The 144,179-nt window shown below is 42.2% G+C and overlaps 1 protein-coding gene across 1 annotated transcript; it reads right to left on the bottom strand.

Annotated features, from left to right (window-relative positions):
* Nucleotides 1-40,828: 40,828 nt before the first annotated feature.
* Nucleotides 40,829-142,439, bottom strand: TBX15 (T-box transcription factor 15). Its single transcript, XM_074147844.1, has 8 exons — nucleotides 141,895-142,439; nucleotides 83,080-83,293; nucleotides 73,764-73,865; nucleotides 71,111-71,282; nucleotides 70,570-70,737; nucleotides 67,117-67,181; nucleotides 59,505-59,602; nucleotides 40,829-43,298 (listed from the first exon to the last, which is right to left on the bottom strand). The coding sequence occupies exons 1-8, from the start codon at nucleotides 142,094-142,096 to the stop codon at nucleotides 42,514-42,516; spliced, it is 1,806 nt and encodes a 601-aa protein (XP_074003945.1). The 5' UTR covers nucleotides 142,097-142,439; the 3' UTR covers nucleotides 40,829-42,513.
* Between the last annotated feature and the right edge of the window lie 1,740 nt (nucleotides 142,440-144,179).

Genomic DNA, 144,179 nt, shown 5'->3' with positions numbered 1-144,179 from the left:
AGTTAGTGAGTGAATTAAGAGCCTGGAGTTATCAGCTAGAAGCTGTGAGTGGAAGTTGGGCTTTCACATACTGAAGATGCTCTTGTGTGATAAGGTTAATGTTGCACTAAAGAGTTCCTTGCACTTGCAGTCTCTGATTTCTTCAGGTTTCAAGGAGTAACTGAGAACCACATAATACTGAGTACTGCCTCATCATGTGAAGAGGTTTGCTGGTTTTGGCAGAGGGCTTTGGATGGTATAAATTCTGAATGTGAGTGAGTATGATGGACTCTCTCCCTTTAGTCACAACAGGTGGGATGCAGCTGACCAGGTGTGGGCATCTTCCTCTGAGTTATATGCCTGGATACATAGTCTCCCTTTACAGAGTGCTAGTTACCTCATTGTAATGTAGACATCTAAAATGAGTGAAATGGGTCCTAAAAGAGTTTATTTCTCTTTGTGATTGTAAAGAGGACCCAAGACAACCCACTGAGTCGTAAACTGCTTCCCTGCAGACACCTGAAATTAGACATGCTGAATCCTTCCCTAAAAATTTGATCCAACTACCTTTGAGATTAGCCCCAGGTGATGCCACTGGGAATTGGATTGGTCTCTAAAGGGATTTGTTGTGGCAGGCAGGGTAGAGGCTGTCACTCAGAGGAATGCAGGTAAAGGAATATAATTGAATTTGACCTCTGCCATGAAAGATTGCTGCAGCAAGTTGGCAGGGCTGTGCACATCTGTGATTCTGAGACAGCTGACACAATTAGATGATCTCCTCTAAGCAGGCAGATGGAGGCTGAGACCTAAGTCATGACCATGCTGGGAAAAACATGGGTGATGCTGGAGATGGAACAAAAATACAAACTATTTTTATCACCCTGTCAGACTATACCCAGTGAGCTTCCTTAAAACCACAGTCTCCTTTCAACAACTCAACTTTCCAGCTGGGACGTACAAATGCTTGAGCTTTTCTGTCTCTCAGGGATTCCCGTGTGCTGTATTTGAACTTTTCTTCACTCTTGTCTCCAAAACCCAAAACAATCACATTAGAGGCTATGCATATGGCATGTTTTAATTCAGCTTGTAACCACTTCACGGTACGGTTAGCGCTAATCATGGCCTGTGCTTGCCACAACAGAGTGGGTTCTCAGAAGTCCAAGTGGCAACTGGACACCCTATCTGCTGTGCACAGGCTTGGACTACATCTCCAAAGATGATTAATAGTTGGCCAATAACAGAGGAAGTCTGCAGCCGTTTGTTTCTGCTACCAGTCTTGGATGTCACACGACTGCCTTCCCATAACTAAATCTGTGTACCGTCCTTTTGCAGGGTGTGGGGAACTTTCCAATTAAAGAGATGGATCCATCTCTCCTAGCCTGCCTTCTTCCTATCCCTATGTAGCAGGAAATCCCAGAGTGCATTGTCTCTGGCAGTGACTTTCTGAGGGACCAGCTAGGCAAACAGAAATGCCACCTTAGCCACTGCTCTCAAATGACCATCTGCAGCCCTTCATCCTTCTTCCCAAAACAACGTGGCTCTTTGGTTTGTCAGGATGAGAAATGGTGTCACTGAAGTGTGGCACTCATGTCTCTTGGAAAGGTTTTATCGCTATGATGATGAACACTTGCATTCACTCCTGTTCATCCCACCACTGAGAAGGAACTGGGAGTGAAAATGAAGAAGGAGGAGGTAACAGCTGCAGCGGCAATTTAATTTCTCAGAGATAGCCATGAAACTTGGGAGAGGCTGAGAATCTCTAGGAGGCAGCATTCACACAGTACTATAAGGAGAGAAAGCAGGGGAGATGCAGACATTTTCTTATATCTGTTTCAATATGCCCTGACCCTGATAACTTCCTTCTCCCTTTAGTGTGTATAGCAGGAGGGCATGAAAGCACAGGGAAGAAAATTCCCACTGTTGAAATTCCCCAGGAGGAATGATTTTACAGGCTGTGAAATATTGGTTGTACTCTAGCAACAATTTCAAATAAAGCTGGGTGCTTTTAACAGCCAAGGACAAATTTGTCCTTAGCCTCCTCCTCATCTCAGAAATAGGCTTGAATAAATGATTCCCATCACACAAGAAAACTCTCTTGCTCGTTAGAGATGATGGGTTCTTCGGCACCCTTTGTTGGACAATGTTTGACAATGTGTGGCAGTTATTAAAACACAGTGCTGTCAGCTGGCCGGGGTGGGGGGATCTTAAAGCAGAAAGGAGGGCAGATGTATGTGGCTCAGAGCAGTGTTTCTTGTCACTGTACAGTACACTGACATTTGTATTTCACTTTTATTCAAACTTCTTGTGGGCTTCCTTTCCTTGGGCATGGCTGGTTTTCCCTTCATTTATCTTCCAAGCTGAAGTGGAAACAAGGGAGCTGTTTGTTATGATGAGAAGTGTTCAGAACTACCCAAGCTCCAGGGAACAGAACACCCACAGAGAGGTGTCATGCAGGGCAGCTTTTCGTCTGATTTACTGAAGTGGTTTTGCTGAAGAGTTGGGAATCCCAGCCCAGAACAACCATTTGTGCCGCTCTGTACAGGATGGAGATGGAATGGAGCCTCCTGAAGGTAATAGCAAAGCTGTTGCTAGTCTTCTCAGTACAACATTGACACTGGCTGACTGCACCCGGTGCATTTGCTCATCTCTGCCTATAGCTGACAATCATCCAGACCACACCAACGCTAGTGGCTCAGCCTTGCCCTGGGAAGCCCAAGGGCAGATTCTCAAATGCCTGGATGCCACAGGCTGTTTTTCCATGGTGTTGCCACACCACATGCCCTTGTGCAGGGAGGTAGAGCTAAAGCATCACTGAGAGCAGCCTGGACATGTCCTTAGTATCCCTCAGGGTTGCAAGCATTCCCTGCTTTGGCTTGCTGGAGAAGCCTTATGTCGGGAGATCACAAGCCTTGACCTGATGCGCCCCAAGCTCTCTGAATCCTTCACACCTCCTCAAAGCCTTTTCTCTTGCTCATCTGACATTTTTATTAAGTTCCCCGCTACCCAATATCAGCTCACCATGTTGCAGTTTAAATCAGTCATCACGAATCTGTTGTGGCCCCCCAGATCAATTACTTCCCTCCCAGCTTAGACCATTCTTGCAAATTATTACCACCTCCTATAAATACGGCTGTGAGGCTGCAAAGTGTCAGTTCTCCTTGGAAAGATGATTAATTTAAATAAGTGGAGAAAGGAGATTTGGGCTATTTTTAGGCTTCTTTCTATGATGCTATACAAAGATTTGCTCACCATGTTTTCGTGTTCAGCTAAGCTGTCTCTGACTTTACACAAAGTGGAAGAGGCATCCACAACAGTGCTCCCATATGGCTCTCAGCAATTGGCTTTCACTGTTCAGTTTTGTTATTACTAATTCATTATTTATCTTGTGTTCTGCAGTAAAACCAAGGGACCTCCCACAAGACTGGAGTGGCCTCCTTGGATAAGTGTAATATCTAAATGCCGTTGACAACAAAGATTTTATGGCATGTTTTCCATTCACTTCAACTGAAGCATCATCAAAAAGCCCAACTACCAGATGAGACTGGTCCAAAGTGAAAGCTGCAAAATGATATCTGGAATGGGAAAGTATTTTAATAGAACAGCTTCTTATCAAGAAACTACAAATTTTTGTAGGGCCAGAGCTATTTTTAATGAAAAATCTTTATCTGAAAGAAGGGTCTCTTCCACTCTAGAGTAAGTCTGGTCTGACCTAGAATAGCCAAGGGCCTGGCAGCTAAGGTACTAGTTTTTAAAGAGGAAGAGTTTGGCTCAGGTGTCCGAGTTAGACTTTTGACTTAGTCTTGAGCCTCTCACATGCCGGGTGAATGATCCCAGCATGCTGTTACCGGCTATTTCATCTACCATCTCTGTCCTTTTGTAGGTAATTTTAAAAGGTTTTTGGCATGTCTTAACGCAAAAAGCACAATGTATGTTAAAAGCAAAAAACAAATGACAAGGTGGAAAAGCTATTTGTGTCCCAGCTGCTGCTGCTATTGCCATTTGCCAGCACAGAGGTGAAGTACAAAAAGGTTCAATGACTTTCCCAAGACTGCTCAAGGAGTCGGCAGCAAACTGATCTGGGACACCTCATAGCTGAGGTCCTTTCCCAGATGACAAGACTATTTACTTCATTTTAGTTTAGATCCCAGAAATTACAAGCCCGATTTTTGCCCTTCCTAGAAGTCAGCAAGACTTATGTGGGGACTGAACAGAGCTAAGTCACAGGAACCTGTGGGTCGCCTTTTTCCCTGCTGAGCCTCTCACCTTCCCATGGAGTTAAGGCATTATACTTTTGCACAAGAAGTTAAGGACAAGAAGTCTCTGCAGGCTCCTGTCGGAACTCTAAAAATAAGACTTCTCCTAATATATTTCAGTACTAATTAAGTTTTTGCTGTTCCTCCCACAGAGGGTTATCAACATAGTTTACAAAGTGTCATCTTTTAGCAACTGCTCAAGAGTTGGCTGTTTCCCATCTCACCCCCTCTGACACATTTACATGTTCTCTTCATACAAACACACAGATAAAAACCCTCCCTGGTGTATCTAGAATATTTCAAACCAAAGAGAAAAAAAATCTCTTGCCAAGTTGTTCGGTAGCTGGAAATGACTTGTCACGTCCACAGACTAGTAATTCTTTTTATTTTTAAATGACTAACCACGCTATGATTAATGGCTCACATAAATGGGCTCAAAATAAGTCTGGCACAAATATAGGGAAGGAGGAGGGTAAATGGGATAAGGACTGGATGGATCTGCAGCAGGACATTGGTGGCATGAATGGCATAGCGGGCACGGAGGAAGGAAAAAATGTTTCATGCTATTTGTAGCTCAAAATTGCAGCTACAGATGGTGATGCTGTCATGTAGCAAGGGCTCAGGACACTCAGAAAAGGCAACCTGCACTGCACAGACTTGTCTCTCCCTAGATGCTAGTGTGTCTCTGGAAGGTTCACAGGTCTTCATTGTCCTGATGTACATAAAAGCTCACAGTACCCTTGACTGACTGCTGAAGCTACATCCATATCTCTTGGAGTAGTCTTGCCTTGTGTTTTACAACACAATGCATTTTGCTATTCCTCTTCCAGAGGCAATATTTTCCAGATTTCTTTTTTTCAGCTGTTGTCCTGTTTATTTTCTGCTCATATTCTACAGTGATAATTTTGGGTGGAAATGCTAGATATGCAATGTTGGCAAACAGGGTCAAGCGCGTCCCGTCAGGATGCTGTGAGAAATACAAACTCGTAGCCAATGCATTTTGCAGGCAAGACAAAGTTGGCGGTGTGGCAAAGGATGGGGATGAGGGAGCACTTGATGCAGTCTTGATCACCTGGTAGAACAGGTCCCTCCGAGCAAAAATATGCTTGAATAAACCCAAATTCCAGGGCCTGCATCTAGCGACACAGACTGGAAAGCTCTCTCCAGCCTGATGAGGCCAGGCACACATCCTGGAAAGCAGAGACTCTGGAAATGTCACAGGGATGGATAACTCTGGGAAGAGTGTTGAAGCAGGGCAGCAAGTCAGATCCTACAGCTGAAGGAGCAAATGAGGAACAGAAAATGGGCAGTCTAGTTTGCTTATCAAGAAGCAGCCCACATTCACAAGCTGTGACGGCATAGTCATATGATGTCACAGTCAGGTGGGGTCAGAAAGCCTTGGGGAAGATTGGACATGGCTCTCCCTGTGTGCCCCCTCTCTGAGTCTACACAGTCTTGTAAAACCCGTGCTGCTTGCAACCCCTATGGCTCAACTGCATCCCAGAAATATCCCCTCCTACAGGACTCCTTGCTGTTGCTGGAAGCGGAATCCAGCTGGCAGAGGTGACGTGACTGTGGGCTCTCTTGCATCACTGGCCAGGTTAACACTGCATTTCTTACAGAAACCCTGTTGCAGCTGGGAGTGGCAAGCTGTGTCACTGTGAGAACACTTACCATCAGTTTGAAAAGCTGCTTTGCCATTATTTTGTGTCCGAAACAGTTTATAATGACTCATAGTTCCTGAAATAAGAATAACAAGAGTGTAGTTTCATACTTTTCCCATGGTGAAATCTCATTAAAAACTGTGAGATGTTTGGATTTGATGCTGTTTGCACCTTTCCACCTCTGATGGCACAGATTCCTGGGGATAGGATTCTGCTTTGGGGCATAAACAGAATTTTGGATTCTAGGAAACAGAAATCCTTTTGAAAAAAACCTCAGAAATCATTTTTCTGGGAGTCCAAAGTGAAGAATTCACAGCTCCCATTAAGTGAAATCTTTCATGGTGAACAGTGATAACACAGACAGTGTATGTTGGCCTTTGCCAGCAGCACATAAACACTAGATTTCCTTCACAATGTGATAGGAGAGCTCTGTTTCAGGGAAACAAACTTCCTCTTGTAAAATGGGAAGCCAGAAAACTGTGCAGAAGTAATGAGATGTTTCCCAATTGCTCGGAGTATTACAGGATAAGAATGAAGCAATAGAGGGCCTGTCAGTGCTGTGAACACATCAAGGCTGAGATTAAATGCAACGTCTTTTACTCTCAGTTCTCTCTCCCTCTCTTCCCAAGAATCTAAGAAAAATAGCATCTAGTTAACTGAGTTTGCAACATATAGATTCATCCATATAGGGAATAGAAGTAAATGCTCTATGACTTCCTCTGTCTGACTTGCTACTTGGGTATTATACGTCAAGCTCTAATTTAAATATCACCAACTGTATATTAAGCACATTAAGCTATATTTAACAGACCTAGGTTATATTTCTTTATTTGTGATAATATATTTATCTGTATATTTATATGAATATGTAGAAATGGAGTATGTATTATAGGGGGTCAGATATTTCCCATGAATATCTTTTTCTGAATGGAAATGTAGTCTTTAAGAGCTCCGAATTTCCCCATGGCAATTTGCTGGAGTTTTTTACTCCCCATTGGGAAAAATAAAATGTTTTGTTTTGAATTAGCTCAGCCTAAATTGAAATACTTTGGTTTGTCAAACTGAATTAAAACAGTTCATGATGGGGCAGTTCGGCTTTAATTTATGTCCACGAGAGTTACTATGTGCCTTGTGGACATTTTAATTTATAGGCATCATACTCCCATAATGCATCATAATCGTCTCTCCCATTAAATTTTTGCAAATGTACTCTGAGAGTCAGATGGCCACAAAACATCACAGGACGCTGGCTGGGAACTTTGTCAACCGAGAAACATGATGTATCACTCTCATGAGGCACCGCAGCAGTTCCAAGGGACGCACAGTTACATCAAATCAAGCTGAAGCTAAACTTTTTCTGAGAAAGGACAAATTTGCTTTCAGTAAAAACATTAGTGTTTCAACATTTCATCCAGATGTGCATCCAAAATAAATGTTGATATCAGACCTTTCTATAGAACAAAACATATAAATTTTGACAAATTTACTGTCTAATAAATAAGTCCTACCTTCAGAAGATTTTAAGTGCTTTTCCCTCTCTATTATACAGGAGCACGCACTATAGTTTTTGATGTAGCACAAGCACCAGTGACCTGCCATCTAGGCAGAATTATTTGCCGTGACTTTGGTGAGGAGCATGAGGGGAATCTGGTGAATTTCAATAAAAGCTTGAAACCTCTGCATCTCCCCAAGGGCATGAGAAATGGTAGATCAGAGGAACCAGAGCACAGAAATAGATAGCCTGTAAAAGACATTTCTAACACTGAAAAAAAATTTAAACTATATAGCATGAAAGTTAAGACTTTTATTTCAAAATACTAGGAAATTCAGAGTCACAATTACTTTAGCAAGTCTATGCCTGCTAGTTGCATTCTGGTAAGGTCTTCAATTACATCAGCACACAACACAGGACATAAAGCTTGGAAAATATTTACATTACAGCTCTGGATTAAATCTATTCAGGCATAGAAACGTGACATAACTTGGGGTGATGCTGAAAGAAGGCAGAGACTGTTATGGAGTGGGCGCTCAGGTGTTGATGGAGTATATAGTTTGTTATGAGCTGAGTGTCAGAGTGCGTGGCACAAAGCCTTGAGGCAGCACCGAAGAACCTTGACTCTAGTTGATGTTGCATAGAACTACAAGAATCCAGTATGCAATTACCTGGGTTGGCCTTCAGCCAGGACATGATGGCTAAAACCTTCTCTTTTATTACAAATGATAACGCAGACTTAGGATAAGGGTTTCACAATGGTTTCTCCCAAAGCTAGCACTCCAGCCAGTACTGCAAGAGAGAAAGGGCAAGAGCAGTCAGCACTGCCAGTACCACTATGAAAATAACAAGTATGGATGCTGTTTGCGGAGAGCGTCTGGAATAACAGTGAAAGAGCAGAACAGTGATTTTGTTTGGGTGTAGTATTTAGGGGCTTTTCACTTACATGGTTTTCATCTTTCATTAGGCTGTGAAGGGACAGGAGGATTCTGTCACTGACCTGTGGATATCCAGACTTTCAACAAAAATAGACATAAGATTATGCACACCTGATGCCCCTTGCAGAGGAAAATGCTCACATGCCAGGCTGAGAATACCTTAGTCCGGTCTCTGCTCTTTTCTGTTCCTGAGGGAACAATCCTAGTTATAGTGAAGTTAACTACGTGTAACTGAGAAGTGCATTGGGTCAATTGTCCCATTAAGGTCTCCCTAAGGATTGCTGCGAGACAGCAGGCCTATGTTTAGAAGACCTTACAGGAGACTTGTTTTGCCAGCAGAAGTAGCAAGGTTTGCTGCATCAAAGTTAGTGTGAGTTCTGGATGCTGCCCTCAGCTGGCCCATCGACAGAGTCCTATCCACACTGCTCATGACCTTGACATAAAATACCAGCTGTATTCCCCTTCTCTCTGCCTCTTCAAGGTCATGAGAACATGAGATCTAAGGAAGTCAAAGCCAATTCAGTGCCTTTCCCACTTTATCTGGTGATTTATCCAGAGCACCCCAGCTGAGCATGCCACAGAGATCCTCTCATTCAAGTCTTTGTCTTTCATCTCAAAGCCTTGGCTGGTATGTATCTGTGTTTATTTAAAAGACTGTTTCAACATTGGCATTGATGCCCAAAGGACATCAGGGAAGAATGCAAAAACCGCTCTGGATATATCCCCAAAACACTATCAGGGCAGGAGGGGATCATGGAAGGTGCTGTTGCAGAAAGCCACTAAGTCAGTTGCATATTCCTAGACTACGTGGACCCCAGTCCTTTCATTTTTGTACCACATCATGTAAAAACAAACAGGGAAGATGATCAGTGCTTGAGTCAGAAATGATTGCAGGCAAAACTCCCTTCTCCTTCTCAACTTGTTACCACCCTGAAGCAGCCACGAGATGAAATAGGTCTGGATTTTGCATTTTAATAGTCACTTTGTATTTTATAGACTTGGAAATGTCAAAAAAGAACACCCGCTAGAGAGATCCTTTTTTATGTGTCACAGTTTGTTCATGAACTCACACCAACTGGCTCCATGTGTTGCTGTATTTGGCATCTCCACAGAGGAGGAGGAATCTCCCTTCAGTCCTCTCCCAGGAGGTGACCTCCATTCTCGAGAAATACGGGGATTAGCTGAGCTAGCTGAGCATGTGCATCACGCTGCTGGGAAGAATGGAAAGTGCTGCATGGCTTCAGCCGGGTCCTGTTACAGGCACAGCACTGACAACTGCAAAAAGAAAGGGAGAGGCTGAGAGAGCACAAGAGGGACTGAAGCCTACAGGGTAGTATCATGGCTAGTGAGCGTCACCATTGTGGTTAAAAAAGGCACTTACTGCCTGACCCTCTCAAAGAATTCCTCAGATGCACCATCTGCTTGGCAATTTTGCATGCTTGCTATAAAAAAGGCAATTCTGATGGATACTTCCAACTTCAGCCTTTGAAAAAGGAAGTGTAGAAATACAGATTTCACTCAGTTGAGTGCCAGTGCCTGCTGGATTACAGGACTCAGACTTTTCAAAAGGATATGTCCTGTCTTCTCTACATCTCCATGTTGGGGAAGAGGCCATGTCCCACAGGGGCCATCTGGGTACCTCCTGATGCAGAGGCACTGGCACCAGCATTGCAGCAGTAGCAGGAATGACACTTTCTGATTTTCCAGTCAGAAAACCAATCTTCAGCAAAGATCTTCAGCAATCTTCAGCAAATTAGCAAGAAGATCTGAAGACAGCAAGGGCTACTGAAGATAAAGACAGCCTGTATAGATGCTTACATACTTGGTGATAAGAGAGTCAACAAAAAAAATGTACCTACCTATGCCTGCTTTTCCTAACTGTGCTAGTAAAAAAGTTGATTCAAATTAAAGGAGGGTAATTATTATTATTATTTTTAGATTGGTTGGCATACAGAATTGGTCTCCTAGGCTTTGAACAGTGTCTTAGGACTGAAATAAAGAAAGGAAAAGATGAAGGACAATGAGAAAATTAGGTTGTCCATGTTGATAACTCAGGCAAAATATACTGATGTCAGATACAATTTATCTAGATGTACACACACTTGCATCAGCACATATAGAAGATATACATCCTGGATTATATACAGCACATATAGAAGATATACATCCTGGATTATATACAAAACCAGTAAAATTTCAGTTAGCTAGATTGTTTTAACAAATCTACATCCATTGGAAGGAATCCAATGCAGATTAACTTATTCAGTATTTGTGTTGCTAATGTCAAATGCCCACATGCTGTCAGCTGATTGTAAGCAAAATGTAAATAAAAATAAAACACAGAAATGAAAAAAAAAGATTACATTTGGTTAACAAAAATGAAACATAGCTCACACTCTGATGTGCTGCTAAAAATGTGCCTCTCAGAATGTGGACTTTCCTTGAAGAATGTTTGACCTGGTAGCTGGGATTTTGCACAAAAAGAACCATTATGAGACAAATCTCGACCAAAATGGTCATAACCATCATAACCAGGCATGAAAACGTGGAGGGCTCCAAAAACTCAAAACAGTATCTTCCTCTGAAAAGGAGCCAAAAGCTCATGCAATTCCTGGAGAACAAAACCTGGAAAGTAGCCCAAAAAAAGATCTATTGCATTAGGGTAGTGTACTGGTAAACGTGGCACAGTCCAGTGGTAGCTGAGTAAAACAGTAACTATTAACATTAAAATATCTTAAAGCCTAACTTGCAGTCAAGGGCTTTTTAAGTGGATCTTTCTGAGATACTGGATTTAATTTCTCAAATTTTGAAGAACTGGAAGGATTCCAGTGAAACATTAGGAAGTTAGTCTGCTGATATTTTAAAGTGATAAATGGCATAAGAGAGGAAGTTATAGGTCAGTTAGGGTGATATTGATGCTGGGAAAAAATAACAGTTGGACATAATCAACAAACAATTAAAGTACAGAAATTCAATAAATGTTAGTCAATGAGGTTTCATGGAAAAGGGATTCTATTAAAATAACTTCACATTGTTCGTTGAAAAGATTGTGTTCCTGGCTGACAAAGCCAATCCTGTTAATATAGCGTTCAATTTCTTCAAAATGTGATTTTAAAATATTTTGTGTTCTGATTAAAACCTAGGACTGTGCCAAGACACTATTGCACATATTAAACAAATTAGAAAACAACTAAGTAACTGAAAACTGTATTTGCTAACAGGGAGTCTTCAGTAAGGAGGGGTGTGTTTCTAATGAAGTCCCACAGACGTCTGCTTTTGGTCTAGAACTGTTGAGTATTTTTACTGATAATCTGAAAGCATGTATAAAAAATATTTCTGATTAAGTTAGCTGATCACACAAGATTTATAGCATAGTAAACAAGGATGGGAGCGTCTGGTGCTTGTAAAGAAAACTGGGTTACTTGTTAGGCTGAAAACAGCTGAACATATATGTGAATATATCCAAATACACAGTGCATGTACTGCAACAAGAAAGCGCAGATGATGTTTACAAGATGGGAGACGTCTCAAAAAAAAAAAAGAAAAAACAAAGAAAAAGAAGCTATGACAGGACAGTTAAAGAGTGAGAAGATTGAGAAGTATGACCAGGTGAGAAGATCTACACCACGGCAAATACATTTGGGGGCCCACAGAGGAGGCAATGGGTGCCTTGTTCCTCATGAGAAACAGTTTGAAGCAGTACCGCTGTGACTCCCAAGAGGAATGTGCGTGGTGGGGCTGGGAAGTGTTCTCAGAGGAGCTGTAGTGGGGTTGTTTCAGGTGGTGTTTTAGAATTACACCTCTGGGGAAACTGCTAAGCTGGGAAAGTTCCTGTGTTGCACAGGGTCACCCAGAAATCTCATATCCCCGAAATAAGCTCTTGAATTTGTCTGCTTTGAGCTGCCTTCCTCCTGGTAGGCTGACAACAGTTTTGCCCAGGTTGGTTGGAAAGGCAGCTGTGAGAACACTGCCCTTGAGAGAGTACAGGCAGTGATAACACCACCAGGCAATTTCTTCCTTGTTATTTCTTTAGGAGGAAAGTGGCCTTTGGATGCAGCTCATGATTTCAGGGAGAAAGCCCGGAAATTCTGGGGGAAGGAAAGGGTAGCATTAGTTAAGCAGGGATATCTATTAGGGTGGAAGGCTGGAAAGACATTTCATTCCCATTTGGTCAGGTATGACAATTATCATGTTTCTCCAGAAGTACTAGAAAAGAAGCAGTCTTAACATGCAATGCCCAATTGCCATTTGGTGGATCCTCAAGATACTTGTTTCTGAAGTCCCCTTTTGCAAAAAAGTATAGTTCTTGCTGCTTCTGCTTTAACCATATTGTTGCAGGTGTCATCATATCACAGTCTTATCCAAAACTTTCAAAAATTGATCACAATGCACCCAACACCTCATCAAATAGTCAGTTACCCCTTTGAGTTTTAGCAAATAACAGCTTTTTCTGGAAAGCAATCTTGACATATAAACAGTAGTTAAAAACACACACAGATGTCCTAATACTTTGGAAATACCTATGAAGGTAGCATTAGACTTCTAGTTGCAGAAAGAGCAACACAAAGAAATTGTGAGACTATTATACTTCTGATGTAATTTAAATCTATTGCATGCTACATACTGGTGCAATGTCTGCTTAATACTGTGGTCTTATCAAGCCTGTTGACCATTCGCATTCTCTGGAAGCCCAGGATGATAGTGAAACATATGTGGGCATCTTTTCTGCGTAATCTGCCGGCCCAAGCATAAAAATCAGACCAGGTTAAAAAGTTGCTAGTACTGTATATGCAAGTTCAGAAGAGATCTTTGAGCAAACTGTTTATCAGAGATGTCATGTCAAGCCTGCAATGGTGGGCCTCTCTGAAGCTGAAGATATGGTAAGGTATGGCACTTTTATTGTAGACTCATGGAGCCTGCAGAATGACATATTTGAAAAGGATGAACCAGTAGTGTGAAAAAAACTGGTGTAGACTAGTTGTGTTATAATAGCTGATGTGATCTGGTTTGGGTGGCCTAAGGCCTCCTTCAGGTTGGCAGGATCCTGTGATTCTAGGTCATGGTCACACCTTTATCAAGGGATCCCAATTTACCACTTTCCAGCTCCTGACTCCTGGAAACACTCTGACTATGTCCTGATGGCATATCTAGATTACAGCTGGTATTCACCAACCCCTGACTAGCCTGGTTTCCTTTGGAATGAGGGAGATGTGATGTGCTTCAGTAGGTCTCCTGATCTCGATAATGCAGAAGATTTAGGGACACAGGAATATTTTGTGGGGATAAGCACCCAGAAGTGCCCAGCACCCTCAAAGGATCTTCAGAATGGGCATGTCACTCATGAGCAGTCACCACCTGCTCAGTGTGGTGCACTGTTAACTCCACAGCTGACAAGAGTAAAGGTCATCTGCTGAGGCTGAATCTGTCGCTCTCAGCCATACCAGGTCCCCTGACAGTTCAGCCTGCAAGGTTCCCCAGGAAGCAACCTCCATTGGTTTACCAGCAGCAGAAGACAATTTCTACCTGTGAGTGCTTGTGAAGATTAAGAAGGCTTCACACGTCAAGTAGGAACAGACAATGCTCTGTTGTTTCATCCAAATGACACTCTCGGGCAGCTGAGGCTTATCTCTAGTGCATTTTCTTCTGCCCCTGAGCCCCCCACCCTGGCTACCTCCCATCCTCTGGCTGCTGAGCTCCAGAACTTCTGTGGAAAGCTGCAGCCCATTTAAATCAATTCTGACACCCAACACCTCTCTGTTTTCTCAGCCTGCCTGCCCCAAATATTTCCCTCCAGCCCTGACAGAACGGGTATTCACAGGGCAGCTCCAGAATAACAAGTTTCCATTTTTGAGACGGTTGTATGGGGAGCTTTGTGGTGTGGCAGCTGGCCAACGGGTGATCATTTAGCCAGGGGAGCTCACTACTGGGTAGTTAATTTGACATGCAGAACAGAGTGGTTAGGCTCTCTCCAAAGTCCGGTCTAACACTTCTGAGTTCCCAGTATTAAATTATACCTGACATACTACTCCAAAATATCGGCACTTGAGTGCAAACCTTGACTTCAGTGAGGCTGATCAGCCCAGCAGCAGCTCATTTGCTCTGACACAATCCATTTTCTCCAGTGGACTGTGGGACCATTACCTGCTTTAGAGAGAGATGCAAGTTGCACTAGGCTCTCCACAACCACTGCATCACTAAGCTGGGGAAAAAAAAAAAAAGAAAGATGAAGCCACAGTAGTGACAAATAGCAGTGATGAAACCATAGATATGAGGCTGGAAGAGCAGAAGCTCTTCAGTGGTAATAGCCTAGGACTCTGAATTCACTCCTCCTCCAGGAAATATAGCAAGTGTAGTAATGAGAGCATGGTTGCAGAGATGGATTCCCACTTTACACATGCGCTTTCTCCATCTCGTTTACAGCTTGGACTGAATAATCGTTATCACCACATGGTAGCTATCAGGGGCTAGCTGACACATTATAAAAGCCTAATGTAGCCAATGCGCATTAGAGTCTTAGCCAGCACCTGAATTGTTTGCCAGAACACTTTTGAGATAGACTGGTCTTGTGGTATTTGTATCACTGGCAAGCAGCAGAAATAGAGGAAATCTGGAAAACATTTCTCAGGGAAAGAAAAATTCTGTGAAATGTTGTGGAGTCGAGAGGAAGATAGATGGTACTGAAATTCTGATTGCTTATTCAAACGGGTGTGGAGCTTGGGAGTCTTTCAGACCCTCAGACCAGTATTTCACACTTTCTGATTGCGTTAGCAGTTGTAATAGGTTGGTCCTTTATTTTCCCTGCAATTCTTTGGCCGCTCACCTTGGCTTTGGCATTGCTGTCCCTTCAAGGAGAGAGGGGGTTTGTGCCTACTAAACACAGCCACCTGAAAATCAGTGGGAAAATATTTAGACTATTAATAAAAAATGTATTCTTCTATTTCATGTGGCATTGACCTTCCCTGTGTCAGTGCTGTCCCCAAACTGCATGCAGCATCCTGAGGTCCTCAGGGAGCATTTGCAGTTGCATATTAGGATGACAACTGGAACATAAACCGAAATAGCCATAAAGGAAGCAGAACAGTCCCTTTGGGATAGATTTCTATTGCCATTCATGTACATCCTTCACACAGAGCTAATTGTGACAAGTGCTATAACATGACTACAAGAACCCTGTGATGGCAAAAGGAGAAAAAAAATGATTCTACATAAATACAGTTGGAATCTTTAGCACCCATTCACCAGAAAATTCTGATATTTCAAAATATTTTTACTCCTGATGGACAGATGATAAAAATATTACGGTTTTCCAGTGCACCAGAAGTACTGAGACGTCCTGACTGACCTCTGCCTGACATTTCTTAATGAGATGAAGTTTTTCAACAGACCAAAACTGGCTGGTTTATGAAAAAAAATGAACTAGAATGTTTCCACAGCAAGGGCCAGTTCAGCTTTTTTTCCAGGTCCCCAGGAGATGTGATGGACCTCCTGGGACCCTCTGTGCCCCCTGCATCCTTTGTGGGCAAGGATCTGAGTTGAGCTTCCTCTTTCTGTTGCTCTTCCGTGATTCTGCAAGCTTTTTCATTTTGGTGAAAAAGTACTTGATTGATTTGAATTGCTTCTCTTACTTTTGGGAATATTTCCATTTTTTCCCCTGCCTGGGCAAAGAGAAACTTGTCAAACATCTCAAGCAAATTTTATGGGAAAGCTGATGTAAAATCCCTTTAATCAGTTATATGGAAGTGAGTGTATTTATTCTGTGAAATACACTCAAAAACTTTCAATGGGAAATATGAGCCTGGGGCTCCTTCAATTCATGCTTGGTAAAAAAGGGTTGAATATATTTTTGTCTTTTTTCCTTTAATTTTTACTCACTTCATTAGAAATTTACAGTAGAAAATTACATCTTTACACCTTTTGCCTGGAAAATCCAATGGACCACTGGATAATTAGTAAGACTGTACATTTACAAACATGCAAAAAAACTGAATGGAAAAGCTGGAATGGAAGGAACTTCTAGACTGCTAAAAATGCCATGTGGCAGAATATAAGGAGAAAAGAGGGTAGCAAACGCATGAGGCCCAAGGGTAAGAGAATGCCAGGCAAGAATGGTGCTGCATCCTCACATGCTCCAGGCAGGAAGTACACGTATTTTGCTAGAAAAGTGTCAAGTGCCACGCTGAGAATTCCCACCACTCAGCCCCTCTTGATCCCACAGAGCAGACACAGCTTGGCCACACAGTATCCAGTGATTTTGAATGTTTTGTTGTCATCTCCCCGAAAAGCGACCCCTGAAGTCTCCAGCCTCTGTCCCAGGCTTGTGCAGCTACATTTATAGCAGAGTCCATGAGGAGCACCGGAGCAGATGCTCATCCCCTTACATGAGGATGTATCTATGGCTTCTTTTACTCATTTCAGGACTTTATAAAAAAGTTGTGATCACAACTGCATTAGTCTGAGGCCAGTGTTTCTCACCTTTGCAGGGAGGCTGCTTCAGAACCAGTCCTTTCTTCTTGTCTCAGACATTTGAATGGTCACCTTCAGCTTTCTCTGTTTGCTTACACAGAGAATATCTCATACCTTGGGATCTTCCAGCTGCTATGAAGCTTGAACAGAACTAGATTTCCCAGCAGGAGACAGTTAACACCTCTGGCTGGTAACAGAGCTATATCTGTAAGGTTAGTAAAGGGTGAGAAGGTGATATTTGGAAGCAGCAATCTTGTTTGTCTCGTTTGAAAACATGACGGCAGCTGAAAGAGTCATCAGAATGGACCTATTCGTTCTATAACATCATCTCTTAGGATGTGAATTAAATGCCGATGCTGGTGGGAGTTGGGCTCTCGGTTTGCTGAACTGTTTGTGCTACTATGTTCTTATCAGGCCTGCAAAAAAGTGTTTAAGCAGCCAGAAAACCCAGGAGGGAAACAGGACCGACCCGTGCCCTAAATGACTGTCTGCAAGTGCCACATGGGTCCCCTGCTGTGTGCTAAGTGACCACGGAAATGCACACCATGGTCACAGCGAGTGGGAGCTGAGAAGCTGAGTGCTCTGCTGACATGGCCCTTACCCTCTGTGGCTGGAGGCATTCGACACCTACTCTTAAAGTTTTTGTTCTAAGCAGATCGCCATTCTGGGTTGTCACTGCTAAATATGAGGGGACAGGGTACCAAGCAATAGACCTCAGTTATCTTTCCATTTCCAGCAACATGCGTAGTCTGTCAGACTATGGACCACGGAGGTTAGTAGAAGAGTTGCTGTTCAGATGGCAGTAGAAGAGCTGTCTGCTTTCAGATGAAGTGCTCTTAATGAGACGTTTTTGGAGCTAGCTCTTCTCGGTGTTTCTATCATCTCATGACCTACCATTTTCTTTTTCCTCTTGATTAGTTTAATTTGAACATTAGCTTTTGCACCTTAACCTCCCAGTCCGCAGGGAGTGGGGAGAGGACATGTATCTGAGTAAAACGCCAGCAGTGGCTGACACCATAAATCAGAGGGATTTTAGAATCTGATGACAAACCAAATTCCTGTCAGAAAAGAGCAGATCTAACCCCTCCCAAACTGTCATCGAAGCTGGGCCATAAAAATCACAGCTGTCACCAAAGCATGCCAGGCCTCTGGGGGACATGCCATCCTGGGGACTCATCTGCTGCCTCCACGGCCAAATTCCAAGCCCTCAGGCACATTCCACTTGACATTTTGTCACATCTCTTGCTGGTGCATCTGTTCAGGGGCATTAACTCTTCCTAAATCACTTTATCCCTTTTTTTTTTGCTTAGAAAAAACAAGGCTATGGGAGATGTAGAGGTCTGAGCAGTGGTCTATGACATGAAACAGAGTTCATATGTTTAAGAATTGGCAGCCTTCAAGGTAACTAATCCTGTAGGCCATGTTGTTACAGTAATAGCATCATAAATAAAACCTGTGTTCACATAAACCTCAAGAAAATATTTTAACTCACATTCATACCTCCAAAATGATAGGAAATCTTCCCAATTGTGTCCCCTTGAGCTTTGGCCATAGACAGAGATCCCTGTTTCCAAAGAAGATGGGTGAGTGTGAAGTCAGACCATGACAGCTAGGGTTGACCTGAGATGACTGTACACTCAGTAGTGGCATGTAAAGGTAAAGATGTTGAGGCACCTTTCTCAGAGCAGCTGATGTAGTCCAAGTTCTGAGATGCCTCCGTGTGCCTGAATGAAAGGAATGTTTCTCAGTTACACCTGTGCATAAGATGATAACCAAACTGGGTGATATCAATCCTAGAGCCTAAATACTAGTAGTCCTTACAACTAGGATGGGGTCTTAGGCCAGGGACATTAAAATTCACAGATTCAACTTGTCCAGCAGGGATAGCAGTAGAGAGACTGTGTGTCCAGACATCAAAGAGAATGTAATGCAGTGAAAAGTCACTGTTGTTTCAGAATCACGTTTGAATGCATGTGCGCTAAAGGTCTGACTAGTTTCACTGAGGATGGGGAATGACAGACATCTGGCCAAGAAGAACCTGGGGAGTATTTGCTGGACTTCTCATGTTACTAGTGACAATACTTCTAAGAGTTTCTAAAAATAATAGGTGGTAATCTCATTACATGCTGTGCCCTGCATCCAGGATGAGGTAGGTCAGTACCAACTCTTGTGCTGGTCGAGGAGTTAATAGCTAACCTAAGAGTCACCAGTAGCCTGAACATCAGTAAAGGCAAAAGTGCATTTGTCAGATGCAAACAGAATTGCATGAAACAGTAATTCAATTTCTATTTTAAACTCCAAAGGCCATTTTCCAATGCTTGTATTTCTGACTGGAAAACTTCGAAATGCTCAGCTAAGCCAGGGAGTCCTTTGTGAATCCCCTACCAGACAAACTCTCACAAGCCATCATCATGTGTGTGTGTAAAATGCTATTTTGATGGGTATGGATACAAACATAGCTGAATGGAAATCAGCCAGGCTAAAAGGCTGTCTGAAAGCAGTGATTCAATAACAAGCTGTCAGATAAAATAATAGAGAAAAAGAAAATAGCAGGTAGTTAGTATAATTTGTATGTTAAAAATACACACATGATAAGTCAGAAAAAAAGCAGTTTTTAAAAGAAAAGTGACCAGTTTGGCTTTAAAGAGGATATTTTAAAATATATTAGGAATAACAAAAAAAAAAATCAACAAAACCAATACCACAAAACACCTTGCTCAGACACAGGTAGCTTTAACAGCAACATCGTAAAGTTGGAGGTGCTCAGTCCACATTTTATTTCAGGCAAAATAAAGCAGGGGGATGGGGTTTATTATGTATGATACTATGGATGGAGTAAAAAATCAAAGCTTTTTGAGTGGTAGCTGATCTGTGCTCCAAAGCACTTCTGCTGTAGATGCCTGGGGATGACATCCTGTGCCGCTTTGCTCAAAGTCACAGTCCCTGACTTACTTGAGGTGCAGACAGGACTTCCCCAAGGTCACAGTGGCATCGACTTGCCCAGGGTTTCACCTTCTTCTGCAGTACAGAGCACATTTTGTTTGCAGGGCTGTTGGTTGTGTTCAAGGATCACTTCCCCACTCCTGCAGGGACATGGGCAGAGGGCTCTGCTGTGCCTTGGCTTTGGTCTTGGAACTTAATGTGGAAGTAGCTGGGCAGCATGTGTATCACAAGTCAGTAATACACAGGAGGTATCAGCAAACAGCCTTGTGGGCCCTTCTTTCCTGTGAATCTCTGAAAATTACTTTCAAGAGTAACTTGATAAGGTTCTGAACAATTAGTAAAATTAAACATTTTAAGGTCCACAGACTAAGTACATTTTACCAGAAAGTTTAAAAGACCCTTGCTGAAGAGTGCTCTAACCTATTCCTGCTGATATTTCACGTCCTGCATTCTGAGACAGTTCCAGATGACTGGAAAAAAACCTAGTTGTTGTTCCTGTGTTCAAGAGGATAAATGGGATTGCTTAGGCAAATGCAGGCACGTTAGCCTGGCATCAATCCCAGGGAAAATTATAGAAAGACTCATAGGAGACATGACTGGTAAAGAATTAAAGGATACTGATGCAATTAAAGACCATTGGTGCAATAATATGGAGAGCAGATCCTGTTGGAAAAAATTAAGATCTCTTTTTAGAGAGTGATTACAACGTGACTGATAAAAGTATGTTTGCTGGCCAAAGCACTTGATTTTGTGCAATGACTTTCTGATGTAAGCTTCAGCTTGTACAAATGTCTAGGCTGTGCTTGTTGGTGAAGAATCTTCCGCTGAAACTTTTTTTCCTTCCTTCCTTCCTTCCTTCCTTCCTTCCTTTCTTTCTTTCTTTCTTTCTTTCTTTCTTTCTTTCTTTCTTTCTTTCTTTCTTTCTTTTTCTTACATGGGAGCTTGTTTTATATAGGATTTTTCCCTTTTGGAGAATTGAAACCATATGTTTTGGGTTTGGTGTATATTGAAATATCTCAGTTTGCTAAATAGAAGAAAAGCTGCACTTGTCCATGATACTGCAAAGTCTAATCACAAATGTAGGTGTAATATGTATTTTGCTATTCTGCTACTCCATCCTAGGGGTAGGCTTTTTGGTGGGTTTAGAAGTCCATGAAACATTCTTGTGTCCATCGTGGACTGACCGCAGCTCTCTCTGAAATCCTGTTCTTTGTGGAGAAACCATGAGGACTCTCAGCACTTACCTAGACAATTTCAAGTTTATCAACCTACAACCAAATCATGCAGGTTGTGGATTCACTCAGTGGGCCTCTGGAGTTAGAAGAGCAAATCTAAAGAGGTAATCAATAGCCTTGAGAGCTCCAGACCTCTGAAGTTGGAGCCTAAATCAACCTCTACCGAATGGAAAGAAGAAAAACAGGGCTTTCCAGGAATTTCCCCTAGTAGCACCTTATCCACTATGCCTTCTGCTGCAAAAGTCTCCTTTGAAAGCAGCTGGTTCAGGGGATCAATGCAAAAGTGAGACTAGTTGCGCTACCACTATGGGTTATGACAGCAGTGCGCAATGCTTCTGAGGATTTATAACATCCTCTTTACTTGCACCACAGCTCTGTACTGGCTCAGGCAGCTTCTACCCTACATTGCTCCGGAGGTCTCACCTCTGGCAGTACATGCTGTGAAGTGGGTGGTTCAGAATACTGTGGTCCTACATAACGCAGTGGAAAGAGATCAGTGCAGACACCCTTCCACATTAGCTTCAAGTGTGGTCTTTAATTCCCTTATGTTTTGTTGCTTTCAAAGGGAAAAATAGAGCATAAGGGCCTTCGTTTCTCTTCCTCCCCATTCCTCTCCTCATCACCTCTGTGGATTTCTCAGTCTTTTCCCTGTGCTCAGCAACCCTCTGCAGTTCTTCTTCCCCTGTTCCCTAAGGTTCCTCCTTCCCAGACTGTCCTTCCCCTTTTTCTCTCTTCCTCTGGTCCCTTTCATTTTCTTTCTTAACCACCCCTTTTCTCCAGCCTTTCTACCTCACAGACTCCCAGCTGGCAGCTTTCCACATTCCTCATCCTTGCTCCTGCTAGCCGCTGAGTTTTAACCTCTTGGAAACAATCTCTTCTCTCCCATATCCTTTAACCCGTTGCATCTGGAAGTTGGTGCTGACACAGCTGCAGTGGCAGAAGGGACCACTAGTGAACTGCCCACTCCCATGGCTACCACTGCAGCCTCACAGCTGTTACTCTCTTTCACAGCTTGGGTGGGTTTTTTTTTCTTTTTTGGGAGTAGGATGAGGGTACTTTGAATTTTGCATCTATTGCCACTCGTTGGTTATTCCTGAACTGCTCCAATCCAAAAGGAGAGGAAATCAAATGCAACTGTGTTGATCCTGGATTTGCCACTTTTATCCTTCAAAAGAAATTTAAGAAGTCACACACATATGGCAATGAAGAAGCATCACAGAAAGCAATAGCATGTTGCATAGTAAATATTGACGGATATGCAGCAGATATCTGTCTCACTCCTTGATTTTGCTCTCCTCCTCTCTTCATTCTTCTATCTCAACAGCCAGCCCTGCTTCTGCTTTCTTCCATCTGGCAGCTCTCAGAATAATCTCACCCACCTGTTAAATGAGAGAACGTCAAGTTAAATTTACAGCAGGGCCTGGAAACAGGATGCTACAGAAAAGTATTTTAATTAAAATCCTCTAATTGAATGCATGCTTCCTTGTGAAAAGGGAGCTGCCAAGAAGGGCCTGATGTCACCACCTCTACCCCCATTTGCCACAAAAGGAGGGCAATTGAAACCAGCTCTTGAGGTGGAATGAGGAAAGAGCATTTCCAGGGAGTTTTCCAGGGTCACTGGAAATCTGTTAGATGGTTCATGGGAGGCTTGCCCCTTTACCAGAATCAGAGCTGAAGATGGTACAACAGCTCTGCTACTTCTGGTCAGGAATTTTGCAGAGTAACAACCTGCCACGTGTGTGTAAGGATGGAGCAATATCTACGTGAAACCTGAACTCTGGATAGAAATCCGACAAATATAAAACCTGCCTCTGACATGGAGATCTCCATTGCACAAACTTTCCTGGGAACGCTTCACTTTCTGCTTTGTTAGGCAATCAAGTAGAATTTTAAGACCTGATTTACTGCAGTTGCTGGATGGAGAACAACGTTTTGATACAGGAAGGAAGATGGAAAGACATGGCAAGAGACAAATGTCTGGGGTTCCCATTCGGAGAGTCTGGACAACCGTGTCTGGTGGTTGTGGAACAGGGCAGTGGACCCCCATCTGGACACACTGTCTGCCTGGTATCTGCTGCATAATACTAAATGCGGCGTTAATATGTTAAACTACAATTGTCCAGTAACTGCATAGCGCATGGAGAGAGAAATAACAGACTGGTTATGTTCAAACAAACAAGAGCGGGAGCCAGGAGGAAGTATTTGGGGAGAAGAGGGAATTAGCAAGTGCTGTACAACTGCGTCACTGCAATGTAACTCTAACTCTTCTAAATACTATGCAAATCCATCGACACTATATACTTCCTGTAAGCATGAAACCTCTGACTTTTCTTTCCTTGTTAGACAGTAGTCAACTGTTATGAAAAGAGAGTTACAGAGAATAAAATGCACAGTACATGCCTCTATCTAAAGACATAGTAATACTACTAACAATTCACAACTTTCGGCAATATTTACAGGTTTTTCCATTAAGTTGCCCACAACACATGGAGGGGAAGTTTGGTACCACTGCATTCCTGCGCCTCCAGGCTGGTAAAGGTCATTTCCCGAGAGCCTCAGGTCACAGAGGAGAAAAGTTCCCGGCGCCCTCAGGTGTTTGCCAGCCCTCCTTCCTTGACAACAGAGAATCCTTTCATAAAACACATTCATTTTATGTTTCGATATTTTTATGCTTCATTGGCCTATTTAGAAATTGGAAAATCTTACATCCCCTCTTGAGAAATCTGGCAGGCATGTTTGGCTCATGCTGGAAAAGCAAAACCACTGGCAAACCGTCCAGCCTTTGCTAAAATTTAAAAAAGGACAGTCCAAGTGCTAAAGGCATTTTGAACACCCTTTGGGAATGCTGGGGACCCAGGTTTAAAGAATTAGGACCTAGGGAAGGGAACTTTTTTTTCTACAGCAAATTCTGGGGTGCAAGAGTGACTTCCAGACCAACAGTACAACTCTCCAACACAGTAGGTAGGTCAGGTTTTTAGGGTAATGGAGAACAGAGAAAAGATTTTTGTGCTTTCAGCTTTTTGAGTCTCACCTACATACTTGTCAAATGGAGAGTAAGCTTAGCAGCAGCTCTGAGAAAGTGTTGTTGAGTGCAGTAACAGTTTGCACACCAGGAGCAGTATTTGCCTATTCTTCAGCAATTCACGTCACCAAATGTGCTCTGGAAAATGCTCAAGCAGTGATTTGGTGATGAGGAGCAGAGCTGGTGAACCAGGAGTGCAGGGCCAGCACTGCAGATGTGGGGAGGCTGAGAGTAGGGACAGGGGGTGGAGAGAAAATCTTAGGATGGCTTGAAAAACAACTGCTGACAGCAGAGATCCCTCTGCCAGGCAGGGCTCAAAATGGGTATTTGTACACACATGCAACCCAAGATAATGGATATGTCCCATAGATGCTTACCATGTTTTTTAAAGAAAAACCTGGTGAAGATGCTCCGCAGTATGAAGGACAACTCTAGTGTTGAACTAGTGCATAAAAATGGAGAAATGCCCTTGAGAGACTGAAAGCTTCTGTAACAACATAGCTATATAGATGCATTAACCACAGTGAGCTACAAAAGGTATTAAAAGAGCGTGGAAGTAGGGTGCAGATCCTCAGCTGATGAAACATTTCTGTAGTTTGTAAAATTTGCATTTTGCTTCCTGCTAAAAAATCTCAGAAGTTTGCAGGAATACAATGAAATATTAAGATTCTGCCTAAAATCCTTTAAGTAATCTACAGCACCACAAGTATTCAGCCATTCACTTAATTTGGACCATATGAACCTCATGAGTCATTTTCAAGCAATCAGAAGGTAACAGTTCAAGAGCAAGAGACAGCAAAACATAGCTAGTGCCATACTATGAGCCTTGTGCAGTACACGCACAAAGTGCCAGGAATATCCAGTTCTGCCCAGTTGTTATCAGGCTGTTAAGCTGCTATATAAAAGACAGTGAGAAGTGTTGTCACTTGCAGCAGGGATCAACAAGGCTGACTGAGCTCCAGAGCAGTGACTATAAGTAGGAGAGTCAGTCTCATTTAAAAGGAAGTTTTAAACACAGAATAGAAGGTAGGAAAGAAAGAAAAAATCAGAGGTTCAGAGAGAGCAAGGCTGAAAGGAACTTCCCTGCAACCATTTAGTCTTTCCTTAATGGTCATGATGGGGCAAAGCTAAATGTGACCAGTTGTAGAGACTGTATGAGACCAGGCTCCCATTTCGATGAAGCAAACACCTGGTTCAAGTAGTGTCCAGCTGAGGAGCTGTCTGCAAGGGGAGGTGAGTTAGATCAATGTATAGTTGTTTTGTTTTGGGTCTCCTGTTAAAGCTCAGCCCTGTGCTGCAGTTGACCTGGAAAAGCAGGGGGATGGCAATGAAAGGACTTCCAGTTGGTAGATGTTCGTAAGAGACAAACCCTGCCAGCATGCAGTGATGCTATCTGGCTGCCTTCTTGTGGCTTTTGGCAGCCTCAGTAATTGCAGCCAGCGTCTGAGAAAGTCATGGCGACTGAGCTCGCCATTCACTTCTTGAAGCTGTCACTCCAAGTTGGGTGTGAAGCCAAGCTGTGTGGCCAGAGCCCTGTGTGGGTAAGAGAAGCTGGCCCTGTCTTTTGTCAGCCTACATCTGCTCTTTGGGGACACAGCTCAAATTTTTAACACTGCCAAGCTGGTATGTCTCACTGCTCCACTGACCATTTTTAAGGAAAATGTTAATTACATGTATTAGTTACAAAGAAAAGACTGTGAAGTCCAAACCATTCAGGTTAGTAGCATTGTTACTGGCACACTCTGGAGCTTAAGGCATGTCTGAGTCATTACCATCAGCTAAACAAGTGTAATATTTTTATTGAAGAAGTGTTGCATTTTGTAACTGTTAAGGCTTTTAATGGAAGAACCCATCTAGTGTGAGGGCGTCACTGGGGATACCACATTGTCACGTATGAACTGCAAACCAGAGATATGGGTGCTCCAGAAGACCCTGGTGAGGCCCTGGAAGTCACCCATATTGTGAACAATCTGTGTGACACCTCTGAAGGGTGTGTTTGAAAATTAAAGTCTCCAGGTTGCATACAGCTGCAACTGGATCTGTGCCCATGGTTAGAAGGTATCAAAGTGCTTGAACGCTTTAGGGTGCTTGGGGTCTGGAGAGCACACAAGCACCTTCCATTGCTTAGTAGTTGCTTACCCTTCTCCCAGAAGTGGGTGCAAGCTCCAGAGGAGTGTGCTGGACCCATCATTGCCACCCTGCAGCTGTAGCCCCGCTTCCTTCTGCCTGTCCAGGACCATGTCCCAGAGGAACTAGTTTTGGAAACCTGATAATGTAAGTGAGAATCCTAGGTGTCATTCAGAGGAAAGATTTGGCTCTTTCCCTAGCAAAAGAGACACAGAGCTATAGTGACAGCCTGCCTACACTGGAAATTTTGTCACATACTGTAAGTTCCCAGATTACTTTGGTGACCAGCTGTCTGGAGCTGAGCTATGTTGCTGGGTCCTGGGAACACCTCCAGTTTTCTTTGTGCTTTTGATAGGTGATGAAGAGCTGGATGCTCCCAAATTCCTCAGTGCTCTCACTGACTTTTTTCCCCAAGTTGGCTGTGTGCTCTGAACCCAGACTTGTTCTTTAACAATCATGGCCAAGGGCAGGGAAGCAGCATGAGCCAGGGTGGGCTAAGCCTACAACTAAGACTCATTGATTACTCCCAGCTCCAAGACTCATGCCATTCTCAACCAGTGTATTCCACCTCTCCGTTTCTCTCTTTGCTAAGCCTTACACTGACAGCCCTAAAGAAAGGCAAGAATGGTGATTTACAGTGTTTCAGAAGTGCTGTATAACTCCGAGTGATTGCATTGCATCCTTCACCACCAATACTCCTGTTTGTTGCCATTTGTCATCATCAGCTGGAAAGTGTGCCCAACCCTATGCCGAGCAGGCAAGCAGGAAGGGGTAACAAAAAAGTCCTCACCACTTTTAATAGAGCGTTACTCCATTAAGGCTTGGTGTGCTCTAGAAAATGCATTCAAACTGGGATTTCTGGGAAGATCCTCACCCTTCCTGGAAGCCCAATATGCACAGCCTGTCCCAAAACTCTTCTAAAACTTACCTACCTTGAGCCATGCATTGAGTTGTTTGAGCCCACATCTAGTCAAGGGAAGGGAAGATATCCCACCCCAGGCACTACTAATCCTAGAGTACCACCCCTGCAACTCCTTCTCCAAATCCCCTTTGCACTGACATTGGTTTTGATATCATGTAACTAAACGTTAAGGGCTTTCATTGGTTTCACCTATTTCTTCATTTTAGTGCCCAATGGGACATTTTCCCAACTCTTTACTTATATGTGGTTGTTTCAAGTTCAACATACAGCTGTCATTCCTGCATAAAACATGGGCTCCATTTCCTGCTCTTCCCCATCCTGGAGAGGAAAGAGGTACTGTTTGTCTCTCTGCTTTTCCTCCACTCCCTCTGCATCCCTCCCAACCTCTCCAAAGCTCTTCCCTTACCTTTGTCACAATTTTCCTGATGGCTGTGCTTCATTCCTCCCCTCTGCAGCCCTTTGCCATTCACATTGTCACTCTGGACTGCTCTTCCCTCTCTTCTTGCTATGCCTCACATTTCTCTGTGCTCCCTCAAGCTCATCCATGTCATCTGCGTTGCTTTTGGCCTCTTCCCTCCCGCACCTTGGACTCTCTTGTGTGTCTCCAGGCTGTGACCTTAGCTAACTACAGCTCCCCATGTTGCTCTCACTCCCCACCCCTTCTCCTCAGACTCTCTCTAATTCCCTGCCTGGCTTCTAAGAAGCTGCCCCTTCTTAGGGGGCTCGTTCTCCTCTAGCCAGAAGTGGCCTGCCAGCCTTTTAGAGGCTTTCATTTCCGGGAGTATCCAGCTGGTGCAAGACTATTGACATCTTGGCTGAGGACTGGCTAGGTCCAAACTTACTGGTGTGACTGCTCTGTTGCTCAAAAGTTTGACAGAAAATGTTGGAAGATGGAGCTGTTTTGGATACTGTTGTTTTGTGTCAGCAGATGCTGAGGGAAAAATATCAATATTGGGTAATCCAAGACTCATTAGACATGGTCCTCTTTCTTGTCCTTTTCTTGAGCTCCCTGCTTTCTCCTGAAGGTTTTTCAGCCTTTCCTCTGTTCTCGATGGCGTTTACTTTGCTTTTTTCTCAGACCTTTTTTCTCCCTGGTGTTCAGTTTATAAGGAGGAGCAAATTAATTAAATTGAATACAAATGAAAAGTAATGAGTCTCAAAAATACCCTCAAGACAATGTCCAATCACAAGTATAGAAAAAACTGATCTTGAAGTGACTGTACAAATCACGGAGAAAGACTCAAAACCAATCTACATGTGAAACTGCAAACAGGGTGGAGGAGGGAGCAGAAGGAAAATGCATGACAAATCCACATGAAGTGTCCCAGACAGCTTTTGTCTGCACAGAAATGGTTTTACGGGATTCTTTGCAGAAAAAAAGAACAAAAAAATTAAGGAGTTGGGTTCAAAAGATCAAGTTGCATTTTCATTGATCTCAGACTTGTAAGAGCTGCCCCATCAATCACAGTTGTTTAAAAATTCCTATTAATGGCCTCAAGTGCTGGGGCTGCCCATATGGTTCATCTTTGTAACATTTGGGCATCTCCCTGGGAGCAGTGTGAGATCTGTCAGTGTCAGAGCCAGACACTCTGCGCTCATCCCTACATTCCCCCAAGTGGTGTAAGGAAAATAACTATCACTACAAGACTGAGGAGCTCCATCTGATCCAGGACAAAAGTAGCAGCAGAAGACAAGAAAAGAATAAAACCCAGATGATTTGGCTTTCAGAGATACTGGGGACAACTGCAGACCTGGATAACAATCCCGGTGTGTATTCCAGGAGGTGACAGGACAGCTTCAAGCCAAGGTGCTGCATGGCACTGCACAGAAATAAACACCTGTTTGCTCTTAAGGAGAAGAGAAGAACATGGTTGGTGGAGGCTTTCAGACTGGAAAGGAAAATTAAGAGGAAATTCCCTAACTTTATGCTGAATGATGTGATTAACACCATGGTAAGCTGGAAGTCCTGTCAGGTACAGCTTGAACTTGTCTCGTCCCAAGTAACAAAGTCAGCATGGTGGTAAATCACTGAATGGTGATTTTTAAACAGAGCTTTGCAGGTGTACAGACAGGAGCTGCGCTTCTCAGTGGCAGCTGACTCATGCCCATGGGCAGAAGGTGTGCTTTTACTGAGCTGAAGACTTTGGCTGCAGGTTTTGGCATATGGACATCCATATTAGCACGGACAGAATATTAGGAATGTGCTTGATGCTGAGCACATGTTTAAGACTTTCCTCTATTTCAGAGGACTATCCCATCTAGCTGAACTAGCTCCACACCCTTAATGCCATCGGTTTTCTTTGGAGACAATTCAGATCCAGAGCCAAAATTCAACAAACAAATCGGTCCCTCTAACGGGCACAATTTTTTCTTTGTAATAAGTTCACTTTCTTTCTTGCTTTGGGGAAATTGTCATGAGGAACTCGATCTTCAACTCAAGTCCACATTGGCCTTCAGTAGCAACAAAGTAACTCAGAAATGTGCACTGACAATAACTGTGCTGCAGCCTGGCTTTGGTAAGAGAGATTCACTTTGACACTGTTGTCCCAGAAGTTGAGTTGAGTCATCAGAGGGATGGACCACCTCTCCTACAAGGAACGGCTGAGGGAGTTGGAGTTGTTCAGCCTGGAGAAGAGAAGGCTCCAGGAAGACCTTATTGCAGCCTTTCAGTACTTAAAGAGGGCTTATAAGAAAGTTGGGGACAGACTTTTTAGCAGGGCGTGTTGTGATAGGACATGGGGTAATGGTTTTAAACTAAAAGAGGGTAGGTTTAAACTAGATGTAAGGAAGAAAATTTTTACAATGAGGGTGGTGAAACACGGCACCAGGTTGCCCAGAGAGGTGGTAGATGCCCCATCCCTGGCAACACTGAAGATCAGGTTGGATGGGGCTCTGAGCAACCTAATTGAAGATGTCCCTGCTCATTGCATGGGAGTTTGGCCTAGATGACCTTTAAACCTTCCAATCCAAACTATTCTATGATTCTGTGATAAGTATCGTTGGACAGGTTTTACTATCTGAAATATACACCAGGGACCAGCAGATTGCTGCTTTAACTGTTAAGCTTTAGATGTGAGCAGTGTCTGTTAACATATTTGTTCACCACTCTACTCTTACTGAAATAGCATGAAGCTACATCAGAGGAAGTTCAGACTGGACATTAGGAAAAGGCTCTTCACTGAGAGGGTGGTTGGTCACTGCAACAGTCTCCCCAGGGAAGTGGTCATGGCATCAAGCCTGTCAGAGTTCAAGAAGTGTCTGGACAATGCTCTTAGTCATATGGTTTAGTTTTAGGTAGTCCTGAGAGGAGCAGTGAGTTGGACTTGATGATCCTTATGGGTTTCTTCCAGCTTGAGATATTCTACAATTCTGAGTTGTGACAGAGCAAGTAGGAGAGATCGATATGGCCGGGAGGTCCTTTTAGTTTGCAGGGTCTTTCTGCAGAGAAATCTGCAAGGGGAGAAGAATATTCACAATCCCTACTTCCCTCATGCTCTTGATTTGCCCCCAAATGGCTCACGATTTAGTAAAAAAAAAAAGGGGGGGAAATATCTGTAGCTAAACAAGGCCAATGCAGTGTCAAAGAGTGATCACTTCCTCTCCAGGTGGGCTGAGTTCCATGGGATGCAAAGCTTAGGTGCTGCTCACACGGGGCCAGGGATGAACAAAGGTCCGTCTCCTGAGGTATGAACAGGGGCAGTGCTAGTAACGCTGTGAGAAAAGTCATTTGCTGCAGAAGCAGGTGTAGAGCTGAGATTTCAATGGTGTCAGCCCTCCCTCTTCAGAGAGCCAGCCTGTTGCAGCAGTTCAACAAGTTCAACAAGTTCAACTTGTTCAACTTGTTGAACTGAGGTCTGCCACATCCTGCATGTGCAGGGACCTTCTCCTGCTTCTCATCTTTTGCACACACACACGCACTCATGCATACACAATTCCATTACAATCAGTTTACAAGCAACAATTGTGAACTTCAGTGCCCTTTCACTATTTTGCACGTTTTCATCTAGTTTCTTTTTCTCAAATGCTTATGCATCAAATTTTTGAGGGGACAAGAAAGGTTGCCTGCATTTTCTGGATGTCTTTTTCTTGCTGGTTCTACAAAGTTTCTCTCTTTGTAGCTTCGAGAAACCACTGATTATTTTCTCTTGGCCAGTTTGATCCTGCTTTGTGCTGGTGGCTGCCTCAGAATCCCGGCAAGATGCCATAGTCTGTGAGATGAGAAATGGTGACCTCATGAATAGGGGGAGGGAAAAGAGGGGGCGAGACTGAATTTTTGGTTTTCTACATTTAAATCCCATCAGGCTTTGTGTTTTCATTGCAAATTCTTTCCAAAATACTGTATCTATTTTCCTCCAAGATACTATGACCGAAATGACTTTAAGCTTTGCCTCCATTGATTATTTTTCTAAATAGAAAGAAATTATTTGTCTTCAAAAGGATTTAAAACTCATCCAACAAAAAGCACCCAGAAATAAAGAAAAAAAAAATGGGAACATGTGAGTGCTGTAGAAACAGGCAAGTCACAAAAGAGTTAAAGTTCCTTACACATGGCCAAGTTAAATAAGACCTGGAGGGACACATGGTTCTCCCCCCAGTACCTCCTGAACTCCAGGGTGTGGGCTTATGAAATGCCTGGGAGGCAAAGTTGGCCCCCATTGTGCCTTGTTTAATTTGGCTGCTTGAAGTATTCACTTTTTTTTTTACTTTTTTTTTTTTTTTGTAATTTGGCTGTTCCTACAGCTCTCACACCTTCCTTTAATGTAAATGTCCTTCACATTTTCAACATGCCTTTTCCCCATCCCTCCATACCATATTGTTTGGACAACTGTCTCTTTTTCTCTGTGCACCTACACGAGGCTGCTGGCACAGTGCTGTGTTTATTCGCACAGAGAGAGAGTAAAACCAAACTGAAGAGCGCCGTCGGCACAAGTACCGTGTTTCCAGAGGTGTACTGTTCAGCTCTGCATGCTGGTAAGGAGACGGCAATTGTGTCCTGGGGATTTCTGCTGGCCAGCAGCAGGACGGCTCTGGAGCAGCACACATTGGTCAAGTTTTCCTGCCTGTGCAACCCACAGCCTTTGCAGCCTCAGCTGGAAACTCTTTCACCACTGCCTTGCCATGGGTCGGTGATAAAATACTAAGCTTGGTCCCACTAAGCCTGCATGTCTGGGTGATGTTGCAACAGCGAGGTGAGAAATACAGCTCAGCGTACCTATGCTTGGTGGTGTCAGTCATCGCACAGCATGCCCTTCCTCCCATCTGACTTGACTTAAATTTTGAAAGTATAAATCGAGCAACATTACCTTTAATACAGAACCAAATTGGCAAAGATGAGGACTTTGTCATCGCTTCTACCAGTTTTGCAATAAATAGAGCAGAGAATGGTGCAGGGTATCTTTGGCCAAGGGCAAGTCTTTTGTCCAGTTTAATGTCTGTAAAATGAGGCTACACTGCCTTGACCAACAAGGGAGGTAACAGGGATTACATAGTTATTCTCTAGCTGTCTTGACCATGAAAAACAGGATAAATTTTCAAGTACTATCACAAAGAGGAGGTTGTAGGTATTTTTCTGGCTATATAAAGCAGCAAAAGGTCATTTAAAAATTAATCAACGTAAAATAGAATTCAGTGGAATTCTGAAACTGTGTTTTGCCGCTACATGAAAGTCTTTGTTTAGACATAAATGCCCAACAAGTTTGCTGAAAAGTAGTAAACTCATTCTCACACTGAAGGAGATTAGTCTTCACTTACAGCATTAGAAATGTGTTCACCCTAAACTAGGTACCTGTCTGAAAGGGCAAAGCCCAAAGTGGGTGAGAAAAATGCAGGAATGGGAAAAATGCCATCTGTTGAGACCAGACCAGAAGGTTGTGGGAGCACATCCGTCCATGTCACTGCAGACTCTCTTTCACTGCTGGGTCAGGGGACAATGTCTCCAAGTCGGGAGACAGCAAAGAGGACAGAATGTATATTTTTTCCTCTGTACACCACCAAAATAGTTCTAGAAGAGAGGCTCATGCTGCAATACCTCTTTGGGGATTGAACACCAGCAGCCAATAACATTTTTCTTTCCGTTATTGCTGGGGAAAAAAAAATGCTCCAGAAGGAAATCTGAAAAAGTGCAGTGAGAAGCCAGGGAAGCCAGGAAATGGAAATGGATGGCTGGACACTGTGGGATTGTTACAGGCAGCTCTGGTTCAGTGAGATTTGCTAGGTTGCCTCCTTGCTGGCCTGGGAGATACATTAGAAGATGATATTTAGAAATCATAAATAATCTCATTATATTGCAGCTGTTAGCATTCTGGGAAACATGGATAAAAGTAGTGGAGAACTGAATTAAAGAACCCCCCAGTGGCACAATTGTGGCAGCAGCTGAAGGGAGAGAAAAACATAGATATTATGGATGGATGAACCTAGAGAATTTTCTGGATTTGGATTCAAGCTCAGTTGAAATTGTGAACTCCCTGCTTGCTTTGTAGGGGTAACTCATGGATGCTGTATGTTGCTCCTTCTGTTGTAGAACTGTTGGACTCAGAAATGGAAAATAACATTAGCACTGGGCATCTGGTCTGCAGCCCACCCAGGACCACAGGACTTTCCTTTGCCTTAGAGCTGTGATTCTGTTCCACAGGTAAATTCAGCTCATCGAGCTACTATACTTGGTATTCCCCTTGAATTTCCCTTTTCTAGCTGTATCTTCTCTTCACAACTTGTTGTATATGGTGAAAAGTAAATCATTGTTGAAACTCAGTGTCGAGGGGTGTCAAACTGCCCTGAACCTAGTATATGCCCTCAACATATATTTGTATATGGCTATGGCTGCATTTCATAGACACTGTTCACTGATGCCAATATAATGAACCCTGACTAGTCTACCAGCTTAGAACTGAAAGAGATGGACATCGGCAGATCCTTTCACTTCAGGTATCATGGCACATTCATACACTCACAAGGTGAATATTACTTGGATATTACAAAGGAGAAGGAAAAGAATTAAAGCCATGTGAGAGCTAAGCCTTGCTTCCTCTCTCTGTCCCTCTCACTTTTTACTATTTATAAGCCTTAGTTGACAACTTGAACTATGGTCACATTAGATAGCTTTTTCCAGCCTTATATTTCTCCTGTGCCATTACAGAACCTCCCCACCAAGTCCTATGTGGTGGAAAACACAGACTCCAGAATTATTTAGGTCCCCAGTTTGGATTTGTGCATGAGTAGACCTGAGACAGGAGTCTGGGTCTTCATTTTTCAACAGAAACCAAGTATGATAAATCAAGAATCACTATTAAACAGGTTTTTGTGTTTCCTTCCCAGGTCATGGCAGTGATAGAAAATGCTTCCCAAGTCCCCTGTTACAGGATAGACAGCTGAGATAACTCCTAGCACTTCATGGTGTTTGTGTCACCCTCAATAAAGAAAAAACAGTTAGGCATAGCACAAAACCATTTATGTTTGTGTATAGACAATGTAACCAATTTTATGTGATTTAATTGTGAATGTTTAGTGATTAGTTGCCTGATATATTTTGTATCTATAAACAGTATATACAATAGTGTTTACAGTGTAAACAAAAAATTAAATCCACCACATTTTATGTTTAAGGAATGAATGTGTTTCCTTTCAAAGGGTGATTTTTTTTGTTGATGCAATTTTTATCTTTGTACTTAGAAGCTAGAGCATCTCAAGTTTCTTTGGACAAGTTCAAATTCTGCATGCAAGAAGGAAGGCAGTTTATTATTCATTATCCAAAAGTATCTGAACTTTTCACAGAACATCTTTACAGAATCTGTGTTGTCTCTTTTGCTATATGTACATGGCCAGTTCTTTCTTATTTTGGATGTGAGCACTTTATTTTTCATTTTTGTGTGGTTTCTACAGTTTAGCTCAACATCCTTTTACATAATCTTTTATTCTTTTTCACTTTTTTCCCCTCAGTTAACCAAATTTTTATGTTGGTTTCCTCTGGTGTTCTGTAAAACTTGAATTTGTAATGTTCACAGAGTTGTGAGTTGGGAGTTTTTTATGGGTAATACTACAGTTGTAGGAACTCATGTAAAAAAAGTGCAAGACTGTATAGAAGTAGAAGTGATTTTTATTTAGTTTTCTAAAAAACATGACACTGCCAAAATTTATGTCTCCAAGTGTTCTGGGCGGAATCACTTGCATGCAAGGAGCGACTGCCATCAAACCTTCACTTCATCTTCTGGCTTTCTTTTCACTGGTGATAATGCATTGGGTTTTGGACAAGCCTTTTTTATGTTTCAGGATGTATGTTTATACTCACAGTTATTGAGTTTTCACCTTGGAATGTTGGCTAATTACCCATTGTAAATCTTGGGTCACATTGGTCCACGTTGTCTTCTCCTTCCTCATTTTGGGTAACTTGCTAGTAGAGCTTGGCTTCTTGTTGGGGTTACAGTAAGGGAAATGGCACACACAGCGTGCTGTAGTCTGGCTACTTTGTTCCATTATTGGACTGCAGGTTTTCTGCTGTTGAGTCATCTCTGCTGTGATTTTGGTGAAAGCAACACATTCCTCAGTGTTTCACAGTTTCACTGCTGTTGATCATGTCCCTGGCCACCAGTACAGGCCATTATTTGAATCCTTTCTTTCACGTGTTCCTCTAATGCTTTTACACACGCCTTTGAATCATACTTATTTCTAACTAATCTTAATATTTCTGTATATAGACCTTTGCATAGCAACATAATATAAACGATAGAGTACAGTGCTGGCCCTGATTTGGATGGTTGGCAGGCTGTACTTAAGTTGATGCTGGGTTAATTGCACTGCAACCTTTTCCAGCTTTACTGGGAGAGGCAGATGCAGGTAATTACAAGTCTCCAATCACTAGACCACATTATCTATTTAATATAACAAACTGACTGCAGTTTTCCTTTATGCCTGTTTATGGGCCAGTTACACCAGCTTAAAATGCAACTGTATTAATGTGCAATTACCTGACTGCACATTAAGGGAAATGTTATAACCCAGCTCAGGTAGGAGAGGAACTCGAGGACATGTCACCCCTCCTATCACCCCTTGGGCACTCTTGATTCTTACAAAGGAAACACTGCAGGTAGGCTCTGCAGCATGTCCCCAGGGCTGTCATCTGCATAGTCTGGAGGGAAAAGCCCTTCCCAAGCACAGGCACCTTCAATGAGAATGACTACAGGCAACCTGTCTTTTTGGCTGAACCAGTGTCACCCTCCCCATCACCATAAGAGAAAGGCTGATGCTTGGGGCAACTCCATGTCTCTGCAGTACTGCTGCCTCCAGTGAGCTGGAAAACAGTGTTCTGAGCTGTGTATGGTGCTGGATGCTCAAGGGGAGACATGGCCGAGCAGAGCCTCGGCCTGCTTGTGAAAGCATCCGAGAGGAGCCTGCAGAAGTTACCCTATCTCAGCAGAGAAGGGCATTATCCAGCTGAATGTCAGAGCTTCCAAAATGCTCAACAAATTTAGAACATTACTGGAATAAGAACAGCATCTGTAGGAACTTCAACCAGTGTAAAATTATACAGGCTCCTAATCCTTCTCCCCCACAGCATGCGATGAGTTCCACATTGAGTCAGAAAAACAGACGAGCTCAGTGCTCCAGAGATAGACTACCGCACAATTAACCCTACTGTGGAGGCTTATTGCTCCTCCCTGAATCAGCCGATCCCTGCTCATCTCTGGGCTGTTGCAACACGACAGTGAGCAGCCGCGTGAACTGCACTTTTCTGGTCTAGTCCCCATTCAGGCAGGCTAGAATTATTGGAGATTTTTCATTGTAGAAAGGAGCTAATATTTAAAGAGGCGTGCTCTATACACTGCTCCTGTCATTTGTGGTAATGTTACTCTTCTGGGGTGACAAGCAGCAGTTACTGACATGGCAAAACAACCATTGAGAAGAGTTGCAGGGACTTTAGCTGTGTTCTATACAGGTTCCTAGATAGCAATTACAGACAAATTAGAAGGAGTAATCAGAAAACTGAGTGAACCGCTTTTCCAGCAGAAGTTTTGTGGGTCAGCAGTAGGCTACACAAACCCCTCCCAGCTGACCAACAGACAAGCTCTCAGAAATGGTCCCAGCAGTGGACTCAAAATGCTGGGTTACAGATCTGGCCAAAGTTCCTGGTCCTGCAGGCTGCTTCTCTAAGGAAGAAAAAGTGCTGAAAGAGTCAGATGTTCCTTGGACGGGAACTGAATTATTTATAGCAAATTACTTCTTGGCCACACCAGCACCCTCCTCACAAAGTTCTGCCACTGCTTTTATAGCTGTGTTTCTAGTGCATCTGAAGCATGTAATTGGCGCGCTCAGGCGTTCCTCTGCCCAGTCTTTGGGTGCACTTTCATGTTGTTGTTGTTTTCTTAAGAACGATGCCCAACAAGCAACATCCAGCAAAAGTCATCTGCTAGTGCTAGTCTGACATGGGATGTGTGCTCTGGGTCAATGCACCTAGTTGTGTTGGGGAAAAAAAATCTGAACACTTTTTTTTGGTTTAATAGCAAATGACTATCTGTCAGGCCTCACCTACACCAGTATGCAATAAATCAGCCACACTAGCAGATCATCTGCTGTAATTTTTGCTGTAGTATATTTAACATAATGTCATGGGCTGTGTACCTTAATTTGTATTTATGTTTGTGCCCTTAGCGTTTTGCTTTAGCACATTGTACTTACATTCCCTCCAAGAACACTATGTCGCACTGGAGTGCAATGTCCTGGTTTTGCTGAGCTGCACTGACTGTGGTCACAGTAATATTTATGTCCTGTGCCTGTCAGTCGTCATTAAGGAATGAAGCTAAATAAACTTTGTAAAGCTGACAAACCCACTCTGATTATTTTTGCCCCATCCTTTTCATTTGTGTAACAAGCTGCCAGGTTTGCATTTAGAACAGCCTGTGCTGCAAGATGAGGGATCTTCTATCATCCAGATTCACACTACCCTTCCTGGCATTTGGATCAGGCTTTTTAAAAAGGCTACTTCTTCAAAGAGGTACATGATGTTTGTTGTTTTAAATTCGCAGCATCTAACTGAGAGATACAGAGCCTTCTCTTCTCTTGGACTGGAAGCCAGAAGCCTGAGTGGGCTAATAGCAAACGGGTCAGCCCAGCAGTGATGGAATAAACACCCCCTAGTTTCTGCAGCTCTTGATAGATCCTCTAGTGTCTAATAACATACATATGCCAGATGAAACCTGGGGTGGGAGGACATGCCTGCAGGATACCTGTTCCTCGTGTAGCTTCTTTGAATGAGGACATGTCGCACAGAGGCTTTCCCCGCACTGGGAAAGATGAATAAGGGCCCTGTCCTCCTCCCCTGTCTCTTCTAAAGAAACATGTGAGAACTCACATCTTTGAGACTGTGACCACACTATCAAAGCTGCTTAAAGTTGGCCAAGGGGTTCAAATGTTCGTGGTGAAGTAGGGAAGGAAGGAAGGGGAAAGGAACCATGCAACTGCCGCCCTCTGCCCCCCACGCACATATGCTTTGCAACTGAGCAATCAAAGGGCCCTTGGATGAGAGCATGACCATGCCAGGAGGGCTCTCAAGCCCCATGGTTACGGCAGTCACCCAGGGAAAGGGAGTTTTCCTGGGGTGGCTGCTGTGTGTACTGCAACCTGGGCCACCCACCAGGAGAGCTGGGCTCAAGCAGATTTCCCAGGCTGGCTCTGGTGCATCTCTCCCATTGCCCATTGCCATCGCCTCTTCTCTGGGAAGCCTCGTAAAAAGTGACAAATAGCTCAGAGCCTTGTGTCCTTACGGGGATGGTGGTGGAAGAAGAGCCACTGATGTACATGAGATACCTCTGTCATACCTGGGTCCACTTCAAATTCAACCCTCACGTCGCATTTCTGTGGGGGTGTCAAGGCCTTAAGCAGGTTGTCTGCTCACAGGAGTGTTATCCTGGGATGACTTCACCTGTGCACCTAACTGAACACTAAGTAAATAATTTTGACATGCTTTAGCCTGTTATTTTTGATACTGCCTTCCAAACACTGCTCTCCTTTTGCTTTGCACAGTGTCAACCAAGGAGAAAGTTTACAATTTTTTTCCCATTTCACTGTTAACTTGTTTTTAATCCTCAGAGACTGTCAGCGTAACTTTCACACTGAGTCCTATTTGTGTACTTACAACTTTACATCTTGGGACAGGGAAGCCTCTCAGGTTTTTTTCCTGTTCTTTTTCAGTCTTGATGCTGAATATTTTGATCATGAATCAAAAAAACACTTAAACATATGCTAAGATGAAGGAATGACTATCTAGCTAACTAAGCTATCTCATTTTATGTATGTGCCACATAAGAGCTAAATAAATATGTCTATAAATATGGTCAATAGGTATGGTCAATAAGTGCTCACCCTAAGGTCAATAAGTTTCATACTGAAGGGAATTGGATAGAGTAACATCTCAGTATGCTGAAGAGCTTGGCTGGATCAGGGACAGGGTGCTCGATAACTTGAAGGATCATATTGCTGAAGAGTCTGGGTGATAATTTCAGTGCTCTTCCCCATGGATTCCTGCTAAAATGCATGGAAACTGGGAGCCTAGCTCTTCACACTAGTATTGAAGGTTGTGCCCTACATCTGTATTTCGCTTTCTTCAGTGACTGTTTCCAGTGATAATTTTTGATTAAATTTTTTTTTGTTTGTTTTCATCAAGACTAAAAACATACATTTTGGTACTGAGAAGGATTTAGATTTCATCAAATTGCATTTTCTATTAGCTGAAATACAGACTCACTCACAAAGAATTAAATAGAATAAATGAGAAAGAGCAATACTTCAGTCTTGAGTACTGTGATTTCTTTCCCTGGTATTCAAAGGGATGCACCGTCCTCATATATGAGGAAGTTTTACAGGAACAAACTTATTAGGCTGGAAGGCAGTGAATCAGATGGGGTTAGGAAGGCACTTGAGAAGGGAGTGATGAGCCACTAGCAGCATGTTGCTGTTGCTTATAACATATTTTGATGATGGAAAAGCATTAACATTGAAGATAACTTATTCCTGTAAATAGTTCAAAATCAATAAACTTATGAGTCACTAGGAGAAGGCTTGGGCAATACATAGCAGCACTTGTAAGAGAAACCAAACTGTAAAAGTCAGCTTTCGCGAAGTTTGTAAGGAATGTCTGAAAGATTGAGCCAAACAAAGTAAACAGGCAATACAACCGTAATGACATTTCATGTCAATAAATACAAAGCAATGGATACTGTGAGAAGACTGAATGGCTCATAGATCTATCAAAGGTATTTTTTTCAGTTGTGCCAAATCAGGAGGAGTCTTAATGTAGGAGGTGACACCTTAGTAAAGACAGGGTCAACAGAAGACAGGAAAGGGAGGGACAGATTCACTTCCATCCATAGTCCCTCCAACCCTTTTCTGAAGCATCCATGACTAGACACAGTAAAAGCCAGAATACAGTCAGACAGACTAGGCACAGAATTGGGAATGGCATTAGTATATTTGCCTTCCACTGTAAAAGTAAAAATTAAGAAGTGTTTGCAAAATTTGTCTTCAGGGTCTTTCTATCTTCCTGGTGCTTTTTCAGTTAAAAAAAAAAAAAAAAAAGTTTATTGACACAAGGAAAGCTGTAAACTCTGCAGCCATAACTTACAGCCAGGTTTGGGGGAGCATCAGCTTCCCCCTTGCTTTCAGTGTTAATGTCTTAATTTCGTATTAGAAATGTAGTGCAAATGAAAAGCTGACACATTCCCCAAAATGACATTTAAAAATGAGAAACAAATTATGCTGTCATTTCAAAGAATTATTTTCTATATTAACTGTGAAAATTTATTCTGAAGAGCTTTTTATTAGATTTTAACAATCAAAATAACAACTCTAGCTGTCCATAAGACACACTTCCTGTGAAGGTAGGCACCTTACAGATCCCAAGCACTCAACTTTTAAAATTCCTTGAGAAGACAGAATTTTTATTTTTATTGTAATATTGCCTGGACTTCACAATTTAGCACCGTGTCTTCATTTCCTCTGTTGTGCAAACATGCGTGACAGTATTTTGAAAATGTCTGTCTCTAGAAGGAAGCCTTACAGACAGAGAAAAACACAGAGGAAACAATTGCAAAGATTTATTTAGCGCATTCTGTGCTTGGCACTTAGAAACAGAGTTCCGTGCATAGGGCAAATCTTTATACACCTTTTTCTTCATACATATTTTACATACCATTTTTATTGCCCTCTTTTATATTCATAATATTGAATCCCTCACTAGGCATATAAATACATTTATCTACAACACCTCACAACAAATCTCAATAATATCTGTATTCTGTTACTTGGTATTTGCATTTTCACACAACTTAAATGCATAGCTTGCACCAAGCTACAATTGTTTTTTTTATTTTTAAAGAATTTGAAGAAAAACAAAAGAAGAAAAAAAAAAAGAAAAGAAAGATGTCAAAAGGCAATGATCTATTTGGTTAAACAGAGATCATGTGGCAGGCAGGAGGTTGGTGAATACTCGACCTCACTGTTACTGAAATGCTAACGGTTTTCTATGGCAACTCTTGCATGCAAAGTGAGGGAGGCCAGCTGCACTTCTGTAGAGCAGGGCTCTCTTTTCTCATTGCTCTTCCCAGTGAGCTCAGTCTGGAGGGTTTCCTCCCATTGGGTTGAGTGCTATGGGATACACGTTCCCCACAAAGGCTGTCGTCCTTTCGGTTTGGATTCATCACTTTGGGTCACGTCAACAGGAGCTGAACCCCCTCTCCCCCACGTATCGTTCCGAAGATCAGTCCCTGCTTATGTCTGAGGCTCACTTGTGGGTTAAAACTTTTCTCTCTCTTCTCTCTTTCACATCTCCGTCTGCAGGCTGGGTGCTGGTAAGCTCAACCCTCGCAAAGAGAAACCACCGGTCAGGCAGAGCCATGGTGAAAATGCAGATACCTCTTTGGGAGGAGAAGCTCCAGCCCAGCAGTGCCATTCCTGTGCTACAGTGGGAGAAGAAATCACAGGCTGGTGTTGGCTTCAGAAACAGACTGAGCTGTTCCAGCCATGAGGGATGGTTTGGGAAGGGGGAGGTCTTTAGAGCTATGGGCAGTGCAGCTTCAGAAGATGAAGCCTTGGGAGACTGCCCTTCTTCAGCACCCAGAGGAGATAGCACAGGGACATAGCTCCCTCCACGCCGAGAGCTCACACAAGCTGAGAGTTAATGCATAAATGGTATATTCGGCTGCTTCTCTCCAGCTTCTCATTAAAGTCATGCCCTTCTCTCTGCAATGTCCAGAAAGAGCAGACACTCTGTGCCAGGCCTGGAAGACCTGGGCTTCAACAAGCTGCGATGGCTGTCAGTCAAGGCTTTCTACAAAGTTCGGTGGTGCATACGTAGGTGGCTTGTGTTCTTATTTATCATTACAGTACTAGTTCCACTATAAGTTTGAAGGCAAAAAGGTACTGGGATGGGTTTACCCATGGAAACAACGAAGGTCCAGCTGCCTTCGATGCCAAGGAGAGGCACAGGTTGTTAGACCATGTGCACAGACATCTGTGAGGAGGAGCCCTGAACTGCACCATACTGTCTGTTGTCACAGGCATTGGCCGTCTGCTGATTGCCAGAGGGAGGGCTGATCATGTGCATCCCGTGATCCATCCCTGTGGAAAGGTATTGCCTCTCTCCAAAGGCCCCACTGGATGGGGAAGAGCAGAGTAAAGTGCTTTGGGAGGTGGTGAGTTTCTCCGGGCTTGCTGCCAGCCTGGGGGAAGCAGGGAAATTGTATCCATAAAGGTTGTAGGGATTGTGCAGGGAGAAGGCGTTGTAAGAGCTCTGCTGCATGTGGCCACCACCGAACATATGTGAAGAGGAGGAGGTGGAGGCAGGGCTGCCTGCTTGCATGACATACTGAAACTGGGAGCTGGGGAAGGACCCCAGCTGGCCACTGTATGCCTCCATCTTGCTGTTGCTGGGCAGGGAGGAAGGAGTTGGCATTCCTGAGATCAAGGATGGAGTCCTCTGAGGCATGAAGGTTTCGGAGGGCTGCGAGGCAGAAGCTGTGCCACTCTGCAGCCGGTTGTAGCCACCGTCGCTCAGCCCTGGGTAGCTCTGCAAGGCGGCCATGTTGCTTCTGGCACACGGGGGATAATCAGACAGGTTGAGGTTGCAAAGCTGACTCTCCCGGCAGCCCACGTTGAAAGTGTTGGGGGCCAGATGAAAGGCTGGAGGGGAGCAGGATGGAGAGAGAAGGTGAGAGGAAGCAGAGGGCGATGGGGTCCCCGTGCTGGAGGTGGTCGGGGAGGTGCCTGTGCTGCCTCCTGCAAAACAAAACACATGGGAGGATGTTCAGAGCGCGGGACCACATCTGCAAAGTGAGATGGTCTCATTAAAAAACAGCTTAGTTTAATAAAGAAACAAGGGTGGTAAAATGGCCGCTAGAAAACTTTCTTGGCAAGAGCCCTCACTTTATTAATAGCATCCCTTGGTCTTTCCTGCTGCTTTTTTGTTATGATTTTGTTTTTCAACGGAGGTTTTCTTCCCTTTGAAAACATGAGAGGGAAGCAAGCATGACACAGAGCAATTGAAGACAGTGGGAAAAGCTGCAAGGAAGCACCGCTCCATCAGTCAAGAGATCTGCCACTTCCAGGCATGTTTATCTAGTCCTTTTTTTTAAAAAAAAAAAAAAAAAAAAAGACAGAGTCTCATTTCCCTCTCCTTCTCTGCAGAAAGACCACCAGTTAGTGGGCTGCATGGCCCCACTACAGACATGCTTCATCATCCTCTCCGGCAGCTTGCAGCATAAAGTGGCTGAAAGCATGTTGGACTTCTGCGTTGTTAAACCATTTTTTTGGGTGGCTCATGGTACAGCAGTACTGATTTAAGACAGAATCAACACTAAAATGAAGGGACACAGTTTGAAGCTATAGCCCATTCTACCGAGCAGAGAAAGATGTCAGGTTTTTCAGTCATGTGCTTAGACTTCGAAAGGGATTCCATATGTTGCATCACTGCTGTTAACAAAATATTGATATATATGCATGTGGTAGTATCAATGTATTATACAGTATTTATGCTATGAGCGATATAATTATTTTGCACAGCAGGGATGCTCACATATTCTGACCTAGGAAAACAATACTGCATAATACTACGAAGAACAGTAATAAACTGAAAGTGATATGAAGAAGCTGATGGCACAATTTTGAGCTGGAGAAGAGATTATTTATAGGCAAGATTCAGAGTTAGAGGAGGCTTCCTTGATCAACCAGGAAAATCAGTTCTGTGCTTAAGGGAATGTAGTTTTCTGGTGTGAAACTTTTTTTTTTTTCATTTGAATGATTCCCTTTATATGAGATCCTATTTCTGCACTAGGGTAACTAACACTGAATCACAGAATCATAGAATCATTTAGGTTGGAAAAGACATTTAGGATCATCGAGTCCAACTATTAATCTAGCACTGCCAAGTCCACCACTAAACTATGTTCCTAAGCACCATATCTAGATGTCTTTTAAATATCTCCAGGGATTGTGACTCCACTTTCCTGGATAGCCTGTTCCAGTGCTTGATAACCCTTTTGGTGAAGAAAATTTTCCTAATATTGGCTGTTAACTGGGTGTAACTCCATTCACCACAACTCTCTGGGCCTGGCCATGCAGCTAGTTTTTTACCCAGTGAAGAGTACACCTGTCCAAGTGATGAGCAGCCAGTTTCTCCAGGAGAATGCTGTGGGAAATGGTGTCAAAGGCTTTACTAAAATCTAGGTAGACACATTCACAGCCTCATCCACTAAGTGGGTCACCTTGTCATAGAAGGAGATCAGGTTTGTCAAGCAGGACCTGCCTTTTATGAACCCATGCTGACTGGGCCTCATCACCTGGTTGTCCTGTACATGCTGCATGATGGCACTCAAGATGATCTGCTCTATAACCTTCCCAGGCACCGAGGTCAGACTGACAGACCTGTAGCTCCCCAGAGACTTTTGTAAAAGGAGTGAAGAGGTGTTGGTGAAGAGATTTGACCAGGGGATAAGTAGAACCAGAGGAACTAGGACAACAATTGGTGAGGTAGCATTTTGGGCAGGCTAGCAAATGACAGGTCAGAGGCAAAGGGACCAGAAAAGACGGTGTTAGAGTGGGCAGCTGAAATTTAACCAATTGCACATTGAGGGTCAAAAGTGAGGGACAGCTTTCTCTTGTGTTGCCTTGTGGAAAAAAAACAGCAGGATTTTGAGACCAGTCTAGGTCTGCTGCAAAATGGGGGGACGCTGAATGCAGTGCTGCTTGATGAAGAGAGAATAGGTGATGCTAATGGTTAAGAGATGCACTAGAAAGACAGGTTCTGTGTCAGTATATGATGGTGAGAATGTAAGTGAGATTATATCTCAGTACAGGAAAGACATGGACCTGTTGCAGTGGGTCCAGAGGAGGGCCACAGAACTTATCAGAGGGCTGGAACATCTCTCCTATGAGAACAGGCTGAGAGAATTGGGGTTATTCAGCCTGGAGAAGAGAAGGCTCTGGGGAGATCTGATTGCAGCCTTTCAATACTTAAAGAGGACTGATAAGAAAGTTGGAGACAGACTTTTTAGTAGGCAATAGTCCTGCTGCAATAGGACATGGGGTAACGGCTTTAAACTAAAAGAGGGTAGATTAAGACTAGATATAAGGAAAAAATTGTTTACAATGAGAGTGGTGAAACACTGGATCAGGTTGCCCAGAGAGGTGGTAGATGCCCCATCCCTGTAAACATTGAAGATCAGGTTGGACGGGGCTCTGAGCAACCTGATCTAGTTGAAGATGTCCCTGCAATGGAGGTTGGACTAGATGACCTTTAAAGGTCCCTTCCAACCCAAAATATTTTCTGATTCTGTGATAGCTCTTTCTAAGACATCTAGGATGAAACACGAAGGACATGGACCTGTTGGAATGGGTCCAGAGGAAGGCCATGAAGATGACCAGAGGGGTGGAGCACCTCTCCTATGAAGACAAACTGAGAGAGTTGGGGTTGTTTAGCCTGGAGAAGAGAAGGTTCTAGGGGAGACCTTAGAGCAGCCTTTCAGTACCTAAAGGGAGCCTGCAGGAAAGATGGGGAGGGATTTTATCAGGGAGTGTGGCATAGGATGAGGGAATAACAGTTTTAAACTGAAAGAAGGGAGATTTAGATTAGATATTAGGAAGAAATTTTTCACTATGAGGTTGGTGAGACACTGGAACAGATTGCCCAGAGAAGCTGTGGATGCCCCTTCCGTGGAAGTGTTCAACACCAGGCTGGATAGGGCTTTAAGCAACCCAATCTCATGGGAGGTGTCCCTGCCCATGGCGGGGGGATTGGAACAGGATGATCTTTATGGTGCCTTCCAACCCAAACCGTTCTATGATTCTATGAAAGAGAATGGGGCATTAGTGTGAAAATGAATGCTTATTGCTAAGCTACTGACTCCTTTTGACATTCATTCAGAAGCCTAAAAGAGAAGCATTGTGTCAAATCTCCATTAGAATTAATGAGAAAACTTGAAGTTTCAAATGACATCATGGGCTCTCTATATTCCCTTCTTGACATCATCGAAATGCTCAAGCTTGCTAGTGCACTTTTGCTCCAGAGTTCGCAGACATTTTGTGTTAATTTCCAATTTAGTATTTATTTTAAAAGATTAATTTAAAGTCTCTGACAGACAATCTCTTGCCAATTGTGTTGTGGTAAGTTAAGATGGCACCTCCTCCAGTTTTTCTCCGTCTCTCTGTTACAGGTTGCCATGTCAATACTGCAGCAAGATCAACAGAAAGGAAAGTCTGCCTCTGCACGAGTAGTTTCATTGCAAAGCCTATTTTAGTTGAAACTGCTAGTAAAGATAAGTACGAACCGAGGTACACAACTACAGATACACATTTTCCTGTTAGCCCTGCACTAAAGAGGATAACCTCTGACAGAAAGGACAGGCAGACAGATGAGTTCATAAATCACCACTTAGCTATCAAAGCTCAAAATACAGAGGTCACATAATCACAAAGCAAATACAGCACAAAGTGACATATATTTAACCCAGAGTAATTCCGCACTTGATTCTTTACACTACATATTTCATGAACAAACTTCACAGAGTAACTTACGTGCTGACAGTGTCTGGAGAATAAGTAAAAATACATATGTACAGATGTATGAGCATTTAATGATCTGTTTGAAATAAAATATGTACAATAAATTATTAACTATAATGTCTTCATTTCAGTCTTCCTTTACCCCATAGTTAACCTTTAAAAACTATGCAGGAGAAGAGCACACACAGCAGTTACTTCAAGCATTAGGCTTTAAACATCTGCTAAAGAGTTACAATCGAGTTGTACCCATGACTGAGGCTTTGTCTCCATAGACAGTAAGTAGAGATCTCTGATTAGCAGTTACAAGATATTCTTAATAGTTCCAAACCTGAAACACTGAATTGCACATTTCAGGTTACCCCAAAAGAGGGACTAAAGTGATTCTGCTCACAATTATCCCTATTCGTAGGCCAACAGAAAAACAGTGAAGTGACAACACAGTAATTAGGAAACAAAGCAAAAACGTTTTTTTTCTTTTTCTCCGTAACTTTAAAATGATGAGGAGATGAGAGATCTATCAATGGGAGCAAATGCCAGACCTGATGAGTGTCTTTCAAGAATGTTTTTCTGCAAATGCCAACCATAAGCACAGGGCACAACGTACTTGTGTTGCAGCAGAGCATAACACAGAAGCCTAAAGTTCCTGATCATTTGCAGAATAATCTTTACACCTTTAAGTGGAACGGGAAACAATACAAAGCAAGGTCCATCTCAGCTCACCCTCTTCAGAAGGTAAAAAGCTCTACTCTGAACGATATTTCTGATCCATCTTTGCTGGCAGCACTAAGTACGCGCCAAACGCAACCTGGACTTTTGTGAAGTTATAACTTGAACTGTAGTTGTTACAAAGCCAGCCAAATACCCTTAGAGATGGCAGCAAGCCCAGCAAGTATATCCACACCATTCTACAGTCTCAGATACACAGATGTGTATGTCGTTTTAATGGAAGGCATGGATACAAACCAATCTAGTCAAACTGATACATGGGGCTATGTTTAGGTCTGGTTTAAGTCAACTGAAACCACATTTTATGAAGAACAAAATGAATCGCTCAATAATTCTCCTCTTTTCCTTTCCTCTACTCACTATTGCCCCAGAAATAATTGTCAACACCAACAGCATTTACCATGAATGTCACAGTGTCTCTCACCTCCACACTTGTCATGATTCCAGAGTGATTAATTACTATTATGACCAGTCTTCTGAAGATCATTTCTGGCCCTGTATACATCAGTCCCAGGTTTATGCAGTTAGCTAGTCACATTTGAATAAAATGCAAGGTGACTTCAACCCCTCCTCCTTTGTATCTGAACCCTGCCCCACATGGGAGATGAAAGTGTCCATCCTCACAATGTCCTGCCATTATGTCCAGGGCTTAGTCAAGCACTGGTGCCATCCGGAAAGGAGCCTGCTCTCTCTCTGGGCATACAAGTGATAACTAAGTTGACCTTATCAAAGAGACAGGAGCATTTCCAAAGAGGGGAAGCAGAGAATCACCTAGTGCAAGAAAGTTCAAAAACTGCAAACTGGACCGAGAAGTGAGAAATGGGGAAAAGAAGAATTAAACCACGGTGGGAGACAGGGAAACCTTGTGGAGAGGGTGGAGCATCAATGTAAACCTTCTTACCCATGCTAGCATTCCTTCTTGTGAACACCATATAGAAATGGTGGCTGTGCACCAGTATCAAATACCTGCCCATGAGGTTTAGGGAAGAAACTACAGCTTCTCATCTGGATATAAATAAGAACTGTCGTTAAAATTTCATCTCAAGTAGCATATGACTGGTCTTTTCTTTGTGTCACCTGTGTCCTTTTAAGCCTTGGTAACAGTGCTGTCTCTCTATATGTTCCAAATAGACCTTTGCTTTTGCCTTTACCTAGACTGAGTTTGTATTAAGGACAATGTAAGGGTAAAATGCAAGCCCAAACATTCAGCATGCCAGGGTGACTGAAAGGCAAAGGGGACCCCTTCCACATAGGGTAGGTCAAGTAGAGAACTTCTAGCATTGCAGTGTAGATGGAAAACACATCTGTCAGCAGCCAGTATCAGCCAAGGGAGCTTTCTGGCAACAGGGAGATACGGGGGAGAACACCAGTGCCAAGGGAGCCTGAAACAATTGTGCATGGAAAAACTTCTGGGATCTCTCTTATGAATGACACCACACTAGTCAGTTGATCCACAACTTATCCCAATCTCCTTTATCTGAAAGGTGCACATAAATCAAACTTTGGACTTGACTACAGTGTACTTTCCTCGCTAATGTTTCCAGGCATCAGTTGCTACCATCACCTGCAGTGCCTCCATATGAACCTCTTAGTCCTTGAAGTCCTTGCTTAGTGCAGAGGAGGAGAGCAAGCACAAGCTGACGCTGCAGTCAGCACAAGACATCTGAACATGAGGGCCATATGCTGTGCAATGGTAGTCTCATCAGACAGCTACAGGCAAGAGCTTTAGAGTAGTTTAGGCAACTTGACTGCTGCCATTATCTGACCCCTTAGCAGCCTCCAGCTCTTGCTGTGGTTGAGCTCAGACAGTGATAACCTGGTATTCACCATCTCGTTAAGAACAGATGTGGCTGAGGGTCCTCAGAACTTGTGTCTCAACTTTCTAACAAGGATGGGGAAGTGCAAGGCGATTTGTCTTAAGAATTTACATTTTGACGTGTCAGCACAAAGTTATTCTGTGAGTGCAAATGCTTCTTAAACAGCTCAGCCCACTTCCACCTACAAGGTAGTTTAGCTTATCACGGCCACAGATATGGCCTGCAGATTCAGCATGGCCAACCTATGGCTCAGAGGCTGTACTCAGCCAGCAGAACAGTGTCTGGCCCACAGCCTCAGCCCAGCCATCTTCTCCCACCTTCAGATGTGAGCAGGACCTAGCCCGAAGATCAGATGCTTGGGAGTGATCAGTGCCTGGCCTCACTGATCGGTCTCCTGGAGGAGGCACAGCCCCTCTGCTGACACACGCCCAACACATCAGCATCTCCACCGTGTGATAGGCACGTGTTCGAGCATCTGAGAGTGTGGGAAAAAGGGGCTGTGACCACTAGTCATCCATCTGGCTCTCAGCTCTCCTCCTGGTGCTTTGCTTGAGCTAATAAGCTCTTCTGAGAGGCGATTTATATTCACTTGGGCACAGAGCCATGCTAACGCATCTCTCCAGCTTTCCAAATGGAGCTGGCCGGGAGCTGGCATGTGTCTGGCCAACGTGGAGCACACACAGAGGAGCCTGTCCATGCAGACATACTCCAAGTCACTCCTGAAAGGTCTGATTTTTGTGAAGGCTCTACAGACACGTACACATAGGTAAAGGGATTTTCTAAAGCATAGGAGAGACCAACCCTTCCCAGTTTTTTGCATTGTTCTGCCCTTGGACATAAAAGTAAATAAATGTGATGGCATGCATGCAGGAAAACAAATTTGAACAAAAAGGTAAAATTCTGTTTCTGTTCTGTGTACTCATACATGCGTGCACCCTAGGTATGGCTTATGAAACTTACTCCCTGCCTTCCAAATTACTTCAACTTTGGCCACGGAACAAAAATGAAGTACTTGTCTAAAGGTGGAAATCTGAGATGGTAGTGAGGGAGGGTTTGTGCAGATTGTCTGGTCATCTGACTGATAGATTATGAGGCCAGAGGGTGTCACTGTAATCATCTGATCTCATATCCTTTAAGAGCCAGGCCTAGCACAAACCTGGATTCACTCCTGCTTCAAGCAGCACGTGCCTCAGTCCTTCTCAACAGCTACTTGCATCTCCAGGCATCTAAATGCCACAAAATCAGGTGTCACTCCTGCTCTCACGTATCATGACAACTTTTGCCTTGCAAGTATAACTGACAGCCTGAGGTCCCTCTTCCCATTCCAAGTTTTCCAAAACTCAAACCTACAATCTTCAGAAGGACTGCAAGATTCTTCATGACATACTGCTTGTGCCACCGCTACCCCTCTGAGTTCCTTCGTCACCACTTTGGAAAACTAAACAGCTTTGATGCCTCTTTCTCATGCTCTCACCAGGCAAGGGCAGGGACTCCTGGTTTGTGATGTGCTGGACTCTTTCTTTGCTCTTTCCCCATTTCTAGGAATGAAAACTTCCCTTTTTCATGGGAATGAGAACGATTTCTGTCTTTACAGAGTGTAGCTGACTGTTTTCTCTCTAGAGCCTTTGGCCAATTATCAAATTATGAATCCACTGGTAAAATTTTTAAAAGGCCCAAGTGAGACCCAAACTCTACCACATGCCAAGTTGCTGGGTTGGTAGGGGAAACATAAAGAGTGCTTTGTAGTTCTTTGAGATACAGCTTACGGAGCGCAAAAAAGATGGTTATGGCAATAGATTTAAGGAGGAAAGTATGGACTGTATGGCACAAAAGTGAGGAATGAAAGAAATTTTATTTAAGGTTAGTAAATTATAGAGAAGGATCTTTTTTATAAGTTTGCCTCAAACTACGAGAATCACTGGAATTAATGGTAAATCTAGAACAACTCAGAATAACACTTTAGTTCCCCTTAGCTCTTACAGATTTCTGCAACACAAACTGAGCAGTCAGAAAGTTAGAGATAAAACTTGCCTTTATCTCAGTCATCCTCTGAGATAAAATATATTCAAGATGTAATGGTAAAAACCAACCTTTTTTTCTAATGTGGATAAAAAATACAATTCAGGATGTCTGATTTCCATTCCCATCTATATACAGAGCACTAAGAGAACTTTCCCAAAAGTAAGAGACAACAACCCCTTCTCAGTCCCCCTGAACGGTCTTTATTACAAGGGTTTCTGCTCATCATATAAACACATGGTATTCTTGGGCCAGGTCCATGCTGTCCCAGAAGAAGTCCTGTTGGACAGGATTTTCTGTCTTGTGTGCAGACAATTGTAACGTGGCATAGACAACACTGTTGTGAGCTGTACATCAGCTCCTACAGAAATGTCTCCTGTTTCCTTCCTTCAAGTACAGACAGATCAAATCAACTCAGGCTTGAAGGATGATGAGAACCCCAGTTCACTGGAGAAAAATTGCTCCTCAGTGACAATTATGCACTGCCCCTCACATTTACAACCATCAGCTGGGCACAGACATTGACAAGGGGGTCGTGAAAGGAAAGGTGCCCCAGGAGATGACACTGAATGAAAACATGATGCAGAAAAGGACTGGGGTGCAAATCCATCAGAAAGCCACAATGGAAGCTGCTACAACTTTGCAGCTGAGATTAACTGAAATCGTGGTTATTTCTTTGGTGGTGACAAAAGTAAACTGAATCGCAAACCTCTCCTGCCGTTCTTGATGGAGTCTGCTTTGGGTCAACACAGGCCCTAGAAGCTCCAGCACATTAAATGATTAAAAAATACAGTAAACAATTATAAAACTCCAGAGACACTGTGGTTCAAAATTTCTGAACTCAGGAACAATCTTTCAGTATTGTGGCAAGCTCAAAGCACATGCCACTTTCTACTCGTGACAAAACAATATGCCACTCTGAGGAAGACACGCAAACCTTCCAAGTATCATTGCCCCCCTCCATTCATTCGTGTGAAATCTGATCACCACCCATGAGGTAACAGAGATTTAGGCTTCAGTAATTAGACTTCGGAATAAACACCTCCCGGGAGTAACAGAGTGCTTCCTGCTCCTTTCAAGTCGTCAGGGAGTGGCACAGACTTTGACTCTCAGCTCCTCATGTCACATCCGGGAGGATATTTTAGCTTGTCACTGTGAAAGATGAGACCTTGAAGCACCAGAAACACCCCCTCCCTAAAGAAAAACTGTCTGCAGCTCAACCAAGAAGAAGCTGGAACAGTTTGTTCCCTGTTGCTTCGTTTAGATGAGGCAATCTACTAGCCATTTGAAGTATGCAGCAGAAACCAGCTCTTGATCCCAACAGCTCTGGCAACAACTGCTCTGTTTCAAATCTCTTCGTCAAGGTCAAAAGAATCAAGAAGATAATTGAGACCAAACCCAGATATCTGACCTCTGCCAATAGCCTAGACCGTTCACAATTGATTTTGAAAGGGAAGCAGTATCCAGATTATCCTGGTGGCATTGCTGAGAGAACTGATGGCTGCTGTTGGGAGGCAAGTGGCCAAGCAGATGTATTCGTAGGCTGTTCAGCCTCCTTTGACATCAGCAGCTCCGCCCTTTTGGGAGACGCTATTTTGGGGATCTGGGATCTCAGATAAAGCCAAAAGATCTTAACAGTTATTTGCTTCTTTCTGCCTCAAGGCACCTCTGATGCCTTCAGATGAAATTCTGGAGGGCTCAGTCTTCCCTCCACTTGACACCAATTCATATTAGTGCATTCATGATACTGTTTTCAGATGGGTGCAATCAGGGCTGCTACTCTCTGAGCACCACACCAGACACAGAGAAGAGCATTATGTCAAAGAAGAAATGAGTAACAAGTAGTACAGAAAAACCGTGGCAAGACAGAGGTAATGCCTGCCTGAAAAGGGTAATGTTTACAGACAGGGAAGCTGGAAAAGCAGAGCAGCAACACCTCAGCTCAAGGTAGCTGTCTCCCATCCGCAGTCTCAGGGTCTGTCTGGACTCATCGCTACTACAAGAAAACATTGTTCCTTTCCAGCAGTAGATGAGAAGGTTGAACCTCTTCCACATAGAGGAGAGGGAGACTTTTGTGCATATCCTTGTTGACACAAGACTGCAGGGCTACGATTTTCCCTCGCAGAGGAAGACAGAAGGAACTGTACTCAATCACCAGTTTGTACACACGTGCTGCTCCAGAGATAGCAGCGTACCTGCTGATACCAGAGATAGCAACAGCTGTCTTACCGGTGAGGAGCACACCCCTCTCTGCCTCCCATACCCTTTTAGACAAATTTCAAGCTCTTGATGCTAGTCTCAACAACCATTAATGAGACAATTTTGCAGACTCTCTAACAGGTGGCCTCTGTACCTCAGGTCTCCAGTCCAAGACCAATGCAGATCCTCAATTTGATGGAGAAGGGGTTGAATCTACTGAAAGCAGTAGGTAGGGAGCAAAGGCACCTATTCAAGCAAAGAAACCTCATTTAAAAGGAAAGCTGCCTTGAGAACTCACCAGTCAAAGCTAAGATGGTTTGACTCCTGTGGATTTGGTATGCATGTATCAAAACAGTAATTTAATGGTGAAGTAAAATTTTATGTGCTGTAAACCTGCTGATATACCACATAACGTGACTCTCATACTGGTCTTGAAATTTTTCTTAGGAGGCAATTCTTTTTTACTAGCTGCTAGTGTACCTTCAATTTTACTCCCTGTATAAGTCATCAGTTTTTGTAGAAAGGATCAGATACTGATCACTATTCTAGTATTGTCACAGTGCCTTTCTAGTTTCTATGTCCTGGCAAAACTTACAGTCACTGATAGTGATCTGCTCATCACAATATCCTGTGGGAAACTGTATATCACATAGGAGCCAGCAATAACTGTTTTTACTCTTGAAAAGTGACACAATCCAGAGTTACTGGAACTCTTATTTTCTTTTTCCCCCCTCTCTTCTTTTTTTTATGATGTTCCCTATTAAAATCAAGAAACTGAGCCACATATTTTTAATAATGAGAATCTGGATGAGGTTCAATCTAAATTTTGAAAATATATTCCAATTAAAGACTTTAATAGATTCTTGGCTTTCCCCACATCTCATTGCCATGTGCATTCAATAATTCCAAGCCCCCTTTTTCCCTAGTAATAAGTAGACTGCAGAGTGGGTGACATCATGCTCCAGAAGGTCAGCCTCTCCTGGACCACAGTTTTCTGAGCATTTCTTGCAAAGGTTTTGTTCAGGGGGGATTTTTTTTTCCAAACTGGCTGCAGATCTGTTATGATTGTGTCAAACATGGTGCTTGCCCTTGTAAATCTGCGATGGCTTTTGGATTGCATGCTCCAAAAGAGAGGGTTTTTTTCTCAGGCCAGAGGGTTTCACTGACAGAAATGGCATGTTCTTCTCCTTGGTAGACTATGGTCACTATTGGCGACCACTCGGGTCACAGACCTGCAGAGACTTACTGATGTGCTTTACTTCGATGGCAACACAAGCTAATAAAGCTCATGGACCGCGAGAGTCAGCCGCACCAGGCATCTGTGTGACTGGTCGTGATATCAGGCTCTCACTTTGTGTGGCAGCTGAAACCTATCATTGTGTAGATTAGAAAGTTATTTAATCCCTGTATGAAACAGCTGCATCCAGCGCGCTGAGTATTGATTTGGTGTGTCACTGCAGCGCTTGCTTAACATACAGCTTGGGCCAAACAAATGAGCAAAGTACTAGGATGTATGTTGAATGGCAGAAAGGATAATGTGGAAAAAATTATAATACCTCTAGATAATTGTATCATGTGGATGCATCTGGAATACACTGTGCAGGCTTGTTTTTAAAGAAATGATTAAGGACCTGGAAAACTTCCCACTTGAAGAGAAATGAAATGGCTGGTGCTATTCACTGTGAGAAGCACAGAAAAGGGACATAAATACTGTAAAACAATTAAATGTATGAAGAAGGTAGATGAGGGGGAACTTCTGTTCTCCTTATCTCTTAACATCCCAGAAAAAGGGATTTAGAGCAGGAAAATCAGAGCCACTTGAATGGTCCATACATTTGTGTCATAAAAACATGGAAATTGCCATCACAAGAGTCTATCGAGGATGGTTGACACAAAGCTACTACATATTCTTTTCTCTGCAAGATAGCATAGGCCATAAAGATTCAGTACTTGATCTTCTTTTGGAATTACTATGCAAACTGAGTTTTCAATCTCAGGCGTCTTCTCCATTCAACAAATCTTTCTACTTTTTTTCCCCTGAATCCTCTTCAGTCTCTCTCCACTCTTTAAAAATAAATACAGTTGAAGACCATATTGTAATATTAGTTTGCAGCTAGGAAATTGTCTCCCCACTGCTTGTCATTATTTTCTTGCTACACCAAAGATTGTCTGTCCCTTTTTATCACAGTATTACATACACTGTCCCTTGCCTATGCAGTGGCTTATCCACTGAGACCTCCAAATTCTTTTAAGTGCCAACACTTTCCAGCACACTCGGTGGGTATGTATATCCTACATTTTGTTTCTAGACACTTGATATTGTATCTGGCTGAACTAGAAGTGATGCTTTGTTTGAATGTATGCAGGTTACCAGGCAATGCCTATTGCCCTTCATACCTTTGTCCCCATCTTTACTGATCACTTTGCAGTCTTATGAGATTTGTGCCTTTTAGCAACTGCGCTGTTTCATTTAGCTCTGGACAAGTTAGTACTGGAACCAGTCTCGGCAGAGCTACACTAGGACTTGTCCTCACTGGATGCTGTATTCACAGTTACCACATCAGCTTTGAGATCAGTCAGCTACTCATTTCTTAATACACAGTAAGGCTAACTTTTCCAAGCTGGCACATGTGGCAATAAGTTACATGCTCTCTGAAAATCCACCACACCTATACAGTTATTTCTATCAGTCAAACCTCTAACCTAACCAAATAATTCAGTTGGATTTGTTTGACAAAAAACTGTCTTGGAAAAGGTAGATAATACTTTTATTTCATTAAAAAAATTACCAAGTACCAAAAGAAAAGCTAAGAATCCATAGCAATCCGTAGCACAGAAAAATCTAGCTGAAAAGCAGCAAAGGCACCATATTTATGTTGCTGAAGTCCCAAGCTTCTCCCCCAGAAAGCATAATTTATTTTTTTTACCACAGTAAGGGAGGATTTGTCTCTAGAAAATCAAGACTGAATTCCACAGTTCCGACAGGGGATCTGTTCCAGCACTTTGCTAGACTTCACATAAATTGAGCGTATTGCTTTTTTCCTATCCACCACAGACAGCAACTTATTTCAATACTATTATGTACTCTCTTCCCTCCTCACCAGGCTGAACAACCATAACTCGCTCATCATCGGTGACGTTTCTTCCTAGGCATGCAGCCACTTTTGCTGCTGTCATCTTGTCTCTCTACAGTAAGTATGCACTCCTTTCAAGCTACAGTAGACATATTTAGTGCCAAAAGTCTTCTGTAGTCCCAGTGCAGTTTCCCATCTAACAATTCAAGGGATAAAATGGAGGCTTGCAGTTCCTCAAACGTTTATTCAGAAATGCCACATATTCACCCAGCTTTGGAGGCAACAGAATGATCTAGAATTAAAGTGTCTGTTTGTTAAAATATTAACCTGAAAACTTATAATTCATAAATATGCAAGGGGATGAGATAACTGCATGCAGCTCAGAGCACTGAAGCTTCAGGTGGGAGAGAGAAGAGTCCCGGGCAAGTCACTTACACGAAAAGGCTGGCTAAGGCTCAGAAGATCTGAGGTGCAATAGCTTATGCTGAAGTCATCTGATAAACACCAGTGATTTACTCACCTGTCACACAGTTCATGTGATTGAGAGCAAGGAGATGAAGAGGTATGGGCACTGTACATCCTGGTCGTCTTACGTTTGGAGGGAAGAATCACATGTGCCTTAAAGACACCTCAGCATTCCTTGTCCTTTCTGCCAGCATTCCCAAGCCCTCCAGACCAGCATATTTGTTCTGGCCTTTGAGGGCTGTCCCAGCAGCCAGAAATTAAAATAGAGTGTATTTGTACCTTGGCTTTGCACCCATTGCTGAGACCAGGAATCAGCTTGTTACAGCAACAACTGAAGAGGTCAGCACTATGATGGAGGGAATATTTCTATTTCATTATCTTGGGATCATTTTGCATGCCTAAATGCAGAGCTCAAGAGCACTGTTTTGTAGAGAGTTATAAAGTTTTGAGGCCAACCTGTGAATACAACTTTAGTTAAGGGCTGCCCTAAGCCTAGTGGCCTGTGATGCAGTGGTGGTGGTCTGCAGAGAGCTGGCTGATCACAGGGTACTGGCTTGCTTCCTGGTTTTTCAGCTGCCAAACTATATTAAAACAAGCTAAAAATACATTAAATATTTTCCTTTCCTAATATTACCTTACCACGTAAGCAATAGCTGGACTTGCCACTAGGATGTTATCTGATAACCAATGGGAGGGGAAGAGAGAGGAGGCGTGCGGGCCTGAATAGGGGATGAGACAGAGGAAGGAGGCTGCTTCAGCAACCGTGACCAGGAGGAGAGGCTGTTATGTTTCTATTTAGGTGGGTGATGAAAACGTTTCTGAATCCCTGCCTTAATCTATCTCTGACTGCACACCCCTCGACACAAACCCCTGAGCTTGTGCAAAACCTCTCCTGCTCCATGCTGAACTGTTTAAGAAGGGTTGACTGGTCGTGTAAAGACCACGCATGGGGAGTCTAACACAGCCAACAGTAGTGTGCTCTGTCCTCCTCTGGTGCTGTGCCATCAGAAAAATTATTTAGCAGGTGATCTGGGCTCTGGGATGTTGCACAGGGAACTGGGATGGGGAAGAGACAGCCAGAAGAGATTCCTGCACTGGATCCCCTTCTGATCCTGCACCGGCGATGGGCAGCCCTGGCAGCCACGGCTGCTCCACTCCCTCTGGAGGAAACCACACCATCCCCAGATGGATTCAAGATCTAGAGGGAAGCTTTGGGGTGATATCGAACTCAGGTGTGAGAGGTTGGAGAATCCGCTACACAGGGCATGCATTTGGTTTTGCTTGTTTAACCTCATAGGTGTCACATTCAAACATAATTTTGGATTGTTTCTTTTCTTGCATGTGTATTGGAACAAAAAAAAAAGTACCAAGTTGCCCTAATACCTCTATTCCCAGTGATCACTCTGTTTTTAACTAGAAATAGCTGCAGTGAAGTGAATGGGGAAGTTCTATCCATGCAAAAAAAATAAAAAATAGTAACACAGCCTGGAACTAGAGATGAAAGGTCTACTTAACAAATGAGAGATGTAAAGGGCAGAAGCTATGAAAAGACACAGCATGACAAGCGGAAAACATTTGGCCTACCCAATAATTCCTCCCAGAATTGTATTAACAGAAAGTCTCTCCAACAAGGCCACCAGGTTTTGAAAGGGAGGCAGCGTGATCCTAGGGGAAGGCACATTTCTGGTCTCCTAAAGCTTCCAGAGGACATACACCCCTTCCCCTTGTGTTTCCACACAAATGGCAAACGTTAACTGTAAATGGAGAACATGTCTGTCTGACATGCTGGAGCATTTCCTCAGTCTTTCTGTGCTGTCTTCACACTTAACTCATGCCATGTACTTGGGCTGGCTCACCTAACTGCACTCCTTCCTGCTACTCCTTCTAGCTCTAGCACTGAGTACACCAGGGAAATGAAGCAGCTCCATTGCACCTCATAAGACACAGGCTGTCCGTGGTTTCCATCCATCCTGTCTGCTCTGCGTCCTTTCAAAGCAGTCAAGAGCTCAACAGGGTGTGTGACATCCCCATCCTGGACGCTGGACACACAGCAGAGCACGTTGCTGATCTTACACCCTCTTCTCCTGCTCTTTCTACAGCTCTTTACACGCCCTCTGTATGCTCACCTTGCTGCTTCTGCATGGTAGTGAAGTCTTCGAAGGTGAGAGTGCGCACCGGGGGCCTCCAGAAGGCATAGGTCTCCATAATGGCCTCCAGCCCTGTCCTGTGCAAAGAAAACAAAGCAAGGAGAGAACTTGAATGTCAGTCAGCTGGCAAGGGAATCGGCACTGGGGAAAGAGGGCTCTGACCTTGTTTGACAGGCTAACAGCAGACACCAAGAGGTCACCTTGGCATCTGTGAATTCCTCAAGTGAACCTTCCCGCACAGGTGCTAGCCACTAGATTAAAATGAAATTTCAACAGCCCAGGATTTCAAAAACTCCTCACAGTCTTCCAGCTCCTTTTTCATTGTTTAACAAAGATTCCAAGCTTTCTGTCTGCTTTGCAGGGGACACATGACCATCAGCTCCTCAAGGCATACTGTATCAAAGAGCAGGCTTCTACTTTGTGATGCAGATGAGGGAAATATGGGACTTGGCCTTCAGAATCAGAGACACTTTATGAATTGCCTTTCCCTGCCACCTCCTAGTTCTGGACACTGCTTTGAAGTGCTGTGGGAAGCTCTGCAAAAGGGAACGTCCTTGGTTTTGGACTTCAACTAGAAATGCATAAGAGTTTTTTTTTTTAAAGATCAGTAGCATCTTTGCTTTTGATTCCTCACTCACTGCAAAGACAGTACCAAAGAGAAAAAGCCAAAAATCAAGTGAGAACTTTTCCTCTCGAAGGACAGGGGTCTCACATTTATTTTTATTTTCACTACAGAATGCTAGTTCTGCTGGAAGTCTCTAACTCCATATAGAGGCATCATCAGCAAAAGACCCCCATGTTCTTTACGAGACAACCTCCTGGAGTTTCTTCCCAGAAAAGGCTCTCCTCTGTGGAAGCTGCACATTTCTCTGTTCCCCGTTCCTTGCCTTCCCCTGTCTCTTTTCCAGCAGTAGGTTATAACCCTCGTGCTGTCTGAACACGACTAGAGACGCTTCGTCAAATGCGAGAACATATCCCCTTTCAATGCAAAAGGCTCTAACATCCCCAGAGCCTCTCATCAGATGTTGAGCTGATACTGGAGCTGCCTTTTGCTTCTGAAAATGTCTTTCTGCACGTGCCTCCACTCACTCGGTTAACTTTCCAAAGTCTCCCCGGAAGCTCAGATGCTTTAAATACATTGGAGTTGGCAAACCAAACTCTGTATTTTAAGAGGAGGTTTAGAAGAGAGGCTGTTGCGTGGTGTTTATTAGCTGCTAAGCTGTTAGAAGTAGAAACAGAAGACATCTCTGCATAGCAGCCTCACACTAGTGCTGAACACATTACAACAAAACTATTTGGTTAATACAGTGGCCTCTGCCAGCTCATGGAGCTCAGAGACAACAAGGCAGCACAGAATGTGAACCCATCTGCTAAGCTGGGCTCTGTGAGCAAAAGCAGCTCTTTGACTACCAGTACTACCCCCAGGATTTCCTCCACTCCCTGTGTGAGAAAGCCACACATGTTCAAACTTCATTTGCTTCTCGACACACACAGTCAGGAAGAGAACAGTCCCTTTTTCCACCCTCATGAAACGATGCCCAGCCCAAACACCGAGGGAGGATTTTCTGGTACTGTACATCCAGGGGGCTTAAAATGCCCTGAGCAGGTTGCAATGCAACAAGGCCTGCTGTTGAAAGGCCCTGCCTTGATGATTAAAACCAAGTAATACTTTCAGAAATGCAGGCTCAAAGTTCCAGCTGTGCTAATCCAGCTGCTCGGCATCTGCCACAAGGATTGTTCGGGTAAGTAGGGAGGCCAGCTCACTAAAATCAGTGTTCACACAGCCTAGCTCATTCATTAGATCCCCAGGCACATAAACCCCACTCTGCACCAGCATCTGACTTCTAGCTCTGCTCTCATGACTCCCTTCCAGTAAAATCCAACCCCTAATAGGAGGTGGCTCAGAGAAACTGTAAAGGCAGGTTAAAGCTATTATCCCTTCTTCTGCCTGGAGCCTATATCATTCTCAGCTCAGCTTGACTCACAGCTCAAAGTTTCTAGCTCTCTGTCTACCACTTTCCCCTGTATCAATACAGTTCTCACAAGTACCATATAATTTGTACTTCTAAAAGAAAAGGAAAAAAGAGAATAGTCAGGAGACAATAAAAAGAAGAAATAAAAGAGTAAATCGGGAATAACATTTTGCTTTCAGGGGTTGGACTCCACTGTGTCTGTGAGCGCACAGAAGGTAAATGGCAGCATTGAGTGTATCAGAGCAGCTTCCAAAGCTGCTCTATTCCTGCCCTGTATGCCAGGGAAAGGAGGGATGCCACCAGGGACCCACCTCCTCCTGCTGCAGGGGAGCAGGTCTAGAAGAGCCCCTTCACTGTGGGCACAGCTCCTGTCACCCTCCCCTTTTCACACTGCAACTGCTGGCAGCAACATTGTGGCTTCACTGGATTCACAAATTGCTGTGTAATGCTCTGGGCAGCACCGCAGCCACAGGTACCTGAAGAATGAATGCCAAACTCCACAGTTGGCTTAAAGCCACCTCTTTCCTCTTCCTGGTCCAAATGAGTGTCCTTTACTCCCCCAGAGATGTGCACATGTTGAACACACATTATAAAACACCCTCCCTAAGTGGGTGACAGAGCTAAAAGTTATGTTCAGTTCTCTTATACACAAATTTAGGTCCCTGTATACTAGATGATCCTTTATTTTCCTGGTTTGGGTCTCTTTTTTTTTTATCTTAGTGCAGAACAAATGTTTTGGGTGTTTCTGAAATAGCATCTAAGCAGAACACATCCTCACTGAATTTTCAGATTCTTCTATGCATCAGACAAGATCCATGAGACAGCAGCCTTTTGTGCTAACCTGCTAGGCACCTATCACCCCGTGTATGGAGTATTGCAGAAAAAAAAACATGCAGCCATGCAAAAACAGCTTGGGTCAGAACACACACCACCTTTGTGTGACTGATTTTACACTCTATCCCTAACCTTTCAGTATATTTTTTTTCTTCTTCCTGTGACAAATTTTTATTTTTGTAAAAACATGGCAGGTGAGGGGGTAGGAACCAAGGAACTCCATCACTGCAACTCTAACAACTCTCTCTCACATAGTAGTTTATGGCATTAGCGTGGTATCAAGATATCCAGAGCCACATCACAGACCTCCACCACAGGAGAGAAAGGTAAAGCTCTCCTAGTCAGCAGAAATACTGGAGTGCTATTCTGTGTGTGTTCCAGCCCCTAACAGGGAAAACAAACCCAGCCTGGCCAATGAAGAGACGTTTTGGGACAGCAATAAATGCTGACAAAAAAAGAATCGTTTTCATCATTTCTGAAATCTCAGCAACTTCTGGGCTTTGGTGGGCTGCTGGTACCAAGTGTGCTGAACATTATCCATGTGGCATCCACTTTCTCTTCCAAAGAACTGCACTGAAAAAATGACTTCAAACTGTCTATCAGGCCATAAACCCTCCCCTCTCACACCATCTTTATGAAGGAAGTAAAAAAAAAAAGTATCAGAAGAGGACTCACTGCCAGCTTTATTTTAATAAGGTCAGTTCTTTAAAAGGTATCCAAAATTCGCTCTCTCTTTTTCATTCATTTTTTTATTTTTAGTGCTATAAAGTTTTAATAATAGGCAATAAATGAAACAGTTCCATTGTCTGAAAAATGAAAAAAGATGTACGAGCTATCTGTGCACCTCCATAATCCATCCCATATGGCCGACCTTGCCATTCCTGCTGCATGCAGGATTCAGGTCATCATTTCATTGTTCACTGGGGAAGCCAAACTATTGGCTCCAATCACCCTCCTGGCTCTCTTACCCTAGACAAAAGCTCAAAGAGCATTTCCAACACAAACAACTTTTATCCACCTCAGCTGCCCACATCTGAAAGGAAAGTGCTGTTGCTTGCCTTCAGTTTAGGTTTTTTTCTTCCCTCACCCTGCTGGGTTTCCTGACTGTTGTCCCTTCTGGCTTCCTCCTGGATAAGGAGCTCCCCCAAGCATCCCACTGTCAAATGAACTTTACTCGTCTCCAAAAATAGGCTCTGTGGCATTAAACCTGCACCCTCGCTACCCAAACATTTGGCTAGCTGAGCTCCATATGTCAAAAACTCATGTTCTGGATCTCTTGAAGTTCAAGAAAGCAATCAAGTAATACCTGCCTCGTACATACTTGATGCAGGTATCCTTTCACCACCAGGACCGCTTCTCTTGTTTCACTTTTACAGATGTTTCATGTGCTTTTGCAGATAAAGCAAAGAGGGACCAAAAATCACATAAAGGGAATCTCTCATAAGAGGGATCTAAGAATCTGCCTTCTAACACAGGCTAACTCCCTAACTCATCAAGGTTGACAGCTAGATTTCTGAACACCATTAGTTAACATGGTTTGAGCACTCCAAGATTGTAAAACAACATCCAGCTGCTGAGCTGTTTGCATCCTTCCCTTTGAAATACCTCATGGCTTCTTCTCCCAGCGCAAAGACTGAGGCAGTCAGCTGTGAAGGGAGACAACCATGCAAGCAACTGAAAGAGATCCAAGAGGAGATCTGTGAAAAGATCGCTCCCCCAGATGGAAACAGGCAGTTACATCGTGACAGGGTGTCCCTAGGGCAGCAGGATTTTAGCAGTCTCTTGTACTAATGAAGGCAGAGCACACTCATAAGGAAGCACGCAGGAAGGTTGTGAGCTGATGGAAGTGAAAGACTTAGAAAGGAAACTAGTTTTTAAAAGAAACAGTCAACCCTGTAATTTCTGCAGCAGGTCACAACAGTGAAACAATCTCAGAATAAGAAGTAACTGAAGGAAAAACATCCATTTCCATTTCACGGAAAAGCCTCAACACAAAGCAGAAAGGAAATATCCTAGGGAAGAAGTGGCCTAAGAGTTCCTCTACTCCCACCATGCTCTGTTTTTTCCAGTGTTTGGGTATTTTCTCCGTCATTTGCTAGCAAACTCTAACCATGGCTCTGATTTAGTATCCTGATGTCACTGGGATATGATGCCCTGGAGCAGCCTCAGACATTCTCTAGCCCCTGCTGCTGCCATGCTATTTTTTTTAAGACCTTATACAGAAAACGTTGTGGATGTATACTACACTTCCCTGCTTCACAAATGACCCCTTTTCCAAATTACCCTGTCTCTTTTTCAAAGGAAGCCTACATTTTCAGTAGGACTTTCTCCAGCTATAGCTTGATGCGCCGTAGCTGACCAAAGTTGTTGTGGGGATGCGGGAAGCTACAGAGCATCACAATCATTACTCCAATTGACCAGTGATCCTGATGAGATTAGAAAGTCACAAGGGGAAGAGGAGCCAACCAGCACAGTTAAGTCTCATTTGGAGAGTCCTTTCCACACACAGCTTGGACCTTAATGCTTTTCTCCCTCCTATGTGTACATCTATGGATGTCTCCTCTTTAAAAGGAGCAGCTGAGTGTTAGAGTGTCCTCCGCTAGTTGACAACAGCGGTGCAACCTTAGCCAGACCACTGCTTGTGAGGCAGGCGCCTGACTGCTATATATGCTTGCAAATACCTTTGCCTGTTTTTTCTTCCTAAAGCCTCAGGCTGCTCTCTTTGATGTGTAATACCTTAAAGATTTTAATTCCTCTTTACATCAGCAGAGAGCCTTACTGAGCCCTCCCCACAGCTGCAGCCATGTAGCAATTTCCTGCCCTTTCTTAAATCAATGAGCTACAAAGATCAGTAATTCCCAACCTTTTCAGGAAACTGTCCAAATTCACTGGGCTAGGACCTTATTAATGCCTTCCACGTTAATCTAGCCCACCATGTACCTGGAACTGCATCAATCCCTCTTCTAAGCCCAGCTGTATCTCTGCGCACAGGGAAGACCTTGTACTCAGGGCACATACTACTTCTCCCGCGCAGGAGAGCATAGTAAAAGTCACATATGTCTCATGTACCAGAACTAATGCTCGTGGCAGGAATTAAATTAGGGTGGTAACATCTTTTCACATTGCTACCTTTAGATGAGAACAGAGGAGCTGAGCTAGGAAGCCACTAGGTCAGTAAGAGGTCTTCTTTGTGATTCTGGAGAGCGTAGCATTTACACAGGTGATGGGAAACATGGGGCAGTTGCCTATTTACTGAATGCTTCCCATACCAAACCATGAATGAGGCAGTGGTCCTGGTGAACACACACAAGAGGAGCATGCAAGTAAAACCTGAATTACAGTGCCCATGGGGACAGCAAATGAGGGCTATGCACACAACTTTCACTCTGGTCTGCACACTCAGAGCCCTGCTTAACAGTCCTAGGGTTCTTGTAACATGGCCACATATGCCTGCCTAATTCTATAATTAATTTTAATGTTTAAAGCCTTTGTCATACTGATTTAAAGGATACCCACATCATTTAGATCTGCCGTACACTTCCCTGGATTCATGAATGGCAGAAAAAGCTGAAACTTTTTCTTTGGACTTTCTTATTTTTTTTGATAACTCTGTAATATCTGTTACTAATACAAAAGTTTTTTTGATTAAAGTTCCTGCTTTACTATTGCATTGTTAAAATATAGCAGATTCTAAATAATATTTAAGGTGTTCTACTTATCATTTCATACAGTCAAAGTGAAACAATTTGACATCTCTGGAGAAAAACTGAAATTGTTTAAACTAGAACATTTTAGCACGTCTATCCTGCAAACCTATTAGAAACTCAATTTTTCTTCTAAGGTAAAGCAAGCATTCCAAGTTTTGGAATCTCCTGTGAAAATTAAAAACTGTACTTCAACCAGCTCTACGTAAAATTAAGAACAAGCAAAGATGTCTAGGTCTCCCGTCCTACAACTTTCATTATTTTGCAGAGTGTTAGCCTCTGACCTATTCATCTGTTTTACAATCTGCAATCCTCCACTTTTCTATCCCTGTTCTTCATTTTAGTAACAATTTTTATTTTTTTTTTAAAGAAACTCTACAGTATCTTTACAAGTTAATTTATTTTATCTAATTCTTTGAATATCATGGCACCATATCAGTAACAGATGAACAGTTTAATAATAACTTATCAGAGATACTAAATAATGTTTTAATTGTGTTTCTCAACAACAAATAGAAAAGCTCAAAGAAACATGAAAATAATAGAAATGAGCATAAATAAATTAATTATCCAGCAGGGAAAAAATCAACATTAAAACATATATACAGAAGAAAACAGCCTTGAATGTAGTAGTACCAGAAGGGGTACTAAGGCAGCAGTGAACAGGAAATTAAACATATGACAGCAAAAAAATAGTCACAGAAAAAATGTTGTCAAGCAGAAGAGTGATAAGCTGTCTTTAAAGATATGTTGTCTAAGAATATCTAAAACCCTCTCTCAGGGTCTGGGACTGCAAGATCCAGGCAGAAGTAGGAGCAGCACTGGAGGAGACTTCTGAAATGAAACAACTTCAGTCTAGCTGGCTAACCTGTAAAGTATTTTCTAAGGAAGTCATCATTATACATTGGATCTGTTTAGGCAAAGTAAAACAGTTCTTCTAATTCCTCTAAGAACTAGTCTACAGCACACTTCTGCTGTAAAAAGTAATTAGGATTACAAAATGCCTTCCTCAGCCTTAGACACATGCCCTGTGCACTCATCATGGGAAGGAGAGAAGAAATACAAACAAGTTCCTGTTACCTGTTTCTCCCAGAATCTCTGAAGCCTTTAGCAAAGGGATTTCTGTCAATTTTTAATCTGGTGATCTACAAAGGAAGAAAAAGATAATTAGTTGATCTCTCCAAATGTTTTATCTTTCAACAAATGAAAGTTACTGATGATTGTACCAGTCTTATCTAAACAACCTGTACAATGATCTTTCCTATGTATTTCCCCAGACTTTCATTACAACTGCCCTTCCATTATCCATGAACAAGATTATCTGCTTAGCAAATGAACAGTGCCAGAGGCAGAAATCTGACAGCATCAGGAAACCTGGCACAGTGCTGGGGCTGAGAAGCTGTTCCTAAAGGAGAAGCACAGCTTGGACCCAGCTGCAGAACCCCGGGAAGTATAACTCATCAATAGTCGTGTGGTTTGGGAAGCAGGCATACTGCTCAGGTTTGGCTGGTATCTGGTTTACCCCAGCCTCAACACTCTAGATACCCAGCAGTTAGATACACCCATAGCCCTTCAAACAACGCTAAAGAGAAAAGCAAAGCACAAGCGACAGCCTCCAAAGAGAGCAGCTGGCCACTCAGTCAGGTGCACGAGGCGCTGCTGTTCTGGTCAGCATCTGGGTGGCCCTTCAAGGGTTTTCTGGTCTGGAAACGTTTTATTTTCTTTTTTCCCCTAAACAAAAGAAGATGACAGCCGGATTGAGTGCTTTGGGGGAATCTTTCTTCCTGCTTTATTTTTAGGCATGAATTGCATGTTGGTAAATATGGAAAATAATATTGGGATTTTGACCTTACAGCCTGTGGCATCACACTCCCTGTCGGCTATTCCCCAACCTGGTGCAGCACGAGACCTTCCTTCTGCCAACCACACCTTGTTCCAGAGACCTTGTCTCTGGAGTGAAAAGGGAGCAAGATCTCCAAATCCTATCAAATTTGAGGCGTTTTTTCTGAAATTGCTCAAAAGGGACTAGTTTAATACAGACTGATCTGAAGCGGATTTGCAGGTGTTTTGCTTCTGTCAGAACCAAGCCCTTACTCTGGATATTAACCTCAGATCTGGAATGCAGCTCCTATTTTTGCAGAAGCTTAATTTGTGAACTTAATTTCCGCTAGCCTGACTTTGCAGCTGTCCTGGGACTTGTGTGGACAGAGACAGATATGCTCTGTGGAGGATGGAATTACAGCAGAGGGAATCCCTTGTGGTGGATTTGCTAACATTTTACAATTATTTCCAGAGACCCTTCTCCCAGTAAGGCAACGTTTTACAGCCACTGGAGGGCATGCAGGCAGATTCAGGGGATTTAAATTTATTTTAAATTAAAAGGTTTCTCCAACCCACCAGAATCTCCTTTATTGGGATCATAAAAATGCCCCTCCCCCAGTTGTTTCGGACAAAATCCCCAAATGTTTGGAATTCAGAGAGACAGGAAGAAATTTCAGTGCTTCTTTACAGCGAGGTGGCTTACAGTGCCAGTGCCTGACAGAGTTCCTCCCTTTAGCACCTCCCTTACCTGTGTAATTATGTCTTATTGACCCGGTCATTAAGGAAGAATGACAGGCTTATTTTCTGTCATTTCTTCTCCTTCCTCTATCATCTTTCCATGTCTGGTCTACAGTTAAAAGTTTGTGTACATGCATTTGGGTGAGGGGGAGGCAGGAAATTTCCAGTGCTGCAGTGACAGCAAACCCACCATTGTGTTGCAATATTTTTTCTGCTGGAATAGTTGATACATTTTGGATCCTAATTTAAGTAAATTCAAGTGGACCAAACTGAGAAAAAGTTAGGAGTGGGTATCCAGAAGCAGCCATGGGAGCACTATAAACACGTGTGCTCTCTCTTATATATTGCAAAATAAAAACTCTATAACAATTCACTAAATTGTTATAAATTGGCTAAATATTACAATCTGCCCTAAGCTGATTTGGTATGTCTCTGTCCCTCAGTGTAAGAACACTAAATATAATAATGTCCGCTGTGTTCATGAAGTCATTCTCCAGAAGCAGATGTTGTCATGGATAAATATTTACTTCAGCATTCTTGACTCAAGACTCCTCTGCAATTTATGGCAGAAATTGTATAACCTATTTTCCTAGCAGGCTTGATAATGGATTATTTTTCTTCCAAGCCAGTTTATACCCTCATTCTAGCTTACAACAGTAGCTCTCTAGGCAGACACATTATTTACACAACAAAAAGCTTCACCACCTGAGATTCTGTTTCACGTGGCTGGGAAAAAATTATATTACTTGGCCCTTTTAATGCCATTACAACCCCTGCCGCAGCAAGGAGGAGAATGGCAGGAAAGGGAAATTGGACGTGCGCAGCACCTCTCACTTGATAATAAAATAGGGAGTATGTATACATGAACAAAAGAATAGGAGCACACTGAGTCCAAAGCATGACAGAAGTGGTGTGAAGGCTAATGGGAATCCCTAAGGATTCTGGCAGATGAGCTATACATAAGGAGACTACAAAGGGAATGGGTGGATATAAGGAGCTCTCACTGTGCGCAATGAACATGCCTGCAGAAGTGATGAAGCCAATCACCTCCTCCTTAAAGACTAGGACACCAGCTTTCACTGGCCACTAAGGCAGAAGAGGGACCAAAGGTTTGTAATCCACAGCGAGCCCTTTCCAAAACTCCTTTCTTTGCTGATGTCTCAAGTGCTTACTCTCTCAACTGCTCACAGTTTCCTAGCAATTAATTTCCTCTAAAAGATATCATATCTTTTGGGAGAATAAGGATAGACAGGGAATTCTGTAATCAAACACTAGTGTGGACTGAGATTACATTTCTTAGTTCCATGAAGTCTAGTTTAAGAAAGGGCAATCAGTAACAAATCTCAGTAGTCAAGGTCTCTGCAGAGAGGATCCCACTGTGGCAACATCTTTTCTTTATGATACCTAGAGTCAATAATAACACTCCCCACCAGGAACTGTGCAAGATCTGAATCAAATGTGAATTATGCATGAGAATTTTAGTTCATGTGCAATAAATGGACTTCTTATGTTCAAAGGATTCTTTTGTCAGCAAACCGATGAGATTCCTCTTCTTTTTTCCCTTCATTTTAGCAGTGAAAAAAAACCTTTGTGTTTTCTCTGCAAGATAACAGATCTGGACTGGTTGTACTGCCTTAAAATTACAGGGGACAGGACACTGTACCAGAGATAGCAAGGAAAAGTGAACACAATACATCTCTTTATGGTTGATTTCACTTACTTACTTTACAGGAAAAACTGCAGGCATCTTATCTGCAAGATGGTTCTCTGGCTAGATACTTCATGTCTACACACTACCCCATAACCAGCTGCTGGGATTTTTTTTGTGCAGAAAAAAAAAAAAAGTCAGGCTGTAAAGTATACAATCTTCTTGAGCTACGTTTCTTAAAGAAGCTAATGTCTCAAACACAAAGAGCACACTGACACTTTTAAGAACACCCAACATAAAAGGAGCCTGAAGGCACACAGCTTTACCTGTTGATTTTGGTAGGCTGTCACAGTGGTGAAGACAGTCTCAGGGAAGTTGAAGGTTTTCACCCCATCTCCTGAAGGAACTGGCTTTGTAGGAGAAAGATCACTGCTGAAATCCTTGCGGATGACATGAACACGGGGCTGGTACTTATGCATTGAATGTAAGATTATCTGAAGGGAAAACAAAAAGAGAAGGAAAATATTTTTCCCCCTCCAAAAAACATTCTACACTATATCCAGACGTAAAAGGAAGCAGGCATGAAGTAAGGGCTAGCTTGAAGAACATTACCCTTTTCTTACAAGCACGTATGAGATTAAGTTTGTGCTACGTATGGGGAGAAAGGGACTTTATTGCTTTATAGGGTCAGAAAACATTTTAAAGAAAAGGACTGAAGTAGGGAAAAAACTTCCATAACTCTAGAGAGTGGCTACAAGCACACATGCCCAGCAGGACACAGGAGCACCGGAGCAGCAGCAATCCCCCCTTTAAGTCTGAGAGCAGTGAGGCTGGAGCAGTAGGCACCATGATTAGCTTCTAACTTACATGGCCTTGATCATCAAGCTCGTTGTTGGTCAGCTTGAGCTTGTCAAAACTGACCACCTGCCTCATCCAGGTGTCTCCAGAAGCCAGCGAGTCAGGGTGGATGTAAACCCTCGGAGGCACTGGGGAGTCAGCATTGCCAGCCACCATCCACTTGGAGCTGTGATACACATACCTGAAAGAGGAAGGGGAGGTGGCTAAGGAAAGTCACTCACTGAAGGAACGATTTCCAGAGGTCCCCCTCCCTGCTACCCTACCGCATGCACCCCAAGCTCTCATTTGCAGTCAGGGGAGAATGTGCTTTATTGCAACCTCCTACCTTCTAAATGAAAGCCAGATTACCCCTGAGCCACTTGTTCAGACCTGATTCCTTATTAAAACCACCTTTGCAGTTATTTTCCCTGTAAAACTGTGCCACATGTGCCTTCTCAACTCCTTAACTCTCTCTGAGCCAGAGTAAGAGGCTAGAAAATATGGGTAAACAAAGCCCTCTCTGAAAATTTTAATAAATGCCCTGTAATTTCTAGAAATCTGCACTGGCTGCAATGCCAGACTGTGCAAAACCCATGTGTCTTCATTCAGAAAGGGCAAAATCCAATGGATACCACTAGAACAATTGCTAAAACAGAATTCTGGTTTGAAATGTTGTGAAATAGGAAATTCCATATAGTATTACACATGTTGGGATTAGAGGAAAAAATAATTTTGGGGTTCCTGGTCTTTTGTAATGCTGATCTAGCCATCCTATATATGTCATAAATTTCTCTACTACAGCTTTGCCTAGACACTATTTTTCTTTCTGTCCTGTGGCTCCTTCAGCCTCAGGTCTTCGTAACACCTCAGAGTTCTGTCCTGTGCTGCCCTTCTTTGCATCTCTACTCAGCTCTGCTAAGCTGTTTCAGTCCTTACCTACCAAGAGCGACTCATTTTCAAAAGAAATGCAAAAAAAAAAAAAAAAAAAAGAAATCTGTCCCTTTCATGACTATGTGGCTGCACAAGTTAACAAGGGACAGAAACAAAGACAATACAATTATTTTTGATGTTAAAGCTGTCAGAACTACACTCAAAGAAAGGGGCAAAACGTCTAGCTGAGTATCATAAACTATCTTGATGCTTCCCAGGAAAAGCATTTTCCTGAGAAACATTCCACACAATCTGAGAGCAATAATGTAATATTTAGCATTTGAAGCAGAGGATCAGTTCTTGAATACTTGAAATGTGGTGCAATCAAGACTATTTGGGGAAAAGACTTGCTCTCAGAGGTCTTTTAATGAGTAGAGATAAATCACCTCTGTCTGGACAGTTTTCTGGGATGCAGGGGACCATCAGTTTTCCAGAGTACTTTTTAGGATTTGGAGCCCATTAATACCAGAGACATCCCTTCTTCCTGTCTTTCAGCTCAGTGGTGGAGATTCACCAAAGGGTTTCTCAATGTCTCCATACAGTAGGTCAGGGCCCATATTGCCTGTGGCTGCTGTGCTGGACAGTGAACACTTCTAAAACAAAAATCACCCGATTCAGTTCAGATCAGACCTGAGCTGCCACTTGCCCATTCCTTTCTTACTGAAGTAGTGTCCTGGTTTGAGGTAAAACAGAAACAACTTTCTGCTCAGTAATTTTACTTCTTAGCTAGGCCTCTTCTAACTCTCCGAAATTAACAGCATATTGTGCAGAAAACTGTTCATTCTCAGAGTGATAAGGCCTGTGTTTATAGTTCATGCCAAGGAATGGTATGCAGAGAGGCTCTTGCTTATACTTATTGCTATAAGAACCAAGGTCACCTAACTTTGTTATTTGCCCCACCAGAGGGTTGGAAATGGAAAAGCATAAGAAGGGTTGCACCTGTGGGGAGGAGTGGACAGGACAGGTGACCCTAAACTGACCAACTGAATACTGATGGTATTCCATTCCATCTGCCCCATGTTCAGTATAAAAGCCGAGGGATCAAAGGGTCAGCCCCTCTCTCTTCAATGGCTGATGTCCAAAGAGGACCCTGTCTGTTCATCTGCCTTTGATCCTGATCTGTGTTTTCCTGAGTCCAAAGCTGGAATCCTGTTCCCATCCATCACTGAGTCCAGTCTGGGACTTTCCCAGTGCCTGCTGGTGACATCATCCTGGAGCTTGATACAGTTTTGTATATATTGTATCTATTTCACTATTTCCTTTTAATTTTATTATTAATATTTCATTAAAGTAGTTTAGTTCCTTCTAAACTTGTAAATCTCTTTACCCTTCCTCCTCCTCTCCCTGGAATGAGAGGTGGGGGGAGAGCATCTGTCACCCATAATGGGCCAATTCAGCCTAAATCACAACAAGTAGTTTTAGAGGCTCCAGCCTCCCTGTTGATAACTCCAGTTATCAGTTGCCTCGGATAGTCACTGCTAATTATGTAGATTGTGAAATACATGCTAGGGATCTCCCCAATTAAAAACTGCTATTTGGAAAAAGAAGAATTTCAATCCAAAAGTGCAAGACAGTTTATTAAACCTCTGGTTTTGTGTCTCATGATTCTGGTCAAATCAACTATGTTGGTGTAAATCAACATGGTCTCCTCCAGCATACCTTTGCAATGTTGTATAATGGCACGTGTCTTTCCTAGGCTTTCATTGACACTAGGTTATCACAATGTTCCTAACTCTGCACCTAAAAAGCTTACCTGTATCTCTTGTTATCCACAGGCACAATGTCCATGGCAATATAATACTGCTGGTGTGGATCCAAGCCTGTAATTTTCACTCTCATGGCTGGAAACATTCTCCTAGGAAGAGTATGAATAACGAAGAAAATGGTGAATAGGGTAGATGAAGGGGCTCCTTAGACCCCTCTCCAACACCAGAAGCACACTGCTTTACACAGCCCAGTTCTTGGTATGACTCCTCTGGGCTTGGTGTGAATAAAAAGGCTGTGGTTTGAATCTTGAATTGTTTTCCACTTAAGAAAAGGGGTAGCAGGATAACCTGCTACCTGTGGGAAATGATAAAGCACTTCTAGTCAAGCACTCTGTCTCTTCCCGGCTCCTAGTAGTCTCTTATGCTTCACACAAATTGTCCTCTGTAGGCATTTCAGTACACAGATAGGCAGTGTACCTTCTTCCTGCTGTTTTTTCCATTGGCTATCCTTCTAGAATTATTCTCTCATATCACATTAAATGCAGGATCACTTTAGTTCTCTTTTTTGAGAAAACCACATTTCAGCATAGAGTTTGATAGTACTGGAGTAATGTTTAAAGCAAATCCATTATCCTGAAATATCCTCTTGCTCTGATGTTTATAGTTATATAAGAAAGAATGTCCCTCAAATTACCCAGCTTATTAGGCATATATTTCACATTTAACAGAAACACTAGCATTAACACCATGGTTTCCTTGAAGTCTACGTAGTATTTTGTGCAGTCTTTTTAGTAAGCATTGTCTTTTCTGTGACATATGATCCCGACCTGTCTTAAGCATTTTCTCCTGATTGATAGGTAAGTTATGAAACTCTACACCAGCAAGAATCAATTCCCACCCGTTCTTGTCTGAGCACAAGCTTAGCTCTGCTGTACACTAGTTACTGTTGTGGATTGTTTGCAGCTAGACAATTATTTCAGAAGAGAACAGCTCAGAACAATTTTAACGTCAAAACATGCCAGCGTTAGTGTGGCTACAATGTAATTTCTTCTTTTTAAAAAAACTTCCAGTTGCCAGTAGTCCAATTGCCACTCTACACTTCCCTCAAACAGCATGCTGAGTGAATTGTTTATGCCATATTATATTTGCAACTAATGCAGTATTTCAATGTCTTCATAAAATCTGAAGAGCAGAACTGGGTGAAGTGCAAAAGGAAATGAGCAGCAGAGCACTGAAAGAAATCCTGCATTGTTTCACTGACTGTTAACTCAAACCTGAGCTCTACTTGAGTGGCTTCTCAGCCCTTATCAGAGAAAACCTGAGCTGAGGTCCTACAGCATCAATTGCATGACTTCTGCCCAGAAGATACAGAGCTTTGGTAGGAGAAATTCTGAAAGTACTGGATGCTGATATGAAACTACATTCTGTTCCTCTGATAATTAGATGAGTCCTTATGGAGTGAGGGTATTTTGTATGGAAGAAGGATATTAAAGGAGAATTAAAAACCATTTAAAATCACAATGCCAAAGTCGTGGAAAAGTGTACAAGAAATGTTTATCCACTGTTTCTAGGGGTCATCTACAGATGTCATTGTGATGCTTTCCTTTCTATTTAATGAGGAATAGTGAAATGTCAGAGAAGATTTTCATCTCCTCCCAAGATTTCTGTTTCTCAAAGTATTACCAGTGGACACAGCCTGGAGAAGGAAGAAAACAGGAAAGTTTACGTTAACATCTCCAAATATGTCTCTCAAAATTTGCACTGAAGGGATGAGAACATGAGAAGCTATTTCATTCTTTCCCATATATATCTTCTTGCAGAAGAGGGTGGGAAGGAGGTTGGTGCTCAGCCTTCACCCTACCCACAGCTCTTCCATTTCAGGCCATTGAGAAGGAAAGTTCTGACCTATTAGTAACTGAAACTGCCTTGGAAAAGGGCATTTATTTATCAGGGGAAAAGGGGGGCGGGGAGAGCAGCACCCCACAGCCGCCAGAGCACAGCTAACCAGAGTTACGAGAGACATAAAACTGTCAGAATAACTGTCTGCAGAAAACCTTCAAGGAGAGAGCAGATTTGTGCAGCTGATGGTGTGAATTTGCTAGTTGAATGATTTGAGGGGGAGAAGGGAAAATGGATTAGTCTTCAGTGGCTTGAGGGCATTACCTTGTTTTTACCACAATGGCTCATTAAATCTGCCAAGCCAAATGGGTACAGGATGTGGCATTTTACAATCCAGCTCTCCTTAATTGGAGAGAGGTGGCTTGGGAGCAGCTTAAGAGGTATGGCCATGTTTCAGAGGGTTGATGAGAAACCCAGGATTAAATCCAAGTCTCTTTGGGTCTTAGTCTGTGCACTGTATCGGGGAAACTGAATGCTGTGTGTTCCAAGAAGCTCTCTCCAAATCTGCAGCCCTGTGTAAAGTTGCAGTATAGCCTGTGGGGTTGTTTGCTTATGAAATACGTTGTAAAAGATTACCGCAGACCATTCAACAGGCTTAGAGGCTAATCTCTAAAATGATCGGAGAGAGCTCATCTGATCCCACTGCTTTCTCTAAGGTTTAAGTGTACTTTTAAAGTTTTGTAAATTATTGCTGTTTTTCTTTTTCTGTGGGTGTAAAAGTAACTCGGGTTTCTTCGCCATAAGGATGTGGCCTGGAACTGTCATAGCAGGTCTCCAGCAGCACCACTGCGTGAAAAGGGGAAAATGGAAAAGGCAGGGGAAAACAGTGGTGACTTAGGGAAGTACCCAGTGTAATCCTGGCTAAATCCTTGTGCTCTTTGTTTCCTCTTGGCTGGCCCTTTGCTCCCCAAGAGGCACCAACCCTCTAGAAAACAGGAGGCTGAAAGGTCTGGAAGGAACTCAAGCCATTTGAATATGGCTGTATTAATAAACAGTCAAGAGCCTTTCATCTAGAAAGATATCAGCTACCTTTATAGTCAACAGCTACAGACATGAAAGCCGTCTGTTTTCATAGGGAACACGTGATGACATCTGATATATTTTAGGAGGAAGTTTTATATCAGCTGCAGTTTGGGATGATCGTTATTCATATGTCAGCTTTACCACTCAGCAGGAAAGCAGTCTTCCTCAACTCAGACTGTGCACTTACACACAGTACCCTTTTAGGGGAAATACGATGTGATATGAAATAAGTTATTATAATTATTTTAAGACTGCTTAGAAGTGTTTTAATAAGCATTTTTGTAACAAACATGTGCCTCAGTCGACTCAATTCCTGGCTCCTTCCATAATAAGAATGAAGTTTATGAAACTCCTAATGTGAAAAAAAAAAAAAAAAGAATTATATATAGATCTATAAAACTTGATTAAAATAGTATTTACCAGCACAGTAGTGTACCGATAAGAACCATGTCTGGGAACTTTCAGCAATAGAAAGAAGTAGGTGGATTGTGGTAGCCAGCATTTTTTAAAATTTTTTAAATTTTTCATGTAATACAAAAATATAGCTCACTTTTCCCTTGTGAAAACTGTTCGAAGAAGGAGGATCACAGGTATACCCTCAAACTGGACTTTTTTTTTTTCCCAATAGCATAAAGCTTCAGCTTCTAACCCTTAGGAGTCTCAAGGTGCCAATTCTTACTCCTTCCCCTTGAGCCAGCACATGCGAAGCTTGTGTCAAGTTGGATCTGCCTTCAAAGTTGTCCTGCTCTGAGTGGAGGCATGGGCCAGATGACCTCCAAAGATCCCTTCCAATGTAAATTCATTCTCTGTTTCACAGTTTAGTTTTAGAGAGGGCAATTCCTCATTAGGGGATAAGAAGTTAAAAGGTACCTGGCAGACTGTCTCAAAACACAAATGCAATTCCTTGAAGCTCTTCAGATATTGGAAATACTCCTGTACAGACAGCTTAATGACCACAAGTCAGATGAGAGCTTACAAGGACTGGCAAAATTTACCATATAGTTTTCATGACTGTTTAGTGTAATGATTTATACAGTGTGTAAATAAAAACTTAAATTACATTAAATTTGCTGAAGGGTGATGTCTGCTAAACGCAAATGCTAAAATAAAGGGATGTGCTCTGCAGTTGTAGCAAAAGACAATTTGTCTGTTCACAGTAACAGAGAGACAAGACACTTCCCAGTCATAAACAAATCTGTTTGAGAAATGCTGCAAAATGATCTGATTTAGGTTTGCAGATTAAGTGTGCACGGTGTTTACAACGTGCATGAGTTTACAGGGCAGCCTGAAGTTAACATTGCTGTTTTATACCTCATATTTCCTTGCCTTTAAGACTGGTGCCAAATGTGTATTTCTTTATAAAAACAAACCTGTGAGGAGTGAGAGAAGGCAAGGCAAGGCAAGGCAAATGAGGGATGCCTTCCTGTTTTCCTCTGCAGCATGGGATTATGTAGAGATGTGTGTGTTGAGAGAAAAGGCTGAGGGCAGGGTTTGGGAGCAAAACGATTCATTATTTATGAGGGAGAGGGAGCCCAGCAGATCTTCTCAGTAGCTCCCAAAGGGAGCTGAAGAGCTGGGAGCTGGAGAAAGCTTATCTGTCCCACTGGGCCAGGACCTCTGGGGAGCAGTTTGGTAGCTGTAGCCTGCCAGCCCTCACTCTACGTCCTCTCCATGTGCCCCTTCAGCATCAACAGAACTTCGCCCCAAAATCCCTGCTGCTGCCTCCAACTGAAGAGCACTGTGGGGCCCTTCCTTCCTTCCACTGGAAATTAAAAAAAAACTTTGGTAATGTAAACAGACCTAAGTACACGTTTCAAATGACTCAGACTCATAGTTTCAGGGAGGCAAAGAAACTCCAGACAAAATATAATTTAATCTATCAGGAGTCACAGAGGAGTCAGGAGAGGACAAGGTCATCTGTTCCACTTGCTGCTGGGTTTTTCCACACGTATTACTAAGCACTGCCTCAGCACCCAAGTTTGAGCCATCCCACAGTACAGATATGATAACTGGTATAACAGATGAGATCATTTCCTTCATTGCTGAGAAGAAATGCTGTCTCTGTGAGAAGCAGAATCTGGGTCCCCAGAAATACCTCCTGGCTGCGCTTGTGTACATGGTCAAACTCGTATAACAACCTCCATAAACAGTAGGCAGCACTTCCCTTCCAGAGCAGGACTCCAAGCACTCTGTATATTGTCTCCCCTGTGCACATTGTTTTTTCCTTTGGGCAGAACCTCTATGCAGTAGTTTAGTTAACTAAGAGTTACACCTGCAGCACAGGTGATCATAGCCTTGAGCTAGGGATCGTAGGGGTGTGGGGAGGGATTCAGATTCCTCTGCTGATGTTGCCAGGGTACATGTGTGATCACCATTGGTAAAGGAGAATAGAGAAAAAGAGCTAAATATGGTTTTAGGACTAGTTGCTTAGATCAGTATGACCTGGGGTTTAAGTTGAATTTATTTTATTTTGTATGGAGTCTAAGGCTGAATTTCAAACAAAGAGGAGATAAAAGATATTGTAGATTTGAATGCATTGCAGCTGACAAATCCATTTGCATCTTTTATGCAAAGAACAAAGGACTCTTGTTATAAGTATCTTATTAAATTCTGAAAAACAGCATTCTGATGGAAAGGAAGAAAGGAAAAGTTCTAAGAGGACTGAAGTTGGTTTATAGAAACAGACAAAAGAAAACATCTATAAATACAGCACCAAGAAAAGCAAAAACAAAGCAGAATTAAATGTGAGTGGGAATGGGAGTCTGAAGGTTAAAAAGTGTAGTAGGCCTGACATAGGCAGGATATAGCACCAGAAATATGTTTGAAATGAGAATGTAGGTTAGAAACTAGCATTACCAAGTAAGAGTAAAAAGAGATTGTGGGGTCAGGCAGGAACTAAGCAGTGCCTTACAAGTCATAGAAAATTAAGGAGCAGCTGTAGTTATAGGCATCTGAGTCCATAATTATAAGAGCTTTCAAAACAAAAAAGCCTTACAGGACTCAAACAGGGTTTCCAAAGGCAAAACAACAAGAAGAGCAAAATTGCCCCTGGAGAAGGAAAAGGTTGCAAATGACACTGTGCATCTCTCACAATTTCAATAAGTAATAGGAAATCCTCAGGAAACAACATAAATTCTGCTCTTTTTGCCAGAAATCATACAATATAATGTATGGGATGCATCATTTATCATGCATTCCCTATGGAGAAACATGACTGCTAGACTCAGCTCTCACCCATCACAGACGCATCCTCTCTGAAAGAAAAACGTTTAACAGGTTAAACATTTAATTTGTTAATTTTATCAAATCTATAAGGACCATTGCCAAAAAACAGATGTACTACCTAAAGAAACTGTCCAACTTCTTTAACTAACTTTAACATAACTAACCATTATGCTTTGCAATGGTTAACCTACAAATGTAGTGAGCAACAAAAAAAATCCCCTCCAGTATTGTTACTATCACTACTGGAGAAGAAATTCATCAAGCTGAAAAAATAGACATATTTAGTAGCTATATTGATTTTCTGTGGGCAGTTAGTGATGAGCCATCAGGACTCAAGTAATGATAAGCATCTCCTTTCAGGGAGAAAGACTATTACTTAGGATTGTAAAGAATATATGATTTGCACAGTAAGTTATGACCCTGTATTGTGATACTTGGTCTTCTGTAAGTGGAAAAATTATCAAGACTGGAGCTTGCAAAGGCACTTGAGAATGTTATTAATGGTGTTACAGAAAAAAAGTCTTGGAAAGAGAAATATCCCTTACAGTCCTTACAGGTTTCCCTATATCTACTCACTACTAAAGATTATCAAAATACATATTGGTTTGGACTACTTAAAATAAAGTCAGGTTATCTGTTTCTTAACATGTGCTGTTAAACACCTCTGACAGCTGGCTAAACAGGGAAAGAGAGATTTCATCAGAAAACGCAGACCAATCACGGTTCTCCCAGAGCATAATGACTTCTCCAAACCATGAAAACTAAAATCTTTGAGCAAAAACCTAAGAAAACCAAATTAATTTTTTTATTTGGGGCCAGGTTGAAGCAAAGAGAAAAACCAAGTTGGGGAAGTGAATCTGAATGTTTTGTTTTGAGATGCTTCTTCACTAAGTGGGGGTCAGTTTTCCTGGCATGGTGCTTCACTGGAATTGTAGTTCAGCTGCATCATGGAAGGAAATACGTACATCTCACAATAATTCTTCATCAGCTTCCTGTTACTACTCTGTAATTAGGGATATGTATCTATTTTTTGCTATGATGATGTGCAATGTGGGAAGCTGTGTTTGTCAGAATGGCAACGTGAATGGCAAGTTCCATGACCAATTGCTGACGTGGAAGATTTCAATTCATAAATGTCAGAACAATAGTTTTTTATCAAAAGTGTCAAAATACATACTTCAGACAGCTCGAAGCAACAAATATGAGTTTATAGCTTGAAGACAGAAGATGACAATTTTTTTTTAAAATGTGTGGGTTTTTTTAAATGGCAATGTATTCAATATTGTAATTCCTAAAAGCTTCCAAGGAACTACAGAATCTTCTTTGTATGTGTGCATCAGTTTGACCAAATAGAAATTTTTCATTTTTTGACCTGATCACCTGATCCAAAGTATTTTCATTTCATTATGCTGTATCTCCCCAGAATATTTTACTGCGTGTTTTTTCCATGAAACCTTCATGCTCCAAGACCCCTGCCAATGCCGTCAAGGCTTTTGTGAGAAGTTGTGTTGAACAATTTGCAAAATTGCTCTGGCATTGATGTTGCAAATTTTTGGTGACTTTTTTTGAAAGTAAAACTGTAACCAGGGTACGGCTTTTTAAGATTCCAGAAAGGTCAGATACTTCATTTAGAAAAGTGTGAACTGCTGAGATCATCTTCATACCCCTAAACTCTGGATATTTTAGTGTGCACTGGTGTTGGTGGGCTTGAAGATATTGATGCTGCTGTTAAGTCTATCTGCTCCACATATCATAAGAAAATTAATTATAGCTAATCTAACACATAACAATACATTTTAATTTTCTAAGAGAGCACCCAGGCACCAGGACAATGAAGTCAGAAGCAAGAAACATGGTTCTGCTGGTGTCACATTCAATGATGCTGGACAGATCACTTAATCTGTTTAGGTCTCAATGTCACCCCCTATGAGAATAATAATAATTTTCTTTGCACCTGTTTTGACTTCTCTAGAGAAAAAGTGTTGCATAATAGCAAGTCTGACTTCAGTTTCTTTGCCTTTTCCATTAAAGGCAGGAGGGCAAAAACAGTAACCCACTCTGTACTGATGCAAGATGCATCATGTGCCAATGAGCTTCTATATCCAGAACCAGCAGCTAATCTGGTTCTGCTAATCTTCAGGGATTATCTGGGTTATTTCTCTGATATTACTTTCCTCAAATTATCTGAACTTCCTGGGGCTACAGAGCAATATTGAACACTTCGTAAGAACACAAAAAAGCAAGTCTAGCTTCTCTGGCAAATTCTGAGAGCACAGAGATGAAACAAAATTATAAAAAATAGAACACTGTGGTTTTTCCCCAAAACTTGGGGGGAAAGCCTTTCTGCTTGTCTGCAGAAGGGGTAGAACAGCTCCTGGGACAGTCACGTGGTTTGTTCGCATTGGCCGGCTCTGTCCATGGTGCTGACTTCCTTCTCAGCAGTAATCGGAATTAAAACATCATTAGGGGAAAGTTAGGAACGTTACGTTAACGCAAAACTGTCTAAAAATCTGGGATCGCTTATAGTTTGAGGGGTCTAGAAGTTTACAACTAGCTTCAAGTTGTGTTTTGGCAAACAGACTTCTAGCCATTTTTTAACAGTAGACAGCAATGGCAGGGTAAGTGTTACTTTTTAAAAAAATCTGGCTTATTACTGGCTCTTCCTAACCTCAGCTGATATGGCATCACTTGCAATAGCAGAGGGAAACATTAAGCCTGCACATTTTTATACAGGAAGTCATTAACATTTTATCTGTTTAGAACTGCAGGAAGACATTCGTTTGGTGCAAAGGTGGATTTGAATTTCATTATATTTAAGATTAAATCAACTGGTTCATGAAGTGCTACGGGGACTTGAAAGGAAACTCAAATGGCTCACCCTCAAATTCATAACTCATCTTAAATTCAATACCGCCAACAGCACAGTGATCATTTCCGGATTCATTTGCTCAAAAGAAAGGCTATCCTCAATGGTTTCCTGCAGCTGCCAGTTCTCCTTTGGAGCCACTGATTCAAGCAGTAATATGAAAAACTTTACCTGTCTTAAGAAAACTAGTAGGAGATAAAGCTGTGAAACTCTGACAACCATTTAAATTTTCCTGCATATTTATTTGTTTGGCTTATCAAGTAGAAAAATGAAGGTTTTTTTCTTCAAAAAGGGGGGTTTTTTTGTTATGATCCATTTTTCAACTAGACAGAAAGCCAGAGATATCTTACCTGCCTGCTTTCGTGATGATCATCTCTGTTCCAATGTCATGAAATCTTTTCCAGAGGTCAGCACACTGTAGCTCTACCTGGATCTCTTCCATGGATGAAGGTGGAGGCGCCTGAGGGCCTGAGCCACCAGTTGTAAGGTCAGAATGGGAGCCAAATGAGCAGGATGTCCTTTCTGCCAGTACCTCTGTGTCTGACCCAGTGCTCTGCTCCGAATCTGCAAGGTAAACAAGACAGGTAAGACATTTCAGTTCTACCTGCTGTGACTGGAAAATGAAGGAAAGACAAAAGCCAACAAGGGAAGCGCTAAAGAAGAGGACAGTGGACTTTTATATACACATATATACACACACATATATATATTTTTATGGTTTGTTGTGATTTATGGCCTGTTTTGAGGCTTTGAGTCTCCAACACAACATCTGGCATTTTTGTAAAGTTTTAGAAACAGCTGAAAAAAGGACCCTTAGCATAAAATATAAATAGTAACAAACACCACCCCAATGCTGGGAATGGAGTACAAAATATATATGAAAAAATAGAAATGAAAAAAATTAATTCAACCCATAGTTTCAATCCAAGATTAGATGGGGTCACTGGAAAGCTACATTCCATTTAATTGAATATCCTCCCGCACTACTATTGAAGAGTTGGTTATTTTTAAACAACACATTCTTTTTCCTTTTAATATTCTTGTCATCAAAAATAATGAGCTTTTTTTTTTTACTTTGCTTTTTGGCAGCACCATTTTGGAAATGTGTTTTATTTGTTCCTATAATATATTTTTTGGAACAATGATATTTCCTGAGAAAATAACCGTGCAGCTTTTGGTGAGGAAAATGCTCTAGGCTACTGAAGGAAAAAAAGGGGAGATAGTAAACATATGGAATATGTTAGCAAAGAAAGCAATTGAAGTAAACTGAAGAAAAGAGCACGAGACAACCACCTCTCTTTACAGGGGAGAAGAAGAAGACTTGCTCAAAAAATAAGGAAACAAACAAAGAAGTGATGTTCCACCAGTTTAAAGGTCCAAGACGGTGTGTTGAGTCAGGTGGCCATTTCATTACAAAAATATCTCATGTATGTAATACATAGGTATGGTGTATGTATATATATGTATATGGTCCTAGCTCTCATATGGTAGGACTAAGCTGGAATTTTGCAAATAGCAGTATTATTTTGCAACAGAATGCACACCTGCATTACATCAAAATAACTCACAATATGTTCTGCAAAGCAATTTGTTTATGTTTTGAACCTGTTTTTTAACAAATTGGCACTAATATTACATAGATGACGGACAGAGAAATAAAATATTCTGAAGAACTTCATTAAATGGCTCAAGAAGAGCTTTGTAGATTTCAGAGATGGTGGAGAACTAATACTTCCTGTAATACTTCCTGTGTCTTCATTGATCACCTAAATACAAGCATCCCGGTGAAGGAATGAAACAGTTATTTATATGTATTCTCTGCACTTTAAGAAAGAAAGAGATATCTCTGCCTGATGGGGAAATTTAAGGAGACAAAAAGTAACAATCTGTGTTAAAAATGTGATTAAATCATCCCAGCTAAAATTTCTTCCATACCAAGTAAGTGCCATAAACTCTTTAATAACCCTGAAGTCATGCAGGCTGAGTCTCAGAGCTAATGTTTCTGAGAGAGAGTGTCTCCCGGAGCAGCTTGCACACCCAGTGAAGAGGGCCCTAGTTAAGAAGAGGCTGGGGGTGAAGATGCCACCTGGAGAACCACCAGCCTCACCTCCTGCCACATGGAAAAATTTCTGGAAAATTCATAGTGCTGCAATGGCATAGACATAAACTGTTTGATGGTATATGAGAAACTTACAGCCCCTGTGCAATCAGGAAGTCTTTATCATCTATGAAAACCCTAGGTGAATATATCATTGGTCAGTGGACTTGCTTGAAGGACATTTTCAGTGAAGTTTGCCAACAATTTAGACAATCTGCCTGTACAGTATAGAAATTCTGTAGGACATAGAAAGGTTCCGTAGGTATTGCTCCCAATCCATTTTGAATATGGAGTCCTTTATGTCTCCCACTGACTTCCAATTTGGGCTGAAACAATAACTGGTCCATCCCTCTAAAGGAGTAGCACAAACCTACCACCAGAGGATTGTTACATGGAGACCAGTACAACACCCAAAACTTGTATCATAGACACAAGCTGATTCAAGATAATATGAGGTAACCTTCTGGGGTTTTATGACCACAAGACTGAGAATTAATCTGAGAGTACAGAACAGCTGAGACATTTGCTCCTGCTTCGAGAGCCCAGTGATGCAGGAGCAAAGTGATACATAGCTGCTTCCTCTAGCTCAAATTATTCCACCTCAAAGGGTTGGAGCGGATAAGCCTGAATAAGGGTCACTATGCTTAGCGCATTCGTTTTCCTAGTCATGGTTAATGACTTTATCCTTCAACAAAAAGCAACGTGTGCTTCACAGATCTCAGTAAGAGCTTTTTCTATGTCCAGTCGTGCTGAACCATTAACCAAAACTCCTACATCTTCTCTGAGGTCCTGAGAAAGTATAGGTAAACTACACTGGGGGTCTAGAAGAGACTGGACCTAGGGAAAAGCTTCTGTTATGGGGTCCTTCTCCCTGAATGAGATACTAACCCACAAGTTTGCATCTAAAGAGACTTTTAGGCCACATCATCTGTGCTTGGTTCATGCACTCAACATCTCTGTGCATCCTCTGAAGCAGTATGATAAATGGCCAACAGATGGCACTTGGCTAGATGCTGTCATTCCAGCATTTCCTGGACAGCCGTTCAAAGTGGGCATGTGGCTGGACCCTCGGGGATCCCTGGGAATTGACTGGAATTGCATACTGCAGAAAATTAAATATCAGACGCTGAAGCTCAGTCACTGATTTTATGCCGATGTCACTCCACTGACTTTAACAGAGTTTTGGAGGGGTTTTTGACGATGATGGAAGTGGAAGAAGAGCCGCATCCTTGGATATAATTTTCCATGCTGGCACAAATAAAAAATTGCGAAAGGAATTCACTAATTATTGATATGTAAGTATCTACCCAACCATGCAGTGCCACACACAGGAGAAAAAAACCCTTCTGTTCTTCCAAGGGCTATTATTTTGTGCCCTGAAATATGATCTGTAATTACCCCCAAATTAGTTCACAGAACAGCAAGTGTGTCTCCTTCCTCCAATTTCGAAAATCACTAGTGCTGCTGCTCTTAGTTCAGTCTCAGTAGGTGCTGAGATGGGTTTTGGTGTCTTCTTCATCCTTTCCTGAGTTGAGCCCTCCTGAATGGTGTCATCCAGCTGGAGACATTGAGTTCATTCCAGACCCAGGGAATTCAGGGGAAGAGAAGTTCATCTTACATCTGAAAATCATCCCTAATGACATTCAGCTCTATAAGACTCTGTGACTCTTAGCTGGAGTTCTCTTCATGTGTTAGGATTCTGGATTAATCAAGAGACAGGTGTCAACATCTGTCAGTGAGCAACATACAGAGGGGTGCAGGGTGAACCAGTCTCAATATGTAGTAATTAATTGTGGTGCCTGGCAGCTAGCTCAGCGCAAGCCACTCTGCTGCACAGACTTGCTCACAATGAAATAAGACAGGAAGAAGATCTGAGTTTTCTTCTGATATTCGAACAGGGAGCTTGGTTTTCTTCATTTGCCAGCTTCAGTGGGAGGCAACTTTACTAAACTCAAAGACATTACTTATAGTTTATGTTGGTGTAAGCAGAGGGGAATTGGGGAATAGGTCCTGAAGCTCTAACAAAATACAACGTGCCTGTGAACACCCTCAGGTGCAGATTGTGGCTGGTACTAGGCAGTGTGTCTGACTGAAGGACAAACAGAAGGATTTCTAAGGAAGATGAGCTTCCTATAATTTCTTCTAGCTCCAAAGTGACTAGATAAGATTCTTTGCCTTTCCTTAAAGAGATGCCTTTTACAAAAGCCCACATGCTGAATTCAAGGTCCAGCCACATGCAGATGCTCCATGCAGATCCTCCATGCAGTGGCTTCCTTTCAGAGTTAGACCTTCTCAGACTGCTGTCGTGGGAATGCTGGTTCTCTGGTGCCATGTTAGGTTGCAATCCATGCCCCTTTTGGTGTATGTTAGGCAAGCGACAATTAAAACAGTTTTGAGGTTTTCACTCGCTAGGCTAGAATACAGTTCTTGAGAAAGGATACTTCAAAACCAAGCTCATCCAACTAGCAAAAGTGGGAGCAGATGCATCTGAGGTTCCTAAATCTACAGTACTCCACTGGACTTTCAGTTGAGACAGTCTCAGGTCAAAATGTTCCTCGTTGTTTTTACAGGTATCTGTGAACTTGAATTTTCTGATCTTATCTACTTTTCTTTACAAGGTCCTTCCCCTCACCCGTCTGCTTGAAGAAGGGCCCTTCCTGCTGCAACATGGCTGTTGAGATCAACATCTCCAAAGCTGCTGCTGACTGGACCGTTCATATCAATCTACCTCTTTCATTTCCCCCTTCTTGCAAATCTCTTCTAAAACCATCCATTTCCACTCTTGCTTGTTCCTTCTGTTCTTTTTTTTTTTTTCCTGATGTTTCCACCAATTATATCTGCTGTTCTATGGAGTGATGTATAGCCAGCAGAAAACACAGCCTTTGTGGTCTGTGTAGAGAATGACCCACTGACCACAGGGAAATGTCAATGTTTAACCCCTCCAGTCTAATACATTCTCCCCAGAGACAATACAGAGAAAAGTTCATAAAGTACTGTCCCTTGCTACAGGCAGCTTGCTGGACAGACAAATGGACCAAGTGTTTTTGACCATGGGATGGGGCCTGATCTGTCGAAAACAGACAGGCTCTTGCAAGCATTGTACTTCAAAGAGCTTGAAACTATCTAATGTGACACTAATGAGAAGTCCATGGAGAAGAGCCATGGGTTCAATGTGCAAAGCAACTCCCTGAAGCCTGGAGCACAGTGCAAAAAGGCTGTTCCCTTTCTACTACCCTTTGGATGACTTCCTATCATCCCTTCTTATCACACTGACCACATATCCAGCTACTGCAGTTTAACAGTGTTGGGCCTGGAGGAGAGGAAATGTCTCAGCACTTTCAGCAACCTTTGAGCCTACCAACAAGACCACAGGGTCACTTTCAGAGCTCCCAGGGATACTGTGGCTGTTGCTGAGAACACTAAACTAGTTCAGATTATTTTCTTCCTTAATCCCTTTCCCATTTCTACTGTCTCCAGATCACTCTGGAAATCCTCAGCTCATGATTTCTTTTGATCCACAAATTCCCAGGCTTCTTGTTGGTGGATAGGAAGGAAAACACCATTCTCACAAGCATGGTGACTCTGAGGTCAGCATCCCCACTGAGTGCCCCAAGATGATCAAAAATAACCCAAACCGTTTCCTGCACCAACGCTATGTGTCCCGGGATCAGAGCCCTCTTACACAAAACAGCGAGCTGCTACTCCATGACTTCTTTCTACAACTCAGCTGCCTAGTATTCCTCATGTACCTTCCCTGTTTTTTCATTAGTCTGGTACAAAAGGCAAACTGGTATGTGAGACATTAAAAGATATGAAATTTCTAACCAACTTCATAAATGGATCTTCAGCAAAATTTTCTCTGCAGCTGGAGCACAGCAGGGATACTGTGCCCCATATTCAACCAGGAAAACAAAAAGAGCTCAGTTTAGTCCTTGGGCCTATCATGCAGCTCATGCACTCAACAAATGTTTTACTCCAAAGTATCAAAGAATGTAAACTACAGGAGCGAGAACAAAGACGAAAACCTTGTATATGTAAAACACCACTTACCCAGAGCAGCCCAAAAGACTTATTCTCTTTCTCTTTTTACTTTTTTTTTTTTTTGGATATGTGTAGATATCTAATGTAGATCCTGTCGGATTCCATTAGCATTAAGATTTCTCTTGGGTGGAATGTGGCAGCTGTTACAAGCTGTTAGGGTTGGGGTTTTTTTAACTGTTTATTTTTGTTTGCAAGGTTTGTGAACATTTAGTGCAACAGGTGGTCCTTCCCTCTCCTCTGCAGTCAATTTGCTGGCAATCAGGATCTGCAGACTACAAAGAAGGTACAAAATCCCGGATATGCATGGACAGAGGAAATTTGGGAGACGTTCACTTTTTTTTTTCTCTGAACTCAGCTGGAATTAACCAAGAGTGGACACTTTGCTTTTGCTGTTGGTTGCAGAAAAATCTCATGGTTCTTTTTAGATTTCTAATTTTTCAAACTGGCTACTGCCACTCCACAAAATCAGCAGCATGGAAGAAATGCATATAGCGGTGTGACGTTACTGGAATCTGGGTAGTAAATGTCATAACCCTTTGAAAGTGAAAGAACAGAAACTCACTAAGCCCAAACAGTTTGAAAGAGTGGAAGTTCATCTGACCATGGTGTGGTGGCTGCTGGTATACAACTGTTTTCCCCCACTAACTAATACTTGGGCAGAAGCTAAATGAAAGACCTCGGTAACTTTAAAATTACACAAGAAGTCCGTCTATGGCAAAGACAGCTGAAGCAGCAGAGGTGAGGCAGGCTGGAGTTCAGCAGAGCCATGCAGATCAGCATCACTGCATTTTACACAGCTGATGTAGCAATCGCTCTTGTTGTAGGCCAAGGTTCCTAAACACTTCCCAGGTGGTTGTAACCATATGCACATGCTGCACACAACAAATAACACAAAGATAGTTCTGTAGGTTTTCTTATATATTGTCTTATCCCCGTGAACTGTTTCCCATTCATTCACATACACTACTACATTAACCATGCCTTCTTCCAGCATTAGTCCCATTATCAACTACATACAGTCAGAATTTGTAGCCTGTTTATTACTGATAACAGAGTCGTAGAATCATTTGGGTTGGAAAGGACCTTTCCAACATCATCTTATCTAACCCCTAATAATATTTATTTTTATTACCTAAGTGACTACAAGTTGCAACCAGTATCAGGATTTACTGATCTAGGAACAGTACAAGCTTGTCAAAACCCAGAACATCATCAATACTAACACTACATTGCAATCTCAGACAGCCAAAAGAAGCATTCGAGTAATGAATTTCCAGACCCTTTTATGAAACCACAGCAGGAAAAAATGGCAATAGTATCAACAAGACTCAAAAAGACAAAACTAGAAGACATTGTATAGATGGGAAATTACAGCATAGACAAATAAAGAGACCTGATACAGTCACAAGTGAAATCAATGACAGACAAGCTGATTCTGAAGTGAAGAATTCCTCTGGCACTTTAAGCTCAAAGCCTTCTTCATCCTCCTAAATTTTAGTTTTATAAGGTGTTTTCATAAGATGACTTGAGCCAGCAAAGTTTGTAAAATACACTCAAGCTGATGGCTGCCCTTACCAAAACAAAGAATGAGTACAAGGCCAGTATGACATGGAATTATTACACATCTATATCCCCATGGCAAATACAACTAGTGGGAGAACATAAAAGCAAACACAAAGACAAAAAAACATGGTGGCTTCGGCTCTCAATGCAAGTCTTGCATCAACTTGACTGTGCACTGCCAAGAACTGACTGCCTTGGCTTATTCCATACAAGACTCAACAAAGGGACACAAGACCCAGCAAAGAAAAAACCACCCTGATTCACTGGTATGCTCCAGCTGTTCTACTTCAATCCAGCAATGCAAAACAGCTGTAAACCTGGTTTAACCAGCAAGTTAAATTGGGTTTATGGCTTCTCAGTATTGGCAAAGAAGTACAAAGCAGCTGGAGTTTACTAGTATCCTTAGCCCTGGGGGTTTGCCCTCAAAAGTTAACTCCTGCTCCAGACAGGAGGAAGAATATCAGCCACAGTTAAAATGTAAAGTGATTTTTTTTTTAATCTCACAATCTACTGTATTTTTGAAGAACGCTGACAAAAAGAAAACTTACACAATTTGCCAGCATACAGTTTAGGACCAGGCATTCAAGAGACCAGCTCCAGTTTTGAGCTGCACCAGCTAAAAATGGAAATGTGGCTGCTGGGCTCTGAAGTCAACCTTGGCAAGCACAGATTCTTATTACAGAAGTGTAAGCTAGGTGACCAAGAGTGTTCTGAATAGTGTCACAGCATAGGATTTCTTTGTAGATTTCATACCCAATCCCACCATATTCTCTCAGGAAAACTGCCCGCAACTCATCAGTCTGTGCTTTAGACTATCCATCACAACAAAAAATATCCCATCAAATGGATGTCAACCAAAAACCTGCTCAATAAACTCTTCCATCTCTGGATTGAGGTAACTTGTTTGCTTAAAAGTATTTTATAAGGATAACCTTTCCCCCACAGAGGCTTCTGGCAATCATATTCCAGGAGAACAAACCCCACTGAAGTAGCAACACCTGGACTCGGTGTTTGATGTTGTATTATTGTCTTCCAGAAAGTAAAAAATATCTTGAGCCTTCAGCATCTCAGGCTAGCTTTGAGGAAAATGCAATTTGAAATTTCAGTGTAGAAGAAACCAGGAGATTCCTAAAATTCCCTGAAGACATCTCTGCAGCTGTCAGTCAGCATTGCCTTAGAACAAGGAATCACCAGCACAGCCTCACAAAAGGACTGCTCAGTAGCAAATATTCAGAAAGCCCATACTTAAAATGGTAAAGGACTTAAAAAGAGCGTGCAGAAAAATAAGATCCCATTAAATCAGGAAATAAAATAGAAGAGCATAAAATTCAAGAAAATGCAGAAGAACACAGAGAGCGGCAACTTTTAAAAACATGAGAAGTACTATGGAGAAAGTGGGATGTTATTAAAAGAAGAGAGAGGTGAAATTGATGACAACTTTAATCTGGCCAAGATCCTGAACTGTACAGACTACAAAGAATTTGTCTGGCCAATGTCCAAGAGTTTGTGTAAAATTAAAGAGTGGAAACGCACTTGAAAGTTAGGGAAAGCTAAAAAAAATAAGAGACCAGGCATTAGATGCATTATATACTGTAACCCATAAACACAGAGTCATTATTCTTATAAATAAAACCATACAACAAATATTTAGAGACCAGCCTAAACCAAAATGTTGGCCCTAAATAACCACAAATTGTGCAGGAGTTTGAAACTAGATCCCAGCTCTGTGGCAGGCCCTTCCCTGATGGAGCGGGCATAAGCTCTGGGACAGTCTGTTTCTGGATTCTGCGGCTTGGACTGCTCTCTCCCACCCAGAAAAAAAAAAATCACTCATAAAAAAGGAAAACATGGCACAAGATCAATGCTGCAGAGGTACCTATTCTCTCTGAGACCAATGTGAAATTGCCGAGAAATTTAAAATGACTGCAAAGTCCAGAAAATATTGCCACCTTTTTGTCGGTACGAACACAGCTCCAACAAATGAAGGCTAACATTTTAAATATTTGCAAGCTGAAGACATTTGGTGGCTGACAAACCATAGGGAAAGAGACATTCCATATGTTTCCCTATGCCATGGTGGTTATCATGACAGCAGTATCAGGGAGCCAGCTGGCATCTTAGTAACAAGAAATGTCCAATCGTTTCCTGAGTCCTACTGAGCTCTCGGCACTGTTGTCACAAGGCAGTGAGTTCCACTATGTAACTGTGCACACAGGAAGAGAAAGAGTTCTTTTTCACTTTAAAATACATTGTCTTTTTAGTATGAGTGTTCATTTGCTGCAGTGTTGTGAAGAGATAAATAACCGCTCTACGTATTGCTTGCATTTCCTTTCTAAATGAAACCATTTCAAAAAGAAATCATTAGGAAATTTACATGGAAATGGTTTTACATGAAAAATACAGCTCCATTAAGCTGAAGTTTCAAGTTTAAATTGTTCCTTTTGTTCACAATCTACAGTCTTCTTTTGGGAAAATGGTAATTATCAGGCTAGTCCTGTTGAACTGATGTTTGGGTTTCTAATGGTTCAACAAATCATTAAACTACATTTTTTTCATCCAAATGTTAAATTAGCCAAACTGTCCCCAACACGCTTTTCCGAACCAGATCCTGGAATACTATCAGCCCTTATACAATTTTGATTGCCCTCTACCTAAACTTCTTGAATATAATACAAATCCTTTCAGATTTTAGTCATAACAAAGCTTCTCCTTGACTATAAACATTTTAATTGCTCGCTCTCGGAATCGGTTCTATATTTATTACATACATACATGTGTGCGCACACACACAAGGACACATAAGTATATGTATGGAATTTAATTTAAAAAATGCATTTGGCTTTTAAATCAGTGATCTTCCACTGGCTCACATAGCAGAAATTATAGTATTTTCAATGATACTTTCCATCAGGAAGTTTCTTGCAACCTAACGTTCTGTTTGCTGTTTTGATCACCTCTGCAGAGTGACCAGATGTTTTTACTAAACAATGAGCCTGGGGCATTTTTCACAAGTGATAAACATATTCTTCCCATTATTTGCGCCACATACAACTGACTTGCAACCAAACTAGCCAATTTTCCTGCCTCTCACTATGTTGCCATGCAGGCAGGGTTGAGAGAGAAGATTCTCCAGAAGCACATGAGCATGGTGCTGATTTTTTAACTTCTGGTGTTTCAAGACCAGAAACATAAAAAATCACTTTTAAAAGTAACAAAATGGGATGGAGTTGGTGTTGAGTTCATGGGAGACAGAACCACAAGAGACTGAATATGTTACAACACTGCATTACGAGAGTATTGTGCGTGGACTCGGAAAGGATGCCTTAGGAGCTTTGATCCAGCCTGTACTATGAAAGGCAACTGTGTCATATAAAAACAATTAAATTTGAAATCTGAAATATTAGACACACGTGCCAAGCCAAAAAAGGAATCTCCCCTTCAGCTACAACCGAGAATGTACCTTTTACCAATTTGAAACAATTATCTTAACAACTTTAAAATAATCAAGCAACTTACAAAAGTGAAAGATGCTTAGGATGAGTTTATTCACAGAAAGTGTTAAAACTGTAGAAGTTTTCAAAGCTGCAAAAGTTGATGCTTCACTCCACATCCAGGGATTAGTACCAGGCACTGACGTTTAAAAACATCTTAAAAATTAAGCCACTGCCCAGATGAGCTGAAAGACTGAGGTAGGCAGAACATCAACAGCAGCTGTAGCTGACAGAACACAGGGTAGGGGATGTTGAAAGAGACCTAGGGGTAAGAAAGGACAGATGAGTGGACTTCCACACTATGTCATTTGACCAGACAAAATAACCCCGTGAAATTCTGGGCAGTGCATACAAAGACAATGCTTCAATGAGAGCCAGACTGCAGCTGCATTTAGCAACCAGGGCAGGAGGAAGCCCTGTAGCTAGAGATTCCCATTTCATGTACAGCAGAGGAAGGAAACGCTGAGTTACATTCCTCCTTGATCCAGCAGATAGCCAGGGTGAGGAAGAACAAGGGACAGAGGAGCACAAGCTCCACACACATGCTTAGAGGTGGCACAGCAGTGGGTATAAGCTGTTCCCCTATGGAGCAGCACTGCAACAAGGAATGAGGTCATGGCTGAGAGAGACTCCAGGCCCTCCTCAGCTCCACCACACCAATTAAATTAAATTAACCCTACTCAAAAGTCAGACAGTCTGGGCAGTCTGAACACCAGGTCTTTGAACATCAACGATTTCACTCTGCAGATCTTTTCCTGTCAGGCTGCATGACTTGTTAATGCAGATGTTGCCAGCAACTGAATTATGTAAAATATTCTACAATCTCACAGCTTCCATGTACTTCCACAGAGAAACAGCAGCACAAAACTGGTGGTTTAGCCTGGAGGATAAGTCTCGGTGCATGTATTCTTTCCTTTTCCCTTAACATCCTCGCTCCTTGGATGTGTATTTGTGGCTTGGCTTTTTCTCTTTTCTTTTACTGTCTTCAGCTCAAGCTCCCAAAGTCACATCCTGACACACTCTGCCAACCGCAACCCCACACGTCAAAATCCCTACAAGCAGTCGCACGTACTGATTCCAGGAAGCGCACACTGCTGGACTTTGTTGACTTCCACTGAGCCACCCTGATTTACGCCTGCTGAAGCTATGGTCCCGAGTGTAATGACACCTACACTGCACAGTTGTCCCACATGTGTATATCCTATTATCCAAACAACAGATGCACCAGCATGCATGTACACGCATATTCCAACATCTGGCGATCACAAGCTAACTGTAATAACTCCATGAACTTCATTCATCTTTACAAAACTCACAAACACTTCATCTATACATCCACTGAAGAGGTGCATAACCTTTTCCACTTCACTGAAAGAAGTATGTGCTCTTAGCCTGGCATTCACAGTCACACACACAGAAATACAACCAAGCACTTGCACTTACTCTTAAAGCACATATTTAGTCCCTTCTGAATAACAGGGCATGAATGGCTCTTGACATAAACACTTCACAGATGTTGCACATAATGTGCATGTAGATATACACCTCTTTATTTCTCAGCCATTCCTGTACATGTGCCTACATGCCCTTACCTGCTATGAGGCACACTTTTCCACTTTCTGGCTAAAAGTCATGCTAGAATAAAACTGATAAAAGGGAATTAACAATCACATCCAAATACCCAGATATCTGTTAACTTAAAAACATCCCACTGCTTAATACTAAAAATTGATACTTGCATAATTCAGCATTTCTAGATGTAGGAAATTTCCAGTCTGTTTTCCTTTCTTTCTCTCATCCACATCTAATCTAAATTATATGTTCAAGGAGAACGTGAGCAAAAACTTCTGACAGTTTGTGTCTGACACTTTACGAAAAATACTTTAATTCAGAAAGCTTATGCCTGCCTGGGCCCCAGTTCAGTGCACTGGAAACAATGGGATGCCCCACTGTGATGTTCTCAACAAACTGTACCTTACAGTAAAATATGCTGCAATGTACTCAGTCTGGAAGCTCTGAAGCTGCAAAGATCTCAGGTTTGCCTCATTACCCCACCACCGATGTCACTGCAACTACAATGGTAACCTCAGAAAAAGCAATGGTGGTGACCTTAGAAACCTGTTGGCTTCTGTGACCTCAGATAACATCCATTATGAATGTCAAAAACAGTGGTAGTAATTTTCTGTGTGTATGAATATCCACACATTTTCAACCATGCAGAACTAAACTATTTCATAACCCATTCTTTAAAAACCTTTAAAAAGCGTGTATTACACTTGGAAAATTATATGCATATTTTGAGTTTATTGAGATTTTTTCCAGCCATCTTCTCTTTAAAATGTTAGATTTTTTGATAGTAGGAAGAATGGCTTGCTGTGTCTTACTGCAGATGAGAAGAAGAAATGTGTTCTACTGAATTGCTTTAGAACTTCTGGTTAGAAAATGAGGATGAAAATTTTCACATGGAAAGAAAATCTGCAAAATTGTCAAAATTTTCAAGCTCAACTGTCAGTAAGAATGTAAATATTCCATATATTTTTGAAGTAGAAAACAATAAGAATTTACTTCACCATTAACTTCTACTTTAGCTTTCAGGATATGAGTTTAAATTAATCAAGTTTCCAGATCCCAAGTGTGCAAAAGTCTCTGACAGCTAAATTAATATACTTTAATGTAACAGCAACTTCTCAGGATTCTAGGTGTCTTGGAATATCAGGTCTGAATTATGTGATTTGTTCTACATATCTCACTGTGCTGTCAACTATGAAACTGAACGGTAAATGTAGTGATAATAACAGCCATTTCATTAATAAACAAATATGCAAATAACACATTGATTTTGCAGTCTTCTTGTGCCTCCCAAAAAGCCCTGTTCAACCTCACTCTGCCATCCAGCATTAGAGCTTGCACACTGAGAAACTCTTCCTGCAGTTAGGGGTTTCCATCACAAACAACTGTGGCACAGAGAAAATTGATAGTGTGCTACTGCAGGAAGTAGACAGAATGGAAACTCAATTCGAAAGACACCCATGGACACCAACACACCAAGAATCTGGGTATCTACTGGTGCCTGTTACCATTTAGCATATTCCACATGAAAGGTCTTAACAAAAAAGCACGTTACTTTTTCTGATATACAGATGATCGATGACATCGTTCCCAGACATTGCTGTAGATTTCTCTCACTGCTCAGCCCAAAGCATCTCAGAAGAGAAGACAGACAAAGCAGAGTTTTAACTTTCACTGGGGTTTAATTACGAATGGCATATAAGTACGCGAGCAGCCAATTAACACATCCCTTCTTGGGCCTCTAAACATATTATTTCATCAATTTATTATCTCTGGTGCTTTTGTGCATCCTCCCATTTCCTCCTTATTGCTGAAATGCTGCCATCTGTGGCTCGAAAGTTCCTTTCAACCCTTACAGCATGCCCTTACAGCATGCCATGGCTGGAGAGAAACACTAAACTCATAACAGATCCACCAGTTGTCATGGGGGAAAAGAGAAGGAAAAGATAATTTCAAAAAACATACTTTCCTCCCCATCTCTCCACCTTCCCTTCAATCATACTTCTGTCACCTTCTTCTTGTGTGGTAAAACTGGATGTGAAAAGCAGCCCAAGCTTGTCTCTAATGCTGCTGAGCTTGACCATGTGGCTACAGGCGGAGGCAGCAATTTCCTCTCCTAGCACAGTTGCGAAGCCCCGCAGTGACGCTTCAAAGAGAAACTGTGACCCACCCCTTCCAGCCTGGAGCCCAGCAGGCTTTGAGAAGCAGCTGGGCTGCTCTTCCGTGAGACGCATTACAGAAGGCAGGGAAAGAGAGGGAGGGAAGGGAAGAAAATAAGGATAAAACAGAAGTTAAACAAATGTATACAGTAAGAAAGGAGAAGGAAGAGGCCAGGGATTAGGACAGTTTATTGGAACTGGCTTCTTGACACTGAATGCTGCAAAGAGAGGACAGTCCAGGAAGCATTACAGCCCCATACTTTATGCCGCCTCGCAAAACACCTCAGAGGTGAGGCAGCAGAAGGAATGACAGAAAGGCTAATGTCCTCAGTGCCATACAATTCTTTTCCTCCCTTTCCACAGCTCTTGTCGGACAGTCTTACTTTCTATTGCTGGTTGCAGGTCTGCTCTGCTCAAGCAGAGCAGATGATGTGCTCTATGCGCCAGGTAAGTAGGGACTTCTCAACCTATCCCAGCAGCTTGTTTGCCCACTTCCATTTCATGTCAGAGGAAAATATAAACATAACAGAGAAACGTGGGGCTGCTCCAACAGGATACCTTTTGTTGCATGAGGCACCCAGAATCCTGGCTGAAGAGTCTGTTCTTTGTTTAAATTGTACACAGCATTTAGGTGTAAAGAAACCAGTACTAAAAAAACCTTTCACCCATCTGCAGACTCCTTCTCCCAGCTCTGAGCAGACAGCCTGTCTCACAACACTCCTCACTAACAACGTGGTACAGTTGCAGGCAAGTTCCACTGAGACACAAAGGAAAAAATAAAAGAAAATAAAAGTGGTTGGCTGAAATTAAATGGCTATTTCCATGTCTGAATCTCAAGGTGTATTTGCAAAATGCCAGTTCTGCAGCCACAGGTATCTTTTTACTGCTAAAACAAGCTATGATATTTACAGAAAAGTAAACTAATGCACTTCGGTGGCCTCACTGGAAAACAGAAGCAACATGTTTCCTCCAGAAGGTAGCAAAGCAAATCCAACATTACATCTATTACATCCACTGCCTCTCTATTACTTTCTCTGCAACTGGGGCAAACCCCTCACAAGATCATTATATCAAGTATTTTACAGAAACAAAGCTAACTTCTTTGTTTTTTATTTTACTCTAAAAAATATGCCTTTCTTGCAAGGAAGACACAGCTAGAGAATAACCAATTCCACTGTTTACTGAGTGGGAGGAATGGAGAAGGTCACATCCATGAGACACGCTTTGTGTAATAACTCTTGTGTTTCTAAATCCAGCAAGGCATGTCCACATGGACTTATAGGCCATGGACACTTTTGGGTTACTTCGATAGCAAGCATGATCTTGGGTTTGGTATTTTCTTGACTAAAGGATACCTAACGCTGATTTGCAATCAAAGAAAAATCAGTAACAACCTCCCATGCAGAGAAGCCCTTGAAGCACAAAGCAAGTGTCCTGTGCAAGATATCGCTAGGACAACCTGTGGTGTCCCACTCACATCCATGCCACCCACCACTGCCAAATTCATCCACCCTCACACCCCCAAAACTTGTACTGCTCGGGTCCCTGGTGTTTCAAGCAGCAAGTGGCCATGCAGCACTCCCTGTAGGGACAAGTGGCAGAGCATTCCCCACTCCACGGCACAACCAGGAGGCAGACATTGTGTCCCCCCATTGAAACCTGAGCCATAGCAATGCCCTTCTTCAGGGAAGGTTGTGACAAAGAGCATTCCCTCACCCCAGGAAAGGCCATGGTTCTCTTCTGCACGTAGCATGGGGCACATGCATGAGCACAGCCCTCCTGCAACCAGCCAGTTGAGCTCCACCTCTGAATGTGGCATCATGCTGTTCCCTTGCTACCCTGCAGGAAACACATTATACAGTAATAAATGTTGTCAGCTACACATAGAGAAGGAAAAGGACAATGTATACCAAAGGGTGCTACAAGACAGCTGCTTCTACTGTTCAGTAAAGGCACTGTTTTGCTAGGCTCCCCCTCCTTCATAAAACTCATACAACTCAAATTTCAAAGTTTTCTCGACAGAATTCAGCAAGCCCACAAACAAGCAAGCTTTGCTTGGAGGTCCACCACAAGGCTTCTCCTTAGCAACAGCACACCTTCCACCCTGACACCCAAAAAGTGTTCCAATCCTACCCATGAGGTACCAAGGGAAAACATTGTTTGACTGGGAGAAAAATATGTTAAAAAAATCACCCTTAGAATTCACCCTCCAAAGCTTTTCCCTGATATAGTTTATCTAGCCTACCTTACAAAATATTCATCATTTACCAGGCCAGAAATTCTCATGCTGTAGAATGGCTGGTGTGAATAGCTTTCTGTAAGCATCACATCTGTCATGGAGCAATTTTGGCCCTGGTAGCTCTTATATGAGGGTCTACCTGGTGTCAAGCAATCATTATGCTAAACCATCAAGAAGCACACAGAAAGAGAGCATCTCTGTTGCAGAGGACAAGACTGCGTAGCCAGTTTGTGCAGCAGGAGGAGGAACTGAGACGCATCATGCTCATCTTAAAGAGGGACCACTGTGCATCCATGAAGTTGGGATAACTGTTATTCCCCCTGAGCTAGGCTTGATCCAGATTCTGATGTGGTGCTGAAAGACTCTGTATCCCACGAGCTATGTCCTTAAGACCTGCTGATTCTAATGCTGCATTTTCAAAACTAAGACTAGCTTTGTGCAAAGAAATTGACTGAAACAAAGCTGAGATCTCATGAGCCTACCCAAGTGTCTTCCATTCTCTGTGCACAACAGACAGCACCATCTTCAGGTCCAAATGCTCTGTTTGTCACCCCTTTACCTAAAATGGACACTGCACACTTGCATATAAAACACCTAGCACAACATTCACAGGTTTATGAGACAAAAACATGCTAATAATTACTGCAGGAGCATTACACTTTTTTTTCACATAAATGCACATTTCTATCGAACTCTGGAGAATGGAAAGAGTAGCAGGGCTTAAAACCAAAATGTTTATACCTACACCTACTTTTATCTAACTCTTAGGGCAAAACATACAGGAGAGCAAGTAACAGGTAAGAAGTATGTTGCTATTCTTTACATGAATAGGCCAATGCTACCTTTTGCAATATCAAAAGCATTACTCTACTAGTCAAAAAAAGTGGCCATCAAATTTTTAGTTTCTACCCCTGGTCTACGGGGGCTCATTTATCATCAAAACGAGCAAACATAATAAAGTTCTATCAAGACTGACAGTCAAGAGTTCAAGGAGAGCCTCTACATGTAAAAAAAAAAATCTCAGGACTATATCAGAGCTAAAGAATCAGTTGCTTTTCATGTTACAGTGATAGAAGTTTCAAGAAAAGTAATGTGTAGGTCAACTTGCAGAGGGTGATACAGAGTACTAATGGCTATCAGACAAGAAGATAAATAAACAAAAGGAAATGTTTTCTCTGAAATGTTCATTCTGGAAGACTGCATTTAAAAAATAAAATAAAGAGACTAAACTTTGCTAGGACAAAGTTCCATTCTTCACTTCATTTGCAACTCTGCCAGGTGCCCATGCTGTTTGTGAGACACATGATGAACCATTACCAGAGATTATCCATACCTAGAGGTGTGAGACTCAGGCTCGTAAGGAGAGCTGGAGCTTCCTCTGGGTTTCCTGCATAACACATTTCTATACAAGGCTCTGAGAAGTCCTTTCTCTTTGACTTGGTTTCTTAAAAACCATTTATAAACAGTATCCTGTCTCTGTGCTGTGAAACTGATGCAACATGAGCAAAATCTGTGCCTTTTTAGGATAAATCTGTAAGATCCATTGCAAGGATAAACTTCCCATTTTGTCAACTGACCCCTCCGCTGCATCCCATCCTTCCACTTTCTTCCCCTTTTCTACTACATCATACAAAAATAAAAAATCTTCTCCTTTCAAGGGCCTGCTCAACCTTTTCCCTCCTTTCCACACACCCACAGAAGACATTAAAAGGCTCTCAGTGCCAGCAGTTATTCCCAGCTACAGAGGCACTACAGCCCTAAGCAAGCACCTCTGTGACTTCTCCGGTGGCACCTTTCACATACAGGAGCAAACATTTACACAGCCAGGTCATTCTTCTCCCTCTAACCCTTTCTTCAGTCTTGCCCCCACCACCATCACCCACTGAACTGGTTAATGTCATCCCATGGGGAGAAAGATCTGGCACAACGATGCCCCTGTAATTAAACTCCTACAGTCAAGTTTAAGCATAATTTCCATAAACACACATGCACACCAGCAACTGTGAGTGAAGGAGATCAGATGCAAAAAACACATCACTTTGCCGCATTAATTAACAAATCAGGTACTGTGGTGCTGGGGTCACACTGTAATGCAAGGCACCAGGGGGCAGAGCTGAGACCTACCTTATAAACTTTCCCCCTGCATTTTTTGCCTGTAATGCATAATTTCCTGTGAAATTCCACGTATGCAAGAAAACCAATATTTGCTTGCAGGAGGCAATGTATTTAAAAGATAAAAATAATTTCTGAGTTGTCTCAATTGAGCCAGGAGATGCTCCAAAGACTTCAGCATCCCTTTGTGGTTCCCCCACTCTTGCTGTATGCAGGACTGGGCAGAGGTGTTTTGGAATTGGCAGTGAATTAAGCAGGAACTCTGAACATGTAAACCTTAACACAGTGAATACTGCTTCTGTCCCAGCCCCACACACTGACCCTCTGAATGGGTCCTGCAGACTGCTGATGCAAGGACTGTGTGCTACTATTTCACCCTCGCAGCGAGTGGCACAGCACTCAACTTCAGAGGAACTAGAGTATGTGTACCTCCAGCTGTAAAATGTTTGTTTAATCGCTATATTGAGCTGCTGGAGTGGAGCAAAGCAGCCTTCAGGCTGCTTAGCACCTGACCCACTGTTTTTTTCTGATTTTATTATATCTCTTTTACAGTATCATTGCTATTTCACACTTTATTTCTTTCACAATCCTTAGACTGTCTATGCACTCCTGGTGATTTACTGCATGTGATTTCCTCCCGTTTATTTATGCATTCAAATACTCTACAGCTTTTTATTTCAAAGGTTTGTAAAGCACTCGAAAGAATCTGCCAGAAACGTACACCTCTTGAGCAAAAAGCATATTACAGTTCATACAAGTCAGTCACACAGGCCAGCACAGTCTGCCTAAGAATGAACAGAGCTTTCAAACTTCATAAGGCAGCGTGGTTGCCTTGATAGTACAAACCACCAGAAAGCAAAAAACCTCTGTCGTAGCACAGACTGTTTTAGTGCAGATCCCAATAAATGCTTTAGTTTCTGCTTACAATTTAAAGCAATTATATGCAGAATTTGTCACAGATAACTATATTCCAGCTTCTTCAATGAGCTTGAGCAATTTCTTACTTATTTTAGACCAAGCTTGGTTTGAGAGGGCTTACGTGAGGGCTTACATGTATCCAAGAGCAAAGACACAGACGTCTACTTATATACAATGCCCTCAAAGCACTGCTAGGACTATTTCCCTGTGCCTGTGCTCAGTTGTGCTAGAAACATCCTGGGAAGTCCAAGCTGAATCACACTTACCAGAATTGCTCAGATCTGAGCCACTGCCTCATAGGAGCTATGATTAATTCACAGTTGCTGCCTCAAAGTAGCAGTAAATCCATTTACATTCACTATCAGCCAAACTCCCTTCCTGTACAAACATGGAACCTTGCAGAGAAGGCAGAGTTGGGCTCACTGATGGTGCCTGAGGACTTGCACAAACCATCTCAAGTTATTGCTTGCAGCAGTGCTACCAGCTTTATAACAGATAGCTCCATGACATAGTCTTAAAACAACTTCACCTTGTTAACGCTAGCACCAGTTCAGTAGCTTTCGCACTCACACATTTCATTGAGAAAGGATGCTCCACCCTGCACAGAGTATTCCTGGGCATGGAAGAAAGAAGCCAGGCTCCAAGGGAAAAGAAATCTGAAAGCCACCATGTACAGGAGGAGCCCAGGTAGCAGATGCCTTCTGCCAGCCTGCATCCCTTCACACTCTTCCCCATTCCCTTGCCATCTGCAATGGCAAGTGGTAGCCGCTGATGCTCTCAAAGGCCAATGCTACCTGAGCACTTAGCAAAGAAAACAGTCACATCAGGCAGTTTCCTTGCTCTTCTCCTAAAGTCAGAGCATCCAGCACAGATCATCACAGGAGAAACGCCAGTGAATTTTAGGTCCATTTCAGCTACTGTCTCAGGAAAGGTAACCTTCAGGCCTCCTAAGCTGAACACTCAAAATTTTTATTTCTATTATCATAAAAACATGTTCCTCTGCTCATGGGGCTCTCTGCTTTCTGATAGTTTTAAATGGAGCAAGTAAAGGATGATAGGGACAATAAGTGCAAGACAAGTACAAGGAGAAAAAGGGTAGAAGAAGCAACATGAAAAAGACCTGTAAGGACATAGTGGATGGAAATAAATAATGTGGTAGCTTTGTGGGGAGAAAAATAATTTAAGAGAGGAGAAAAGCAAAAGAAAAACAAAAAGCCAAAGACATAATGAAATAAAAGAATAGGGGAAAAATAAAGCAAAAAGACAAAATCTTCCCACACATACACAAAATAATTCAGTGACTGCAGACTTAGTAACCAACAAATTGAATCACTGAAAACGCCCTCAAGAATTTCCTACGTGGCTTGGAAGCCAATGCAAACACTCAGGAGCCACCTCTCCTGCCACAGGGAAGGTTACAATACTTTTTATTTACTAAAATTAGGGCCTTGATTGTAGGATTCACTAAAAGATCTGTCGGCTCATATTCCCCTCAAAACTCTTAAGACCATCCTGAGTCCAGATGTTTTCAGAGGAAACAGGTAGAAACACTGCAGGTTGCACAGCAGTAAGAAAGGGGAGAAAACACAGGAAAAAGAAAATGGGAAAAAGCTGAAGAGATCAGTGGGAGAAGAGATTAGGAGAAGAAAAGACAGTAAAGAGCTATAACAGCACAGCATTTAAAAAGCATACAGCAAATAATAAAGCAAGATAAACATAAAGACATTAAAAGGATCTTAGAAAGACATGAAAGGAAAACAAAAAGAGAAAACAGATTATGGAAAATACAAGTCAAGCTGAAATTCAGAAATTACTTTGGCACTGCTAAACAGTTTGAACAGCTTTCCAGTGTTCCCTAGGTATAATTTCTATACCTTTGTAAGATGCCCACATTGCATGAAACAGACAACCACATTTAGGTGGGCACAAAGACACATATGCTGGATTATGGAGACAATACATGAAACTCTTCTAATATTGAATCTTAACCTACTACTGTATTTCTTTGTGTGCATTTAACTCAGTACAAAGTAACTCCAGTTCTCTTCTCAGTCACAACAGTTACATCTAGCAACGTCAGTGGCATTTTTCCTCATTTACAGTGATACTAGAGTTTTCTAATAATTCTCCATTGTGCAATTTTTCTGCATAGGTATAGCTCAGACAGCAAACCAGAGGATAATGAGCTCACCACTGAAATATACTGGAGAAAATATTTCTACATCTTCACCTCAAATTAGCAAGCTCTTGCAGAAGACTTTGGCGTGGACCTACTCAGACAGACAAAGCCAGCACTTCCCCTAACATCCTGTGGAAGCTCAGGCAGAAGCCATTATGGATTTATTTGGAAAACATGCAATGTGTAAGAGAACAGATGACGGCATGAAACCACTGTCATGTCATTTGACCCAAAATTGAGGTATGATCTCTCTCTTCTCCACCAACAGAAGCCTCCAATATCAGAAAGCACTCACAGGAACACAGGGATGAAAACTGCTCAGCCGCTCCAGCTTTTGCAGCTGTTAATCCAGCAGAGGAACAGGAGAAAACATTTTGCACTGCCTTCAAAATTCCACTGATAGCAGGGAGAGGGTGGGTCAAGATGCCTTACACAAAATTAACAGTAACAACAGAATTTATTGTGGTCCACATTGTTTCTTCCCTCTTGCCTTGTCTACCAATACCTCTTGATCAAAGGAGCTTGAGGGACTGCTGGCAAAAGGCTTGGTTGAGTCCCGTGTCCTCTAACATCAGTCTCATGAGAAGAAGCCTATAACCACGGTGCCTTACCAGGCTACAGGGCAACCATGACCCCACACATATCTTCCTTTTGCACCATATGGGGACTCTCACTAGTAGAAATATTTAGTAGCATTTCTAAAACAGGGATAGTGACTGAAAGATCCAGGATGCCTAAAATGATCTTTATATCTATGCACCTTGAGCACAGGGACGAAGCTTGTAACTATGAACCGCAATGACCCTGCTCACTCTGCATAGCCGCCGTAACGCACAGTACCAAACTAACTTTGGAAGTCCTATCCTGGCCCTGAGAGGAAAACATGGGATGAATACCTGACATGATTTCTGTTTTGGCTCTTTGTTCAACCTAGGGAAGATCTCTGCAGGTGTTAAGTGGTTTTTCTCCTGCAGGAGGAGTGCTTCTCCTCCTACCCAGGAGTGCATGAGAGGGAGGTGGAGATAGATGATTGACTATGACACAAATCTCAAGTCATCGAGCAAGACCAAAAGCTGCCTGGCCCAGCCAGAGGGATGGGTGTGTGGGTATGTGTGCAGGTATGTGTGCATTTGTACCTGCAGCAAAAGATCCACTGCAAGAAGAAAGGCAGCAAGAAGGCTGGAAGTTCATGAACACTAGTTTAGTAATACAAGATACTAGCATTTTTCTTGATTCTTTGCTGCTCTAGTCCAGTTGAGAAAGTGATGATAAAATGAAACTATAACTGAAGCTGGTCAAAGAATGCTGATGAAATAGTTTTTCTTCAGAATATGCAATTTTGTAAAAGTAGAAGTGTATCAAAGAGGTATTATTATTGTTTCATAACTGAAACTATGTCTAATTCCCTGTTTCATTTTGATGATTACAACACTTTTTGTACTGAAATTTGTAAAAATGTCAATATTAAAATGTCCATGTATTTTTCTGAAATATCTTGCATATTCCCATTTAGCAAAATCTTTTACTTTGTACTATATACAGGAAACAGAAAAATAGAGTAGATACCAGGCAGAGCTCCGGAGTAAGAACAGATGCTGGAATGATCCTGCAGATGGAAGGAAAGGTGAGAAGCTCTTGTTCCCCTTCCACCATAAGACTTGATTTTGCAGGTGTCCTGCTCTGCTGCAGGCTTGTTTGGTGGGGGAGGCTGTACAGCCACATGCCTGTTACAGTGTAGAATGTCCTGAAAGAGCACAACTGCTCTGAAAAACTAGTGTCGGCGTGGATACCTCTGTTCCCTGCCTTCAATCATTCCTAAGTTAAGTCCATTCAATTTCTCAATTTACATGCAGAGGAAGTTTGGGGAGGTTCTCTTGTTTGCTGTTGTTTCTCTGGGTTTTGTGGGGAGTCTAACCTTGCAAGCTGGCCTGGGATTTCAGACCCAAGCTGATGTCCTTCCAAGAGATTCTCCTCCACTGAAATAGATTTCATTCTTGCAATTGCAGCACCACCTTTCCTGATGGAAAGCAATCTCTCTTGCTACTCTGGCTCTACTGCAGTAGTAGAAATGGGAAATTGTAAAAATACTTTTTTTTCTTTTTTTTAAGCAGAAATTACTCTAGGAGCAGGCCTCCACAAAATAGAGGTATTTGCACACAGTGCTCCTACGATTACAAGAGATTTTTAATTTTAGCACAGGTTTTTGTTTATTTGTTTGCTTATTTGTGGAGGTACAATTTATAAGCAGCAGCTCTGCCCTCTGACTAAGAATCACTCTTAAATGGCCTTCAGGACATAACCACAGAAGTAAACAATGTTTTAGAAAGTACTAATTCATTACTCCCCGATTCCTCTAAAAACCTGTGCTGCAGCATAATCTTAAGACAAACAGGCAGTACTCTCTGTAAGCGTACCCCAATGTAATGCATAGTCTGAAGAAAAGCACTTTTTTTGCTGTTGACAGTGAAAACCAATGTTTTGGTGCCATTCACTGTTGTTTCTTCAGGATTCCCTAAGCGGTGAATCCAGCTCCTTAAAACTCCTTCTACAGAGCAGGCAGGCACGAGCCAGCTGAAAGTCATCTGCAGCAATCTCCTGTCTTGCTGCCTTATTTTTGTTCGAGTTTAGTGAGGGATGGTTTTTTTTTAGCATGAGATTTCAACGGAACTGAAAACATCTCGTAGCACAAACTCTGCAGCATGCTGTGAGTAATTTACAGCTGCCAAAACCATCTAAATCAAATCCCACGAGGGATTCTTCTTTGTTCAACCCATGCACGTCAGAAAACAAAAATGGCCAGCAGCCATCCTCCTTCTCCTCCTCCTCTTTCACCAAGCAGATTCCTGCAGCTGGAGCAATATCATTAGAAGCTGCACTTACGGACTCCAGGGCAGAAGCAAGGTACAGTTTAGATATGCAACTCAAGGAGTTTGATTCATAACAATGGCTTCGCATTTTTTCTTTTTTTTTTTTTTTTCTTTTTTTTTCTTTTTTTTTCTTTTTTTTTCTTTTTTTTTTTTAACATAAAAGAGTAGAGGAAGGGAAGTGGGAGAACTACAGAGGTGAACCTTGTGGTCTGAATTCTCAGCATTGCACAGTGTGCCGGCCGTGCAATAATTTGTAATTGCCATTCATCTGACTGCATGCAAAGACAGTCCAGGCATAAATTAGGATTTAATGTCTAACTGGTGTTCTGCCTGTACGGTTTTTGTGATTGTGTTCAATTAAAACAGGTTTTAAAGGCAAACACTGAGAAATCTATAAAACACCATGCAAACCAAATAAGCACATGCAGCGATTCAGGTTTTTCCTCCAAAAAAAACCCACAGGCAGTTTTGAAAAATGTGTGCCTTGATTTATTGATTGAGGAAGTTGCTTCTAAGGAGGTTTTTTGCCCTCATTTTTCAATTTTCAACCTGCAAAGAGAAACTTTAGGACTATGCATGAAAGCTAGTGTATGTAAGGTGGGGAGTTCACCTTCCATAAAATTCTGGAGAATATCTGGATGAAAACCAGCAGAAGACACAAAATATTGGATGAAATCCTGGACCATGCAGAGGACAGAGAAAGCAACTGTTAGCCAGGCTGACAAAACACTACTTGAGGTACATTATCAAATGGAAAGAGCGAACCAAAGCAGAAAAGCACCAAAAAGAAGCAATGCCATCACTTTTTAAAAAAAGTAAAATAATCTAATTGCAAAAGGAGTTGGTGAATCACAAATGTCACGTTTCATGACTCATGTGCAAAAATCCCCACCCAGTGTCATCATTCCACTTGCTCAGTGCAAAGGAGCCCAAACGGAGACAAGCACCACCTGGGGCTGCATGGGGCCCTGCAGAAAAGCTGACAAAGGTAGCAAGGAAGACAAATAAAGAGGCTGCTGCCAGCAGGGCCTGCTCAGCTGCTGTTTGGTACAAAAGAGACTGTGGGGACTCTGTGGAGAGGGTTCAAAGCATTTCCCAAGGTTTCCTTCCCTCCGCTCCTCCCGCCCCACTTCCCTGCCCACCAGTTGGCCCGACTGCTCAGGCCAGGTGCTGAAGTCTGGATTTAAGCCTCTGCGCATTTAGTACAGTACAGTACAGTAGTTATTCCAAATAGCTTTTGCTCCTTATTAAAGGCCAACAATAGCTATTCTGTGAACACTGACCAAAAACAAAAAAATGTTCAGTTCTGAAAATCTATATGGGCAATATACTGTGCAGCCTGGCTATAAACTATTAGTTTTCTATATTTTCCAGCATCACACTGTTTTCCCCCAGCTCTAGTGTGGCAGGCAAGATTTCCCTTGAATTTTTCCTCTGCTAGAGGACAGGATTCCAGCCTTTTACTTTGTCTTGGAAAACTGAAGCAGTGAAGCTGTCCTCCTCTTGCAGAGCAGTGTGTGATAGTTTGTTTGCTTACACTTCCTGATCCCCACCAACACCACAGAAAATATTGGTACTTCTTCCCCTGCACAGTGCAAACCAATAGTGAGAGATGCTGGCTGGGTCTCTGTGTGGGATGATTCCCGTAACCAGGTCCTGTGGTCTGCTCCATAACAAAATGAAAACTAGATTGTTTTTGTTTTTTTTAAAGAAGCTTCTCATTGTCTTTTGTGTCCCTCGAGCCAAAAGCAATTTTCTCCAGCATTCTTCATACCACTGCCTGCATGGGTTGTGGTAAAAGTTCATATATTTGTAAGGTCCTATTCAGAGATATTTTCAGCACACCAGAAAATGAAAAACATTTTAACAGAGGAGGAAAAAATTAGCAACATATTAGCTAAAAACTGACTTCCAATTTAGAGCCATCAGCAACCACTGATATAGTTAGTACAGAAAATCATTCCAGTTCAGGTTTGGTTTTGCTCCATAATTCACTCTTACATAGTCAATGTGACCCGAATTATGCCTTCCTGACATTTCCCTTATGCAGGAGTAGTTTTGCTCTTCAATCTTCCCACCCTCGTTTTCCATTATTTTTATTATGTTATTTTTCATATCACTTTCCTTTCCATGATGACTTTTTTTTTCATCATAAAAACTTCTGTACACGTTAATTACAGTGATTTTCATGCCTCTCCCTCCTTTATCAGGACAGCAAACTGCGCGTCAAAAAGAAAGGCTTTCTGCAGAACATCTCATTTAGCCTCCTTCCCCCAGCCTCATACAGGCTGAGAAGGTCTGAGATACAGGTCTGAGAAGATTTCCTTCTGGTATATATTATCCCCTCTTTTATCACCAGAAGCTTGCCTGGATGTAATCTGCATTTGAAAAACTCCTCATTGGCTTCAGAAAGGTTCTATTAGAAAGAGTTATTTAAGCAATGTTATTAAGCAAGCCAACACTACAGGGAACTCTCCAAGCTAGGTAAAGAGTACATTGTTCACTTTTCCTTAAGTCAGCTCCTTATTTTTTAGATAAATTTCAAGAAATCTGGACAAGAATATTCATGCCTCTTTAAAACTTATCACCTTTACAGAAGGTAAATATAAAGGTGGAAAGTGCTTCTTTGCTTCTTCACTTCTTCTGCAAGGGACTACCTACACAGAGATATTGAGGAAAACTATTCTAAGGCAATGAAGATGATAATTTAAAGTGGATTTGCTAAACTGCATTAAGCCACTGAAGTGGAAATCCCTACTGAGAATTAAGATGACCCTGATCTGATTTTACTCATTTCATCTCTAGAGAACAGCTACCCATGAGGTCCATGTAAATTAGCTAATACATTAAAAATGAACCCATATTCACTTTCCAGCATATCCCTCTGTAGCAAAGTCGTTAGTTAATGTACTTCTAGTATTACCATTAAAGTTCAAAAGTTTTCAGGAGCTCCTGAGTAATTATTTGAGTACCTAGCAACAGTGTGAATGAAGAGAAACTATATAGACTAAATACACTGTGTTAACCATGATGATTTAAGAGTCCTTAAACCCTGTCATCTGTGGTGATGATTACATATACTTCCAACTTACTTCAGCAGATCAGAAGACCATTCATCACATGAGCTAAATGCATAGGATGGAGGCAGTAGGAAGACAGGTACTGCAAGTGGCAAGCTGCCAAAACAGCTTATTTCATCTGCAACCTACTCTCTGCCCAAGTCACAGGGATCATTGTAAAAGGAACAACAGAGAGGGATTTTCATACAGAATCATTAATTGTTTTGATGGTCCAGATGTATACCCTACAAACTAGGCTACCACTTCTGCACTCCCTCCAACGTACCTATAATCCACCTGGGAATGTGCTGTGCCTGCATGTTTTCTGCAGGGAAGGCATCAGAACAGCCCAACTGTACATCACTAAATCCACTAAATCTGCTGTCCCACACTCCTGACATTTGAATATGTGACTGTTTTCCTGATTGACCTTTTAATAGTTTTTGCTTTATTTTCACCATCTCTTACCACCATGTTATGAATATAATCCCTGCATACCAAGTTGTCTATATACTGACGGTGAATACAGAAAGAATTGGGGCAATATTCAAATTCTGGATGCTTTACAGGTGACATATCTATGTTTGCTTGTGCAAAATTTCAATTCTTTTCTTGCTGTCCTCTGCCACATTCATTGCCCACTGTTGCTCACTCAGGAAGACTCAGGATCCCTTACATTTTTCTTGATCATATAAGGATTTTCAGCCTCCTACACTGTAAGTACCTCTAAAGGCTAAGGGAGATGAGAAAAGATCTTGGTTGTGCTGCCCTTCATGATTTATAAGGTAATGCTTGTGTGTGTTGTGAAAAACTTCTATTTTGGGCCAGTTTTACAGCATGCTGTTTTCTTAAGTGAAATGAGTGAATTTGAGCAGAACGTATGCCTGTTTCTAAAGACAATGTGGGGTTTGGGGATGTGTTTCACATGAAAGAAGACTGGGAAGTGATTGCTTTTTAATGAAGCAAAGGAAACAATCTCAGAAAATCCACTTGCTTTCCTGTATTTCGGTGTTCTGTGCAAATGCAAATGTATGTATATTCATACGCACTGACACACATCCAGTTCAAACCAGAGAATGCAAAAGAAACTCTGGTATCACCCATTTTCCCCTTCTCTAGTTCTTGCCTTCTCCTAGGAAAAAGGAGAAACAGCAGTAGTTATTCCTGTCCTGCTGCTGCTGATGCATCTTCCCAAGCTTCTTCCCATGGCAGGGTAAAGGGGTTGTATGGCTGGACTGTGCCCACCAAAGCAGAGTGATCATGGGACAAGCCTAGAGAAACCTTAAATGAATGTAAGCTGGTGGCAATTTGTAAAAAATCTGAGTGGAATGGAAATATCCCTCTGCAAAATGTCCACTTCTTGTTCCAGCCTACAGACCTGCAGGAAAGGTGGGAGATTTCTGGTTTAGGATGCCTAAACTGCTCACTGAACCCTGACCTTGTCTCTCCAAAAAACTGAGCCATTTTTAGTCCAGTTTTGAAAAGTAAAGACAATCACCTCTGAGCAAAGAGCAAGCACAGTATATTTCAGAGCAGCTCTCGAGGATTACAGTAGAGACCACAGTACTAACTATTTAAGTATTTATATAGGATGATATTTCACACAGTCACGTGACAACATTTTGAGCCATTTCACATGGAAAAAGACTATATTCTGTGTTTTATGCATGTGTTGCATTTTTTACTACAGACATACCTGGAGCCCTCAGTTCTGTTGTGATCTCTGCTACTTGCACCAGGTATTTTGTTCTTAAATGTGTCTCCATAGTTTTGTATTACTGGAACCAAAAAAATTTACCTTTGGTCTCCTATTCATTTGTTGGTAATTATCTTTTCTCTCTACACCGAGTAGATGCAATTTTTCAGTCTCTCAGTCTCTGAAGGCTTGAATGCCAGAAATAATTTCTGTTCACCAATTTTTTTTTTGCAGGGGGAACTGAGCAGAAATTAACATGCATCCCCCAGGTGGTTGTCAGTTTTAAGTGAATTTCCTTATTTCCTTATTTTCCTTATTTCCTCCTTTCCCTTGTCATTTTCTTCTAACACCAACCTGAAGCAAAATGGTTCCCTCCCATATGTGTTTAAATGTATGCAATTACAGCGGCACTCTGATTCCCAGTTGCAGAAGAGCAGGCTCAGGAAGAATTCAAACCTATGGAAATGACATTTTATTCTCTGAAATGAGCGAACATCAGGATCTTCTCCAGAGCTTGAAGATGGAGGCTTGATAGCCCCAACCCCAGGCTGCAGGACCAAAGAATGAAAGCCCTGTGTCGGCATGAATGGCAGCAGGACTGAGAGCCCCCAGTCCAGAAGCAGCTGCAATTCTAGTATTACAGCAAACTATTAGCAGACACCAAGGCTTCCTGATAGCAGGTGTGAGAGCTTCCAGCGAGATAATCACTTTCATAAAAATAGTTTACTTGAGGAAGGGGGCAAAAGATTAACACTTTTTCTGGTTCACAGTTCAAGGGTCAAATTGTGTTCTCAAGTCTGACCCGAAAGTTGGTTAAAAGTGCATGAGTATTTTTATTTAGAATAAACACATTTCAATGTCCCAATACAATTTGGATTTGTGGAGGAGAAAAAGTAGGAATACATAGCATGATGGAAGCAATGGGCAAAGGAGGCAATTCTTGCTGGAGTTTTAAATGATCTGAATGAGTCAAGGCTAAATTAGCCAAAACCAGCAAGGGAGTCTGCATTAAATGTATCAGGGAATTTACAAGCATAACACGCTTCATCAGAAAACAGCAATAAATACTAGCTTGTAGCCTATAAAACTAAGAATGTTGAATTAATAAGATCAATGCACTCAGATACATTAATATAAATACAAAACAACAATTACTCATGCCTGGGACTCAGAAGTAAGACAGCACCATGCAAGACTGATGAAGAACATCTACATTTATTAGTAACAGAGGAGGATGCTAGATATATTCAGATCAGTCCCCTAGGAGTGAGTATATTCAACTTGGCAGGCTGAGACCACTTGTGCACAACAATTCTAAGAGACTTGGCTGAAGGGTTCTCTGGCCTGCTGTGATGGTCTTGAACATATCTTGGAAATGCAGGGGGACTCTGAAAGACTAGAATAGTATGAAGTGAATGGGATGAGCAGAGGAGCTCTGCTGAGGAGCCTGGTATTCCTTCTGGGCAAGAAGAACGTGAAAACCAGGAAGGGATCCCATTCATAAAATAACCAAAGAATAAAGATATAAAAAAAGCTATATCACATAATTCTATGGAACATAAATATTGTTAAACAGGGCATGCTAAAGCAGGCAATTGAAAGTTGTATATTTAGGAACAACGAATGGGAGCCAAACATACAAACTGAGGATTATGTTTTGAATGGTGATGTGACTAAGAAGGAAAAGGGGGTCACAAGCAACACAATTATGAACTCCCAGTGCAATGCTCTGGAAAAAACAAGCAACTGTGTTTAAACTGGAGAGTATTAAGGGGGGTTTGAGGTAGTTTCAATCTAGATTTTTAAAGTTTTTTAAAGTAGTTGTACTACTACTGGAGTACTGTACACAGTCCTGCACACACATTTTCTAAAGCATGTTTAGAAGCTTGATGGGATAGAGGAAAGAAACAGCAAAATTACTTCTGGTCTGAAGAAAAATGTGTTACAGAGAAAGATGTAAGGAGCTCTGCCTCATATACCAAAGGAAGATAGGGTGAGTTTATTACAATGCAGGAATATGCTTACAGTATAAAGCATGAAATATAAGAGAATTCTTTATTTTCCTGGAGGAAGGAATGACAAGAACCAATGCAGGAAAGTGAAGCCCTTTTCTGAGGGAAACAAGATACATGTCCTTAGCAGTGCAGTTATATCTCCTGCTGCAGGCAGCGCTGAATTCTCCAGCTTTTGAACCTTTCAGATGAAGCCTACATGCTTTTCTAGAAGACACTCTTTAGCCAAATAAAATGTTGACTGAGTAAGATGCTGCAATCTGTGATAGACGGAAAGGGAATGAGAGAATACAATGGTCTCTTTGGTCCTTAAACTCCATATATCATGATTATGATATACTTATCATGATTATAAGGTAGGCGGGTTTCTGTGGATTTTCGTCAAAGTAACCAAGAATGTTGCTAGGGCCAAAGACCATTCCTTGCTCCACACAAGGATGTCATAAAGCTACAGGCATCTCAGATGATTTCATTAAAAAGAAATAACTCTTTCAGTCCTTGTGCTCATTGAACTTAGAGGCTTTTGTATTCAAGCACTGAACAATGAAGAAGCCTTTGGCTTTGGATAATGGTGATGACTGCAAGGGGGCTCCACAGCCCAATTTCTGTATGAGGCTTTTACCCTCTGGATATTAAAAGAAAAAAAATTAAATAGAAGTTCAACATGTGCATTTTCCCTAATATCATATGAGAGCAAGTGTAAAAACAGTGAATATCGCTTTGCATTGTAAAAGAAACATATAAGCTGCCAATGTAATTTATAGGTAGAAAACAGTAAAATACTATAACTAATCAGCATAATACCAAGAAACTCCTACAAAGGCCACTGGAAGCCATTAGTCCGTGTTGTCTGTGGTCTGCAGAATATCCCTGCTGCTAGTGGAAAAGGTTTGAGCTAGTGTTAAAGTACACAATGTATTTGTGTTTACTTGTATTGAAAATAAAAAGCCACTATTGTGAAAGGATGTTATTAAAGCTAGAAAGCCAAAAGTTCTCTTCGAGTTTCAGTACAAAAAGGATGCAGACTTCACAGGAGTGATCAGTTATCTACCTTATTCAGCTCCTCTGAACTTCAAAACCAGTGGGATTTTGAATCAGAAATGAAGCTGAAAAAAACTGAGACATAAAGCAAGTTCCTTTTCCTTCAGTGCAGATGGACCAAATTCCATAATGTCCTTCACCTTCCTCCACCCATGGCATGAATCCAGAGGATGTCTGTTGACAGGAGAGGTATTATCAGGACCACACATCTGCACCAGCTTCCATGCTAAAGACTGCTCTCAAATACATTGATATGACAGTAAATTTGCAACAAAGCCTTCAAGAGTAATTTAATGTTTGCATTAGGTCTAGATTTAGGTTGCTCTGCTATTTGCCTTTGCATCCGGGAGCATTTACTGTTCTAGCTTATCCTATACTCTCCTAGACTCATATGGAAAGAACAGGGAGAGGTACTTTTCTGCTTGCACATTTGTCAGGCTTTACATCTTGCAATGTTTATGGCTTTGATGTGACTTTTTAAGGAAAAGCTTACATTGGGCTTTGCGTGGGCAAATTTGCCACATTCTCCCACTTCATGATTTCATCCAAACCATACTCCAGAAGCTCTGGTTTTAATATCCTAATGCATTTTTTTAGTTCAGAATCACAGAAAAATCAATACACAGGAAAGCGACACCCTCAAACTATACAGAGTTCCCCTGTTAAATTACCATCTTCAAGCTCTCTTGATCAGGTCTGATTTCCTCTTTAAACTCCTTTAAAATCTCTTATGAGCCCTGGATATCACTGTAGAGCATATCCTGCTTTCAAACATGCATTCACAACTGCTCACAGTTTCAAGAGACTTAATAACAAGCAGCACTTCCCCCGTCTGGGCAACAGAAATCTCTCTAGCGAGGCAGGGTGCCTTCCTTGCCTTGACTTTCAAAGGAAGCAAAAACTTTGGGGACACCCAAAGTCTACTGCACCGCCAAGTTACCCTGGATGGTGAGGCCCCCTCCATATGTAAGAAATAAAACTCCTAGTGGACACCCTCCTCTTGGCAGCGGGCGCACAAAGTGCAGGGACACCGTCTTGAAGTGGGCACGCTGCCGCTCGGGTTCCGGCAGCCTTTTAAACCCTGTCCTTCATTTGATTTGAATGATCTGACACACATTGGCAGGCAAACAGCTGCTTTTTGTGTAGGCTGTCAGGCAGGCTAGCAACTGACCCCACTGGCCAGGCTGGCAGAGCTTTTAAAATAATGATGCCCTCCCTTCCCTACTCTTTCTGCATCTCTCCATTTTGCAAGCACCTTCCACTTTAATGGTCAGCACCTTCTGTTAAGGAGTAATTTCTGGTCACTCAAATTTGCAGTTGTGCTCCAAAGGGCACAGGACACAGCAGTGCTTGGAGACAGAAGGGTAGTAATAAGGTATTTTAAACAAGAGAAATCCAAAATGACTAAAGTTAACTCAGTGAATGTTAAGGCAGGGCTATAGCGCATGAAACACAGGAAGCAAGGAAGTAAACCAAGTGTAGTAAGAAGCCTGAAAAGTTATCTGAAGATTTGTAGTCCCCTCTGTCGATAAAAGGGGATGCTTGCTATTGCAACAGGCAGCATTGAATTCTTAATAAAAGTATCGGCTAAAAGGAGTAGAATAACAGCCTGTAAGTTTAAATGTTAGAAAAGCAACAGCTGGAAAGCCAGTAGAACAGATGAACCAATTCAAATTATGCCTTTAAATGTTAAATGGTTGACCAGCTTAGGTCAACAAGTTTTACAAGCAGTTAAAAAAAAAATATAATAACACAACTGTACAATTACAAGAAGCTCCTTTGCAGACCAACAATGAAAGCTGCTTGAGATGCAATATGAGAACAGACACCATACTGCTCTTCAGGCCATCAAAAGGAAAAGGGGTGGCAGTTTTATTAGTCAAATACCTCCTTTTCATCCTAAAAGCCTGGCGTTTGAAGATGGCAGATATATTCTGATCAAAGACATCTAAAAGAGTAACTTAAAAGAGTGTATACTCCATACTGTTCCATTCAGGGACAAGCATCTTTCATTTCACCTTCTTTTTTTTTTTTTTAAGAATTTTTAATAAAATTTAGGACAGGAGAGATAACAAGAGTCAGTTCAGGAATCCAGCCCTTCACAGACCAAGGTGATCAGGATTTGCAGATAAGAAGGTAACCTAAAGCTAGTTGTCTTGTTAGATGCTGTTAATGTTCGAAAGGCGGTAAGCTCTTAACTCAGGGGATGCTCTTACTGTTGTCAAACATGTGATGCGTATTCAGGCGCTGATGTGTTCCTTGTCACTAGTAGCTTGTTAAATCCTGTTACTTTGATCTCTCTGGACAGCCAGTCAGGATCCTCACTCCTCATGCCTAATTTTAAAAAACTGAATTTTAATACAAACTATATTGATGGCAACTGGATGGAACTCTGCTTATAACTTAGAGCAAAAGAAATATCTATAGCTTTTTCAGAGTTATCTAAAAGAAAACAGTAAGCTCATTGAGATAAGAAAACTCTGTGGGGTGCTTGTAAGGCAAGGATAAATGGTAAAGCTACCAGTAAAACTTTCCAGCTTTAAAAATCAAGAACAAGTGAAGAAAAAGTCCTGGTGCATCCCTTTCAGCCTCGGATAAGCAGTAAGGTACTAAAAGGTTTTCTTAAAAAATGCATAAATCCACAGGGATTGGAGGGACTGGATTTCCTGCAAATCTGTTAAACAGAACCAGCCTAAAAATGCATTATTCAAAACATTATATAAGGGGAAGATGGTGGACAGGCTTTAAAAAAACACAATAACATGGCAGTTTCTTCAAAAGGGACAGCAAGGGACATCTGGTAACATGTTGAGAAGAGATGCTGGGTGATTTGAGACCAAAAGGTTTTATTGATCGCAGGTCAACTCTCCAAAAGCCAACAACTTTTAAATTGGTTTAAGGACTTCTTTCCCACAGAACCACAAGAAAAATAAAGAATTCTTGGATAACCCACTTAAAAGGAGGAAGTAAGTACTGTCATTGAAAGTCTGAATGTAAATAAGGCAGCAGGAACAGATGGGTTTATGACCAAATATAATGTCATTAGATGTATTTATCCAGATCATGCAAAGAAGAGGTAGTTTCTCTTCCAGAAGAAACAAATAAACTAAAATTTTAAAGCCCAGACAGCTGCAAAGCCTGAAAATTGTAAAGGTTGGACTTCTTGTCTCTGGATGTAGAAATTTATTTCATTAAATAACAGGAACTTATAGTCATGGCACTTAAAGTATGATCTTGAAGATACGTTGAGGACTTGCACTTATGCTCTATAAAGATCCTAGAGCTCATCTGTTAGTGAATTGAATGTCTTCAAGGGGAAGGCAGTTGACGAGGCCCTGCTGACAGCTGACGGCTGTTCATTTTGACCATGAGAAATTAAGCAGAATTCTCAAAAAAAAGCAACTGGGGGACAGATCAGAGAGAGGGTCTGCAATAAGTGTCTGTGAAACCTTCAGGGCAGGATGTCTCATAAGCAGTGATTTTCCAAGCGTGCAGATACAGCTTGGCTTCTACAAATAAAATTGTTAGTCAAGAAAAAAGCAAAGTGTTGGGTTTCAGCATTTCCCCAAAAAAGGCTCAGATACAAAACTATTGTGGATTAAAGATTCAATGAGATACCTGGATATGTCAGGTCTTTTAATATGTCATGGTGTATTAATCTGGTTCAAAATATAAAATTTATTAAAAAAAAAAAAAAGGAGCTTGAAGAAACAGAGTAAGAACAGAGATTTCTGAGATGGACTAAAAAAAATAGTGAAAATTAATATACTCCCTGACATTCTTTTCCTGTTTCACTACTTACTTGTATGTGTAACAGCACTTTAAAGACTTGAAAAGCTGTTGTCATTAATTTCATCTGGCAATAGACAGAGCCAAAACCAAACAGCTCCGTGCTATTGAGGCCTCCCACAATGGGGAATCTTACAGGGCTGAAATAGTGGCACATTATTACAGAGCTCAGCTGAAATAAGGAACTCAGCTAAAGGATATTTTATACTTGTGGTCCAAGCCATATTTGTAGACTGATACAGAATGAGAAGGGTGTGAGGAAATTTCTGAGATGAGTGCTGCATAAGAAGGAGATTAAGGACCAAAAAAAAAATCAAAGCCACCTCTTTACTTGGCCTTCCTTGATATACAAAGATAAATAAGAAAAAACTCTTTTCCCTTAATCTTTCCCCATTTACCATCTTGATTAAAAATAAAGAATTCTTCACTTGATCTAATGTATAGTTCTGTTTGCATTATGACAGCTGTCACCCATTTAGATTAACTCTTTCTGAAGAGGATATCAAATCTTATGAAAAGATTTGTGATAATAAAGTAAGAATTCCTCTCTTCTATCAGAAACAGCAATCAGCAATAATCGTGTAAGAGCTCTCATCTGACCTTTTTGCCCTTTTGAGCAACTGACATAGATGAACTCAAGGAAAAAAGGAATACTTTCTAAAATACATGTAATTTTAATGGAGAAATAGATACGTCACCATAGGGAGTGAGAGAAAGAACACATAAGCTACTCATCTTCCAGGCACAATTTGCTCAAAAACAACTTTAATAAAAGATAGTTCTATCCGTGTATCTGTCTTAACAACAATTCAATGTGTATGATACGGCAGTGACTTTTCCCACTGGAGAACCTCTAGAGATGCAAGCTCCTTTTCCATCATCCTGGGTTGTGCCAGGAACCCAACCACTCTGAGTGAACCTGACCAGATCCCTAGTCCTTGTCACAGACAGCAATATCCCCTCAGACCTGCTGGGCTGCCTACTGCCTGCTGCTCACATGGAGTTCACTTGGTGCAGAAAGAAGACAGGATATCCCTCTTGCTGTGAGACCCTAACTGTGAAAGGATCAAATATGGAAGATACCAAGTCTCCTCCTTGATCCGACCTTCTCCTTTCCTCCTTAAAGATGCAGCTTGCTAATTCTGGGATGCCTTGGTAATGTCTTGATGCCTGATGGAGAACCCCATCAGGTCGCATTCCTAGAAATTCTTCAGAAGAGGAAAGTGTTTGTAAATCCAGATTCTGTTCTTTACTTACACAAAAGGCAGAAATTCACCAGGTAATAAGCCCGAGTCTCTAGCCATGATATCCTTTTATCGGTCATATTGATTACCTACATATTGCTCATACATTATTCAAATACTACTTTTCCTTACATCTGTTAACAGGCATAACTCTTCTGTTATGTGAATTGTATCATGCTAATGTTTTTGTGAATCTTGAATACTTTGTTTTATGCTTCCTGAATGTTCTGTGTTTTGCTCTGGGTTTTTTAGTTGTCTAAACAGAAATTTGTCTTTGATTTTGTTTTTGTTTTGTTTCTTTAATAGAAGGTAAATAGCTTAGGAAGTGCCTGGCTTGATGATCATGAGCCAGACATCTGGAGAGAATTATCAGCAGTAATGTTGCTGTAGGCGAGATGGTCTAAGAGTATAAGCATAGTGAGTTTTCTAGGGAAAAGCAAAGAAAGAGGATTCCAAAACAAAAGGGGAAAGCTGGACAGTTGGGGAAGAGATAGCAAGAAATGAGTTGAAGAGAAAGTAGCTTAAAGTAGCTAAGCAAGAAGAAACAGGGTTGATGTACCCAAATAAACTATCTGTTTTAATAATAGATACTTATTCTGTGTGTCTGGCCAGGAGCCTTCTTCTGGGCATTTCATCCGAATTTGCTTGTCTGCAAAACCCCAGAGTGAGTAGGAGAGATCCCACAGTGTCTTAATAGACCAAGGACGTAAAAGGCATTACACATGCAAGGTTAAATTAAAGCCTCGAACCTATGTCTCACGCTCACGTAGATTACTGACAGGCAGTCACAGACACACAGAAGAGATGCAACCCAGTCTGACCTCATCTGTACGGCTTGCACTGTGCAATTCTTACTTTTACTGAACAAAAATAAAAGGAATTTATCTCAGATTACACAGATAATGCCTATCTCACTGCTGTTCTGCCCAATTGGCTACTGTATCCATACTTCTGTCTTTCTGGGTCAGCCTCACATAGTATCAACAAGGGAGAATTCACTTGGGTCACTGGAACTGATTTATAGCCACAAGAATGTGGATTTTGTCTTTGTTTTCCTTTATGCTACTTCCCCTTTTCTCTACCGTAATTTTTTTAAGATTTTTTTCCCCTAATGTTCTTGGGCTTCATGTGCCTGATATCCAAAGGCAGATACAACTAACTTCAAAGACCAGTCCAACTGCAGTCATGGCTTGCATGGTATGGATCTGGCCTGCTGAGCTCATGAAAGCAAAGTTTCATCTGTTTTGTGGATTGGGCTCTTGACCTGCCATAAAAATAAATGCTATCTTCTACAGTTATTAAATGGTAGACTGTTTCTTGTTACTGCTGTGGTATACATGTCTCTTCCACATGTCTGTCATTAAAAATAATAAATTGGGTTCCCTTATCTTATGGAGATCTCTTATTTTCCCCTCCTGTTTTGGTCTCCTGTTCATTTCCACACAGTCTTGCTGACAGACTTGCACAGTTTAGATGAAAACAAAACGCAGCAGCCTTTTTTCCTCTGACAGTAGAAACGCTAGCGGTTCACACCTTCATCTGATGTTCCACTAACCAACAGCGCTCTCTGAACACATAAGGGCAGTAAGGTAAAAAATCCTGCACAATATTAGAGGAAATAAAGTTGCATACAAAGACGGTATTCCTGCTACTCATCACCATTGTTAAAACATTACTTGATTGTTTAATATGCTGCCATTTTGTGTTGCGCTTTGTTAATTCATTCTGTGTATATTCTTCCTATGCCATGAAACTGCAAGTGTCTATTTGTGTCCTGCAATAGCTGAGCAGGATCTTGGGTATTTTAGAGATTGAACATTTTACTAATAGCAATGTTGCTGTTCTGAAATGACCAGCTATTGATTACCACTAATATTTTCCACACAGTCACTTCATTGACACACAGCTGATATTTAATAACAGTCAGTGAGTGCTAACAATTCACAGTGATTTCACCAAAAGATACAATTGTTTTCCTGACTAGTTATTCACCAAATAGATGCATCAAAATCAGCAAAACTCCTTCTATTTCTAATACGTAAATTGATTACAGTAAGTATCTTTATTTAAGGATGGGAATTCACAGGTTTTGTTGCACCAGATAAGATGTCCTTCGCTCTATCCCACCCCAGGCACCTAAAACTCCCCATTGATTTTACACTGTTAACACCTATTGCAAATGCTCACTTACAAGCTTTTCAGGATAAGAAATCGTCCAAAGGTACTTTCTGTTTTGAGGATTTTTCCTTTTTACCCTTCTGTTGTGGTTAGCTTAGTTCCTCGGTCCTACATTCTTATTCTGTGAAAAAGGCAATTTTTAAAGCCTTTAGTTTCTTTCTGTTAGAAAAAGCACATTATGCTACATTTCAGGTTGTCTCCTGCTCTGTTTTTTTTTTTTTTATCAAAGCAGCATCAAAATATGAAAAGTAAAGCCTCTCAAGATATATTACTGATCACTGTGATCATTTTTTCTTTCGTACTAGCCACCATAATCTTATTTTCATGTCAGGAATTACATCGTCTCTGAAGTTCTGCATGAAAATGTGCTAAGAAGTTGTGCTGCTGAATATGATGTGAATTCATTAGATGCGTGCATGTGCTGAGATGTTATCCAGGAACATTTCTCAACTTTTTCTATATCACTGGCCACCTAGATCCTTTGAAAAAAGAACAACTCATGGACCAAACCAGGTGATGTTGCCACAATGGTTTTCCCTTACAATCAAATAAAACTCTGCCAAACATTTAATGTTTATTTATTACTTTCATTTTCACAGCTTGTTTTCTTGCTCACAACTATACTTGTGTTTTCAGGCTGTATCACACATGATCCATAAGTTCAGTCCCACTGCTATCAAATATAAGGACTGCTCCCATTAACTGTAATACTGCTGCCATTAACTGTAATACGTGTACAAGTTGGCTCAATCACAATTACATGGAGAGTAACTTGAAAAAAGTATAAATCAACATTATCAGCGGGTTTAGCTCTGTTTATATTAAATTCATCTGTTGATCATCTCTTTACATTCCCTCCATAGCATTTCCATGCATTGTTCCGCTCTCTCCCCAGTGTTCAGCTAGAAGGACAATGGGAGAAAGTAGTTCCACATTTCCATCTATCTATACAGAAACAGAGTCAGCCCATGCATTCTTTATTTTTTGTATTTTTTTCCCCCAGAAAACTCCCAGGGCAGGAAAGGAATGCTGGATCAGGCCTGTCCATAGTCGTGTGTTCCCTAGCATCCCACAGAGGGATGTTGTTGCTATTATTTTAACAGCAGATCTCTGCTGTTGTTGCTATTTTAATGGCAGATTTTAAAGCTTCCGCTGACATTGGTACAGACCCTGAAGCTCAGCTAGAGAAACAGAGGTGGCGAGCAGATGGTGATACAAAGGAGGAATGTTGTATCTATAAATATTCTGGTGCAATTCATATCCAGTGTTCCACACAAGAGCCAACAAACTATACTAAATCCTTAATATGGGGTTTAAATTAGTCTGTGGTAAATGGGTTCTTAATCTGGGTTTCCCTGCCAGGGAGATTTTCACTCAGAGGATGTCACTATTTATATCAAACCACTGAAAAAAAAAAAAAAAAGGTTAATTCTGTATTAATTATCATTAGAAAAATGTTAATATTCACCTAATAAGGGGAAATATTTCCTTCTGAATTGTCAGGGCTTCTAAATCAGCCCAAGGGAAGGGGCAGTGGTAAAGGCACAGTGATCTCTGGGAAAATGCTCCTGAACGGTTTGTTAGAATCAGCTTTAAGGTAATGTTACAGCACACCAGTTAAATGTGTAACAACTCAAATCTCCTTCCAGAAAAACCAAGCCAGTAAAATGATATTCATAAAACCCTGAAGTGTTTTAATAATGCAGTTTAATACACTGAACTTCTCAAAACAAGAGTTAAGACTGAAACTTGGCATTCAAAGGGTAATCTTTATTTCACCATATTTGAGTGTGCTTTAGAAATCAGATAATGGGTCTCACACACGCACAGAAGTTTATATATCATTGACTGAATACTCAAATACTGGCTGAATCAAAATGAACAGGATCAAAATCAATATGGCCAAGTCTGGTTTAAGGTCAAGTGGGACGTAAGTAGCAGGACTTCATGCCAAGCTTGGCTCCCCACTGTCCACACCCCTCTGCCCTCAACATCCTTTAAACCAAGCTGCCAAGCGAGTCTGCAAACCACCTTATGGACATCTGTGTTAATCTGCAGAGTCTCTAAACCAAAAGTTTTAAGTTTTGACGTTCTCTTCATATCTTCAGGTGCTAATTAGTTCACTAACTGCGATATACTGCATTTTGTTAGCTATCTCTCTCCTTATCAAATATTGTGGGAAGGGAGAGGAAATGTTTGCGTTCCTGCGTCAGGAACAAAAGGGCATGGAGAATCAGTGCCTTTTAGCAGCATGTGCATAAGCATTATGCAGTTGGCTTTGTTTCCTAAAGTGGCACACGGATATGAAAGTTGAAGAATGAAACTACACAGTTTGACAAAATGGCAAAAACTGTGTGAAAGTGTGGAACATTTTTTTCATCGTTCTTTCATAAGCACATAAAATAACTCTAGCCTAAAGCATCTCCTTCAAACACTGGGGTATAAAATGTAAGGGAATAGATTGTCTGTCTACGTATCAAACATTTTAGCTATATTCCTTAGGAAATTAGTCTCACAAGAGGCCGACAGCTGATCAATTTTCCCTTTCCCCTTAATATTCTGGACACACTTATCCAAATTGACCCACTGGTCAGCTTCAACCAACTTTGACAGAGGGAGAGACGTCTCAAAGGAATTAAATTTCTACAGATTCTGTGAAAACCAATGGCTAAACAAATCAGCATCTTCAACTATGAGGCTCTCTCTTAGCTACTTGCTCAATGTGCTCATCCAGGCAGAACATCCTGAGACAGGAGCCAGACGGAGAAAACCCTACTCTGTGCCTGGCTATAGTAGAAGATTTGGGATGAAACTGGGATGCTATGGGATATTCAGAGAAAAATATACAGAGCTGAACATGTTGGTAAACAACAGGATACAGCCATTGGGGAAGGGGCAGGAGGAACTAACATTTCTGTAATGGGGACATCAGGACATAATGTAAGTCATTTGTCCAGCTGCTTACAAGCTTGCTTCTTTCACCAAAATACCCTTTAAAAGTCATCAAGAGTTTCAAGAGCAAAACTAGGCCTTTGGAGTGGAAAATATTTATAAAATCTTCCTGAAGTGCTGCTATGCTGTGATTCGTATTTTATTTTACAAGATCTAAATACTAATGTCTCGCCTGTGCTCTGCAAACAGCTCTCAGTAAAATAGCTGCACCAGTGTGCAAGAAGAGAGAGCAAGAAATAAAGATTGCCTCTCTTCTTCAACCGAAGTCCGAAAACTGAGTAATAGCAAAACATCCTTTCCTCACTTTTATCTCAGGTTGATACCCAGAAAGAAAGATAATTTCTTACCTAACAGCTCAGTCCACTATCATTCCTATTCTTTACGTTGGGTCTCATACACATTTGTGCAGTGACTTTACCTAGCTCTGTAAGATGACAGCAGGTTTGCAGTCTTTATCTCAACCAGCTCTAGCACAAGTTAAAGGTAGCATGCTATGGCTAGACTAGATTTTTCAATTGTGGTCATGCGTGCTAGTATCATACATTAAATCCTGATAGCATCTTTGAAAGTACATAAATTATTTAAGTACACTTTTTTTTTCAATTTCAAATGCAGTTTAAGCTTTTATTTTCAAGTAAACGTCTAAATTGCATCTGATGTACTTTCCAGCTCCCAGTGACTTCAGTGAGACTATTTTTCTGAATGACATATAAGGGGTCACAATTTCATTTTGTTTAATATTCTGTCTTGTGTTGCCAGCATAAAAGGTTACTTAATAAATACTGCAATTTCTGAACAGACTTATCATAAGTTCCATTATCAGAACTGCTAAATATGCACCAGGGAAATAAAATCAAATTCCCACTGGAGTTCAGTGGCAGGCAACAAAAGGGCTTGACAGTTCTACATTGAAAGGAAAATATAGAATGAAAATAAAGAACCTGATTCCTTGCCTCACAACTACAATAATTTCAATACATACTATTTTAATAGTTATTTCTGCTTAAAACTATACACTTATAACATGAAAAATTACATTTCTTTCTGAAGGGTCTGTCCCTTACTAGAGTTACACTTCACATCCAGCATTTCTATAATTGAAGTATTGAAGAAATATATTTTACTCCATATTCTCTATTGTTTACTTTGTGCCACGTACAGAACTCTATGCAGTTTCCATTTCCCCTACAATTAGGAGCTGATCCTACAAACACATAAATGTGAGCTCACCTTTCCTGCTGGGAGGGATTTTGATGGGAGACTCGCCACAATAAAGGACATGAATACAGTTTGGCAGGATCAGGGCCTCAGATAGCAAGGAGGAAACTGGCTAACAGAAACCACCTTTGCAAACACGAAGAGGGAAAGATCCCAGGAACAAAAATTAAATTCTTATACACTTTTAAATGCCAGCCAGGGTATTTAAAGGGAGTAGAAACTGGAGGACTTCAGAACTGCTCTTGTTTTTTAAATATGAGTTGAGAATATCCCTTTAAGGATTTATGGCACGGCACAGCCCAGGGTTTGCTTAGTTTGGCTTTTGCTAAACTATTATTTTCTTTTCTTCAGCGCCTAAAAGCACAGCTTTTTCTTCCTCACAGCTGTTTGCTCCTATGCTATTGAATATTTTCCCTCCAGCTTTTGCCCTTGCCTTGCTCATGGGATGTAAATGATGCAGGAATTTCGGCTGTTCTGCTTCAGTTTAGTGGAGTGATAATCTTAGGCAAACGCTTGAAATCTGTCTTTCATTAAAAGAGTTTTTTACACTTCTGTTTAACATGGGGAATTTTTTGAATTGCCCTTCTAAAAGAGGATTTCACCTCCACTTTTGCCTGAAGGGAAACCCTTGCTGCCATGAATGTATCTGCTGGAAATACGGGAAGGCTCTTGTTGCCGAGTGGTTCTTACCGAAGACAGCATTCAGTTCTACCTTCAACTCCTGAACATCAGGTACTTGCTGCAAACTTAACTGAGTAAATCGATGCATAAAATGACGCTTCTCCCATTAAAAAGCAAGGCATTTTTATGCTGCCCTGTACAAAAACAGGTGTCTAAATTCCATTTTAAAACGAAAGTAGCTTTCGTTACCAAATACCTGAAACCTCTTGCAGAACATAATTCTCTTATTTCTAGCCATCAAATGTAACATTAGTATTTAATACTTGTTGCCATAACAAACTGCAAAATAGGAACGAAAAAGATTGGTATTTCTAAAATACGTAAAACATGTTAAATGTTTAAATTCAGGGGTTTAGTGGCCCTAAAAAGAGATTAGACTACAATCTTATTTAAAAAAAAAAATCATATCCAAAATTTTGTTAGTATAATACATACATGTACATATTATAAATCTATCTATATAGAGAAGCTTATACATGCACACAATGTGGAGAAAGTATATAGTGAGCAAAATGGGATTTGAACTCAAATTCTTTGTTCTGCAATATTAGACAGTCACTTTTTCTGAACTGGTAAGAGCAGCAGGAACTTCTTCCCGAAAAAAATCCCCACATCTTAAAAAAAGAAATCCTAGAACAAAAACAAAAAAGAGAGGGGGAACTACATTCACTAAAAATGGGGAATATTAGATGTTTGGTATAAGTCATTGTCAGTGTTAAGCTTTTGTTTAAATACAGTGACAGGATGGGCTGGAGTTCTCAGCTGTTTGCTGAATCTGGCCTCAAATAGGTATCTACATACTCTTCAGAAGAGAAACAAAGAAACAAATATTTTAAAATAGCTTTTGAAAGTCAGGTCCTCATAAAAAATAACCTTTATACGTGTGCAGTTGTTGCCAAAATTTAATTGAAGAAAATGAAACTGCTAGATATCCAATTTTGCATATCCCTTCTGTGAGGGACTCAATCATGGACTGATTCTTGTGTTTTTCTTATTAAATCAGGATGTATTTCAAGCCAGCAATTTCAATTGTGAATCCTCTTATTTTCAAGTGCTCTGCAAACTCTGCAAATTAAGCCTTCAGGTTCAGATTCTTCTCTGCACCCGGAAATGAGAAATTACTGACTTCTATTCCCTTGTTTATTTTTAAGATATACAAGAAGAAAGGGTTTTTCCCCAGCATCTTAGACAGAGGAAGAGGAAACATATCTCAGGAATTTCTGATTTTTTTTTCAAAAAATATTCCTTGATATAATGGAGATGCGACCTGTAATTAATTGTGCCCTGAAACAGCACAAGAACTCCCTTCAACTTCACAAAACTCTACCTTCATTATTTCTTCATTTAGGGTTTCCACTGTATTGAGACTTGAGTTCCAATTTGAATATCATCGAGCATCCCTTTGAATTTATTGTTAAATTATGTCAAACTCAGATCACAAGCAAAATAATGACAAATCCTGGGTGAAGTCCCTGTTTCCCTAATGATGGAGACACCAGGGAAGAGTTAAGAGCATTTGACTTGCTGTGCTCAAAGAAGCAAAGTCTGGCATACGAAATGAAGATCACATCTTAGTATGTACATGGGAAAAAATTTAGCCAACCGCAGTATAAACGATTGGTGTGAAAAGGAAGGTGACTAACCAGCAACACCTTCAAAATATTATTCTTTGTACAACTGTAATGTCCCAAAGCCCTGGATGTGGATTGACGCTCCGTTGTACTGTTAAACGTAAGCAAAGGAGATCATCGGGCTGTCCCAAAAAGTCAACAGTCTAAGTACATGCAGTAGTCCGAGTGCTAACAATGATTCAACCTCTTATTCAGAAATAAAGCTAGACAAGCATCCTGATTTACAGGAGAAATAATTTGACTCAGAGAAATATTTGACTCAGATGAGTCAAAAATACTACAACTGTGAATCTGGAGTACAGAAAAAAGGAAGTGGAAATAGGGAAAAAAGACTAAAAAAGAAACACGCTTATTTTTCAGGAAAGTAATAAAAAAGAACCAGTGTAAGTTTCATTAGATGACAACAATAATAATAAGCTTTTTCTTCCCATTTAACTGCACAGTAAACATCACTGCATAAAGGCTACAGTGAATAGCAACTATCTGACATGTATTTATATTTTAATTCAGGACTGTCACTCATTTTCATGGATACTCAGCAATTGTCTGAATATTCATAAATAAAATGATTAAAGATTATTCACAAATAAATATTCTCATTCAGCTACAAATAATAGTAATAAGAAACCATTACTACTGTTAGTAATTCTTCATTTAAATTATGTGGCCTTAGCCAGAGTGACATTTCCAAAAAATTTTGCTGCTGTGCAGAAAAGCTGCCTTCCTCTTCCCTCCACCTCCACCCCCAGGAAAAAGACACAAATAAACAAAATAACAAGTAGAAATTTCGAGTAGAGAGGGAAGACTGAATTATTTGTATTAGTTGATTATCATAAGTCAAGTTGAATTACTTCTTTAACAAGAAGAAATGTGCCATGCATAATTTAATTAGCTGTTAAAAATTGCCTCTCAGTATATATACCTATGTATGCCTGTATAATGAATAACTACACTCATTGCAATAATGATTAACGTTCACGTAGGCGCATATACTTTCTGTATGGTGACAATTTAAATATTAATAATATAAAGCACTGAGGTACTTGATTTTTGTATACAATGGAAATCAAGAATGTACAGCCAATGCAACTGCATAATAAAGTAGACTTAAAGCAACTCCATCTGCACCATCTATTGATTATAAAAAGGCTGAAGGCCTGAATAAAAGTAGCAAAAGTAGCAAAGAGGATTTTAAATATTATTCTAAAAAATCCTATGGAGTTCACTGTAAGAGAAAATATTTCATCTGGAAAAGTCTTCATAATTTTTCCTGAAATTCCTGATTTTTTCACATCAAACTATGAAGAACAAAGACCATGGGAAGAAATGTTGTTCTTTTTCCTGAAAGCTTCTGCTAATTTGAGAGATTTTCCCTTTTTTTTCCCCAGGCCTTTTACTAAGCTACACCAAATGATTACATTTGTCTGGTATAATATACTAAGTTGCCTTCATAAACTATTTTGACCAGTGTATTTCATTTATAGGAATCTTGCCATTCATTATTTGGGGTGGTAAAAAAAAAAAAAAAAAAAAAAACACACAAGCAAACAAACAAAACAGGAGGGTACACAGATGCAGGGAGAAAGTCTGAAAACAGTTTCTAATTCCTCCTCATGCCACAAGCAGCCAATGGGTAGGAAATGCAGCCCTGAACTGCTCCCTTTCCTGCCTCATTCTCCTCTTCACCAGGGACATCCCAGTCCAGCGAGGGTCTGAGAGCACAACCAGGGATAGGGCATCTGACATGGTAGAAGGACAAAGGCAACAAATGCCCCAGACATTTTCCACCCCCTTTTGGGGCTGAACGGCTTTTCTGTTAAAGGCTATAACCATACTGGATTGCTTGCCCGTGTGCCCCATATGTACTCAGTCAAGCCTCTCTCCATTTTTTCTAAACCAATTATTCCCGAATTACCCTGGATAAATGATGCTCAGCACCCTAATGTAACTCGAGCAATCAGTCTTGAAACACTTTTGATAAACAGCCACTTCACAATCGAATCTTTCATTCCAAAAAAGCAGAATGAGTTTTTTTCCTGAGGCTGCGTTATATGACTATATTTTCACAAAAGCTATTAATTATTGTCCGTTTCTGGAACTGCACACTGCTAGGCACTTCCACAGCCGCCCTCCCTCTCCCCAGCCCAGGCACAATTTCCTGAGTTATGGAGTAAACAGAATTACTATGTACAGAATAATCCAAGCAGTCTCTAACGGGGCAGTGTAGGCTTTCTGCCGCTCCGTCAGCATTGCAGGGACCTGCATAACAGAACTGTGATGTTACAGTCTTATGTGGGTAACACTCCCAAGCATTGAAGTGAATAACGTGACTGGCTTGCCGCTAGGCAGATGGAGACTTTGCTAGGGTTGTTTGATGGTAAATGAAGACTTTTTTTTACTTGCTCCAAGGAGCCTGGCACAGGAAACCCCCAAATCCTACAATAATAAATCTCCTATTTATCTTTTAAATTCTGGAGCAAAATAAAAACCATTAGGCACCCACGGCCATGTGCTGTATTCTATATTTTCCCAGCTTCCTACAACCTTCTGGCATAAAAAGATTAAGTTTTCTGAAGTGAAAAACAACTCCTCGGTTTAAAAATAACCTCGTTGCCTTGTATGTAGCACTGTTTTATTGTATTACAAAATAAAAAGGCAGGACCACTTAAAAATTGCAAAGATGGGCATAATGCAGAAACCTGTATCTGATCCATCCTGATAGTTTTCACGTTATCAGGCATTTACAGGAAAACTGAAGAGCAGAGGAAAACATGATCCTTCCATAGTATAAAAGTGATCACCTAGGCATTAACCTCACTGTCATGATTATTTTACTCATACAGACTGACACAGCGTTCCAGCAGATGACAAAGAAATCCCCGTACATAAGTCAAAATTATTCCAATCCTGACAGTTGTGCTGCGGGGAGGCTACTTTCTGGCTATCACTGTCTGTTTAGGGCATCTCAGAGCAGAAATCAAGCGAGAGGTCGAGATCCCCGTGGTGATTGCACATTCTTAACGCCACTGAAAATAAGGTCACAAAAGCTGCGCCCTGGAAAATCAGCACCACGAAGTCCTTTGAAATGCAGACGCTCAGCATCTCACAGAATCAGGCCCTCCTTTAGCAGCTGCCTCGTAAGTGTTTTGCTATGTCATAGGATACTTCCAATGTCTTTGTTTTCTAATTTTGCAGAAACCTGACAAATAAAAAAACAAACTCAGGGGCCATACACATCTTTGCAAGAGGATATGTCAACTGAAAATTTAGGATTGCCAATCCTAATTATTGCATGGTATTTTATTACAAGTTAAGGCAGCAGCAGAGTACCATACAACCTGAAGGCTGAAGCCTGCTTTTAAAAAAAGCCAGTGGGCATGTTTACATTAAGGTCTGAGGGCGTACAAGGAAATGCTCAACAGGTCTTCTACTATTTTTTTTTTGCCCTGATAAGAAAGATTTCTTAAAGCACAATAAAAATACGTTTGCATTTTTTCTGTCCGCAGTGCATCTACGTGCAAGGCTGAAAGAGGGGTGACAGGGCAGCACTGGGATAATTTTTTTCATCAAACTAAGTAATGCTCATAGAAGTGATGACAATAACACCTACGAACATTTCATAACTGACCTTTTAATAGGATCCTCTGAGCAGGATTTAGGACAACCCAGTGCAGTAAGTAGGTGAAAAAAAAGTCTCTCTGAATCTCTCCATCTATTCGCAAGGTCCATTCTTCCTCAGCAAACCCAAACTTACAGAACTGATCTGCAGGCATTTCAGGGGTAAAACAACAAGAACCTATTTTTGAAGACTCCCTGACCTACTCGTCATACGCACCATACATTTCTAAATGTTATGACATGTTTTCCTTAGAACTATTTTCTATTCATAACCAACCACACAGTTAGTCAGCACTTTTGGTATCTTATTTAGGGATACTGCTATTAACTGGTGCAGCTTCTTAAGAAGTTGACGATGCACAGTTCTTCACTCTCATTAAAAGCAAAGACACTCTGATGTCTTCAGTTTTCCCCTAGTTTTGAGGTAGATTTCTAATCAGGGAGTTCTCTATTTCCTGAAGCTCCATAAAAGTAGAGCCTTGGTTTTGTTAATTCATTGGTCATGGGAAAAAAATATTAATGCTAGCCAAGAGTGCATCCAGTCCCTGAGTGAAGTTAAAGAACTGTAAGTCATTCATAATTATTCTGTGTGTCCTGGCCCACTGATTTTCAAACAATTTTTGCTGTGGCTGCATTCATATAAATGTGCTGATTATTAATATGATTTGTGTCAGTTCTTAACCAGGTGGTTAAGTACTCTTTAGAAAACTGTAAATTGGTTCTTTTAAAGGTGGTTTGCAATAATTTCGTCCCAAGCTCCTTTCCAAGAGCTACACCTGTGGACACTGCTGAAAATGTCCATTTAACAATACTGGAAGATTTCCTTCCCAAAAAGCAAAAGCCTTAAGAAGAATGAGCAGGTGCAGATGCAATGCAGTAAAACTGTCCACTATGACAGGGACTGAATTCTGCCATGAAAGAGTTTAGCTGAACTTTTTTTTTTTTTAAATACATATATAGGGAATTGGCCAAGAAAATACAGCTTTGGAGGAATTAGAACTTATTTATGAAATCCTGTAGAATTTGGCAAATAACTTTGATTGTTAAAAGAAAAAAAAATGGGAAGCAGTTTTGGCTGTCCAATTGCTCAATTTCATTATTATCTAAATCAAAATGCCTCGTTTTTTAATTACAAATTCATTTTATAATTTATTTTAAAAATATTTTTAAACAAATTTAAACAAGGAGGTTTGGAGATCCATTTTTAAATGGTTGCACTTAAAAACGTGAGGTAATTTGATGATACAAAAATTAATATTTAAAGGTTGGCCAAAACCTAAGTTTTCTTGTTTCTCAATAAAGTTAAGAAAAAAATAGCTTTTATTCAACCAAATGTAAATGCCTCCTCGCCATCTTCACTTTTTTTTTTTTTTCAGTCCCCAGATGAAAAATCCTCCTCTGAATTCCCCTGTTGCTGGCAATCAGTGTGTGCTGGCCTAAGATATTTGCTAGGTGCAGCCTTCCCTCGAGCAGCTCTAAGTTTGCATTTGCAAATATACAGCAAACGTTGGACAACCCACTGTCACAGGGGTTTCACTCAGACAATTCTTTCACCATCTTCACAATACTGTCTGATCAATAGCTCAACCAAGCAAATGGCGTATGGAGATATTATTGTAAATATTATTGTAACAAATGCTTTTGTCACTTCTTGGTTTGATTTACTGATTCATTGTTTTCTGATCCTGCAGAGTACGCAATTAAAAGATGCCCTCATCATAAATATTGTTGCTAGAACTTGAATTGGCACTACGTTTCCTCTCAGAGTTTTAAAATTTATTAATCTCCATTCAAAGATATTTCAATTTAATTTCACCATACCACCATGTTTTTTTTCCCTAGCCCTTCTCACCAAAGCACACTACAGCTTTTACCACAAGAAATGCAATGACACTGTATTTTGAGACAGCAAATGCTTCGCAGGCAGAAAGATCAGAATCATAACCTATTTCAGCCAGTACTGGAAATAAGCAGCAAAAAGCTACAGCATTTTTTTTTTTCTGTGAAAATAAAATTGTCTCAGTGTTGCTGCACAGTACTCTCTGCCTGCGGAAACTCTAGTTTGAATAATAAGCCAGAAAAGCCAAATCTTTCAATGTCCTGCTATGCAGAGCTGCTCCGGGCAGGATTAGGCACTGGAGCGCTGGGAAGTTGCCCGCGTTTCCCTGTACACCCAGGTGCCTGCTGCTCTTCCTAATGGAGCCACGCAGCTCCCAGGCTGGCAGATACTGACCATTTGAGTGTAAACCCACCCTCCTTTTACTGTCAGGATTTAAACATAACTTTCCAGCCCATTGCTGTAAAGTAATTGTACTGCTCAGGAGGATGTCAGAGAGCTAAGGGCTAGCATAAAATCCTCTAATTCCATCAACAGGCACTAGCAAGCTCAGCCTCTTCGGGAAACTCTGTTGATCTCTGAAACGTTGTCAGTTTTAGAAAACTTAAGCTTCTTTCATTGGACTTGATTTTACATCACCAGTATAAACTACAGATCTCAATATGGACGCTTGGGGTGATTTAAATCACACTTGAATAGATTTTACTTGCAACAGGAACTGATGTAAATGCCATATGAGCTGGTCTCAATATAGCCAGGAATTTTCCGAATGCTCTCGGACTGATTTTAGTGCATTTTTTAAACAAGTACAAGCTTATTAATCTAGATCAGAAGGTAGGAAAAAAGAAAAGCTTAAAAAAAACAAAACAAAGCAAAACAAATAATGCTTTGACCTTCGTAGACATAAGACTGCATGTAAAGATGCATACAGGAATCCAACTGATTAAAATAGGAACAGTGATCTGTGTGAATAGAGGTGACTTAAGTGGCACCGACTGTGTTGTAAAACAATGCAAATGCTCTTTCCTGAATGTAGCACTCTTAGAAGACATCTTTTAACTTTTCCATCTGAAAAAAACATCAGTTTTGCTTAAAGACAGATACAGATAATGCAGGACACTTCTGCCTGAGGAGACGCTAGCTGGGCTGATATTTGATATAAGCGCTTAGTCCCAAGTGGGAGGAGGAAGAAGTGATTGATGGTTTGTAAGGAATTAGTTGACATTTGCTTGTAACAGAAGCTTTTTGGATTCTCCCAAAGTTCTTGTCAAAGACAAGAAACGTCTTTTGAAATAGCAGCTTTCCCCTTCCCAGCAGATGGAATAAACCTGTGTAAAAAATGCTGCAGATTTAAAATGCATATAAGAGAAAGGAAGACATTGTTTGACACCCTGCCTTTTTTCTAATACTCCGCTGTTCTGTAAGATTTGTCTCTATCATTCTATTACCTGCCCTCTTAATACAGCATGAGCAATTCACCTCTCTGCAGGAAGAGTTTCACAAACCCAGCAGCAGGAGTTCACCAATTCAGTAAGATGCATATTACCGCAGAGACAAATACTTCTCACTCTCTGTCTCCTCCGGCTCCAAGGTCAGAGTTGTATGAACTTGACCAAGGCAATCCTTTCCCGAGCCCCCACAGGGTTCTCCTGGCTCTCATCTGGACAGCTCCATCTGCCTCCTGCAACTGTCTCCTCTGGGAAGGGTGAGAGCATTAGCTCTGCGGCCAGAGTACAGGGGGAGCAGAGGCATTACGAGGGTCAGATTTTCACATTTCCTCCTATCGTATACACAAGGGAGCAATGGATTTGAGCTCAGTATCCCCTCTTCAGGAGGCAAACTGATGATCCAACAGGTGGAATGAATTCATAAACTCCCAGTCACACACATTTGTTAGAAAGACGTCGCATCGATAAATCCCAGCCCCAAGCACCTCTGCCAAAGGCAAAGCTGACGCTCTCTGTCTTACACCTCATTGTTACGGAGCATTGCTCATCGGCGAGCCTTAGGGACCACACAAAGGGTGGTGTACACCAGTTCACCCTATCTCAGGAAAGAGACGAGAAAAAAATCTCATGCCAGCTCTTGAAATCCTACTCCCACGCATCGAACATTCAAACAAAAGCTGAAGTGAGAAACTATGTCTGGAAGCAAATTAAGTCACTCCCCACTCACAAGTTTAACAGCCACTGCTCAAAAAATGGGACTTCATCAATACGAGCATTCAGAAGTGCTGGTATAAAAAAAAAAAAAAAATATTAAAAAAAAATCACGTAGTATCGATCACTTTTTTCCCGCTCTTAAAATTTTTTTGCCCCTCCGAAGGGTCGGCGGGCGGCTCCCCCGCCGCACCCCGGCCGGTGGAGGAGGTTTGCCCGGGGGCAAGGAGGAGCAGCTGCCTTGCGGCGGCGGAGGAGCGGGATTAGGATGGATAGGTAGGAGAACAACATGCCGTGGTAAAAGAGATGGAGGTTTGACTCTTGCCAGCCACGGCAGGCTTTTTCAAGGTATCGGATCTTAATCTGACGGATAAGCGGCTGTACTAAACGCGTTGTAGGTCTCAAAATGTGTGCCGTGTCGTTTTCTCTCGTTGCAAAGCTTCGCAGTAGTTCGTTAATGTAGCTTTAGAAAAACATACGGAACGAAAAGCACTTTGCAATGCAACGCCTTCTCAGATTGACAGAAAGAAAGTTCTCGAAAATGTTTTTTGGTTTTGTTTGCTTTGTTTTGTTTTTTAACTGATGGTGCATTTTTAATAGATGCAATCAAAAATACCGATGGGATGTGTGATATGAAGACCGCGCTGGTGAAATTCGTTTACAAACTCGCTAGTGTGTTTCTTTGCGAGGAACAGGACTGTCCCAAAGACAAGAAATTATAAATTTTTAGCCGCACTTTTTTGCTCTGTCTCTGAAGTGCCCGTGTACCGTCTCTTCGTGTAGCGACCCCGACCGCCTAAGGGAGCAGCCGTGTTTTGGGGGGGAGGGGGGGGGGGGCAAGGGGGGGAGCGGAAACGCGTCCGTGGGAGACGTGTCCACACACACACACACAAAAAAAAATTCTTAAACTTCCGACGAGCAAAGAAGCGCGCTTGGCTCTGCTTCGGTCTGTCCCTGCGCCCCTGGAGTGGCGGAGGGAAGGGCCGACGAAAGCCACCGCTGTAAACGATGGTAAATAATATGTACATCAAGGGAGGCAACGCTTGGGCCCCCCGTGACCTTTCCGCTGCTCAGGTTTAATCTATAAATACCCAGAAGACATCCGAGCCCATTGTTTTGCTGCCCTCTGAAACCAAACCTGCCAAGGGGACGGAGGGGCGACCGCCGCCGCCTGCACCCCGCCACCCTCCTCCTCCTCCTCCTCTCCGAGGGCCGGCGGAGGATGCGGGGCGGCCCTGCCCGGCAGCGGGGCAACAGCGGGGGAGGCTCCGCCGAGCCCTGTGGCAAGCCTGGCCTCCCGCCGGCCCGGCCGTGGCCCCACGCGCGGAGCGCCCCGAGTGGGCGGGAGAGGCGGGGGGGGAGGAAGAAAGGGAGAGAGCCGCCGTAATCCCGAATTCCTTTTCACAACTTCGTGATTAAAACCCGCACGTGATTAAAATCCAGCTTTATCCCTCTTTTAAATGAGTCTCGTAAAACAGCACATTAACTCTGGCGACAAGATTCATGGCGGGGACATAAATAACTCGGATGTTCGGGAGACATGGGGTTTTTTTTTTACAAACCTGGGAGATTTATCCGCTCGCTTTTCTCACCTTTCCCCACGCCACCCCTCGACCCGGCACCTCCCAGCCTGCCACCTCTCCTCTCCCGGGAAGATGCGAGGAGGGTCTCTCGGGCACTCGAGGCGACTCGGGATCGCCGATATTGTCGCCAGAGGGTTTGGGGACGGCTGGAAAATCGCACATAACGGGTGAGGGATTTCGCCAAAACGGGGAAAAGAGGAGCGTTGCCTCCCACGCCCCGGCGAAGGTTGGATTTTGTACACGTTCGGCGCACCCACGCCGCCCCGCCGACACCCCCCTCACTCGGGGAGCCACTCGCGGTGGGGATGGAGAGGAAAATCCCCGCGAGACGTGGCCAATGCGTGGGAGAGAAGTCCCCACACCCGCCTACAAGGAAAAGAGCTACAAAAAGGAGAGCGAAGCCTTACTCTTCCCTTGGCGGCGTTTGGTTCCCCGCGGCGAATGGTTTTCTGCCTCTCGGACTTTCCAGAGCTGAAGTGGAGGCGGTTTATGCGAAGAGATCGATAAATCGGCCTAGACCGATTTACGTTATCACACGCATAATGAACACATAATTTCCCAGAGCATACTGTAATATTTGGGGCCAATCTGTAAGCACACCCATACCAGTTATACGCCCAGCAGAAGGAACAGCCCTGTGTTATTTCCTACCCTACTCAGGGGCAGCGACTTTGAGTTTTGAACCTTTGGGACGCTATAAAATCTCCCTTTCCTTTTTTTTTTTTTTTTTTTTTTTTGCTATATCGCTGGAGTTTTGGCAAGTTTAAAATACTTTAGGTGTAAAGTTTGTTCTTAATTGGGTCTTGTAAAGATGGAATTTGGTGGCCATTATAGAGCCGCTAATCAATTTTCACCCAGCAGCAAAGGTACACCGCGGAGGATTTAGGTTTAATGAAGTGACTGTGCAAATTACAGTCGCGGACTTTATTTAAAGTCTATCAACCTCCTAAAAATTATTTCTCAAACTGTTCTTGATTTCCTTTGCTTTATGAAAAACATCACGTTTGCTTTCTAAGGTTTCAGGCATTAGCAGCCATCCTCTCCCGCTCTCCAGTCTAGCGCAGGGAGTTTTCCAGTTCTTTATTTCGAATTCATTGAGAAATAGACAAATTAAACTTCTAGACGGACAAAAAATATATCCTATTGTGGCTAAAAAATAATGAGAAACGGTTGTAAAAAAACCAAGACATGCATATATCTGCTCTCCTGTTGGAAAGCGAATTTTTATCGTTTCGTTCGCGTATTTATTATTTTGAACGGGGAGGTCTCGGAAATCGTGAACTATTTTTTCAGTGGTTGACATTTTGATCGTTTCTGCCCCCTCTCCTTTACGCCCGTCGCGCCGCTGAGAGAGAGATCCCAGCAGCAAATTTTACCTACTTCTCCTTAGGATCCGCACCGGGAAGGGCTGCTGCTGCTACAAGCAAATTGAAATGTGGTTTCTTGAGAGCGGAGCGGGGCAAAGTCTCCGGAGTTCCCGATCTTTCGCTCCCTTCGAAAACACTTAACAGGTTGTTTGGTTGGTTTTTTTTACAGCTGATATTTTTTACACCTCGATCTCTAATTCTTTCTCTCTTTTTTTTTTTTTTTAGTTTTGGTTTTTTGGTTTGTTTTTTTTTTTAATGCTGGGTTTTGGGCAGCAGATGCTTATTGATAGCGCGGGAAACATCACGCAAAAAAAAAAAAAAAAAAAAGGTGCTTTTTATTCCCCAAGTGCAATGGAGTGGATTTGGCACAAGTGGAGGAAAATTTCTGCCCTTTCTCTTACAGGGTCACCTACTGAAATCGCTTGACCTTTTTCTCCCACTCGAATATTAAAAGAAAAAGTAAAGAGAAATTACCTAAAATTCGCTTTCTCCGCACGCTGTAATTGTGAGAGCGGGCTCGCCCGCTCCGTCCCATTTCAAGGCGCTGGGGAGCGGGGCGGGGGGACGGCGAGAAGGGCGCGGGGGCGTGGGGTGCAGCGCGGGCGCGGAGGCAGCGCGGGCACGGGGTGCAGCGCGCTTTCACCCCTCGGGGTCGCGGCGGATCCGCGGCTGCTTTTGCGGGACCTTCGTTTTTAGGCCGGAGGGAAACGGCCGGGGGGGGGACAAGAGCAGACGGAGGGATTCGCTTGAGTCAAACGATCACTCCGTGCTACCGGCTCCCTTTTAAATAAAAATAAATAGACAAATAAAAGTTTAAAATTAAAAATACAAATACCACGAGAGAAGTCTCGTGCTTTCTCTCCCCAAATACGGTGCAGCCGACCGAGGGGGCGAGGCCCCGGCGCTGCTACAAACGCCCCGCTTCCCGAGAGGCCCCAGGCTCGGTAGCGGGGCCCGGACCCCTCACCCCCTGCCCCCGCTCCTGGCTGAGGCCCTTTTCCCTGCCGGGAGCGGTGTCCCGGTGAAGAGGGGAGACCCCGTCCCCCCGCGCCGCCACCGGGGCTTGCGCTCTCCGTCCCGGGCGCGGAGCGAGGCCGATGCCGGGAGAAGGATCAGGCCCCCCCAGCCCCTCGCTGCCGGGCTAAGCCCGCCCCCGACCCGTGGAGGTCTCGAGTGGGAGCTCGCCACGGGGCGTGGGGGTGTGTGCAGCCGGTCTCCGCCGCTCCACGGAGCCGGCGCCCCTCGCCTCGGCGCAAGGCTGATCTGGGGTGCACGCCTCCTCCTCCTGCACCGAAACCTCCGGTTGGGGCGGCACGGTCTCCGCGGGACAGGCTTGGGGTGGTGGCCGGTGTCTCGGAAAGGCGCACGGAAGAAGAGAGGGGCGATCCCTCCCGCGGGGTTGCCGAATGTCATGCCCTACTCCTTTGCCCGCGACCTACACGGCACCCCCGCGATTGTCGGGAAGCTCCCGGGTAAAGGCGAAACGCGTGTCCCGAAACACCCGGGAAGGCACGGGGAGGGAGGAAAGAGGGAGAAGGAGGGAGCGGGGGGAGGACACGCCGTTCCCTCCCGGGAGATCATGGAGTTGGGGGGGGGGGGGGGGAGAGAAAGAGCCGCAGTGAGTAGAAGAAAACTCCTCGTAAACCGGGGGGAAAAAAAAAAAAAAAGAAAAAAAAAAAGTTAAAATTAAAATCCAAGGAATCTCCGCAAAATCCTCCCCCCTTTTCCTCTAGCCCCAGTCCCGGATGTTTTCCGGGAGGCGCTGCCCGCCCTGCCCGGCGCCGCTCTCCCGGCAGGGCTCAGCGGCGAGCGGCGGGGAGGGATCGGGCGGGGGGGTCCCCGAAGAGAAAGGAGTTGCACTAACCGGGGTTGAGGTCCAGGCACTGAGTCGGGTCTTCATTGTCCCCTAGCTGGCCATTGGGGCTGAGGCTTTCCATGGACAAATCCAGCCCCTTGTCCTCCCAATCTCGCAGTTTCCTCTTTTTATTTGTCCCAATCAAGGCTTCTACCGAGAAAGCGTGCGCTCGGGAGCTGAGGGCCACCGCCGATCTTCGCCTCTCACTCATCTTATCCCCTAGCCCAGACCCTTGGGCAGATGAGCGGCCAGTGGCTGGGAGCGCAGAGCTCGGGGACCAGAGGCAGAGCCTCTCGCCTCTTTCTCCCCCCACCCCTCCCCAGCTGCACCCCCAGAAGAACCAGCCCTCAGTCTCCTGAAGGCGCTACATGAGGCTGCAGATACTCCGTAGGCAGAGCCGGGAGGGTGTGCTCAGCCCAGGTCCCCAGCACTTGCTCAGAGGGGCTGCAGGCTGGATTTCATCTTTTTTTTTTTTTTTTTTTTTTTTTTCTTCTCCCCTTTCCTTCTGTCTCTCTCTGATTGATCCAAACTTCTGGGATTTTTTTTTTTTTTTTCTCCAAGAGTTAGGCAGGCTGCGTGCGCCTGTCAAAGAAAAAAAAAAAAAAAAAAAGAAAAAAAAAGAAAAAATATTATCCCCAGCCAATAGGAAGGAGAGATCGGGAGAGACCCAAAAGCTGCGACCCAATGGGGAGGGGAGAGACACTCGGGCTTCAGGGCGAGGAATTTTGGCCATCTGAGTCCTGGAGCACCGGTTGGGAGAATTAACTGTTTGGAGAACGGGGAGCCGTTAGGAAACCCATAGCCCTAAATGCAGAGAGGTAACAACTCCCGCACTTCACTTCGCCGCACCCAGGTTTCCCGAGGGCTGCTGCTACCTAATCCCCACCCAAAGTACCCGAGAGAGGGGCTTTACCACCCGGGGGTGCCGGGTGAGGGGGTGTTATTAAAACGTCATTCATGCCACCTATTACTTGCGCTTGCCGGTGGAATCGGTGTTTGGCCTGGCAACAGCAACGGCAACGTCTCGGGCCGGGGTGGGGGGGGACGGACGGACGGACGGACGGACTGCAGTTTCACTTCAAAACGATGCGTATCCGTGGAGCGGCGGGGCTGAGCGGGCGGCGTGGGCTGGCGCCGGCAACGAAACAGATAGATTCAGACACCCCTGGGCAGAGGAGAGCCTTTTTTTGGGGGGGGGGGGGAGGGGGGGGGGGGTGAGGGGGGAGGAAGGGGATTTTATTTTATTTTTATTTTTTTCCCGCTTCTTTTTGCCACTGTAGCCACAGCGAGAACAAACCCGCTAGGCAGAAATCCCGGCCGGTTGCCTAGATGATATTCAGCATTTTATTTCTGTTCGCTTGTTCGCTCTGCCCTGAAACCCTCCAGGCTGAGACGGGTCTACAGCTGTTCCCACGCTTCTTGATCGTGCGTGGCGCAGGGGTCTCGCAGTGAAAAGGAACAGGGGCTGCATTTGCGGATGAAACACCGTGTGTTTCCATTAGCTGATGGGACCACAGGAAAATAGCCAAGCGAAACACCGTCTAGGGAAAATACAATGGGGAAAGCCGCCGGGGGTTAATTCGATCCCGAGGATCGAATACAGGTTAAAAACAAACGATAAATAATTATAAATTAAGGGAAGGAATTAATACGGATCGAGCCACGGTGGAAAAGCCGGCGAGCATACACACCAGATTTCAGGAAGGGATTATTTTCAGCCGGTGTTTCTTCGATGCTCCCCGAAGGAGCAGAGCTGCTTCGAGCAGCGCCGGGGGAGAGCGAGATTTTTCTTAGGCGAATTTCTTCGATGAGGCTGGACAAAAGTGAACAGGGCAGGCGTGGGAGCGCAGCTCCTTTAGCTACCAGAGTGACCCCAGGGTGCCCATGTTTGCGTGGTACCGCGCAGCCTTTCAGCCCTTTCTCCCCGGCCTAAAGCCCATCGGGGTTCACACTCACGGAAAGGGCTTTCGGAGGAAGAGCAAGAGAAAAGCCGTTTCTTCGGGAAATCCCGGAAAAGCTAAGCCCCGTTATCTAGGCCGAGGAGCAGGTTTTGTGCGTTCCCATCACCCGCCCTACACCCCCTCACCCCCACCTTCCCTCCTTCCCCCCCCCCCCTCCCCCCCGCCGCTCCTTTCCCCTCCCCTCTTGTACATCGCCTTTGACAGGTCACTCGCCGAGGGCTCAGCGCCGGGCACAGCGGCACTGCCACACGGGGTGCCATGTACCCCACCTCCTCCCCGCGGCACTGCCTCGCTCCCCGGCTCCGCAGGGAGCAGCGGGAAGAAGGGAGCGAC

This window comes from Numenius arquata, chromosome 1 (genome assembly GCF_964106895.1).
Source record: "Numenius arquata chromosome 1, bNumArq3.hap1.1, whole genome shotgun sequence".
NCBI classification, from domain to species: domain Eukaryota; kingdom Metazoa; phylum Chordata; class Aves; order Charadriiformes; family Scolopacidae; genus Numenius; species Numenius arquata.
Note: the sequence above shows the minus strand (reverse complement) of the source record. Positions and strands in the feature narration are given on the sequence as shown.

What these genes read in the sequence shown, in the direction of transcription:
- TBX15 (XM_074147844.1), bottom strand. Translation starts at nt 142,096, where the DNA reads ATGAGTGAGAGGCGAAGATCGGCGGTGGCCCTCAGCTCCCGAGCGCAC. An exon ending in GTGGATAACAAGAGATACAG is followed by an intron (nt 71,283 to 73,763) that starts GTAAGCTTTTTA and finishes TTCCTCTTTCAG; the next exon opens with GTATGTGTATCACAGCTCCA. An exon ending in AGAGATTCTGGGAGAAACAG is followed by an intron (nt 59,603 to 67,116) that starts GTAACAGGAACT and finishes TTCTTTGCACAG; the next exon opens with GACAGGGCTGGAGGCCATTA.